This window comes from Mytilus edulis, chromosome 6, assembly GCF_963676685.1.
Source record: "Mytilus edulis chromosome 6, xbMytEdul2.2, whole genome shotgun sequence".
NCBI lineage: Eukaryota > Metazoa > Mollusca > Bivalvia > Mytilida > Mytilidae > Mytilus > Mytilus edulis.
The window spans coordinates 80,124,104-80,268,282 of NC_092349.1; the positions used below are offsets into that span (position 1 = coordinate 80,124,104).

At 32.3% G+C, this 144,179-nt stretch overlaps 6 protein-coding genes across 7 annotated transcripts; 3 read left to right on the forward strand and 3 right to left on the reverse strand.

Annotated features, from left to right (window-relative positions):
- Window positions 1-2,001: 2,001 nt before the first annotated feature.
- On the reverse strand, window positions 2,002-25,470 carry LOC139528582 (TLC domain-containing protein 2-like). The gene is made up of 6 exons (XM_071324616.1): window positions 25,125-25,470; window positions 19,079-19,161; window positions 18,635-18,717; window positions 9,034-9,205; window positions 4,351-7,109; window positions 2,002-2,687 (listed from the first exon to the last, which is right to left on the reverse strand). The coding sequence occupies exons 1-5, from the start codon at window positions 25,331-25,333 to the stop codon at window positions 6,904-6,906; spliced, it is 753 nt and encodes a 250-aa protein (XP_071180717.1). The 5' UTR covers window positions 25,334-25,470; the 3' UTR covers window positions 2,002-2,687; window positions 4,351-6,903.
- A 6,435-nt stretch (window positions 25,471-31,905) lies between these two features.
- On the forward strand, window positions 31,906-46,581 carry LOC139528583 (INO80 complex subunit B-like). Its single transcript, XM_071324617.1, has 9 exons — window positions 31,906-32,050; window positions 36,130-36,280; window positions 36,847-36,929; window positions 37,770-37,918; window positions 41,045-41,093; window positions 42,043-42,143; window positions 43,231-43,287; window positions 44,128-44,243; window positions 45,416-46,581. The coding sequence occupies exons 1-9, from the start codon at window positions 32,005-32,007 to the stop codon at window positions 45,567-45,569; spliced, it is 906 nt and encodes a 301-aa protein (XP_071180718.1). The 5' UTR covers window positions 31,906-32,004; the 3' UTR covers window positions 45,570-46,581.
- Window positions 46,582-51,043: 4,462 nt separating this feature from the next.
- Window positions 51,044-54,056, forward strand: LOC139526654 (uncharacterized). The gene is made up of 2 exons (XM_071321815.1): window positions 51,044-52,108; window positions 53,785-54,056. The coding sequence occupies exons 1-2, from the start codon at window positions 51,085-51,087 to the stop codon at window positions 54,054-54,056; spliced, it is 1,296 nt and encodes a 431-aa protein (XP_071177916.1). The 5' UTR covers window positions 51,044-51,084.
- A 5,459-nt stretch (window positions 54,057-59,515) lies between these two features.
- Window positions 59,516-78,999, reverse strand: LOC139528584 (interferon-induced very large GTPase 1-like). The gene is made up of 5 exons (XM_071324618.1): window positions 78,864-78,999; window positions 78,141-78,395; window positions 67,110-67,199; window positions 65,583-65,711; window positions 59,516-64,507 (listed from the first exon to the last, which is right to left on the reverse strand). Exons 1-5 carry the CDS (start codon window positions 78,967-78,969, stop codon window positions 59,631-59,633), a joined length of 5,457 nt encoding a protein of 1,818 aa, XP_071180719.1. The 5' UTR covers window positions 78,970-78,999; the 3' UTR covers window positions 59,516-59,630.
- Window positions 79,000-91,427: 12,428 nt separating this feature from the next.
- Window positions 91,428-104,597, forward strand: LOC139528612 (uncharacterized). Of its 2 annotated transcripts, none has more exons than XM_071324647.1 (3): window positions 91,428-91,597; window positions 103,022-103,608; window positions 104,172-104,597. In XM_071324647.1, exons 2-3 carry the CDS (start codon window positions 103,053-103,055, stop codon window positions 104,252-104,254), a joined length of 639 nt encoding a protein of 212 aa, XP_071180748.1. In that variant the 5' UTR covers window positions 91,428-91,597; window positions 103,022-103,052; the 3' UTR covers window positions 104,255-104,597. The 2 variants fall into 2 exon arrangements, with proteins under 2 accessions (XP_071180748.1, XP_071180747.1); XM_071324646.1 differs by lacking the exon at window positions 91,428-91,597 and adding an exon at window positions 91,716-91,828.
- On the reverse strand, window positions 101,001-119,391 carry LOC139528611 (fibrinogen-like protein 1). Its single transcript, XM_071324645.1, has 5 exons — window positions 117,992-119,391; window positions 114,685-115,368; window positions 105,613-105,732; window positions 105,204-105,341; window positions 101,001-102,652 (listed from the first exon to the last, which is right to left on the reverse strand). Exons 2-5 carry the CDS (start codon window positions 115,244-115,246, stop codon window positions 102,225-102,227), a joined length of 1,248 nt encoding a protein of 415 aa, XP_071180746.1. The 5' UTR covers window positions 115,247-115,368; window positions 117,992-119,391; the 3' UTR covers window positions 101,001-102,224.
- Between the last annotated feature and the right edge of the window lie 24,788 nt (window positions 119,392-144,179).

Sequence of the window (144,179 nt, forward strand, 5' to 3'; positions counted from 1 at the left end):
TTTGTTTCACAGGTTGCCCATACTAGCCTACTTCACAGCAATTTGATAACAATTTTTCAAATATTTTTTCTAAAACTCACCTAAGACTCAAACATAATTGGTTTGCGAAAATTAGTTGATTTATAGTAACTCAAATTTGTTTTAATTGATAAATTAAAATAGAACTTTACATCTTATAATGGAGTTACAGTATATTTCTTTTTCTTTTCTTATTTCTTAAGTTATAAATCCTGTGAAGCAGTTTTTGAACATACCATAAGAAACACTTGCAATGTAGGTCTTCCAGTACTGTTGTAATATAACTTTAAGCAATGATAGTACATGTCTATAAATTAAAATACATTTCTATCAGAAATTAGCACCTTTTAGTTATCAATTAAAGACCAATGCCCCTAAGATAAAATAACACATAAGTTATGAAATAATGATAGTAACTTTTAAAGTTTCAATTTTTTTCAATTTTTTTTAATTTCATCCTTAGTTTTCAAGGAAAATTAATCTTGCACCTTACACATATTGAATGTCATTTCTGCATTCAGAAAACAGGGCATAATATTGACATATTTTTTTTATGAATTTATAAATCTATAACTTTTATATGAAATAAAGTTTCTACTAATTTGAGGCACAAAACTCAGCTAAACAATAGATTCAAGGCAAGTTTGACAAGTATATATAAATGTATTTATTAATGCAAATGACAGTATTGACCATACTGTCAAACCTGAGTACTGTTAAAACATAAAATCTTAATAGGGACTTATGTTTACTTTTTCCTGATAAAAGTAACAATATATTTTAGTATTGGAACCTTAAGCACCCACTTATCAATAATGAAAATGTTTCCTCAAATTTGTGTGACGTCAAAATCTATTTTCAGCAAGAAAAACAACAATATTTACCAATACAATTTTGACTGTCTTAACAACTTAATTATTAAGTAGTCATACTCATGTTACAACTTGAAACAATAAACAATTTAGTACTTTATACAAATTGGTAAAATATACAAATTTTCAAATGACTGTTGGAAATTTGTTCAAAAGGATTTAATAGCCATTGTACTTTAATATCATTTCATATATAGATATAGGAAGATGTGGTATAAGTGACAATGAAACAAATCTCCATCCAAGTAACAATTTATAAATGTAAACCATTATAGGTCAAGGTATTGCCTTCGACACATAGTTTTGGCTCACACCAAACAGAAAGCTATAAAGGGTCCCCAAAATTACTAGTTTAAAACCATTCACATGGGAAAACCAACTGGCTGATCCATATAGATGCTTTTGATTGATAGATTAAGGGACTATTTGTCAACTGATATAGTGTCAGAATATAAATTTTGTATTCTAGTTACATATAGAATGTAAAGTCAATGCCCATGGTACAAAGTTTGTACAGATAATCATCTACCATTTCCTAAATCTTATAAAATATATATCTTTAATTTTTTTTCAAGATACAAAAATTGTAAATCTAATCTTGAATCAAGACAAATTTCTACAAATGGTATGAAAGATAAAACATGTACAAATATATTATATCTAAATCTTATATTTTAAACTTCCTCTTAAAAGGCAATACATTGGCATCAAAACAAAAATGTATTTTAGTGAGACATTAACTAACCTCGTGGCAAGTTATAATATAAACTATAAAGTCTTCTAGAGTCAGGTTCATAAAAAAAAACTGAGGACTAAGATTGGTCGTAAGTATACTGAATTGTTCATGACTTAAGATCATCATCAATCTAAGTCGTAATTTTTTTGTGAAACCGACTCCAAATATTATTTATAGAATGAATTATCAAAGAATTTTAAAATATATTAAATTTTCAACTTTTGACTAAACTGTGAAAGTATGTAGCACATGATTTAATAAATATCTTTATTTGGTCATGAGTGAAATATTTTTCAAAATTTAGATTCTTGGATAAGATACACTTTTTTTACATTTACTTTTTATGTTGATAAAGAGGAAAATGCAATCTTTCACTTTTTTTTTACATATTTCCACTTATTTTTATTGAATGGTCAATGTTTACATTAGAGGAGTGAAATACAGCACCCAAAAATCACTGAGGGTGAAAGAAAATGATTAAAAACAAAGATACATGACAATAAAAAAAATATTTTTTGATTTCAATCATTTTTTAAAACTTCTCTGCTCTTCAGAATTCAAATATATATAACCGTTTACTGTTTATTAAGTTAAATTTTAAAGTAATCAACAAGTGATTAAAATAATATACTATAAATAAACATATATATAGATTACAAAAGCACCATAATGTAATGTTACAGTAAGCATAAGTTTTGTTCATTTTGTTTTTAAAATCAAATCTAAAACTGACACTTCGCAATTATAATTGTCAACATATAGACAATCATTTAAAGCTATAATACTCTACAAACTTAAATATTCAAGTCAAGAACTAGCATGTTCGTCATCAGGAAATGGTAAATTTTGGCTTTTTAAAGAAAAATCACAAAAATTTCTTTATTGTCAATTTGTATTTATAAAAGTTGGCTGAACATCAAAGAAGCAGCAACAGATAACATGATTTTTTTGGGGTGCACAAAACTTAATGTACAATATGCAAAGTGTTAAAAATATACAGATATATATATATCACAATCCTTGGATATTAGATATATGAGTACACATTTACAGTGTTCCAGCTAGCATGAAATGGAGGGGCGCCGCGCCCCGCCCCCGAAATTTTGCGCCCCTCTGCCTTTTTTAAGCGCCCCTGCGCCCCTCTGTGCCCTTTTGAAAAAAAGTTTAAAAAACAATCTTTTTTCCTCATATCGTCGCCATTTTGTTGAGTTCTTTATACACACACTTCATTAAGACAACAGATTAAAATTGTTGACACTTGTTACCTGATTATAATCACCTGTTTGATTAGAGTCAATTACTTAATCAGGTGAAATTTACGACCCTGTCTAATCCCTTTACCCTGAAGCACCAAACATCGAAGTTAAATGAATTGATTATTTAAACACCTGATGATGCAAAATATAATTTATAAAATAAATGTGAACGGTGTTCATTTCTATTGTATTTGTTATTTATTATGTCATTTAAAAAGAATCATTCCAATAGGTCAACACGCAAACTGCATGAAACATGATGTAACTTTGACCTCTGTAGCAGAGTTCAAAAAATTTATGGGTGACTGAATATTCACAATTCAGATCGTTTTTGTTTTGATGTTTTTATTTTTTAAACTGATCTTTCAAACTAGTTTTAATCCAGAAGAAAGTAAAAACATTGCTTGACTGTACCTTAAGTTGAATATCTATATCCAAATTAAATTAATTAAAACTGTAATCCATGATCACAAATTGAATGCTTTGTTTACAATTGTTGAAAGCCATGTGCTTTTTGGCGGGAAAATTCGGGAAACCCCGTATTAACAGGAAACAGTTACATTTCATTGTTATTTATAGACAGTAGGAATTTCATTTTGGAAATCATTTTGATTACAACTGCTAAGATTTATTCATGAAAAATTATAATAATTTCTTGGGGGGAAACTGATAATACTTTTTTTATTAAAATAATTTACATCTAGGGGTATGGAAAGGGGGGCTGTTTTTTTTGTTTTTTTTTTTCAATATTACAAATATATATAAAGTTCACCAGTCTGAAAATACATGGTTAAATGGATTTTAATTCTGAAAAGCTCATGTTTATTTCAGGCGCGGATCGAGAGGGGGGGGGGGTTCCAGGGGTTGAAACCCCCCCTTTTTTTTGGCCGATCAATGCATTTGAATGGGAGCATATAGCTGGAACCCCCCCTTTTACTCTGGGTTGGGAACCCCGCCCTTTTTAAAATGGCTGGATCCGCCCCTGTATTTAATTCCTTTATTATTTCCATCATAATAAGAAACAAGCTACATGTATAAGGTATTTCAAACATATATTTTTGGCTTTTATATAAGAACATTCAAGACTATTAATATGTATGTGCCTGCAGTAAAAACAAACCTGGTAAGGCCTAAAAAAATTCTACAGGGCCCTTGAAAAAACTTTTGGATCCAGGCTGGCATTCAGAGAAAATGTTAAGTATTGTTCCTGACTGTATTGCAGATTTATGTGAAGTTTTTAAACTGACATGCACAATTCATTTCACAAGTGTAATAAAAATAATTCTACAAAACAACGCAGCGCATCGCGTTGCAAATTCATCTTAGACCTACCATGCATTAAGAAATATGTCTTTATGTGGTAATATTAAGTATTTGATTTTTTTCAGTGAGAACGCGCTAAAGTGCCCTTTTTAAAAACGCGCCCCTCTATTTTCAAATCCTAGCTGGAACACTGCATTTATGTCACTTTTACAATAATATAATTGTAAATTCATTGGCTACCTGTTTCTACAGTTAATGGTTTATATGAAAACATATATAAATTCTAGATATAATATGAAATCTATTAATCAACAACATTATTTTCAATATGAATAGCACTATAATATCATCTAGCCACCTGAGTATAAAGGAATCAAAATATAATATTAGAGTTTTACAAATATCTTTTAAAATTTTTCCCTTAAACTAACATGTTTAATGACATTTGTTTCTTTCTAGAACAAATGTTTTGGAAGTTCACATGTAACAGAATTGTCACTATATATAAATATAGATATTGTTATTACTGAATGAAATGATTGAAATATCAAATGGAATATACAATAGTTCTCATGGTCCAATATGCACCAAATGTGCTTAAAAACTCCCCAAAAATATCAAGCTGCAATTCTGTGCTGGTCAACTAAATGGGCATAAAAACAAGAGGCTTTAAGGTTTCATTCATCTGACCTCTGCATGACCTCTGCATTATAAGCAATATGAACAAGGGGTGTAACTGAATGGATGTAGGTTGGTGGACTCTTTCTATCACCATGAACTAAAGAATAAGACGACTTCTTAAAACTCAATTCAAAAAGCCTGATTCTAAGTTTGAAATAAAATTGAATGCAAATTATCTCCCTTGTTAGGAATTTTACTTGTTTGGTGCAGTATAGGGCATTGGTGGAAGTAGATAGACATTAAGGGGTTAATGTAATTCACAAAATTTAAGCTGAATTATCTATTTTGATTATCAGTATACCAAATAATAACTGCAAAATAATTTCTTCCTAAAAAATGTAAAACAAAAGTTGAACACCTGGTAAAGCTGGACACCTAGCATTGCCCAATTTGTTGTATATACAGCAATATTTACAGTCAAGTAATGAATCTAATTTGACCAATTAGAACATTAGAAGACAAACAGAATTGCCAGCAAGCATTGTAAGTCCTGCCATTAGTCAAATCATATGCTTTATAAATAAGAAGTTCTCTTGTAATATTAAATAACAATTAAATACATAGAATCATAAAATTAAACATTTGTAATACATTAACAATAATGATGAGGTAGATATATTTGCCATTTATCATACCATTTAATTAACTATAATCACAAATAATATATGTTGGATTTCTTTGATCTCTTACATAAATAATATATTACAATAAAAGGCTTAAAGATATATTGTTATTGACCTTTTGTCAGATATTCGGATTTCTTTAGGTTTTATCCATGAATTGCCAATTAAATTTTTGTCTGCTTACCCCTACTTTTCTTATCATAATTGTTTTATTATAAATATCCTTATTTGAAAATCTTATAACTCCAAAAGTGGCAATGTTAAATGAATGAATGTGCCCGGAGAAACTACCATCCTTTGATAGGAAAACTGACAATCCTAGTCAATTAAGATTGGAGCTGAGTGCATGCGCACTAGCGGGGTACAAACACTAGCGGGGTTCAAACTCTTAACCTCAGTGTTGAATGACTAGTGATTACAGAAGTAACTACTTAGACCACTCGGCTACATAATGCTTTCGAGTTGAAGAGTAAAAGATAATCAATTAGTGGCTGACATTTTTTTCTAACCCAATAGTGAATGATTTTATTTTTTTCTGTACAAATTGATTATTGAGAAAGAAAAGTGGAATCTAAAGAAGAAATGTAACAGTGTGCTGCGAGACAAAGTATCTTAGAATGAGGAATGTATCCTCATTTGTAAGATGTATCCTCATTCTAAGATACTTTTTTTCGCAGCACATTTAATGAAAACGGACTTTTGATTTGTGCTTTTTAGTGGAATAACTAATGCCAACATAAAAATTAAAATTCTTCAAAAGCTACAATTTCAAATAAAATTTAAAAATAAAATGAATAAAAAATTAACAAAAAAACATGAAACTGAAAAAAATGTATCTGCAAAGAGATAGTGGCTTTCTTACACGTCTTATGCTGCTTTAAATAATTGACAGATTCTTCCTAGACTATCCTTATTTAAAACCTGACATAAATGCTCAATAAAATATGAAATAATCTGAATAATACTGAAATATCTAAATCAAGATTAGTACAAAAAAAAGATGAACTCAACTGCAAGATTGTTTGGATATTTGAAATAATAAAGAAAGCTAGCATTCTATATAAATCTTGTTTTTTTTTCAAATTATTTGTACAATTAGTGAGGCTCTGGATGGGGTAACAGAATAGAGAATAATGGGTAAGTAGTCAATACTATAGAAAAATGATTGAAAAAATTAAAGAATAGAGAAAATAGACAAATCAAAAAAGAGTAGACAATAATGGGTTGCTTCAATTCAAAAAATGGCCTAAGAAATTAAAGATTACAGAAATGATGTACCCCCATCCAGACCCTAATAAGTATATAAAAACAATAAATCACAGTAGACATATATTACAATACAATTCTGAACAATAATTATACATTACAATCCCCCAATAGTTTGATCACAAAGGGATCTTTTATAAATGAGGTATATAAAAAACATAGGAAAAATGTCTGCTGCCTGAAATTTGTTAATGGGAATTTTCTTTTTTTGATTCATTTTTCTTTATAAAATCACTCTGTAAAAGTCTGTAGAATAAAATAATATTCATAACTGTCATAACGGCTAATCCTACACTGCCGATGGAATAAAATATCAACGGGACGAGATCTTTGTTGATTAGCAACCATCTACTCATCCATGCCATCACAGTTATACGACACACAACAAATGTTCCTAAAATAATAGAGAATCAATAATCACAGTTATATAAATTCAAATAATCATTAATCTAATCAAAATAAGTTCTCCCCACTTGCTACTCATTTTTGTTCTTTTTTTCATTTTGAGAGTCAGGACGCCAAGTGATGAGAAAAGCTCACCTTTTTTTGTGAGCTAATAAGCCTTGAATCCTACCTGTTTCTAAAGCTTGACAAATACATTTTTTGACAGTGTACATATATTGTATGTATATATAGATTGCATATTCATCAAACTTACAAAAAATATTTTTTACATAAAGCCTAGTTGTCTTATTTCCAAAGATACATCTCCAATGGAGGCTTCGTTGTTTCAAGGAAAAGGAGCTTTAGTGTCAGTTATAGATCTACATTTGACATCTAATTCACAGTGATCAAAATTTTATAGACTAGAACAGGAAATTAAGTTTGAATTGTAGATATCAGTGTGACCCCAATTGTGCTGGACAGTTTTATAACAATGAGGAGGTGAAATATATAAGTCAAGTTAAGCCTTTTAACATTGGTTTCTGCGAAAGGGATCTACGACAATAACAATTTGAATTAGAATGTTGACTAAACATAAACGTACACCAAGTTGTAAAGTTTCTTTTTAATACATGTATTCAGTTTGTACATATATAAAATCGGAAATAACAATGTTTACTTACTGTGGATTCATTTATTTTCGTGGGTACCAATTTTCGTGGTTTGAGGAAAACTTGCATATTCGTGGGTATTTAATTTCATGGTTTTGACAAAGTATGCATATATTCCTTTAGAAAATTTGCAATTCGTTGAATATTTAAATTTGTGGTTTCCCGATACCCACGAAAATTGGTATCCAACGAATAATAATGAATCCACAGTATCTTGTTTATCTTAAGTGGTCATTAACCCATGTGACCTTTTTAATGGCAGACTGTATACAATGGTATAATCTTTTGTTAACACTTAAAACAAATCCTGGTTTTATTGAAGTGAAAATGCACTTAATGTTGTGGAAACTTACAAACACTTGTAGCATATGACACAATGCATGATCTCTAGATAGTTTGTCTGATGACCATGATATTTAAAAGTACATTTAAATGTTTGTAGAAAGGTTTAAATTGTTGGAAAAACAAACTTTATAAATGTTTTGTTTAGAATAAGCCTCACTAATATTTATACTATATTCATTGTAGTTTAACTTTAATTAAACATTTTTTATAAGAATACAAGTTATGCATACTAAATAATGACCCAGTATGGACTATATATCATATGCTTGTAATTGTAACACAAGCAATACATATATTTGTAACAAGCACTGTTTAGCTTTTAATAATTACATGAATAATTGAGGAGGTCAGCTTATGGTTTAATTGATCCTATTAGAAACTCTGACATATATGATAGCATGCTGATCCAGTCATTATTAATAATAATGTTTGGTATAGTTTAATTTTTTTCTAATTCTTGTGTACATACCGGGTACTGTAAATTTTGAAATAATAAAGAATCTAAGGTTTAAACTACCTCTGACAAAGTTGGCCTTAGGCAGATTTGGCTTTATTTTATGTCCTTTTAAGTCCTTTTTGATATATAGGTCTTTATCTGTTTGTGTTTTTATACATCCTTTTGCCATTCTTATATTCAGCTTTTGAGCATTCTAAATAAAGGTAAATCCATAAAATTGCTTTGAGTGCAAGAAATTAATAACATATGCTTTTCATGATTTCATTTATTCTATATAATAACTTATAATACATATCAAGGGCCACAAGTCCTAAACCTGCCCCTGACTGAAAAAATTGTGTTTTTTCTATATATTTTTTATTGACAACCAGGTTCCCTATTTTATTATAATTTGTGTTGTCACTCAGCAAATCCTAGATCCACTGCCATTTACAATGATTGAATCTGATATTTGTACTTACCTAAATTAATAAGACTGTTGAGTCTATAAGCACTATTATTTTTGGAATATCTACAGATTTGTAACAACTGTCTAATATGTAAGAAGATGCTGTTAATTTCTATCACTAAGGCAACAACTGCATATCCAATATACAACTTTGTTACTATGGCAATACCAAAACAAATAAATATCTGCAAAAAAAAGATATAAATTTAATTAAAATTGAATATATTATTTTATATTAAATAACAAATATGAATAAAGGATATACATTATGTATTTGTCAATGAGACAACAACCCTGTGATACAAAAAAAAAACAAAAGACATCTAGCAGGGGAGTTTCCAGGATATTTGAAAGAGGGGGCGGAGAATTAAATTTTTTGCCAAGTGGAGCGATGGAACTTATTTTTGCAAAAAAACATAAAATAAATATAAAATGCACTAATGTAACGGTTCCTGACTTGGAGCATGTATATTTTATAGTTAATGTGTAAGGGTTAGACATTTGTGTATGCTGAATTATCTCCATTACTTGTCTATGGTATATTCTATAGTTAATGTGTCAGGGTTTGACATTTGTTTATGCTGAATTATCTCCCTTTCTTGTCTATGGTATATTAAAATGATTGGATGAATCTTTACAGCAGTAGACCAATAACCAAAATTCCAAATCCTACAGTATAAGGCGTTACTAAACATTTCAATAGTCCTAGGCTAGGATTTTATGAACGGGAGGCATAATTACGGTTGCCCTGGTAGAGGTTCCATGGGAAAGTTCAGAAGCTCCTGGGTTTCAACAATTTAGCATTATATTATGAAGAAACCAGACTAATACATATCTCTCTATTATTTTAGATTAGGTTCAGGTTTTTTTGAACGATACACATGATACAAAACAAACAAACAAACACTGAAGTATAAAGCTCATTCGTTCTAAATATTGTAGGCTTTAATGTGGAATACATGATTGAATATGGAAAATTGACGTCATTGTACAACAGTACTAAATCAAAGCAATCATGTCACTGTCTAGGTCCGATAGGCGGTACATGAATAAATATGGTGCTTGAACTTGATTGCAAAATGTAGGTCCGATGATGTCACTTAGTTACTCACTAATGGATTTTGAAACAATATGATACCACTAAAGCCTATCCAGATTGGGAAGTAAAAATGCTATACTAAATAAACATGTTACTAGTATCAATATGTACATTAACGCAAAACTTAAAATGAACACAGAACAGTCACTGTCGGACTCAATGAATGGTTAGACTAGACTGGATTCATTAGAACCATTTTACGCTGATTTTTCATGGCATATAATAGCCAATCATTTTAATATCATAATGGAGTTTAATGTCTCTGTGAATCTGAATTAATATAAAAAGAAATCAGATTATGTATATATTAAATGAATATAACAAATTGCCATATTCAATATAGCAGATTACAATATTTCTAATTTTTTTTATTTTTGAAAAGGATAAAACCCATGGGACCATTACGCCCTTACCTGGACGTGCCCCTGTCTAGAGGTCAATGTATTCTTCACCAGAAGACAAAGACAAATGTACATACAATATAATATCCAGCTGTACATCACAGAGTTAAACATGCAAATTTTAACATGCAAGCTGCCACAATGTACCAGTCTGCAGGAACATGTTTATATGATGCCCATTGGAACCCTACAGGTCTACTCTTACTCATCAGTGATACATACTTTACACGAGCAACATGACTGTGACACATGTGGATCTGCTCACCCTTCCAGAGCACCTGTGATAACCCCCAATTCTGGTGGGGTTCATGTTTCTAAGTCTTTAGTTTTCTATGTTGTGTTTTGTGTACTATTATTTGTTTGTTGGTCTTTTTCTTTTTTAGCCATGGCGTTGTTAGTTTATTTTTGACTTATGACATTATGAGTGTGAATGGCCCTCTGGGATCTTTCGCCTCTCTTATATTTCATGGTTAAAATCATGAATGTTTCATGAAATTTCATGATCATAATTCATGAAATTAATCTTAAAATTTACATAGAAAGACATGAAATATTTACCTGATTCAGAATGGAATCAAACCCAAGAACTCCTGCACTTGAAGTCAGGTGAGGAGAATTTGGGTAACTACCAGTATATATAAGACTAAATATATAAAAGAACAGAGTTCCAGTGTCCCTCGTGTTGCACTTATATTATATTTAATTCAATTGTACAAAGAGAGCTCTAACAAGACCTGATGGAAGACAACAGACAGACAGACACCTGGTATTTCCATGTCCCCTGCAACATGTCACGCAGGGGACAGAAATTGATTTTGATATTCAACCCTCAGACTAATATAGATATACCTTACACCAAGTAAGAAACATGATAACATATTCAATCTTTGTTCAAAATTTGATATGGAATTCATACAAGTTAATCAAAAAGCTTTCAGTGTTAGTTCTTGGTACATGTATTAAGGTAGATCACAAGTATATAGTTTTTGAGACAGATTTTTTTTATAATTTGCCAAAATGAAGATTTTACTATGCTCTTTTCAAAAAATTAATAAAAAGTATGGGTCACCGTGCTATTTTTCAAGCTATGAGGCGTTAAAAATTGCCAAAATTTGGATAGTTTGTTCATGAAAAAACACATTTGTTTGCATAAGAAAAATTCTATGAGATAGAATTTTGAAATAAATTGTGAGAAGAAAGGTTTCATAATATGTTTTAAGAAAATAAAAAGAAAACATGGTGTCACCGAACTTGCTTTCTTGCTACAAGTAAAAATAAAAAAAAAACCTATTAGCTCAGTATAAATTTTGTACTAAAAGAGTTATCTCCCCTTAAATGGCTCATTTGAAAAAAAATGATTTTAAAACCCCCCAAAAAATTATATTTGTTAAAATATTTTGTATAATACGATTAATTAACAAGTTTCCTTTAAATAGAAAAAACAGTCAAACCATTGAATTGCAAATCTGTCTCCAAATTTGCAGATTTAGGCAAATAACTAGACCGATTTTGTACTGTGATTGTACAATCCAAGATGGCGGTATACCATGAATCTACCTTAATGCCTGGTGAGAATAATGAATAATCAATTAATATCTACAAGTATTCTATAAAATAGGGATGGTAATTATTGGAAGCATTAATAACAATACAAATGCCCTTCATCCCTTATAATGATCAGTCATATGCTCACACAAGAACATCAGTGAAGAAATTATAACAAAATAGATTTCCAATTGTAACATGCAAACATGCCACTGGATAATTAAGTAAATGATGAACAATATAAAACTAAGGAGATGTGGAATGATTGCCAATGAAATTTACATCCAAAGACAAACATGACTGGCTAATTAACCATATCATGTTGTATGAAAAATAAATCAAATGTTGTAAGGTGGTCTATAAATCAGGGTATTTTAGGGGTACGAGCAGTCTGGTTGTTGTATGGTGGTCTATAGTTCAGGGTATTTTAGGGGTATGAGCAGTCTGGTTGTTGTAAGGTGGTCTATAGTTCAGGGTATTTTAGGGGTATGAGCAGTCTGGTTGTTGTAAGGTGGTCTAAAGTTCTGGGTATTTTAGGGGTATGAGCAGTCTGGTTGTTGTAAGGTGGTCTATAGTTCAGGGTATTTTAGGGGTATGAGCAGTCTGGTTGTTGTATGGTGGTCTATAGTTCAGGGTATTTTAGGGGTATGAGCAAGCCTGGTTGTTGTAAGGTGGTCTATAGTTCAGGGTATTTTAGGGGTATGAGCAGTCTGGTTATTGTAAGGTGGTCTTTAGTTCAGGGTATTTTAGGGGTATGAGCAGTCTGGTTATTGTATGGTGGTCTATAGTTCAGGGTATTTTAGGGGTATGAGCAAGCCTGGTTGTTGTAAGGTGGTCTTTAGTTCAGGGTATTTTAGGGGTATGAGCAAGTCTGGTTATTGTAAGGTGGTCTATAGTTCACGGTATTGAAAAATGCCCAGAACTACAGACCATCTCATACCATTTAACAACCAATGTTGTTATTAATGTAAAAAGGAAGACTTGGCACTTAGTATAGCCCAATTAAGAAACCCTGGATACTATTCTTATAAAATAATCCTATAAAGATTTTAATTTTATAATAATGTGGTCTTCCTTCATTATATCAATCAAGACAAGAAAAGTAAATGTTGTACTATGCAATGATAATGGAATGCATTTCTTTTATTATGATTTTTCCCGTAGTATAGACAGTATAGACTAAATAAATTTCTAAATATTATTAATATGTATGGCCAATTATCATGATTATTAAAAAAACTCAATGAACTACTTCAAAATGGAAAAAAATACCCTATTAAAAATTTGACTTTTTTTTTGCATGTAAGTCAATGTCGGAAAATAAAAACTTTGTAGATTTGTCTGTTTACTTTATTGTGTCTATTTTGTACTCTGCTGTTATATAGAACTATATTTAATTATATTACTAAAATTTTCATGTTGCTTACATATGATAATGTTATTATATAAATTTACTATAACATAATTTAATTGTGTTTATCTTTATTAACTTGTAGACACAGAGACTTGATTAACAAAGCATTAACTAATGCTGTTGTGACAGTTGTTTAGTATCTGAATGAGTTTCTTATAATATACTATAGGATAGGTATGAATTAATACCAACAAAGCATACTAAGACTGAAGTAAAATATATCTCTTATCCCTGACTTTTTATTTAGGAGCCCAAGTTAGATGGTAGATTATAATTCTTATATCAAAATCGGTCAATGGCAATTTTTTTCATATCACATCCCTTCTCCTTTTATTAAAAAACTTGTAAAGTTGAAACATAAATATGATATTTTGGTTGTTGGCATTTTTTGTGTTTATTTGGCACCTAAGATTAAAGTCTCATATTAAACACACCATAAGGTTATGCAAGTAATTAAGTTTTGCAGTTGGTAGAGTTTAAAATGTCTGCAGTGTTTATTATGCATCAATTTTATTTTTTTAATTTTACTTCATAAATATGTAGAAATTTGTTACTGCAAAGGATATTTATTTGAATATTATAAATTAAAGTTTAAGTAATTTTAAGAGAACTTCAGTTGCGGATTGTTAAATTTTAATGCTTCATATCTTTACAACTGTTAAATGTTTACATTCAATAAAAACAACCCCACCTTCATATGCATATTAGAAATTGAAGCCTTGGAAGATCTTCAAAATATTTACTAGACAACTGATTTTTATAATTTTATTTTATTAGAAAGTAACACTGTAACAGAATTCTCTTACTTTGGAGCAGAAATACATATAGTCCCTGAACTTCAGAAGTATAAGAATTCTACAGTTTATACTAAATTTTAGATAGAAGTTGAAGGTGTGTCAATATCCACTTGTGAAAGTCTAATATTTAAGTTTCACATTAGAAAAGAAATTGAGTATTTTTAACTAACAGTGGTTCAATAATATCAGTATGTACTGACATCAATAAAAGTACATTTTAAATAATATACAGAACAGACACATTCATAAACTTTACTGAATGTCAAGAGTTCAACATTGTTCATAGATTGTCCATAAAGATATGTAAACTTTTAAACAAATAAAATTATCTAATAGCATATCTCAATATACTGAACTATCTCATCAGCATACATCAATTGGAAATTAAAAACAATCGTAATTGCAATATTTATCTAATGTGTTCATAGTATTGTAGTATTCTGTACTGTACCAATATAAATGAGTGTATATAAAATACATGTATTAGGAAACCAGCTTCAATAAACTACATGTAAATTCAATAATTATTGCGTGCATTTATTATTGCGATTTTGTCATTAAAGACTAAAATGCGATTTAAATTTTTGCGATATTGAGAAAAATCCTGTTTAATAAACTTTAATTCATATGAAAATTCAAAATACGAGTTATGCAAATATAACCCTGTTGCCTTTTCGCAATAATAAAAACATTGCAATCATTTCTGAATTTACAGTGTCCTCATCTCAAGGGTTTTCGTACTATTTAGAATGAAGTGTGAAGTCAAAATTTCCATTGACATGATTGAAAGCATACATAGTATGAATTCATATAACATAGGAAAACATATGATCTGACCATGTAGCCTCTACAGTTTTCTATAATGTTTTGCTCATTATTTAAGGAGGTACAGTGACCTATAGGTTTTTGCATCCTATTAATTTGGTCGTGTGGTGGATATTTGTCTCATTGGCAGTAGTGGATCCAGAGGGGGGGGTCTGGAGGTTGGACCCCCCCCCTTTTTTTTGACGATCAATGCATTTGAATGGGGACATGTGGTTGGAACCCCTCTCTTTATCCTGGGTTGGGAACCCCCCTTTTTAAAATGGCTGAATCCGCCCCTGCATTGGAAACATAATGACACCTCCATTCTTAATTTTCAATATTCAGAAGCCACCATCTTTTACACGTTGTTTAGTGTTTCCTTAATGAACATAAATTCCATGTTGGCAGATTTTCTAGTACATGTTATATGAGACCTGAAAGCTAAGTTCATTAAATTAAGATAATAAATAGATTTAGATGAAAGGTATAGTTAATGAAAAGTCTTTTCATCTAGTGTTAAGTCAACAGGTGAAAATCAATACCTGGCAATACAAAATACAGCAACATACTACTTTACATCTGATAATTTAGGTACATGTACATATAAAATACAAATTGTACCTGATATGGAGCCTTTATTGAAATATTTGTAATATTAATGATATGAAAAAATAACCTAACAAAAGAATTATGATTTATATAAAAATAAAAGTCAATCAAAATACATGTGATAATTTTGTTACATGTACATATATATTAATACGAATACCGTTAGTACCTAATATGAAACCTTTATTCAAATATTTTTAATATCTAAGATATGAAAAAAAGATCTAACAAAAGAAATAATATGATTTGTATAAAAATAAAAGTCAATCGAAAAGAAGTTGTTATCTAGTTGACAGATATTTCTTTTATTCTTTTTTTCTCTCTCATTAACTTATTGATTCCAATGACAATTAGATAAATGACAAACTGGTTTCCTGTATGAGATGACAAACTGGTTTCCTGCATGACAACAACAAATCGTGATCTCTCCAGTTGCTTAATTGCTTATCATTTCTCCTATTCACTTTCTAAAAATTGAAAATAAATCCAGATGTTTATTATAATTACACAAAGAATGCATTTCCTTTTTTTTTCCTTGACTCCCAAAACTTAAAGGGGCATTAGCAATTTAGCATGATAAGCTAAGACATAAAGATGAACAAAAATACGATTTTTTAAATTTGAACATTTATAATTTTGAAATAATGAAATAAGATTAAGAATTAATTAGCAGTCTAATTGCACATGCTATAGTTATCTGTATAAATCTATATTTAGTGCTGATTAGCTATTTAGACTTAAAGTTATGTGTGTATTTGGTTATAGGAAAATATATAAATTTTTAATTGTTTTCTTATACTTGGATATCTATTTTAGTATGTAAAAATAAAATATGACAATTTGGGTCAAATTGGTGACCATGAATTTGACAGCTAGTGCCCCTTTAAAATCTAAATATATTTGTTTTTCAATGAGTTATTTTTGCTATCACAAAAAGGCTAATAATATTTTTTATTAATCTTAAAAAGATTTTAAATAATTAATAATAATCTAACGAAAAAATCATATCTTAGATGCATTAAAAATATAATGTTAAAAATTTAGTTCAAGGTTTGAATTCTTTCCTGTTCTTTAACCTCCTTTCATAAAACTTTTATTACAATCGAATTACTTTTAACTAATTTGTTTAACACTTGGCCATGTCTTTAAATTAGCATAGTCATATTTAAATAAAGTTGTTGAAGACCTTTTTTGAACTATAATGGTTTACTCTTACAAATTGTGACTTGGATCGAGAGTTGTCGAATGGGCCCTCATACCACATCTTCTTATATCTATTTAAAAGATTCATGATAATAGTTTATTACTGCTGATTTTAAAGGAGTAGGTCCAGTAAGGGCCCATTTTGGCCAAAAATTTCAGGTTCATCTGACGAAAGATCGGGGTCCAAAAGTTAATTATTTAAAGTTTTCCCAACATTCTATGACTGATGACAAAAAGGGGCCCAAATAAGCATTTTTCTTGGTTTTCAAACCATAACTTTAGTATAAGTAAATAGTAATCTATGAAATTTAAACACAAGGTTTATGTCCATAAAAGGAAGGTTGGGATTGATTTTGGGAGTTTTGGTCCCAACAGTTTAGGAATAAGGGGCCCAAAGGGTCCAAAATTAAACTTTGTTTGATTTCATCAAAAATTTAATAATTGGGGTTCTTTGATATGCCGAATCTAACTTTTTGACGCCACCCCCTTTACTCCATAATGACGCCTTTTGACGCCTGTGTAGTACCTCAGTTGAAACGCTTTGACTACAAAATGTCTGCATCAATTTTTGCGGTCGTATAAAAATGGCATTTTTGCATCAAAGGGAGATAATTTGGAGCTTTTTCAATGATATCCATATTTTAAGAGTCACCTGGGGACAACACAAATTGATTTTTTGGAATGATTTTTGTACCATATGATAAAGTAACAACTACTTAAGGTAATAAATAAAATTTGTAACGAAAAATAAATGTTTAATTTTTTTCTGAAAATCTTATTCCCCCAAGCCTACATATATTTGAGGAGTGAGCCAGAGATTTACAAAATATAGGTTATAGAACTGTTTATGAAGTATAAATAAATCTATGTCTTTTGGAAAAGTTGTATCATTTGCAATCATAATATTACCACATCTCCTTTTTTTATATTATTGTACATAATATATGATACTGAGAGATAACAATATTGAAGTTTCAATCCTTTCACAAAAGGAACGACATATCTTTGTGACTCAAGAAGTGAGCAATGATCTTGAAATAAGTTTTATCCTTCTTACTGAAACATAATAGTTGGTTAATTCAAAGGACTTACCACAACTTGGCGGACCATTTATGCAAATATCTTACCACATAGTGGCCCATTAATGCAAATATCTTACAACTTGGTAGTCCATTATTGCAAAGGTTGTACCACATGGTTGCCCATTCATGCAAATATCTTACCACATATAGGCTCATTCATGCAAATATCTTACCACATGGTGGACCATTCATGCAAAGGTCTTCCCACATGGTGGCCCATTCATGCAAAGGTCTTCCCACATAGTGGCCCATTCATGCAAAGGTTGTACCACATGGTAGCCCATTAATGCAAAGGTCTTACCACTTGATGGCTCATTCATGCAAACGTTTTACCACATAGTGGTGCATTAACGCAAAGGTCTTACTACATGGGGGTCCATTAATGCAAAGGTCTTACCACTTGGTGGCCAATTCATGCAAACGTCTTACCACATAGTGGTCCATTAACGCAAAGGTCTTACTACATGGGGGTCCATTAATGCAAAGGTCTTACCACATGGTGACCCATAAATGCAAAGGTCTTACAACATAGTGGTCAATTAATGCAAAGGTCTTACTACACGGTGGTCCATTAATACAATGGTCTAACTACATGTGGCTCATAATCCAACTTTTTAGGTCAAGCAACATGATGGTGGTCCATTAAATAAAAGGACTTACCACAACATGATGGCCCATTAATTCAAAGGAATGTCTGTTTCTTTGATATATCAACATATCCCACATATCATACACAAAATATCCTGAAAATACACAATATTCTGTATTACATCATCATATCAGTATCTCACACACAGACATATCTTTCACAAAATATCTCTTTATCAAATTAATTCAACTCTAATGCAGATTCCTTAACTGCTGACCTATTGCTTGAATGACAATTCTGAAAACTTCCAATAAACATTTAGTGTCCATTCATGATGATTTGCAATGCTTTCCTTACAGACTTATTTCTGAACACTTTGTAGTAAAATGTTTATGTGTCGCTTTATATTTTTTTTATATTTCAAATCCCATTGTCATTCATGATGGTGCAATTTCAAAATAGCAGCATGACTGGGGAGTTATGGTATAAATCAAAAGTGAACTATATAAACTTACCAAAAGAAAAACTTATTAGTGTATGTGCTGAATTGTTGTATGTTTTTATCATATCTTCTGCCATTTTAGGAGTTTCATAAAAACTGAAAAAAATATAAAATAACAATTGATATTACAAACCAGATAATCATGATAATAAACATGATGAAGGTCATAATGATTTCTCAGGTAGTTGGAAAAATAATGTTGACTTATTTACAGTATAATCATGATAATATACACGATATACTTTTAGTTAAACATGAAAATATAAATTTCTGACACAAAGTTCTTTTGAATGTAACCCTTGAGCCCCCTTCATGACCTTAACTGTTATATAAAATTAGGTACTAATGCTTGAAATAGAATTCTTTTGAATTTACTATGAGCAATATTTATTTTTCCTGGTGTATAATCATGCGTTTTTACACCTTGTTAAATTCACACTGCTCCCACAATTACACCAAGATCTGATAGCAAATTTATTTCTTATAAACATCCCTTTTCACATTTCTATAACATGTATATATATGTATGTCTAGCGCGCCGGTTACAATGCAGGCGATTTTGTGTCACGATATCTCAGTAGCATGGGTTCGAATCGCTGCGAGTGAAGAACAAAAAGTTTGTGAAAGCAAATTTACAGATCTAACATTGTTGGGTTGATGTTGAAAATCAAATTTTTTATGAAGAAATCACTCTTCATATTTTGTTAACACTAATCATTGCCTAAGAGTCAACAGAAAAATAATAATGTACTATCTTGTGGTAGATCTTTTTATTACTTTTAGTCAATTGACCATTTAAAGCATAATCTTGTTGGATCATATACTATTAAAGAGCATTATCATGTATGGTGTACATGTGTATCAAGTTGTATAATGGCAACTGATTTACTTGTTTTTAAAATCCATTATCATTGCTTATCATCAGGTAAAGAAATACATGTATAAGAATGTAATCTTAATTATCCTCTATGCACGTCATGCTTGTAACTTCAGACTGCAATATTGGGTTTTGCATAAAAAATATACATTAAAATAATAATCATATTTATAGTGCAGGTGAAAAGTTGAAAAATATCTAAATGTACATGTACATGTCTAAGAAAACTTCCCTGGCAACAGAAGTGTAACATGCATGATATGGTTTCATACAGAAGCAATCTACGTATGTTAAATTAAATCAGGCAAGACAGTAGACCTGCCTTTTTGAAAATAACATTGCAATTTTACTTGATATTAAATGTATATATATACAGGATATACTTCATTGTACTTGCACGCATTTAAAGTAAAAATGTACATTGATGTAAGGTCAAACATCTAATAATTTTTTTTAAATAATATTACAAAAATAAACATGACAAAGCATATTCATGATATTTATAGCAAGCATTCAAGTATGTATACCATGTACATATATATGTATAACAAACAAAATGCATCCTGTTTAAAACTGTAGATTCAACAGCAAAATTGCAATGAAAAACCCTGGGGCAATTGGAGTATAGACCACCTTTCATTATCTTCTGTCATGATTGTGTTTCAGTTACTTTCATTCAAATTTCTTTATTATTTGGGCTTAATCTTCTTAATGATAGAACAAATTCCTATTCATACCAATATAATCTTATAGCTATTAAAGCAGTTTGTAAGTGCTGCCCCTAACACTGTATTTTCACTGAATTAATTGAATTCCAACAAAATTTGGAATTTCATAAGCACACGAAGTGTGCGAAATGGAATTCTAATTTTATGAATAACCGAAACAAGATATGAAACACTGGAATATTTTGTTGAGGTTATGATATGAAATTTGATGCAGTTGCTATATTTATTTTCATTGGCCTGGAAAATAAGAGTAGAGGGGCAGCACATCAAAACTGGTTCAACTATATATTAGTCATGTTAGTTGATATGAGCAAGATCATGCCACAGTAAATACAGAAAAGTGAACTGTAATAAGAAAGAAATGTAAATGAAATTATCTGTAACACACAGAAAAAATAGTAAACAATGGTAAACTGGTAAAAAGGGTTCGAGACATATGTACACCTACATGTAAACATCCCCTTTATAGCTTGTTGTTCGGTGTGAGCCAAGGCTCTGTGTTGAAGGCCGTACCTTGACCTATAACATGTATAATGGTTTACTTTTATAAATTGTTATTTGGATGGAGAGTTGTCTCATTGGCACTCATACATGTACCATATTTTCCTATACCTAGGAATATACAATCATTGTAAAGAGTGAACATCTATTAAAAACTGAACATTATGTCTTAAATTACTTTACAGTTTCAATCAACAATAAACTATGTATACATATTGTTCAATGATGCAATACACAAATTAAAAATATGCATTTTATTCACGTTTCATAAACTGTTGTTAAATTTTATTAATTTTATTTCATTTATCATATATACATGATATATACTGTATATTTATTATTATATAATATGTCTGTTTTTTCTGGACAATGAAATGCAAATAAATTTGAATAATGCATTTTGCATGCAGTTTTAATTTAATTATCATTTAGAAGTTTAAAAAAAATATAATAAGATAGTGATGTAAATGTTCTAAATGCCAGTATAAAAATTAAGAATTTGTTTCAATAAAATATAATATTGATACACATGATATACCATGTATATTGGCTTGACTGGTTGCTAATATTGTATTCTTGTGGTTAAATTTGACTTCTTGCTATTTAGTGAGAGTAGATACCACAGTCTTCATCATGTTCATGGTCTTGAACTTCATCCATCTAAATTCTTCAATGGATGACACAAACACTGACAGTTTGATTGAACATATATTAATGCATGTTTAAAGAAATTATCAATGTCACATTAATAAGATTTAATTAATCATATATATTTTACATATGGATGTTAATTGTTTTAATACCTGAATGTGTTTACACAAAATTTAATAACCTGAGGCATTCTCCATTGTGAGAAATGGAAAGGCATCATAACCCTGATATGGGCGCATTGCATTTACGCCAATTTTAAAAAAATCTAATCTTTCTTTTGCGCCACAATGTTATATTTCATTTGCGCCAAATAAAAAAACTTCATTTGCGTCATTTAACTTAAACTGAACAGTTGAATATTCTTTGCTGTATCTTGAATAAAATTTGTTTTTACAGCATTTCTCCTGGATGTTTTTTCATACTTATTTCTTATTCAAAACTGAGGTTTAAAATTATAAAATGTGTATATGCTTGAGGTGTACAGATGGACGTTGTCAGTTCAGAGTCCAATAGAGGAAATAAGTGTATTTTTTTATGATCACACATACGGTATATATAGCTTATCATATATGGACCATAATTTGGTATTCGGCCTTTGGTTTCTTTTTGTATCCTTTTTTATAAGTTCTAAAATTTTAACTTTTATTTTGTGGGTTGTGTTGGTGTTAGAATAGTATGAATAGAACAATTGAGTTTTTCGAGAAAAAATTAATACATTTTGATTCACCGTTTACGTGACAGGAAACCAAACAGGAAACCAATCTTTATTTTCTTTATTTTGCACAATATAATTCAAAAGGCATAAATAAACACCATTACTAGTGTTACTTGCTTCATGTTAATATTTAAAATCTATTTTCAATGTTATATTAAAGTTTTTTTTAAACGTGACAGGAAACCATAAGAAACCGAAAGCATTTTTTTAGTTTTATTTTATTGCAAAATCTGCTTAAAATAATCTGAACAGTATACTTTTTCTTAAAATCCATCTTAAATGTAACAGTATTATAAAACTCCTAAATATGTGCTTGTTTTGAAAACAATTAGTACAATTTATTCAGAATTTTCCATATTTTCTTCATTGATACAGGATACCATAATCGTTGTATCTTGATGTTTTGGCCAAAAAAATATATTTATATTTGGTTTTGAAATTCCAGTTATATAAAAATTAATTTATTCCAAATCATTGGCAATGTAAAATTCTTTAAATCCAGTAAAGAAAAAAACTTTTAACTTGGAATTAAAATCTTTAAAATAGGCACCATGTGATATTTGTGACCTGTACACCATCTACATGGTTTCCACATTTTAACCTACTTTAGTGGGCTAAAATCAATAAAGTACTTCCTTTCAAGTCATGCCTGGTAAAAGTTTACTTTTCCTTTGACAAGTTTATTGCGTTTCTGAAAAGTGTTTGCAGAACATGAATAAAAAAAAATAATTAAAAATTGTGACAAAGTTACCAACTTTGTACATTCCTAGTGTAACGGTATATTAACATGCATTTTTCATTTAATTATCTTTATTCACCTAAAATATCCAGTAATATTTACTGCTGAAGCAAAATCAATCCAACGAACATCTGCACCATGATAAGAGACGTAATTTCGATTGAATTTTCCAAGGACCCTTTACATCGTTATTGGGAAACGTAGTGTGTTTAAACGTCGGTCAAATTTGAAATCGATTTTGTCAAGTCATTGGGCATTTATTTTCACACAAGATCGTATGTAACATTATGCACATAGGAATAATAATAGACCCACGGCGCAATCTCTTTGAAAATTGTATTTTCCTTTTTTAAACAAGTCGAAACAAGTCTACAGATTATGTTTGCTAACATCCCATGGAAACAAAAACAATGTTTAGAACTAGTATATCGTATGTCCGGCTGTAAGGGCGTGATCACATGTTAGTCACATGTTTCACGTATGACCGGAAATGATTAGAACTTAAGGACAAAAACAATTTTAATAAATAACTGGACTTCTGTTTCGTGTGAAATGTAACGCAAACGATAACGTCATTTTCTTACTTAATTTTTACGAAGATCAAAACAAGAATGTAAATCATCTCTGATTTACCTGTTTGAACATCTCGCGAGAGTTCATATTTGCATATTGTTTTTAAGAATTCTATTACAACAAAGCAGATTACATCATCTAAAATTTGCGTTACGAAATCGGACACAAAAATCACGCCACTGTTCTTACATCTGCTACATAAATACTTATAGTTCTCGGCATTTTCTTCTCACTATTCTTATTGGTCGATGTTCTTTGTTATTTGAAAGCAAAAGTTACGAATTTGCCGGTGACGATTATCTATAAATCAGTCAGCGTTATGCTCTTCGGAAGCAAAAAGTAACGCGAGAAACGACACAAAAATAGGGTTGTAGAATCTTCGAAATTCGTATATTTCAATTTTTTTTCTAAGGAAGAGTAGCATACACTTGTATGTTAATAAAAATAATGGCATCTTTAGATGTAGTTACAACTTTTCTTACAGTAATTCAAATTTTATCACTTTTCTTTAGTTATAGGAAACGGAGCCCAATAGCAAATTATGGTCCATATGCATCATATTATAAATCATTTGGGTGTTCCATAAAACTTGCAAAGCCAGAATAACAACTGATATGGACAGAATTATAACTTTACTATAGTGTATAATGCATACACTGTACAACTGTCTCGCAATTATACTTCTTTTTAAATATGTACAAATTAACAGAACTGTGTTTTAAAGAAGTTTTATAAGTGTATGATTTTAAGATGAATGAATCCTGAGGAATATGTTTTATAATTAAAAAAAAACTGCATTTATTTTTTAAAGTGTTTTCTGAAGAAGAAAAAAAAAAATAATAATCATGATAATACTATTTACCTTTATTTACCTGTATTACATTGTATTCTTGGCGCAAATGAAAGGTTTTATTTGTGGTGCAAATGAAATATGGTTTGTTGCGCAAATGAAAGATTTTTTTGGCGCAAATGACATGCCAATTGGCGCAATAGCAAAGCACCACCTGATATATAGTGTACACAGGCATGACAGGGTTACATGTACCTAAATAAAGTAATCATATCTAGACATTGACTGTCAATGTTCTAATCCATTTTGAGATTCTAAGTCTAAAGCGAGCAACTGTTGTCCAATTTGAAAACAGCTCAAGGCTCTGGCAGAGGGTGGCCAAGTCAGAAAATCGCTTTAGAGTTTCGACACAGAATCATATAAGGTATTCATAGCAAATAAGTCCAAGCAACAACAAAAAAGTGGAGGCATTACATTCAATTTACCTTAAGCAAGCCCATGTACCAACAATAACAGCATGGACTAATGAAACTGAAATGTTTTTCCATCTCCAGGGAGAATGGCATGCACTGGCAGGAGTAAGAACATGTGCAATTCTACCCAATACATAAAATAAAAAGCTGGATGTTATCACAACTGTCAAACCATAAACAGCTCCGTCGAATTTCTCTGGCCATATTTCAGTATCGGTCATTTTAGGTTAATCTGAGACGTTTAAATGAACTTTGTCTCAAATGCATCAAGTCTATGTTATGTATCGTAATAGATCTACAACTAGGCCAAAATAATACTGTTATATAACGTTCCATTCGGATTCTCTTGTATCTTTTCATGCATCGCTGTGAAAATTTGAAAGTAGCACATGTGTGTATCACTGGTGAGACAGTGCCATTATAGAATTAATACACCATAAACACGTGATGGGTGTTTCTTTTACGGTACTTTTTTTTAATGTAAAGATTTTTTATTCTTAAGCATGCCCTGTAAATAGTACTTAAACTTGATAAAAAAAATCTTTTAAGTTCCTAATTTTAATGTACGTAGAAGATATTTTACAGTGATTTAATTCTATATAATGTGTTTTTGTTCATATTCACTGTGCTTAAACGGCTGTGCGGGGTAACTTAAGTTACCCACAGCCCAAGATGGCGGACTCTAAAATCGTTGATATTTAATTCATACAAAATGTACCTTTTGCGACGTTTTTCGTGCAGAATGTAAATATTTATAGGATTATTGAATAAAGAAATGACTAACAATTACCTTAAATTTGTTAATATAGAGTTCACTAAAGCGCAAGGTCAACTTTAAAAAATACATAAGATGTCCGTAACTTTTTGATCGAAACTAAGCAGACTGTCCGTAACTTTATTTTTAGATGTGGGTAACTTTTGATTTAAAATTTTAAGAATTATAATTTCAACAATTAGAAGACAATTAACATCATATTTGTAACCTTCACGTTTATACTACTCATTCACCACCAAATGTGATTTGATTAACGCATCATACTTACACCACAGAAGTTTTATGTGGGGTTTGTGGTACTCCATCCTGGTTATGGTTTGAACTTTTATTTACTGATGTGCGTCTTATCGACGTTTTTCGCTTGTCAGACCAAGGCTTTTCCATACTCTTTAATGATTTGAGTTTAATTATATGTTTGCGGTTTACCTTCACCTCTGTTTCTTTCTATGTGTATTTTGATGAATACTCTTTGACGCGGCTCGGTATCTATACATCCCACCAGTTAGTTATAGTGTTATGATTTTTTTTAATATGTTTCCGCGGGGTTTTGGTGATGTAAACAGAAAGATACGAGGACCGAGAATACTGAACACAAACAGAGAAAACGTTATTTAAATGGTATCTTTGTGCTTCTGAAGGTTATCGAAATGATAGTTTTAAACATAATTTATACTCAAATTTAAACACGTCGGATATCTTTTTTAAAGACTAGAACACACCCGTGATATCACGGGTCCGTGACTGAATTAAAGTATATAACTATGCGCAATCCTTATTTTAGTATTAGTATTGTCATCTGATAAAGTCATGTCGATTATAAGATACACAGTTTTTCTCTGCTTTCAAGTCTTTCTGTTTGAACCCGTTGAACTGGAACTTATCAGTTATTGGTAATATTAATTATTTGGAAAACAAAAGGTCCTGGAATGGAGTATTTTTTAATCAACAGCATTGTCCTATATAAGTTATAAATAAAGTTGATTTTTTTGCTTTGCTGTTTTACAAATGTACGTCATGCCCACTAACAAATTGAAAACTGTACCTATACGCCTTATTTTTAGTCCAGAATTTTTAGTATTTGTATTGTTATCTTAGAAATATATGCCATTACATACAATTATGCTTTGCATCTTTGTAATTTTATTCATTTAACCTTGCTTTGATATTTTGTCATACATAATATATATTTATTTATGTGATGTAATATCATGTTAATGTGGGGGAAGACATCATTATACTTGTATTGATTTTCCTGATTTAATAAAAACTTGAAAAAAAAACTTGAAAAAGAAAGTCTTACTGATTAAAATACTACAATAGGTAACAATTTTACAATTTAGTAGTGTCAAATTAACCCTGTGGTTATGACCCGTATATAGCATATTAGTCCTGAATACAACGTTTGGTGGTGCGCCTGTCAGATGCGGAACGTACAGATAAGGTAATAGGTAACAGGTGAATATACTATTGGTATCGGTAGCGGACTCGACCCGGAACTTCTTAATTATTGGCAATATTAATTACGTGGAAAACAAAAGGGCCTGGAGTGGTGTAATTTTTAATCTACACCTTTGTACTATATTAGTTATATATAAAGTTGAATTCTGTGATTCGTCGTTTTTACGTGATGACGGCTGACAAATTGGACCTCGTAATTTTAGTATTATAGATAGTTCTTGTTTGAATATGTTTCCTAGTATGTTTTTTTTTCTCTCTCTTTGTATGTTATCAGGATTTGTTAGACTATTAAATTACCCTGTTGTCCTACGTAGTTATTTATATTTTTATATACTATGTCGAATTGTTACACTATGTTGACTGCTCTTTTCCTTTTATTGTCACTAACTTTTACCTATTGTGCATGTCTTTTAGTTTTATTCAGTTAAATGAGATTTAATGCAACTTGCATACAAATGAAATATGCAGCTAGCTGTAAAACTAGGTTTATTCATTTATACAAAATGTCCTTTTTTTAAGTTTTCCCATTTACTGTAAATCTTGGCCAGGGTGCCGCAATATCTCCGTGCGCAACGTCCGAGTGTGTCCAGATTGACACTCCTTTTATTTTACTGTCAATGCTGATGGGATTTGTTTTTCTTGGGGATGAGAGTGTTTTTGGCTTTTTCAAAAAGACGGAAAAAGTTTGTACACTTAAGTCTCGTATAGTCTATCCACTGCATGCCTGGGCAATTTGCTTTCCCCTCCAAAGTCCCGGATTCATGCTACCCTTGTCGTTGCTGGCAGAAAATCAGTAAGTGTATACATGCTACATGTATTTGTAAAAATTACTTGTGTAGTCTACTTGTTCAAAAATAAAAACGAACAATGATGTTTCAACAGTGTATCTGCTATGATCGAAAACAACCCTCCGAACTATATATTTTCATATTTTTCCCAATTTTGTCTTCCATCGATACAATGTATTATATCATACTAGACATCTACTTCGTTTTGTGAATATATGTATTCGATGCAATCTCTATCATCAGTTCAAACATTACATCCGCGTATGTCGATTCTTTGAAAGTTACGGACATCTCTATTGGTATGATGAAAAAAGTTACGGACACGTTGTTTTGAAGTTACGGACAGCCTAAGTGTTTTTTTAAATCGTGCTGTGATCGTTTATTTTGTAGAATTTAATCACCTTTCCAGTTTAGGGGTTTCCCTAAACGATTAATTCAACTTTTAAATTCAGTTGTTTAATTGATGCATTCGTGGTATTGTTATTCTATAGAAGAAAAGTATCTAACCGACGCAAGGCGGCTCCATCTTGGGCTGTGGGTAACTTAAGTTACCCACAGCCGTTTAAGCACAGTGATATTCATATATGCCGGGTTAAACCAACTTTTGTACATGTATAGTAAGGTTGGTGTACTCCAACTATCAGAGAAGAAATATATCTATGGGAAGAAGAAGATGGTCATGTCATTGATTTTTACACAATTTTACCTAGCTGAGTGCTTACCCAGCAGGCACTCAACGTTGAATAAACGTTGAAATAAGGTTGAAATGTTGATCAACGTATATTCTATTTGATTTTATGTTCAATCATTAATAAAAGTGAAAAAGTGAAATAATAATTCGCTTTAAGAAGCCAGTTTTGTTCATTTTTTGTCAAAACAAGCTAAATAAAATACACAGAAGAATTATTCACTTGCAAGAGAATAATTCGACCTCATTGATATGAGAAAAAAGAAGAGCATGTGGTGATCTGTGGTATGATTAATTGTCATTGAATCCGTATTTATGTGACCATGGAAGTGACGAAGATGTATTTCCTCTCAAATTTCCAGGCAATTGCCTCACTAAAATTTATACATATATAAAAAAAAAATTATATAAGTATAATAGTCATTTGTTGTTCTGTCTCAACCTTAATTTCTGTAACTTGTCGTCATTCCTTTTAAACTATTCTTCCTGGATATAACTCAGCATCTCAACGGGTGATGTTTCTCGATTATATTAACCCAGTAACGATAATCATCATGGATCGTTAGTTAAATCAGGCTCTTGCAGAAAAAGGAAAAGCGACACTGAAGACGGTAAAGAAGGAATAATTCTAGTAATCTTTTTTTTAACAGAATCTGAGTATTGCATATAACTTCATCAAAAAACGATAAGTAGACTGACAAATAAAGTACTGGTCTTCGGAAGGGGGTAGTCCTGTCTACGTATTCATTTCTCCGTTTCACCAATTTTTGACAAATCAACGTTTCAACAATTTTTGACAAATCAAGTACTGGGCATCGCAAGGGGGCAGTCCTGTCTGCGTATTCATTTCATCTGAGACTACTATAACACTTCATATTATTCATAAGTTATATTTCAATTAGAATCTTTCCAAGTGATACACACAGGATGAACATTTTCAATACATGACTGACGGCAACATGGTGACATTTATACACACAAAGCGATACACAATCTAATTAAAAACCGATCTCTCATCGCTCCTGTTTCTGATATGTCGCGTCAGAAACAGGAGCGATGAGAAATCGGTTTTTAATTAGATTGAGCGATACACTGACCCTGTAATTCTTTTTTTTTTTATTGAACTGAAAAATTAAGTGTTCATATACTTATAGACCTACATGTATCATCAGTGGGAATTGAGATGATACGGCTTGTAATGGAAGTCGATACAGATCTTTATAATTGAAATACAGTTTAAAAATTAAGTGACTGATAATTTGTACATTTCTTCTTTTCCATGCTTGAAGTCCACTTGAAGTCATTTACGCTCATTTTTATACGACTGGAAAACTTTTTTTTTTGGATCGTATAATGGTATGATGTCGACGTCTACTGTCAGTGTGTCGTCGTCGTCTCACTCTGCGTCGTCCGAAGACATATTTGGTTTCAGGACAATGACTTTAATTAATGTGAATGCCACAAAAGAAAGCCTGGGATTGATTTTGGGGATGATAGTTCTACCCGGGTTTAGGAATTAGGGTCCCAAAAGGGCCTAAAAACAAGCATTTTTCTACTTTCAGGATAATAATTTGTGTGTAAGCATATTGCAATTGCTCTGAAATTGCACCACAATGTTTTATACAACAAGTAAAAGATTTTGACTCATTTTGGGGTCTATGGTGTCAACAATTAAGAATTAAGGGCCCAACAGAGGCCAAAAACAAGCATTTTTGTAGTCTATGGACAATAACTTGTGTGTTAGTGTATGGATCTCTCCAGAGGCGGATCCAGCCATTTTAAAAAGGGGGGTTCCCAACCCAGGACAAAGGGGGGTTCAATTATATGTCCCCATTCAAATGCATTGATCGGCCAAAAAAAGGGGATAAAACACACGGACCCCCCCCCCCCCCCTGGATCCGCCAATGCTCTCCGACATTGCACAAAGTTCCATATAACAAAAGGAAGGCTGGGATTGTGTTTGGGCGTTATTGTCTCATTCATGCAGGAATTAGGGACCATAAAAGGGCCCATAAAACAAGCATTTTTCTAGTTTCCAGACAATAACTTGTTGTAGTTTACAGTCAATAACTTGTGTTTAAGTTTATAAATCTCTCTGAAATTATACCTTAAGCTTCCATACTTCAAAGGGATGGTTATGGGGTTGTGACTTGAATCATTTAGCAATTAGGGGCAAAATAAAGGGGGGATACCAAGGTCTTTTCTGGTAGAAGGACAATTTAGACAATTTAAAAGCAGTGAGAGGGAGGTAATCCAATTTGAATTTAAAGAATACTGTTAAATATATGTGTAATTATCTTCCTTACACCGTTTGAAAATTATGTATTAAGAAATGATGATTGTCTTGAGATGATTAGCTGTAAAAAAAAATGTCATTTTATATTTTAATATTTTATGATGTATTTAAATAAGTAGTTATTCAGTGTTAAAAACTCCATTAGAAATTTGAATTGAGATTATTTTTTGGAATACGGGAAAGGGGGAGGTGAAAAAAATGGAAGGGGGGGGGGGGGGGGGGGGTAAATAAGAATTTATGGGGGGTACAATTTTTCTCATTTCAGATTGCAGAAATTAAAATAAAAATTTCTTCAAATATTTTTTTAGGCGATTAAATATTCAACAGAGTGTATTGCTCAAAAGCACATATTTTTTTTAAAGTTCATTAGACCACATTCATTCTGTGTTAGAAACCTATTCTTTGTCAACTATTTCATCCAAATCCAAATTTAGAATGTTATTACTATGAGAATAACGAAACCGGCACAGGGGCGGATACAGCCATTTTAAAAGGGGGGGGGGGGGGTCCTAACCCAGGACAAAGGGGGGGGTTCCAATTACATGTCCCCATTCAAATGCATTGATCGTCCAAAAAAGGGGGGGTTCCAACCCCCGGAACCCCCCCCCCCCTTCTGGATCCGCGCCTGCGGCAAGAAATGCAAAGTAGCATATATATATCGAAAAGCAGTACCACGGTTGTCCATGTAACATGGTGGTGTTCCTATAGAGGAAGAATATACAATATACACACGAAACAAAGATCCGGTTTGCTGAAAGTTGGTCCTAGTTGAGGAAATTTGACTGCATAGTAATTTCTGTTCGGAAATTTTGTATTTACTTCCGGTCAAAAACACACAAGTCCCCTCTTTTTACAATAATTTCTTAAGCTTTTTAGCCTTCTATAATATGGGGAAGAGGAAAGAATCTGGTACAGAGGAAGAACTAATCATCGGTAGGTGCTTCTTTATATAACTGTTGATCGTTTGTAGATGTCTAAAACAATAAGAGGCTCTAGTCTATGTGTCGCTTACTTCGGAATAATTTCTAGTCAAATCGGCACCTGGTTAATCTGGTCAAATCGGCACCCGGTATAGTCAGATCGGCACCTAGTCAAATTGGCACCTGGTTAAAAAGTAAAAACACAAAAATACTGAACTCCGAGGAAAATTCAAAAAGGAAAATCAAAAATCAAAAGGCAAAATCAAAAGTCCAAACACATCAAACGAATGGATAACAACTGTCATATTCCTGACTTGGTACAGGCATTTTCTAATGTAGAAAATGGTGGATTGAACCTGGTTTTATAGCTAGCTAAACCTCTCACTTGTATGACAGTCGCATCAAATTCCATTACATTGTCAACGATGTATGAACAAAACAAACATACTCAAAGAGTAAAAATGTCAAAAATAGGGGTACAACAGTCAATATTGTGTTATCATCTTAATATCACTACATAAACAACAAATGTAACAAAGTAGCACAAAAAGGCATACATCAAATTTAACATTCTCATTTTGCTTTTCTTATACGGCTGAATTTATCTATGTCATTGTGTATGTAAAGTCTACCCATAAATGAAAGAAGGTTTTCATTACTGGTGTAAAATTGCGCGTTTGAAATTCGCACAGGTAATTTTGTCGTATGACGGCATACATAAATGCAGACTCACGTAAAGTAGATATAACAAAAAACAGACTTACAGTAAAAATAATAAATAAAATAATGGTGTGGTTCAAAGTATGACGGGACACATAAGTACAGTTTCACGTCAAATACGGCTGAATTTATCTATGTAAAGTCTACCCATAAATGATAGAAGGTTTTTATTACTGGTGTAAAATTGCGCGTTTGAAATTCGCACAGGTAGACATAAAGATAATTTTGTCGTATGACGGCATACATAAATGCAGACTCACGTAAAGTAGATATAACAAAAACCAGATTTAACAGTAAAAGTAATAATAATAAATAAAATAATGGTGTGGTTCAAAGTATGACAGGATACATAAGTACAGTTTCACGTCAAATGTATATCATAAAAAACAGACTAAACAGAAAAAGTAGTCTTATTGAATAAAATAGTTTAGTCATTCATAGTATGTCAAGATCCTTAAGTAAAAGTAATATCAATAAATGAAATAATTTTGCCGTTCAAAGTATGTGGTTTTACGTAACCACAGAGTCACTTCAAATGAATATCTAAAAAAGACATATAAAAGAATACTATAATACGTAATTAAGATGATAACAAACGTCAGTACGAAAAATCTATACTTCAAGACCATCTTGTATTATTTGTGAAGTTGATACGGAATATTTATCAACAAGTTCTGGGTATCTTCCGATGAACTTTTTTAGAAAAAGGACGAGACGTTCTTTGACATACCCCTGGTTCATCAATTTTCTGCTCAGACACTGGTGACGTTTTACAAAGTCTGAATAGGAGCTGCAAGCTCTTGAATACCTAATAAGTTGGGAAATGTATATTCCATATGCAGGTGAAGTTGGTATATTACTACTAAGGTGGGGGAAATTGATAATTTCAAAATTAAAATCGTCTCGTTTGTCATAGATTCTGGTACTGAGATGACTGTGTATGTCAAATTCGAGGTATAAGTCTAAAAATGAGGCAGAGGAAGCCGTGTCTGTGGTCTCTTTAATTTCTAGTTCTGGTGGGTATATTAATGGAATCCAATCAGAAAAGTTCGGATTGTTAATGGAAAGAACATCATCAATATATCTGAAAGTGAAATTAAATAACCTGGCTTCTTTGATCTTCTTGTTTTTGACAAGTGTCTGAAGGAACTCCGATTCATATGAAAATAAGAAGAGGTCGGCAAGGAGAGGCGCACAGTTCGTTCCCATAGGAATGCCGACAATTTGTTGAAAAAGTCTACCTCCAAATTCAACAAATATGTTGTCAATAAGAAACTCCAGCATACTGATCACTTGTTCCTCTGTGTAGTATGTTTTACCCTTTTGTTCCTTATTAACAAAATATGCCTTATGGTATACCAAAGTGATAAATTTATAGCGTATGCTACCATTTTTATGATGAAAAGCATTGTGAATTATTTCTTTTAGACGGGTTTTCAATTTCACATGGGGAATGGTTGTATACAAGGTTGAAAAATCAAAAGTTTTAATAGAACTAATTTCAGAAAAAGACCGAGATTTAAAATTATCCAGAAGTTCTTTAGAGTTTTTCAGAATCCACATACATGTATGGTTAATACCACTACGTGAGTAAACAGTTTCACAGTATATCTGAAGACCCTCTTTAACTGCGGACAGAATTTTGGTCAATCTAATGGACAATTCTTTAGTAAAGCGGCACTTGATATAGTCAAATCGGCAGCCACGTTAGAAGTGTTAAGGTTCATCATAACAAATGGAAAAATATGGCCGTATTATCACCTCAAAAACTACTCTGTGTACAGACTTACCTGTGCTGTTTGAAAAGTTTTAATGCCTAGCATCCACTAGATATATAAAAGTTAAATGCATTTTGTGTTTAAGAAAGATAAAATCTTTCTTGGTTTTTGATGGGCATTTTGTTTTAATTATATATATATATATACAATGATATATGGGATATTGGATATATTTTATGCATTTTTTAACCAGTTGAGCATTTTGCAAGATTGTTGGTTTAATGCTGTTTAAACTTTCCTGAAAAAAACCACCATGATTGCTAATTATGTTGTACATGCATATGTTGTATGAAAGTTTGAATTGTTGAAAGTAACTCACAGTTTTCCGTTTTACTATTGCTTCTAATTGTCTCATTGTTAGACAACAGCTAGTGTAAGGGCTTCATAGTTTCTTATGAAGCTTTTGAAGAATAAAACATCAATAACTACCTTTATACTGTTGAACAACAAACATATTAACTACATGTACTTGATTAAAGATAATAATCAATTGAAAAGAAAAAATCGGTCATAGAATGTTAAAGACCATATTATATCAAATATTATTGGATGACGAATTGACTTTAAATAGATGCTGAATTGATTTTAAATAGGTGTTGACTTGCCTAGATGCTGCTGTAACCAGTTGCCGATTTGACTTTTTCTATGGGTGGCGATTTGACTTGTACCCCTTACCTTGGTCTATGTGCATATAAATTTCAACAACGGACACTCTCCAACATATGATTGTAGACAAGAATAGAATTCATGACGAAATCAGTTTACATGATCGATGAAGAAGAATTTTTTTTAAAGATTACAAAAATTTATGAAAAATTGTGAAAAAATTTACTTTAACATTTTCAAAGGGCAATAACTCATGGAACGGTCAATTGACAATTTTGATCATCCGACTTATTTGTAGAGTTTACTTTTTTACAATTTACTTTCTGAACATTTTTGCTGTTTTCAGTTTATCTAATATAACAGTAAACATGGTAAAGATAATGACAAAAAAACTGAAAATTTTCCTTTAAATTACCAATTCAGGGGCTAAACCCATCAACAGGGTGTCTGATGTGTGTGAAAAGATTTTTTGAAAACCTAAAAGATACAAAAATTACAAAAAATTGTGAAAAATTAACTTTAAAGGGCAATACCTCCTTATGAGATCAATTGACAACTTTGGTCAAGTGTACTTATTTGTAGCTCTTACTTTTCTGAACAATTTTGCTGTTAACAGTTTATCTCTATCTATTCTAATGTTCAAGATATTAACCAAAAATTGCAAAATTTCCTTAAAATTACAAATTCAGGGGCAGCAACCCAACAACTGGTTGTCTGATGCGTCTGAAAATACATTGTATCTGGACAATGTATTGTCCATTTGTATCTACAGATCCTCCTTGATTTATGTTGAGAAGTTGGTATCATTTTGTGAGCTCTGCTTGCAGTACCTCTACATGTATTTGTATATAACATCAAAGATCAAGTTAAGCATGTTTAAGATACAATGAACTTAAGATGTGATGTATATTAACATGTATAAATTCACTTCTAAAAGTTTGACATCAGTAGACATGGTAGATAATGATTGAAATTTGATATTTTACAGATTCCCCTCCAGGAAGCTCACACAAGAAACACAAAAAACATAAGAAAAAGCATAAAAAGAAAAAGGAAGGTGATCTTGAAGAACTTTCATCACCAAAACCATCAATAAAACTGAAATTGAGAATTGGTGGTGAAACTTTGGGAACTAAAAGGTTTGTGGTATAAAATCACCAGTACCTGTATGTAATATTTAGATATTGTAGTAAAAACGTCACATATATATATGCTTGTTTGAAGTACATGTACATGATGTGTACATATGGTATTTAACAAAAGAAATAATTTGAAATCAGACCTATGCCTTTGAACAAAATAGACTAATTATTGATTTATTTTGAAAACTTTACAAAATAGGATGCCACATTGTTAAAAGTATGTTGTATTTCAACAAGATGATTTATAACATCTGTTGTACAATGCTGAATAAAATATTATCTTGTATAATCTGTATTACTAGTATATAAATAAATATTCTATGTAAAAATAAGAAGATGTGGTATGATTGCCAATGAATAAATTCTCCACAAAAGACCAAATGACACAGAGAAATTAACAACTATAGGTCACCTAGAGCCTTCAACAATGACTAAAACACATACCGCATAGTCAGCAATAAGAAGTCCTGAAATGACAACATTTCCTTTGATATATTATTGCATTAAGAAATATATTTACCTATTTATTAACCTACTAATTTTTTTATTTTTCATATATGCAGTGTACAAACAATAAATAAAGAATCATCAGATGAGTCACAAGATCAGATTATAGATGTCATGAATGATTCCTCAGCATCAACAGGTAGGTTACATGATCAGATTATAGATGTCATGAATGATTTCTCTGCCTCAACAAGTAGGTCACATGACCAAGGGCCACATGATCATATTATAGATGTCATGAATGATTCCTCGTCATCAACAGATAGAACACAAGATCAGATTATAGATGTCATGAATGATTCCTCATCATCAACAAGTAGGTCACATGATCAGATTATAGATGTCATGAATGATTCCTCAGCATCAACAGGTAGGTCACATGACCAATGGTCACACGATCAGATCATAGATGACATGAAAGATTTCTGGGCATCAACAGTTTAGTCACGCGATGATGACAATAACAGATAATGTATGTCAAGAATGATTCTGGGCATCAATAGGTGGGTCACGTGCCAAGATCAGATTGAAGATGTTCTGAATGATTTTTCAATATGATATGAAGGTTTCTTTAACTACAAACAATATGTCATAGACTGAAAGAGCAGAGCATCTAGTATTATTCCTGTATTATTTCTATGTCACCAGCTTAAACAAAACAATACCTGACGCAAACAAAACAATGCCTGACCTAAATAAAACAATGCCTGACTTAAACAAAACAATGCCTGACTTAAACAAAACAATGACTTAAACAAAACAATGCCCGACTTAAACAAAATAATACCTGACGTAAACAAAACAAAGCCAGACTTAAACAAAACAATACCTGACGCAAACAAAACAATGCCTGACTTAAACAAAACAATACCTGACGTAAACAAAACAATGCCTGACTTAAACAAAACATACTGACTACATTCTATAAACCTCTTTATGGTGTACAGTTTTTATTGACATCCATTTTGTTATTTGTTAGAGATCAAGGAGGAACCAACAGAGAAGAAGCCAGATGTAGATACATCAGATGAAGAGAAACAATGGTTGGATGCTCTGGAGAAAGGCAACTTAGATGATTCTGGTATGCTTAGGAGAAGTAAAGATCCTAAAATGTTAACTGCCAGACAGGTACAGTTTTTAAAGCAATTGCTTTTATGCCGTCGCGTATGGCCATCTTTGTGACCCAGATCAGAGACTCCGCCCATATCAAGCCATAGTATTTTGTTAAACAGGCTCCTGGTCAGTCATTCTTTAACACCTATGTATGTTTTCTAATGCAATACATAGCTTGAAACTTTAAAAAAAAGTTAGTGGATTTAAGAAGTTTCAGAATATGTTCTTGTAGATGTATTTTTGTATTTAAAGGGTCAATCGTTTGACTATCAAATAACATAGAAGTCCGAGTGAAAAAAGGTACATTTTTATAAATGCGATTCCGTTTTCCGCCGTTCGTACGATGTTTCAACAAAATATGGATTCATTTCAGTTGTTGATTTAGCATTGAAAATTTAACTGAATTATCTCCTAATAAATACGGTTTTTTATGTTTAATTTGTGTTTCTTTAAGAGGTCAGGTGCTCTTGTTCATTCATAAAATTATCGTTCATTCATACATTTATCGTAAAATCAAAATCACTACACAGGTTAATGCGTAGTGTCAAATTATTACCTGTAATCTAAAAATAGACAAACTTTATTTGCGCAAATAATTTAGCGGAACGAAACCCTTGTTGAAAACACATAACAATAAGTTCGTTTTCCTTTTCTGTCAAAACTCCGTAATATTTATCGATCACCTTACTAATGAAATGGCCCCGTCCAAACGTAGTAGATGCCAAGTCGGTCCAGATGAAGAGATATTTACAATTTGGAATTTTCTAGTTTATTAATACATAGATTTTAAATATCATGATCAAAACTGGGTTTGCATAACAAATGTGAGATGAAACCATTATCCTCGTCTTTTCAGTGAACAAGTCTACTACGTTTGTTGACACTCGACGGTACACCATGTTAGCAATTTTATTTCACATGTTTTCGAAATATTGAAGATCATTTTTCGCAATGTTTCCTGAAAATTGATAAATATCAAAGCAACGTAGAGCTGTTTGTTCTTGTTCCTATAATAAAATTGAGAATGGAAATGGGGAATTTGTCAAAGAGACAACAACCCGACCATAGAAAAACATACAACAGCAGAATTAAGGTCACCAACAGGTCTTCAATGCAGCGAAAAATTCCTGCACCCGGAGGCGTCCTTCAGCTGGCCCCTATACAATATGCAATATATATACTAGTTCAGTGATAACGATTTAATGTCATGTTTGTCTGTGATGACCCCCCTTTTCGGGATTGCATGAGAATTGTAGTTATCTCGTACCCACATGCACTTGTTTCTATCCATAGGAAGGTCGACTATCCATATAAAACTATTTATATGGATAATCGACCTTCCTATGGATAGAAACAAGTGCCTGTGCTCGTACTGCATCAGAAGGACACATATCAACTGAGCAATAATGTTTGGAACTTAGTTTTAAAAATGATGACAAAGTAACATTATGAAAATATTTTTATTAAGCTGAAATATACATTTATTCTTTACATGTTTATGTCTTAAAAGATATTTTATTTCTTTCCCGTTTTTTAACATTTGCGTCTGGAAAGTTGAAATGTTTTAACTTAATCATTTGTGTTAATAGTTAAATATAAATTAATAATGAAAATTGTTAAAATTAAATCAATAAAGGAAATTATTGCCAAGGAAGTTACAAACACTACCAGGGGATAATCCATGATGATTTCTTTTTGAGTTATATGTTTCAGCACATGTATATTTGACCCCAACTTTAGCCTGGTAAACGTGTTGTCTCCTTGTGAAATATAAAACATATTAAAAATGACTTTCTGCTAAAGTCTTTTATTTATATAAAGTTAAAACCTTCTTACTTTTAACTAGACAACACTCATGTCAGGTTTAATTCTTGTATATATGTGGATGAAAAATAAAAGTCCCCAAACATTAACATGGCAGCAATTGCTTTTACAGCCTTTAAGGCTTTGATTATTGTACTAAATAAAATTAATTTTACTCCTGGTGTAAACCAATAACTCATGTCAATAAAATAAATTTTGATTTACTATACGATGCCTCAAAAGCTGAAATGCCTGATGCATACATACATTTTTGTTCATGGTTACTGATATGTTAAAAAACGAAGAAAGTGAGTATTTCTTGTTCTCAATTGACTTCATCATTTGTACTCTGAGTGATAGTTGTCTTATTAGAGCCCCGCCAAAGGCGGGTCCCCTATAGTGATCAGTCCGTCCGTCTGTAACACTTTGTGTCCGCTCCATATCTAGAGAACCATTATGATTTCATACTTTATACTTTACATGTTTATTAACCACCACCAGAGGGCGTGTCATGATGTATGTACAACTTCCTAGGTCAAAGGTCAAGGTAAAAAAACTTTGGTTTCAGTTGACAACCCTGTGTCCTGTGGTGAAGATCGTGTCCGCTCTATATCATGAGAACCGTTATGATTTCAAAGTTTATACTTGACATGTATATGAACCAACACCAGAGGGTGTGTCATAATTTATGAACGACTGCCTAGGGCAAAGTTCAAGGTCAAAAACTTTGGTTTCAGTTGACAACCCCTTGTCCTATGGTAAAGATTGTGTCCACTCTATATCTTGAGAACCGTTATCATTTCAAAGTTTATACTTGACATGTATATAAACCAACACCAAAGGGTGTGTCATAATTTATGTGCAACTTCCTAGGTCAAAGGTCAAGGTCAAAAACTTTGGTTTCAGTTGACAACCCAATGTCCTATGGTAAAGATCGTGTCCGCTCTATATCTTGAGAACCGTTATCATTTCAAAGTTTATACTTGACATGCATATAAACCAACACCAAAGGGTGTGTCATAATTTATTTACAACTTCCTAGGTCAAAGGTCAAGGTCAAAAACTTTGATTTCAATTGACAAACCCATGTCCTATGGTAAAGATACAATTTTTTAATGCACATTATTCACAGCGGGGCCCACAGAGATGGCTCCCATCTCAATGATATCTAGTATTAGCACTCATATCACATCTCCTTATATTAACATCTGTAGCATACAACAAATATCATGATTATAACTTGAAAGAGGGATGACATAAAAAAAAAGTACTGCCACATGAAATATAGCTACTGGTTTAAATGAAGCAACAGTTCTATTTTCTGACCTTTTATTGTAGAGAGCATTATTTCATGGAGATCAACAAGAATTGATGCAGCTACCTTCAGGTATGAATTATTTATGTCTAAATTTAGATAAGACCAGTAGTTCCGTAATTCTTGTATCATCAATATAAGAGGTGAGCAGAAATTGTCAGCAATGAAACAATATGGCAGCAGATCTTTTCAAGCTTAAATGACTAAATACTAAGCATAGAACTGTCTAAGAGAGGGGAAAGTAGACCAAAATTTTCATGATTTCTAACACTTGCTCAATGTGGGCTTTAGGTTACAGCCACGTTGAAATATTATTATGTTAGTTATAGGCAGGTGGAATTATTTTACAATATAGGTTAATGATGGATGGAAGTAATATAATTGACAGTTATAGACAAGTGTAACACTCTATTTATGTAGGCTATAAAATTGTTTTAGACCATTAATATTTGGGGCACTTTATGGCTTGCTGTTCATTGTGAGCCAAGGCTCTGTGTTGAAGGCTGTACTTTCACCTTTAATTGTTATCTGTTTATACAATATAACTTGGATGGAGAGTTGTCTCATTAGCACTCATACAACATCTTATTTATATAAAGACAGTTGAAACTATTATTATCTTGGTTATATTTGTGATTTTGGGCCCTTTTATAGCTAACTAAGTGATGTGGGCTTTGTTTTTTGTTGAGGGTCGTGCGGTGACCTCTAGTTGTTAATTTCTGTGTTATTTGGTCTCTTTTGTAGAACAGTCTCATTGGCAATCATGCCAAATCTAAGTTTGAATACAAATACTGTGGATTCATCGTAATTTTTTGAATACCACTTTTCGTGGGTTTCGTGGATGTAGGTGAACCATAAATTTAAACTTTTCAACGATTAAAAATTTTATTAGGGCTCTTATGCAGCTTTTGGCAAAACATGGTAACTACGAAATAAATTAAATCGTTATAAAAAAAGGTATATGACAAGTGGAATTATAATTATGTAGGTTTTGAAAAATTAGTATTGTTTTATTTTACAGGTTATAGACAGGTAGAATTAACAGAAGAACAAATGGCAAAGAGACAACAGAGAGCAAAGAAAAGAAGACAACAAGCTCATGAGAAAAGAGAAAAAGATAAAGTAAGTGGAATAAGAAAGGTTTAAACATGTGAATGGAGCACTGTAAAATCTTTCTTGAATGGTGATGACACAACACCATGATCAATAGAAACAAACTCATTAAGGAATAAAACAACAAAAAAATACAGTGAAGATTCCTCTACTTGAACCACAAAAAAATGTTTTGATTTTAGATAGAGGATAATAATTTTCTGCTATACTTATAGCAAATGTTATGTTCTAAATCTGCTTCAATCTAAAAATATGAATAAATTTAACTGAGATACTGTAGACATAATTGATCTTTATTCAATATTTATGAATTTGTTTTCAAAACATTATACAGGCACTGAAATTTTTCACATTAATCTCACTAAATCAAAACCTTATTTCTATGCCCCACCTACAATATTAGAGGGGCATTATGTTTTCTGGTCTGTGCGTCAGTCCGTCTGTCCCGCTTCAGGTTAAAGTTTTTGGTCCAGGTAGTTTTTAATGAAGTTGAAGTCCAATCGACTTCAAACTTAGAACACATGTTCCCTATGATATGATCTTTTTAATTTTAATGCAAAATTAGAGGGTATTCCCCAATTTCACGGTCCACTGAACATAGAAAATGATAGTGCGAGTGGGGCATTCGTGTACTGGGGACACATTCTTGTTATTAAGAGGCCTAACGTCAAAAGTTTCACTTTGGCTTAATAGATTTATTGAAATAAAGCTTTTGGTATTGGAGTACTTGCCCGTTGATAATTATTTTGGTCTGCCCCTTAAAAAGTAAAAAAAACTTGGACTTAGGCATGGTGTTACTTGCAGTGGTGACAGCATCAACAATGTATCAGTTTGGTATTAGCTCAATTGAGTGGTATGTCAATGGTATTTGGTCTACAGGTGTGTTATCACTGGCTCATCTTGTTTCCATGATTCTTCAAAAGATGAAAATAATAATAAAAGAAATGACATCCTTATGCAAAATATAAAGCAATATCAACTTTGGTTATCAATTGTAAATAACTCATTATGAAATTTCTTAGTTTCATTTTAAGTTTTCTAGAATACTTTGTGAAACCTACAATACATGCTGGTATTTTTTATATTCTAATTTCAGAAACAGACACTTGACAGACTGCTGAAGAAACAGGAATCTAAAAATAAATCAATGAAGGTAATTAACCCAAGACAGCAAACTGACAACTGGAGCCTTGTGGTTGTTTGGTTGATCTATATCAGTCCATAAAACAATAATAATCTCCTGACCAGAAAAGTCATAGGCGGATCCAGGGGCGGATCCAGGGGGCCCTGGGGGCCTCGGCCCTCCCCCCCCCCCCCTTTTCGTGGGAAAAATTTGGTTGATTATATAGGGAATCACTGAAGCATGACTGGAGCGGGCCTCCCCTTAGGAAAAGTTCTGGATTCGCCACTGAAAGTATATTGATCTAGAAAAAAACTTTTTGGTTGTTGTTAGAAATTTGTTTGAGCATCAAGGTCATATTTGAATCTTTGTTGGTTTTTCTTTAAGCAATAGTCAGGATATTCACTCTATTATAAACAACAAGTCCTAACAGAATTTTCCAATTGAGATATCAAAGTTCATTTAGTCATTTCAAAAACATCCAACAATCAATCAAAGTTCATTTCTCTCACTTTATTTTACAAAGGGAAATAATTCAATCTCAGTTATCCTAGATTTTGAACAGTTGACATCTACAAGTTTACTTGACTGTTGATAAAGATTATTATTCACTTAAATAAAAATATTCAGCTAGAATAAGATCTACAAAGGTGTTTGCAGTTATTTTCCTTTTTTGACTTGAACAGAGAGCTTTCATTGTCTATTTTAAACTAACATAATAAAATGTTTGTGAAGAAATATTCTGATTTATGAATATGCTGATTGGCTGGCTCACAGAATGAATGATGCACTACAGTATAAATCATTACTATTTTCCGTTATCCTTTGATATTATATAAATGTAAATAATTAGTGATCATGTTTTTTTTTCAGACCAAAAGTTCAAAAAAGAGTACTGCTCCCAAAGTACATTATATAAATAATCAAAATGGAATATCTATATCAGTACCAACAGGTATACAGTTTCCATTCTCTACAGAAAAAGCCAGGTAAGTGTAGCCTACTAAAAAAAAAGAAATGTACACAACACCTTTTTGCAAATGATTTGTTTACCTAATTTCCTGTGAAGAGAAATAGCATGAATATCAGTGTTCTTTCCATTAATTTCATAATACATCTGGTTAAAGAACCAGAGGAAAACACTGATGATAATTTCAAACTGGATCTTGTCTAGTTTGTAGAGTGGTAATTAAAATAGAAAATTGTAAACCAAAAGTGCAAGAAATAATAAGTAATACAAGAAGTGCAGAGAAAATGCCTGAAATGTCCTCTGATACGGAACGTCTGGAATAAGTATGGTATCGACGAATACCCAAATTTAATGTACAAAAAAAACATGAACATGAACAAGGCAATAGTACCAGTTTAAACATTGTAAATAAAGGTTAACTTAAATATTGTTCGGTTTTGGAGAAGTTATTGTATAATCATTAAAATTGAAATTACAAAATCACAGGAACAATATCCATAATATTAATTAAAATCTTTAAGGTAAGTACCAACACCTCTTTGCCAAAATATACTGATATTTTAATTTTTTTTTTTACAGAAGTCAATATAAATGGCCCACTCATTTGACAACATGGCCCATTATTTTTTAAAATGGCCCATTTAATTTATTTTTGAGGGGCCCTGGCCCCTGGGCCCAGAGTAAAAAAAACCTTCCAGATCACTGATTATGCTGATATGTTTACTGCTTTCATTTGTGAATTCATGAAAATCATTAGAATAAACTTAGTAATGTGTAACAACAATTCAACCAAACTTACACAGATATAGGATATAAAATATAAATTGTGAACATCACTAAAACATTATGTTGATAACCCACTGTGAATTCATTATTATTTGTTGGATACCAATTTTCGTGGATTTCGTGGGTACAGGTAAACAACGAAATTAAATGTTCCAAGAATGACAAATTTTCTATAGGCTTGTATGCAGACCTCGGCATAACCATGAAATATCCTCAAACATACAAGTTTTCCTTTATCCACGAAAATTGGAAACCCACGAAAATTGGAACCCACGAAAATTGGTCCCCACGAAAATTGGTCCCCACGAAAATTGGTACCCACAAAAATAAATGAATCCACAGTAGTTGTTATGCTTATTCATTGTATATGATAAATTATACATAGTTGCAATCTTTATTTTGCAGTCCTCCAAAACCAAAGACACGTTGTGGTGTAAAAGGATGTTCAAATCTAAAGAAATACTCTTGTTCCAAGACTGGTGTACCCCTGTGTAGTTTACAGTGTTATAAAACAAACATATCTGTGTGTAATAGACCAATCAAAATAGAGGTGGTATGATCGATGTTAGCTTGGAATAAGACAGCTTAAGTGATTCCAAGTTAATTGATAGATATATTGAATGAAGGAGAAAGCACTTTGTCATAAAATACTGTGTGCTCATGTAATTTTACAAATTTCAGAAGCATGTGAAATAGTTTTCTCCCCTCACTGATTTAATCCGATTAGGACATAGCAATATTAATTGAAGGACATGTTAGTGTTGGTTGCAGGACATATTTTTGTTAACAATTGTGTTAACATGATACAAGATATTGTTAATGAACCTGCACAGTTGGACCGGAAACTGAGTGATACAAAGATAAATGATCAAATCAACTTAGTATTATTATCAATACCACACTCAACAGAGAGAAAGTGTTGTTTAAATAAAATATACATGTAAAGTAAATTGAATGGTAGTATTCCATTTCAATTTTGAATTTGTTCTTGATCAAAAGCACAAAGAATGAGCTTAAAAGAGCTTTAAATTTTGTGTGGCCCATGAAATGGCAAAATCGGTCAAACTTGTCAATTTTCAAAATCTTGTTAGTTGTATTGATTAATAGTAGTATGAGGTTTTGCTCACAACCAATAATTATACCCCTGTTGAATAAAGTTTAGAACAAACATGATGTAGATCATTGGAACAGAAATTCTGTCACAAAGTACATCATAACAAGATGAAGCTTGGTTCCTCAAAACTATGTAACAAAATGTTACCAGTTGAAGTTATTTTAAGAAAACATCCACACATAAGTGTAATGGCAAAATTAACAAATGGTCCAACAGACAGAGTATGGACAGAGGTAAATAGTCCCACCCCTCTTTTTGTGTTGGTAATTAGATGGTAGTCTGGTGACTATATTTTATATCTACTGTATGAGATTAACATGTAGAATTTGACATATTACACAGTGTTAGTAATCTTAAATATTTCAACAAAATCTGTAGTAATTATATTAATGATGATGTAATACATAAACAGCATTTATTCATCTTGCATTAAAGTATGATGTTTAAGCTTCACAAATGTAAATATCTCATTGAATCTCTTGGCATCCTTTGTAAATGTCTTAACTTTTACCAACAGTTGTCTCACCTTGACAGAGTCACAAAGCAAGACATAGATATGCTGTTTCTGTTGGTGGCATCAGCATCATCAACAATGTATTAGCTACTGATTAGGTCTAGTTTATGGTGAACCACAAGTGGTAGATTAATCATATTTGGTATGCAGTTGTACAAGCATTGGCACATCTCATTTCCATGGAGATTATTTGGCCATTCCCCCTCAGTCATGGTTTATTGACTGAAACTTTTGCTTATTTTAAATGTATTAGATTGTGATTAGGTAGGTTTATGGAGAACCACTAGTTTTGCTCCGTCCCATTAGTCATTGTCTATTCACTTTGAAAATTTTGCTAAGTTAACATGTATGGACATATTTGTCTAAGGGGCTAGCTGATGGACACCTCCAGGTGCCGTAGTTCTCACTGCATTGAAGACCCATTGGTGGCCTTTGGCTGTTGTCTGCTCATTGGTCGGGTTGTTGTCTCTTTAACACGTTCCCTATTTCAATTCCCAAATTTATTAGTTTGTGATTAGGTAAGTTCAATGGGAATTATCAGTGATAGGCCAATATTAATTGGTATTCAGTTGTAAAAGCATTAGCACATCTCATTTCCATGGAAAAATATTTGGGCCTGCCACCTCAGTCATGGTCTATTGACTTTGAAACTTTTGCTTAGTATACATGTTTTAGTTTGTGATTAGATCAGTTTAAGATGAACTGCTTATGTTAAGTCAATGATATTTGATATGCAAGTTTATTGGCATTTGCAAGTATGGTTTCCATGGAGATTATATATCAACACTCCTTCTTCATGGTTCATTGACTTTGAAACTTTAATACATAGTCTATAAGTTAATCTGTGTTTAAGTTTGTTTAAAGGGGACTACTTATAAGTCAATGGTATTTGTTATGCAGTTGTATTAACATTGGCACATCTCATTTACATGAAGATTGTTTAGCCTTGTACATCAGTCATGGTTCATTGACTTTGAATATTAGCATAACTTATGCAAGATGTTTAAAGTATTGCTATGTTTGCATAATCAAAATTACACAGCTACTTTTGTACAAGTAATCTTGATGTACAGTTCTAAATATGAATATCAAATGTACATCTGTAAAGCTGTATATTAACTGTACAGATGTAAAGTTGTATATAAACTGTACATCTGTTAAGCTGTATTTAAACTGTACATTTTTTAATCCGTGCATAATCTAAATATATAGATTCTACCACTGCCTTTATAAGTTTATTTATAAGTAATATAAGGAAAAAATTGAAATAAATTTTCACAAAATTTTCTTTTAGATACTATCTTTTAATTAAACAAGCTTCTGTCCAAGTTTGGTACAAATCCAGGATGATTTGGAAAGTTATAAGAATTTTTAAAACTTTTACCACAGAGTGAATGTAAGGTTAACTTGCTGAATAAAGTAAGTCCATTTACAAGTAAAATACGAATAAAACAGGTTTTTTTTTTTACCAGATTTACTTCTGGATACTATCTTATGATCATAAACATGCTTCTGCCAAAGTTTGGTAGAAATCCTGGATAATTTAAGAAAGTTATAAAAATTTACCACATTTTAGTGAATATTTGTTGACGCCGATGAAGACGACATCGACGGCGGAATGTAGGATCGCTATGTCTCGCTTTTGCGACAAAAATCGCAGGCTGGACAAAATTACCATAGCTGAATAAGTTAAGGGGGTAGACCTTGGTTCAGGGAGATAACTCTTTAAATCAGTTAAGCGTTTGTAAAAGTCAAGTTCATCAATGTATTTTAAGCATTTACCTGAAACAGATTGAAAATAATCTATGTAACCTAGAAGCTTAGAATATATTTTTAAAAAATGGTTGACACAAACATACTGATGATTTTAAGAGTTACTTCCCTTAACCTAGGTCTACCTCCTTAAATCAAACCGACGGTAGCTTATGGTTAACTACACATAAAGACAATCACTCATACCATAAGTATGGATTCCAGTCGTAAAATGGTCTAATATCAGTTGTGTGTCATTAAATTATAAAATGTATATATATTGATCATAAAAAAGGCCGAAGACCTATACCTTCCGTAAGTACTGCCAAATGAAGATGACAGTATATAATAGTATTTTAAATCAGAATACAATGTTTTATGTTCCTGATGAAATTAAACATGATAGCAAACATTATAAAAACGTATTGGAGAGCTTTTTATCACACAGTTTTATAGGAGTTGCGTTCACACGGTGTCTTCTTTTTGTCGAGCCTTCGACTTTAGTCGCAAAAGCGAGACATAGCGACCCTACATTCCGTCGGCGTCGTACACAAATGGCCACTCTGTGGTAATGTTTTTGAAATTTTAATCATTTTCTTATACTATCCTAGATTTCTGTCAAACTTGGACAAAAGCTTGTTTGTGATAATAAGATAGTATTATCCAGAAGTAAATTTTTTAAAAATAAAATTCAAATTTTCCCGTATTTTACTTATAAATGAGGGTTTGGATGGGGTTAAATGATTAAAGAATAATGCCCTTTAAAATGAAGATTAAAGAATAACAGGCCAAAAAAATGAAGATTAGAGAAAAAAAGGGGTTAATTTGTTAAGATAAGAGAACAAAAGGGGTTAATTTTTTGAAGATTAGAGAAAAAAGGGGTGAACATTAAATGTTTACAGAATAACAGTACAACCCCCCCCCCCCCCCCCCCCCCCTCTCCCCCATCCAGACCCTCATAATTGGACTTAGTTTTTCTGTTGGCAGACATTCACTCTATCTGTGGTTAAAGTTTTAAAATTTTTAATAACTTTCTTAAACATTACTGGGTTTTTACCAAACTTGGACAGAAGCTTGATTATGGTCTTAAGATAGTATCTAGAAGTAAATTTTGTAAAAAATAAAATCCATTTTATCCGTATTTTACTTTTAAATGGACTTAGATATTCTGCCCAGGAAACAACCAATTCACTCTGTGTTAAAGTTTATAATAATTTTCTTATACTGTTTTGGATTTGTACCAAGCTTAGACAGAAGCTTGTTTATGTTCAAAAGCTAATATCTAGAAGGAAATTTTGTTAAAATTTTGTACCTTTGTATCTGTATTTTACTTATAAATGGACTTAGTTTTTCTTCCAGTAAACATTACATACAGTCTGCAGTTAAAGTTTTTATGTCCCCACCTACGATAGTAAAGGGGCTATATGTTTTCTGGTCAGTGCGTCCGTTCGTTCATCCGTCCGTCTGTCCCGCATCAGGATAAAGTTTTTGGTCTAGGTAGTTTTTGATGAAGTTGAAGTCCAATCAACTACGTATACAGACTTAGTAAACAGGTTCCCTATGATATGATATTTCTAATTTAAATGCCAATTTAGAGTTTTTACCGCAATTTTACGGTCCACTAAACATAGAAAGTGATAGTGCGAGTGGGGCATCCGTGTACTGGTGACACATTCTTGTTAAAACATTTATTATACTAAACTATCCTGAATTTTTAACAAACTTGGAAGAAGCTTCTTACAATCAAAAGATTTTATTGATTTTTCCCTCATTTTTGTTGAGCCTGCGAGTAGACGAGAAACTGGGTTCTGTGGAACCCTTACGAATATTTTTTTTTAACAAAGTAAAATAAAAAAATACTGAACTCCAAAGAAAATTCAAAACGAAAATTCCTTTATTTAATGTCAACATCGAAAGCTTACAAACATCAAACGAATGGAAAAAAGAACTGTCATAGTCCAGAAAATGGTCAGTCTTCTAACTCCTGCAAAACTTTTCAAATCAAACTGATGCTAAATATATGATGACGAACAATCCTACACAATATGAAAGGGTTTTTTTTGCGAACTAGTTACTTTTGTGTTCCCGATTGTGTTACAAATGTCAAGCAAGAATTTGTCCATAGTACATTGATGCCCCACCCGTACTATCATTTTCTTTGTTCAGTGGACCGTGAAACTGGCATCAAAATCTAAATTGGAATTAAAAACTTTAAACGAAGCGGAACAGACGGACGAACGCACAGACCTAAAAATAAAATGCCCCTATGAAGACGGGGCATAAAAATGTCACAATCCAATTTATTTGCTTCTGTACAAATCGTCGAATCAAAATGACGTTACATCATGGCAAATCTTACACGATTACAAACAAAGCTGCAAAGAATAGACCGGAATATAAATAATTGTGTTGTCCTGCATGTCATGTGCAATGGAGGTCAACAAGATTAACATTCTGTATGTGTTCCTTTTAAAGACTATATTCGTGCGTGGGGTCATACAAGTAAACATCATGCTGACGGGATTTGTTCTGACCTTGTACAAAGCTGATTTAAAATTCACACTTAATCATTTAATCTTATGTTATGAAATGTAAAAACAAAACCTAATCCTCCCAAATACCAAACAATAAACATTGTATGTTTATTATTACATTTAATGTTTAAAGAGGTGACTGTGTGAAACTTTTTCTGAAATGGCAAACTGGATGGACGATGCCTTAACTCTTGAAAATAAAAATATAAAGAATAAAGATAAAGTGTATGATAATGTACGAAGTTCAGTGGCAAATAGGAATAAATTTATAAAATCTTATTCAAGAAAATCGAAATCACGAACGAGCGACATCGGTTACGAAGAAGACGACGAAGATTCTATTTATTCCGATACATATTCTAACAATGGAAGATCAAATGGTCGTGTTAAAGCGCCTCGCGTCCAAATTACCGATGGGCTAGAGCCATGTAGTTGTTTTCCAAAACGCAGTAATAAACACATATCTTCCATGTTATATGAAGGACTCGAATGTAAACACAGCGGTTTGAAGGGTGAACCTCACGCTGGGGTTTATAATTTTGCAAATGACTGGAGGAACGAATTTGAGGGACCGGATCCAGAAGGTATTATGCCTCAAAAAACCAATTTTGTGCTTGGATATCCTAAACCTGTTAACCTGGATCCTGATACGGATTACGACGACGAGTACAGTGAACCAGATTATAAAGATACTCGGCAAAGTGACAGGAAAACGAATCTAATTTCAAAAGAAAAGCGTGAAAGTGTGTCTAAAAAGAGCCTAAAGCCAAAAGCTAAGCCAGCGAAAGAGAAACAAGAAAAGGAAAAAGAAACTCCCTTTGGCGAACTGTTAGATTTTATGGAACAAGATGAAGAAGAGAAACCAGAATCTAGACAAGTTACGAAAGGAATGCCTATAACCCTTCCACGTATAGGATACTCCCCTCCTCCTCCACCGTCACGTGAGCGTCTATCGGCAAGATCTGTGGCACGTTCGTTACCACCGTTACCCGAAAGTCCTTTTCTGAGTCGTCAGAAAAAGACACGCACATATAAAAGTAATGCATCAGAAGTAGATGAAATAAGTGACGAAAACGATGAGGACAATTACAGTTATGATGAAACTCAAATACAACGACAAAAACGACCAATGAAAGGTTATGATTCGTCACCTAGAAGGTTCAAAGGTCATTATTATGATACAGGTGAGTTGATAAGTCTTTTATTAGAATATTGTTTTGTAAACTTAATTTTTTAATCTGGTTTATTTTGTTGGCTTCAAGTTTGTTTTTGTCGCCTATTGAAAAGGGATATTAAAAATGTGATATAATGCCATTTTTGGCTTCTGTCCATTGAGTCTCTTCTTGTATATGTTGTCTTTCGACCTGTCGTTCAATAATATAAAAAAAAATTTGACCGTTATAACCCATTTGACATATAAGACATAAACTTAACCAGGATCATTGCATATACCTAAAAAGTTTTGTTTCATATTTTTTTCAGCAACTTATTAACATGGCTTTTTACTATAAATATATAGAATACAGAGAATAAAATTAACACGATATTCAATATAATATCAAAAAATCCCGCAAGATGCCAACTATATTTAACTTTTGAGATCCGAGTAATATATTTGTTAAGCCATTCAAAAATGATGTTTTGTAACACCCAAGCGCTAATAAAACTAGTTCCTTATTGTAAACGTTAACTCTTTGTTACACGAGTCTTTTTAAATTTTCCATATGTAAAAATGAATGTCGTTTAATGGCAACAGCGTGCAGAAATGTACACAGTATAAACATAACGCGTTTACTTTTGGTGTTATTGTGTTGTTGAATATATTTGCCAGCCCTGTTGAATATAACTGTCAATTCTGTCGAATATCATTTCTTGTTGTAATTTCTATTTACTACTGTCAGTCATGTTGAATTCTGTTATCAGTTCCGTTAAACATGATTGGAAATTTGTATGCATTTAATTGTCAGTCCTGTTGATTCTAACTGTCAGTTCCGATTAATATCATTGTTGAATCCAAAGAATGTTACTGCCAGTTCTTATACTATAACTTTTGTGTTCCGTTGATTTTTACTGTCAGTCCCGTTGTATATTACTGTCAGTCATGTTGGATATTTCTGTCAGTCCTATTGCATATTACTGTCAGTCCTGTTGATTTTTACCATCAGTTCTTTTCAACATGTTGAACATTACTGTCAGTCCTGTTGAATATTACTTTAAGTTCTGTTGAGTATTTATATCAGTCCTGTTGAATATTAATATCAGTCCTGTCGAATATTGCTGTCAGTCCCGTTGAATTTTACTGTCAGTCCTGTTAAATATTACTGTCAGTCTTGTGAAATATTACTTTCAGTTCCGTTAAATATAACTGTCAGTGCAGTTGAAAATTACTAAAGTCATATAACAATAGGTATACAATAAGTATAATTGTCTGACAACAAAATTTGAATACACAAAATCATAAAAGTTCCGCAAAATACTCATATGTTGACATTAAAATCTCGTAGGACGATGCAGACAATTAGCTTAAAACGACAAGTACCGCTAATTAACATAAAATAATTCTAAAAGCTTTCTATGGCAATACGAATTCAAGTGCAATTATGTTTTATGCTAGGTACGCTCAGTCCGGAAGAGTAAGCATGTTAAATTCATTATGTTTTATACTGACAAGTACAGAACTTTATGTTTTATAAACCGATAATGCATTGAATTATGTACCATAATAATAATGCAGTTACACATGCGATTTTCCCCTCATTTTTCGTTTTTTGTCATAACTCTTTTATACACTGGGAATTGAGCAATTTTTTTGACATACAAATTGTATATATTGTACCTGAATGTTTATTTCTAATTATAGCAACGAAAAAAACGAGAACATACGAAATAACGCCTAACTTTCGGAAAGGACTTGGAGAATGGAATGCATACATTAATGACAGAAACAGACAAACTTCTATGATTACTGGACTCCAAGGTAGGAGAACAACGAATGGTAATTTTTACACACGTGACAATAATGTTGTACCGGAAGACGACGAATATGATGACGATGACGACGATTATGACGAAGAAGTCAAAAAGCCTGCTGTACCAAATAAATTTCTAAGCAAATTTAAAAATAAAAAATAACATTTTTTATATCGTTCCTACCATCACATACCAAGAGAACTTTTGAATTGTATTGTCATATCTTTTTCCACGTAGTTTTAGTTACACATACATATTGATGGTCTGGTACTAAACCCCTAACGGGAGGAATCGTGCTTTATATAAGACGAAGACGCACTCTTTCAATCAGTTTACATTAGGTCTGGATCTAGCATGTCAGTAACTGCTAGTAGTCGTTCGTTAATCTATGTTAACCATTGTGATTTTGCTTTAAGATTCGTCAGTTACCGTTTCTAACACCGGACTCGGACTCCCTTTAACTGAATTTTACTGTGCGTATTACTGTGTGTTTGTTTATTCCAAATTGGCTATAGGCATAGAGGAGGGTTGAGATCTCGCAAAACATGTTAAAACCCACCACATTTTTCACCTGTCCAAGTTCAAGAACCTGTGGCTTTTTTATAGTCTCGTATGTTGTTTTTTTTAATTTATTTATTCATATATTAAGGAGTTTTGTGTGACGTCCATTTTCGCTGAATTAGTATTCGCCACTGTTTAGGGGTCCTCTGAAGTCTGCCTGCGGGTGCGGGATTTTCTCGCTTTTTTGAAGACGCATTCGTGGCCTTGGGTTGTTTTCTGCTCTTTGGTCAATTTTTTGTCTCTTTGGTGCTATCCTGTTCCCATTGTCAATTTTATCTCATTTGTAATTTTCAAAAAGGTTTTATTTGTGGTAGTTTGTTGTTGTTTGTTTTAATCAAGAGGCAAATATTTTGTGCCGAATATTTTTTGTTGTTGAAAAATCCATTAGCAGATTGACAAAGGTGATTGAAAAGGTAGAAGGACTGTGAAATTAGACTGTCAGTTGTCAAAGAGGGTACCGTACGTTAAATATGATTGTTATATCAAATAGGTTCAAGATGCTTGTAAATAGAACTTATCATAAAAATGAAGCTTTCGGTGGTCGGGTGTTACCTTTCCACGTCAGTTTTAATCTAGCGTCGTACTACAGTACATGATATATAAGGCATGAAGATGATTTTCTTACAGATCAGCTAAATTATATATAGTAAAGGATCCTACAAATGAATGTACGATACGGTCACAGAAAGACGCTAGATTTAAACTGACGTGGAAAGGTAACACCCGGCCAACGAATGCTTCATTTTTATGAAGCCCAGGTGGTCGTGTGGTCTAGTGCACCGATTACAGTGCAGGCGATTTGGTGTCACGATATCTCAGTAGCATGGGTTCGAATCCCGGCGAGGGAAGAACCAAACATTTGCGAAAGCACACAGATGATCTGTAAATTTGCTTTCGCAAATTTTTGGTTCTTCCCTCGCCGGGATTCGAACCCATGCTTCTGTGATATCGTGACACCAAATCGCCTGCAATGCAGCCGTCCCGTACACAGCCATGTATCACCATCATTGATGGCGATCCGATGGATACATCTGTTGTAGAGTTGTCACTGACTCAGACTTACTTATAAATATAATTATTTTCTGTGACTGTATATTACATTAATTTGTAGGATCCTTTACTATAGATAATTTAGCTGATCTGTAACAATAACATCTTCATGCCTTATATATATCATGTACTGCAGTACGCCGCTAGATTAAAACTGACGTGGAAAGGTAACACATGGCCAGCGAAAGCTCTTTTTTTGAGAGCCCAGGTGGTCGTGTGGTCTAGCGGGACGGCTGCAGTGCAGGCGATTTGGTGTCACGATATCACAGAAGCATGGGTTCGAAACCCGGCGAGGGAAGAACCAAAAATTTGCGAAAGCAAATTTACAGATCTAACATTGTTGGGTTGATGTTTAGACGAGTTGTATATACATTATGTACACAGCCATGTATCACCATCATTGATGGCGATCCGATGGATACATCTGTTGTAGAGTTGTCACTGACTCAGACGTACTTATAAATATAATTATTTTCTGTGACTGTATATTACATTAATTTGTAGGATCCTTTACTATAGATAATTTAGCTGATCTGTAACAATAACATCTTCATGCCTTATATATATCATGTACTGCAGTACGCCGCTAGATTAAAACTGACGTGGAAAGGTAACACACGGCCAGCGAAAGCTCTTTTTTTGAGAGCCCAGGTGGTCGTGTGGTCTAGCGGGACGGCTGCAGTGCAGGCGATTTGGTGTCACGATATCACAGAAGCATGGGTTCGAATCCCGGCGAGGGAAGAACAAAAAATTTGCGAAAGCAAATTTACAGATCTAACATTGTTGGGTTGATGTTTAGACGAGTTGTATATACATTATGTACACAGCCATGTATCACCATCATTGATGGCGATCCGATGGATACATCTGTTGTAGAGTTGTCACTGACTCAGACGTACTTATAAATATAATTATTTTCTGTGACTGTATATTACATTAATTTGTAGGATCCTTTACTATAGATAATTTAGCTGATCTGTAACAATAACATCTTCATGCCTTATATATCATATACTGTAGTACGCCGCTAGATTAAAACTGACGAGGAAAGGTAACACACGGCCAGCGAAAGCTCTTTTTTTGAGAGCCCAGGTGGTCGTGTGGTCTAGCGGGACGGCTACAGTCCAGGCGATTTGGTGTCACGATATCTCAGTAGCATGGGTTCGAATCCCGGCGAAGGAAGAACAAAAAATTTGCGAAAGCAAATTAACAGATCTAACATTGTTGGGTTGATGTTTAGACGAGTTGTTTTAATTTATATTAAGATCCATTTTGTAACATCTTGTGATCCATTTTATTTGGCAATCGCCAATGGCAGTCAGCAGGGTTAAAAAACATCAGTTGTTCGACCTGTTGGTCAAATGCGTTTTGTTTAAATATACTTTTTCACTTTTTTGGTCTTTTGGAAAATGTTGTTTGTGCTGTTTTTAGACCCTTCTACAACGAAATTTGTTTCACATGCACACGTATAAAAATTGCGGTTTTTATCCAACGCAATCATAGGTTAGCAACACGAAGGGTGCCACATGTGGAGCAGACTCTGCTTACCCTTCCGGAGAACCTGAGATCACCCCTAGTTTTTGATGGGGTTCGTGTTGTTTATTCTTTAGTTTTCTATGTTGTGTCATGTGTACTATTGTTTTTCTGTTTGTCTTTTTCATTTTTAGCCATGGCGTTGTCAGTTTGTTTTAGATTTATGAGTTTGACTGTCCCTTTGGTATCTTTCGTCCCTCTTTTGAACGTAGTTTTCAATTTAGACTCGTTTATATTTTTTCGTTTGGGCTTGAAGCATATTTTCCCTCCGGTTTATATGATCCGTTCATCCTATATTGACCCTAAAAATTCAAGAGTCTATCTAAAACGAGGGTACTTTTTATATGGCCTTCCAAATACCGTTTCGATCACTAACATCACTGAAGAGACATTTATTGTCGAAATCCGGATCTGGTGTACTAAATAAATATTGACACCGTATGTTTGTGGCATAACATCGTGGCCACAAGTTAATTAATTTCTGTTTAGTATTAAATTTATATTGAGATCCATTTTGTTACATCTTGTGATCAATTTTATTTGGCAATCGCCAATTGCAGTCAGCAGGGTTAAAGAACATCAGTTGTTCGACCTGTTAGTCAAATGCGTTTTGTTTAAATATACTTTTTCTCTTTTTTGGTCTTTTGGAAATGTTGTTTGTGCTGTTTTAGACCCTTTTACAACGAAATTTGTTTTACATGCACACGTATAAAAATTGCGGTTTTTATCCAACGCAATCATAGGTTAGCAACACGAAGGGTGCCACATGTGGAGCAGGATCTGCTTACCCTTCCGGAGCACCTGAGATCACCCCTAGTTTTTGGTGGGGTTCGTGTTGTTTATTCTTTAGTTTTCTATGTTGTGTCATGTGTACTATTGTTTTTCTGTTTGTCTTTTTCATTTTTAGCCATGGCGTTGTCATTTTGTTTTAGATTTATGAGTTTGACTGTCCCTTTGGTATCTTTCGTCCCTCTTTTGAACGTAGTTTTCAATTTAGACTCGTTTATATTTTTTCGTTTGGGCTTGTAGCATATTTTCCCTCCGGTTTATATGATCCGTTCATCCTATATTGACTCTAAAAATTCAAGAGTCTATCTAAAAATGAGGGTACTTTTTATATGGCCTTCCAAATACCGTTTCGATCACTAACATCACTGAAGAGACATTTATTGTCGAAATCCGGATCTGGTGTACTAAAAAAATATTGACACCGTATGTTTGTGGCATAACATCGTGGCCACAAGTTAATTAATTTCTGTTTAGTATTAAATTTATATTGAGATCCATTTTGTTACATCTTGTGATCAATTTTATTTGGCAATCGCCAATTGCAGTCAGCAGGGTTAAAGAACATCAGTTGTTCGACCTGTTAGTCAAATGCGTTTTGTTTAAATATACTTTTTCTCTTTTTTTGGTCTTTTGGAAAATGTCGTTTGTGCTGTTTTAGACCCTTTTACAACGAAATTTGTTTTACATGCACACGTATAAAAATTGCGGTTTTTATCCAACGCAATCATAGATTTGAACGTATGTTTCTATTTAGACTCTTATATATTTATATATATAAATGGTACGTCAATTCAGGTTTTCTTATCAGATCTCATTCGATATCAATATTCCCCTCATGCAAAGTTGACCTTATATGTATTTTTATCCCTTTTATCCATAAAGTTCATCACGTGTTGCAGTCCATTATACACTTTGGACCTTTCAAATTCAAGGTTTGAGTGCTACTGATGAAGGTAAACACAGAAAGGGACACATGCAATGAATACATTAATATTTCTATCTTTTGTAACTATGAAGGTTTGAACTCTTGGTATATTCAAAGGCTTATAAATTATTTTCCTTCAAAGGGTAATTGAGGTAGGCAAATATGGTTAATAAGACTTCTGCTAAAGATGGTCATCAGGTCGATTGCGTGATGTATACGGCTACGTCGGGTCGGAATTGGAACCTTAAATCAGATGTCTCGAGCAGAAATAGTATCAACCTTTCTGTACGTTAATTAACCTTTATAACAACCCTTTCCTGGGTCCGTATGTGGCCTGTTGCATGACAAATGTTATGCCAGTACCAAAAAATAATTCTCTTTTTCCAGAGTCAGTCGAAATTTCAGGCCTTTGATTCCGTCGAACCAAACTATTGTGTATGTTTGCTAACTTATTCTTGTCCTGAATGTGTATAACATTTTCCCCTATAGAAATAAGAGAATACCAATTAAATACTTGAGATTATTTGTCGGTACCTCGACTAATTGACTATCAGCATCCGAGGTTTAAATAATAAGGAACAGTATGCAAATAGTACATGTTATTGCTCAGTTGATAAATTTTAATCTAAAAGCAAAACAAACTAAGGATCTCTCAGATATATAAAATAATTCTTTATGTTTGTCAACCAAGCTTTCTGTATAGCATCATTTTCCCAACTGATTAATCCATTGGATTATAATTGATAAATTTAACTTGAAGTTGTAGTAAATAATAATTTATTCAAAATGTTTACAAGAGTTGTTTTCGTATCAATTCGTCGATGTAAATACACAAAATTCAAGACAATGTAACGACTAAACAATTGATAGTTTGTAAATTAATCTTGTCGTAGCGACCTGATAGCATCTTCCTTGGTAATATATCCCCATTTTAAAACGTTTACTGGTATGCTATAGTTATATGTCAAAGAAAGCTCATTTCTATATGTATACACAAACCACATCCAATAAGAGGAGGAGTCCATAAAAGCGGAATGCTTAATCTTCCATTCTGGAAATAAGTATTTGTAATCTTTGAAGTAATGAGAAACTTCTGTTGTCCCTAAGCCATCGCACTTGCCATATATTTTGCATTTTCCTTTTACTAATGAGCATAGAAATCTTGAATCTGAATTTACTTGATAATTACAACTTTCCCAAGAAATAATTTTGAATGAAAGTGTCTTGGCACCTCTGATTCCTAGTGGTCTATGTTGAATGCATGTATGATTTTCGTCGACATTGAGGTGGTTCTTCGTAGTCTTTTCACAAACTTCGTTGCAAAAAGGACATCGTTCATTACAGCCCCACAGCTTATCGAAAATGGTTTTGCATGGATGTTGCTCTTTCCAAAGAATAAAATGCCTAGACTCATTCTGAAATTCAATTAAAAGATTAGATTTCATACCATCTAACAAACCTACAAAACATTTGTGTAGATTTTGAAAAGATGCCCCTTTCTGATTCTTTGGAACAAATTGATGAAATGTTCTGACCGGGATCGGAAGATTACGAGCGAGAGAATTTTCAAACAAATTAATCCACCTAGATATGTTTGATGATGGACTTTTCATATTTTTTGTTGCTAATTCAGCACAATTGTTTATTCTTATAAAATGTTTTTCTATTAGATCCTGTACAATGACGATATATTTGTTGCCTGATTTTCGGACAGGTTTGAATAAACGATCATTTGTAAATGATGTTATCCACTTTAAAACAAAATTCTCTGCGTCTTGAATATAACGATAGAAGCTATCGAAATCATCCTTGAGTGCAAGATCTTTCATTACTTCCAGCATAAGACTATGCTTTGAGGAAAAGTGTTCATTAACAATTGTTTTAACAATTTTTAATGGCAACTCCTCCTGAATTTCTCGCTTAACAATATCTTCTACACTGCGAGCTAACATATTGGCCGTTTTAACCTCGATGTTTTTTTTGTCATACACATCTTTAAAATACAACCATGTAGAGGTTTTATAATTTTCTATCTGTGCCATCACGTTGTGATTTTCCTCGTATCTTTTATCGATATAGTTAAAAACATCTGTGATGCTTCTGGCAACATGGACTGCTAATTTGACTCTCAGAGCAGCTGTGAAAGTAAAACTATGATGATCATCAATAAGACTATTGTGTTTATGCAAACTCTCTCTTATTATCATAAAGACTTCTTTGGCGTGCGTCTTTTCAAAAGGACTGTCCTGGCTAAGAACACTTATCAAGAAATTATGGATGTTACCTAATATCATATTGATAATATTCAGTGCATGCTGCTTACACTGTAACTTTTTCGGTTTGGCGGATACAACTATTTTTTCATACCAAACTTTTGAAACGCTTATATGGCTATCTTCTAGATCAGTAAAAGAAATCGAGTATTCAGGATTTCTCTTTTCAGATTGTACAATTTTTGGTAGTCTTTTCAACTCATTATAAATAAGCTGGCCATCTGCTTCAAAAAGATCAAAAAGTATTTTTTCAACTTCGTCTTTAACGGACTGTTTTTCAGAGATGTTGTCATGCTCTATACCACTAACCCATTTTGCCCATGTAGAGTTGAATTTCTTTTCAAGTTCTGCCTCGGGCAGCGATTTCCCTTGGAATTGGTTTGCCAATGCTTCTGCTTTATCCCTTAACTCCAATTCATGTTTTGTTCGTTTGTTAATTCTTACAAGATTTGTAGCCTGTTGGGTTTTCATTTTCCGAATATTTTTTTCCCCATTTCGTTTAAGATCAATCACATTTTCCGTTAAATATAAAATTCTGTTTTGTCTCCATTGTTCCATTATGTCACGGAGAGGACAATTGTCTATAAAAGAGTTCCACTGATTGGTTTTTTCTTCTAACTGCGTTTGAAGAAATGTGTTTAATGTCTTTAACAGTTCGATTGTCTTTTCTTCCAACATCTTATCATCTATGCATCGTATAATTTGAACATTGACAGTCTTTTGCACAAACCCACGCACCTTTCTTTCAATACTCCAGTTAAGTTTATTAAAAGTTTCTTCCATCGTATGATATGCCTTAACTTCCAGACTATTACGAAAACTAAACACAAAATTGTCTGATAAAATGCCATACCACAAGTCTCTCATTTGTGTTGTCATCTGTGAAATAGTTAAAAATGTTTTCCTTTTTAGTGGGAAATCAAACAATATTTGATGTTTAACTTCCTGCACATTTCTGCTGTAACCGACATTTATAGGTGCCATTGGAGGGTCCCCTTTCCAAAGATCAGAAAAATACCACATGTGGGTTTCAGGGTTTACTTCTATTACTTGGTTAAAAGAGTTAACATCTGCAATGCCTTCGTGTTTTGCTGCCTCCCGAGTAAGTTTGTCCAATTTTTCCATCATTTTTTGTCTTGCGTGTATCATTTTTGCTGATGCATCGACAGCAGAGACATTTTGATGTACAAAAATACATGTTTGCTGCATTTTCAGATTATCATTTGCCATTTTTAGTCGTAAAAATGCATGAACTGCAATTTGCAAAACATCTTCTATTTCTTGTGTGTTCTCCCCTTTAATGTTTATAACAGTAATGTTGCCAAGTCCAAGAACAAAAGTAGCAAGTTCATTGTCATGTGAATGCTTTGTATCACCAAGTTCAGGTGCTCTTAGACCCTCAGTGTCTATAACAAGTACGTAGTCATATGGTAAAATGCCTTCTTGGACCTTAACCAACTGTGCAAAGACACCTTTTGTACATCGCCCAGCACTCACAGCAAACTGAAGACCAAACATTGCATTTAGTAAAGTGGACTTCCCGGAACTCTGAATACCCAAAACAGAAATGGTTAATAGTTTTTTATCTCCTAAATCCTTCTGAAGACGGTCCAAAACGGCCTCAATCCAAACCAAGGGAACAGTTGCAGTATCTCCATTCATTATTTCTAATGGGTACCCATGCTGAATGAGTTTACTAACAAGCTCCGGAAATTTCTGAACTGAAGAACTTACATAAGCCGATCTAGACATCACTGCTTCGTAGATTTGCCCTAATTCCCTCACTAGATGTTCGAGTCCAAAAGAAGCTTCAACCAAATCGTGTTCTGCATTATCAAGAGCCAATCTTAAATTTTCAAATAATTTATAATTATTTTTTTCGACAGCATTCCTTAAAGCCACGCAACCTTGTTGGTATTTAAGTACAAGTTGAGGTACATTTAGTCTACATTTATCATCTAAATATATTTTTATCCAATTTAGAAAAAAAATTGTTTGGTCAACGTTCTGTATTGATTCTAAACCCAGGCATCGAATAAACAATGCCATGAATTTGTTGTGATGCTGCTCAAGTTTCGATATTTGTTCTGCTCTTAATAAATCCATCCTTGATTCAAGCTGCTCTTTTTCAACATCAGACTTCGATTTGTGCCGTTTTTTCAAGTCAGAGCACCAGGAGGCCCACAGTTGTCCTTGAAGTGGCAGTATCGTTTCCTTCATAGTTGGTTCTAAACCCGAAATTTCGTGCATTAGGGTAAGTGCTATCCTCTTGCTTTCGGTACATTCAGTCATCTGATTTTCATCTATAAATTGCAATTTTCTTGTTTTGTTTATTAGTTTGGTCGCTTTCCTGTCACTTAATGAATCGACCAGAAGTTTTCTCATCTCCTTTGTTATATCTGAAGAACTTTTAGTTTGTTTGGAAGTCTTCAAGTTGAAAACTTTAATCTGTGTTTTAAACATATTCATACTAGATTTGTATGATCTCCATATCTCAGCAGGACTCTTTCCTATATCACTGCTGGCTTCAAGAGCATATATAACAGGCAAGTTATTACAATGCAGTGCGAGTAAAGATTTTTTCACCTGTTCGGAAGTCAGTTGTTCGATATCACTGTGAACAACGATGACATGTGAAAGGTTGCGTATGATTTCTGTTTCTTTTCGGTAAAAGGAACTATCACCTCGCAGATTCAAAACCATAACCACGTCGTCAAATATGTCATTTTTTCGTCCAGACGGTACATACCATGATGCTTCTACAATTCCGTCAGCTGCAAGTCCTGAGGTTGTTCCAAAATGGCAATCTCTATTAAAAAATGTTGGATGGCATTGATCATGCAGAATCTCATTGATTATTTTTGATTTGGATATGCTAAGGGGACCAAATCTTAAAAATGATACTATTTTAACTTCATGATGAAGAGCGTCCAATTGGGTAATTTTGTCATCTGTTCGTTTGTCAATCAGTACTTTTCTTAAAACCCACTGCGATAAGACAAGTTTATCAAAATCATGGTAAATAAATGGTATTGCAAGCTTACATGCAAACAGTTTTGATATAATATCCTGTTTGAGAAATGGATGACAACATAAAAAGGTCACATAGAAAAGGTCAGATGGATTTATTGAATTTATTGTTGTGTCATCAAAAAGACCATCGTCCGAGTCTGGTTCGAAATCTTCGTCTTCATTTCTGCTCTTTTCAAACAGCATGTTAAGATCTTCTTCACGTGCATTATAATTTAACATCATAATTTTGTTCAGAAGAAACCAAGGTAAATTGTTTTCGTCAAGTTCTTGATTCATAGACTTAATTTCCTGAATATCAGAAATCATAATTTTATCAGGGTAATAACTTTCCAGTGATAAATCTCGCAGTAGTTTTGATAATGCAGCGGTTTTATTTCCCATTTTCGTTTCATGTAGAGCTAGCTGCATGTCGTCAAACGACCAAACATCCTCATCGTCCGGTACTTCAACTACAACCAAAATAAGTGTTAAGCAGTATTTAGATGATGCAAATAGTTATCAAAGGTACCAGGATTATAATATAGTACGCCAGACGCGCGTTTCATCAAGTACAAAGTTGAGGAGCATTGAGGATTCAAAATTCCAAAAAGTTGTGCCAAATACGGCTAAGGTAATCTATGCCTGGGATAAGAAAATCCTTAGTTTTTTCGTAAAATTCAAAGTTTTATAAACAGGAATTTTATAAAAATGACCACTTTATTGATATTCATGTCAACACCGAAATGTTGACTACTGGGCTGGTGATACCCTCGGGGACGAAACGTCCACCAGCAGTGGCATCGACCCAGTGGTGAAAATAGTTATCAAAGGTACCAGGATTATAATTTAGTACGCCAGACGCACGTTTCGTCCACATAAGACTCATCAGTGACGCTAATACCAAAATATTTATAAAGCCAAACGAGTACAAAGTAGTTATAATATCACAAACTTTAAACATACAATCAACTGGACTCAAATACAGTCATAAAACACCAGACCCGACAGCCAAAATGATACTTGTGCTATTGATAAAGAATTAAATCAAACTTGTAATTTACACAGGTTAGGTTTACAATTCTGATATATCTTTATCCAAATATAAGAAGCAATGGTTGTCAATAAACGGGGAATATGTAAACAGAAGTAATTTCTGCAAATATGTGTGATGCTCCAGGTTTGTTTTAAATTGCCAAGGTACACTTAGGATATATCTCTGCATCAGATCTGTGATACAAAATTTATCTAATCGAGTTAAACCTTTATATTTAAAACGCGAGGCTTGCTGAGCTTTTTAAATATTGAAGATTTGACTTACTGATTATATATGCAGGCAATTTTTTTTTTTTTTATATATAAAATGAAAACATGATATCGTCCAAACTAAAGAGACAATTCCTTTCGCCACAATTTTTATTTTGAAAAGAAAACCACTTTAAATCGACGAAAAAATCCAGCAAATCCTGAACATGTTATCAAAACCGTTCTATGAGATTATTACAGACAAATAATACAATTTCACGAACCTGCATTTTCATGAATTACCTGAATTATCTGAATTTTGTCGCCATTCTGTAACTTTGGTTTGTATTGCTTCTTGTTGACATCCATAAAAATGCATTTCAAACCTAATTTGATTTGGTCTTCCTAAACGTTTAACGATCTCAGTCATATCTATAAAAAAAAATAATATATTATTGTAAATTCAAAATTGGATGCCTTAGCTACAAAGCAGAACAGGAAGCATACTTTGATCGGATACGTTATTATGATAAGAATGCAAGAAAACAAACTTTTTGATGAAAAACAAAGACAATTTTCGCTTTAAGATAATGAGTACAAATATATCATATGAACATTATTTTATAAATCAGGATAGAGATACTTTCATGCCTATGCTACGCTTACAAATGTTACCAAATCAACACAGTGACTGTAGTTATATCTCTGAATATTGCTTTTGTTGGTATAAATATTGATTTTGTTATTAGTAAATTAAAAACATACTGAATATTATTGTTATACACATATAAACATTCACGATTCTACAATTTTTCAATAATTATGTTTCGGCATTGCACAAGGTAGGGTTTTTATCTGACTAATCATGACTTCTTTACACTAAATCCATTGAGTATTGGTTGTGTACTGGTTACTTCTTTTGTCTTAGATACATGATTTGTTATTTGATATTATTGGCTTTGAACTAGCTGTAAGTAGTTGCAAGTCATCTTTGTTTTTGTTAGGAATGTATGAACTTCCTGTACATTGCAAAGTCAGGAATATGTTATTAAGTGGTGGTCGTTTATTGCTGTTTCTCGTATTGGTTATGGGTTTTGTTTTATTGTATGAAGTCTGCTCTTGTGTTGTGCTGTTGCACTATTGTCCAATGTTTTACTCCGTCTCATTCTTTGTGTTTTGTTATAAATTAGCCCTTAAGATTTATCTATTGAACACTTTCATATTTTTCATGTAGTGTTAGGATTTTTTCATTGTTGAAGAACATACGGCTACCTATAATGGCTTACAATCACTTCACATGAACTTTGTTGGATAATTGTCTTTTTGACAATTTAATCACATCCCTTTATTTTTAAATAGAAGCTGTATCTATATCATATGAAATATTGGACTTTTATATCATGTTATAAACAAATATATAACTAGTTAAGGAATAGATTTTGTACGTTATTAGTTTAATCATTCGATCATTAAAGTTATGTTCAGTGTTGAATGTTTGTCATGTCGTAATAATCATATTGTAATTGCAATTGGACACATAAATACAAATAGATGATTTTGCATATTGCAATGATACAGTCATTTAATCGGGAAAAAAGCAATTGTATGAGGAAGAATATAAAAGAGGTGCATATGAAAAAGCATACTTGTGCCTTCTTTTCAAATGTTGGTGGGGTTCGTGTTACTTGGTCTTTAGTTTTCTATGTTGTATCTTGTGTACTATTTTTTGTCTTTTTGTTTTTTTCTTTTATAGCTATGGCGTTGTCAGTTTATTTTTGATTTATGGGTTTGACTTTCCCTCTGATATCGTTTGCCCCTCTTTTAACTTACCGAACAACCCCATAACTTTTGGTATAGGTCTGTCAAAAGAAATATGTTTAACGTGTTTCTTTATCTCTGCTACACTTGAAGGCACAACTACTGCAACACAAAAAAGATTTGTTAACCATTACAAAATATTAAAAATTGCTTAATGATTAGATTTGAAAAAAAGTTGTTTATTTGTGTCTAAACGGTCAATAATTTAATACACAGATACATCATCTTTAGTTCATTATTTCAACTTTTTACTGTATTTGTAGTATGCAGATTGAAATATTAAGTTAATGAAATTCATTTAATATAAGAAAATCGTAACGAAACGTTATATAAACAGTAACCCTAGAATATAAACAAAAAACCATCATCGGTGCTGTAAATCATTCTTTTTAAGGTAGGCAAAGGTATGCAATGTTCTCATCTTAGAATCATTTGATGATTTTAGAAAAAAAATATTTGAAACTGAAGATGAACAGTTTCAGTCAGTAGTCACATCTAATATATCCCAGTGAACTTAACATTTAGGATATTACTTATACTAGAAGGACTGCCTCATACCCTGACCACTTCCTCAATATTGACACAGATGGCCGACTTTACACTAAAATCTATGACAAACGGGACGATTTCAACTTCCCAATTATAAATTTCCTATTTTTCAGCGGAAATATACCCTCTTTCCCATCGTATGGTGTTTACATGTCTAATTTGATAAGTTATACTCGTGCATGTTCACATACTACATACTTCATATAAGAGTGTGCTTCGTACGCAGAAACTGCTCCAAAAAAGTTATGAGGAGTAAAGATTAAAAATAACACTCCATAAACTTTATGGACACAATCACACATTGTTGATCCATATGATGTGTCTGTTCAGTGGCGTTGATACATTCGTGTGACAGACACACAGATTGTTATTCTATTATGCTGTTTTCGTGTAGTGTCCTAAATTAATTCTAGTTATTCGTTGTTATTCTGTGGTTAACAAGTCGAATTATTCTATTATATTATTTATTTAAGTATTTTCCTATCTTGGGCGTGCTTGCATATAATTGTACTATATTCCCGTCATGTAATTTTGTCATGTTAGTGGTATATTTAACATTGAAATAAGGCTCGAAGTTTGGCTAGCCACAAAACCAGGTTCAACTCACTATTTTTTCTTAAAATGTCTAGTACCAATTTAGAAATATGGCAGTTGTTATCTTATAGTTCCTTTCTATGTAGGTTGCATTGTCTTTTGTTTTTGTTATACCTACATGATCTGTTGTTTCGATCGTTTCCTCTTTTAATTGACGAGTTTCCCTCTGTATTAGTTTGTAAACGGATTTGTTTTCTTTTAATATCGATTGATGACTTTTGAACAGCGGAATACTACTTTTGCCTTTATTTATTTTAAATCCATTATGATAATACTCCTAAAAGAATAGTATTCAATGGCCCAAAGATGGAGAATTTTGCAATTTTGATATATATTCTTTAATTATTTTTATTTTAAAAGGGTTATTGATTTTCAATATCTTTATTTTTTCCAGGAAACTTTGCCTGAGGGAGTTGAACCTTAAGTTCCTTTATAATTTCACAATTTATGAATATACAATTTTAGAAAAGATTGTTATAAATTCCATATGAGTCGGAGTTCCTTCAGACACTTGTCAAAAACAAGAAAATCAAAGAAGCCAGATCATCTAATTTCACATTCAGATATATTGACGTTCTTTTCATTAAAAGTCCATGCTTTTGTGTTTTGGTTCCATTAATATATCCCTCAGAACTTGAAATTAAAGAAACTGTAGACATGGTTTTCCTCCGTCTCATTTTTAGACTTATCTCATACCTCGAATTTAACATACGTGGTCATCTCAGTATCCGAATCTATAACAAATAAAGGCAACAGTAGTATACCGCTGTTCAAAACTCATAAATCCATGGACAAAAAACAAAATCGGGATAACAAACTAAAACCGAGGGAAACGCATTAAATATAAGAGGAGAACAACGACATAACACTAAAATGTAACACACATAGACAAAATCCCACGAGAATAACAAATATAACATATATATATAACATCAAAACCAAATACATGAATTTGGGATAGACAAGTACCGTGACACGTCTTATCGCAATGTGAATTTACACTCAAAAATAAGAGAAAACAAACGACACAACGTTATAATGTAATACACACAGAAACGAACTATAATATAACAATGACCATATTCCTGACTTGGTACAGGGCATTTTTAAAGGAAAAAATGGTGGGTTGAACCTGGTTTTGTGGCATGCCAAACCTCGCACTTTTATGGCCATGTGAAATATAACATCAAAATGACAACACAGGACTACAATATAAATAAATTGGAGAACACAATTGACAAAGAATCACACGAACAACAGCCAACAAAAGGCAACAAGTTCAAAATTTTAATACGCCAGAAGTGTATTTTGTCCACACAAGACCTATGTGTGACGCACCGATACAAAAGTTTGAAAGCCGAAACGAGTACAAAGTTGAACAGCATCGAGGACCAAAAGATCAAAAAGGTTGTGCCAAAAACGGCAAGGGTTTTCTGTTAAGTTACCAGAAAATCCCTATAATTTAGAGTAAATTATACTTTTGCAAACAGTAAATTTAATAAAATGAATATACAAAAGATGTACATGATAAAGCTGAAGTATTAACTAATTACAGGAAACAACTGAAATACATTTACATAACCAGACATTTGAAACACAAAAGTAGACACATCCGAATACGTTTAAACCTCTACGCCAAGTGACGTCCTATTTGAAACTGAAAAATGACGAAAAAATGACGTCATTTGAATTAGTAAAACAGAGCATCAAAAGATGAAAAATGACGTCACATAAGAATGAATAAGATAGAATTAGGATTAATTTAAGATTATATATTTGAACTAAATACTGATATTGCATTTAATAACAAAGCACATTTTAATTAATTCTTATTAATATAAAACTGAGGTAGCAATTAATTATATTATAAAACTATGTCAGGTTTGTTATGAATCTAATTTCGAACGTAAAATATCGTACTGATTACTTTGAACGAAATCAAATCTGATAAATGAAGGCGGTGATTAATTTTCTTTACCATAACACATAAATATAATAGAAAAGACGTCAACACATTTGACAAAATCCGATGAGAATTACAAATATAACATTAAACATTTAAACTAAATACATGAATTTGGGATGTATACGTACCGTACCACGTCTTATAGTAATGCGAGTTCACACTCGGCAAAACAGTCACAATCGGGAATAAGTCACGTTTGGTAATTAAAAGATTAGACGACATTATGACAAAACACAATCTACCATGTGGTAAAAATGTCCTTAGCTAGTTTGGTCAACGAAACATCGTATGGATCCACCAAATCGTGATGGTGTCCATAAAATTTACGGAGTGTCAATTTTAATCTGTCCTCCTCATAACTTTGTTGGAGCAGTTTCTGCGTAAGGAGCACACTCCTGTATATGAAGTCCGTATAGTGTGAACAAGCACGAGAATAACGTATCAATTGTGATATGTAAACACCATACGAAGGGGCAGAGGGTATGTTACTGCTGAGAAATGGGAAATTGCATAATTGGGAAGTTGAAATCGTCCCGTTTATCATAGATTTTCGTGTGAAGTCGTCCATCTACGTCAATATTGAGGAAAAGATCAAGGTATGAAGCAGTCCTTCTAGTATCAGTGGTATCCTTAATTTCAAGTTCACTTGGATATATGAGATGTAAGTATTGGCTGAAATATGGGTTATTCAATGATAGAACATCATCAATATATCGGAAAGTAAAATTAAAGAATTTCGCAAGGTGCTTTTTCTTTTTGTCTTTTAGAAGGTTCTGAATGAATTCTGCTTCATACGAGTACAAAAACAAATCAGCCAGCAGGGGTGCACAATTAGTACCCATTGGAATACCGACTGTCTGTTGAAATATAAATCCTCCAAACTCAACAAATATATTGTCGATCAAAAAGTCCAGCATTTTGATAATATCATCTTCTGTATATTTTCTGGGAGATTCAGTGTGATTTTTCACAAAATATGAATTATTGTAACCCAAAACAAGAAATTTGTATCTACGATTTCCATTTTTATAGAAAAAGCTCTGTTTTATGAGATGGTGTAGTCGATCTTTCAACTGAGCATGGGGAATAGTAGTATATAGCGTAGAAAAATCAAAAGTTTTTATGTTGCTGCAAAATTGCAAAGATTGTGATTGAAGGTTAAGCAGTAGATCTTTCGAATTTTTGAGAATCCACATCTGGTTAACACCACTGGTAGAATATATCTCCTCACAATATTTTTGAAGCCCATCTTTAACTGTCGAAAGAATAGTAGTCAGTACTTTAGAAAGATGTTTGGTTGAACATTTTGAAGACCCAGCTATGTATCGTTCTTTATATGGAGTTTTGTGTAATTTGGGTATCCAGTATAATGAAGGCAAGTTTTCTTCGTTTTCTTTGATGTTGATTCCAAAAGAAAGAAGGACAGATTTATGATTTTGTAAAATTTCGTCCTTGGTAAATGATGTTAAAGAATATGTAGGATTACCAGTAGTTTTATCAATTCCAAGCTCTGTAGTGAGACATTGCAAATAATGTTTTTTACATATGAAGACAATATTATTGGAGGCTTTATCTGCTGGAACAACGACATATTTGTCATGCAAAGAGGATAAAGCATCCACAACCTCCGGATTCTTGAAAGGGTTAGAAACTTTAGTACTCATATTACATCGTAGTTTTTGTATGCGCCTCTGAATGCATGATCGAATAGCTTTGATCCATTCAGACAAAGTGTCCAGTTCTGGTTCGTCTGGTTCGCGCTTTATCCATTTTCTACAAACGAGACATTTTTATTTTGGATATATATTTCCCAGCTTCGTTAGTACTAGTATTTAAAAGCTTTCAGCTGCTACGTAGACTTTCTAAAACGTCCCTAGTGTCTAAGTAGAAAATTGATTAACCAGGGGAATGTCGAGTAATGTTTTGTCCTTTTTCTGAAAAAGTTAATCAGAAGGTACCAAGACCATCTTGATAAATATTAATAAACATTCTATATAATCTTTCCAAATAATACATATGATCTTGACGTTTATATTCTGGGTTTTGACTTGTTTATCTTCTTAATAACGTGTTAAAGTATTCTTTAATTTGTCTTTATAAATATTACTTTTCCTGACTAGACTGTTATTTGTGATATTCATCCCGTCATTGTGTTATGTACCATGGTTAATCGTGTCTTTCATTTTGCTAATGTGCTTCGTCTACATGTGTATGACATTTTGTGTTTGTAACATATGAAAGCTCTGTACTTATACATCCTGTACTTGTGTTATTGTGCTGTGGTAAAAAAAATGTTCTTGTCTTTCATTTTGTTAATGTGCTTTGTCTATATGCCTTTTGTGTTTCTTTGTTGTAACATATGATATGGCCCCGTCATTATGTTATAGTGGTATGTTAAACTTCTGTACTTTTGTCTTTCGTTTTTGCTTATGTGCTTTGTGTACATGCTGTTTTATTTTTCCTAGTACTTATTTGTTTGTTTTATAGGGATTAAGATTATAATATAATGCTGACTGTTGGACATTTTACCTATTATGTCTGGGTTTTTTTTTTGTGTTCCCACATCGTTGTCCATATAATGCAATTTTATGCGACTGTCATACAAATGAGAGGTTTAACTAGCTATAAAATCGTATTTCATCTACCATTTGTACCACAGGCACAATACAAATACAATATGTTTCCAATCGATTGTAGGTAGACGAAATAACTACGGTTGACATACTTGGGTAGGCCTGTTACGAATGATTCCGACAACATAGGTATGCGCGCTATACACCATTGTGTATATAAATCAATGTAAATTTACGGCATAACCATTTTTAGTGAGGCTAATAACGGAGAAATCGAAATGAAACGGAATTTCACGACCGGATGACATTTTCTTCAAAATGCGAGTCAAGTACCTTGTGTTTTAGTAAGGTATATAGAATTTTATTTCTGAGACTGTGCCTGTGTTTTCTACACACAAAAAAAGCTTGTACCAAGTGGTGAACATGATAATTGTAATCAATCGTTTGATGTTTTTGAGCTTTTAATTTAGCATTTGATAACTGACCTTCCGTTTAGAATTTGCCTTGGAGGTCGATATTGTTGTTATTTTACTGTTTTCATGTCAGTACCGACGTACTGACTACTGAGCTGATGATACCATTTGGGACTGATAGTTACATATAAGACACAGTAATTTTAGGTGGCGTAGTTAAAAGGGAATGTATACAGAATTATTGAGGTCAACTCTTGTGTATTTTTTTCCATTATGTAATACTCAAGATAATAACTATGTTCAATTTAGATTGGCATCAAAGTTGAGGTGATCGAATGGGCCACAAACCACAAGTAATTTCCCTTTCTTTTCTAAATAACGTTGGGGTTTTTTAACATTAAAACACAATAACCATTTGAATTTGTAAAACATTTGGTATGTGTAATGTACAGCAAAAGTCTCACATTATATTCAACTTTTATGAAAGTCCTTCATTTCAGGTCATTTAATTAGCCAAAACACATCCATACTGGTATGGTCAAGTCAAGAAATGTTCCGAAAACTTTGCAACTGATATAATCACTCATTCTCACGACTAAATAGTTAGAAATAATGCTTATAAAAAACTATATCAACTTTTTTCTTTCGTTTCCACCCTATAAAAACTACATAACGAATTAGGACGGCAGAGAACAGGGGAATGTCGAGTAATGTTTTGTCCTTTTTCTGAAAAAGTTAATCAGAAGGTACCAAGACCATCTTGATAAATATTAATAAACATTCTATATAATCTTTCCAAATAATACATATGATCTTGACGTTTATATTCTGGGTTTTGACTTGTTTATCTTCTTAATAACGTGTTAAAGTATTCTTTAATTTGTCTTTATAAATATTACTTTTCCTGACTAGACTGTTATTTGTGATATTCATCCCGTCATTGTGTTATGTACCATGGTTAATCGTGTCTTTCATTTTGCTAATGTGCTTCGTCTACATGTGTATGACATTTTGTGTTTGTAACATATGAAAGCTCTGTACTTATACATCCTGTACTTGTGTTATTGTGCTGTGGTAAAAAAAATGTTCTTGTCTTTCATTTTGTTAATGTGCTTTGTCTATATGCCTTTTGTGTTTCTTTGTTGTAACATATGATATGGCCCCGTCATTATGTTATAGTGGTATGTTAAACTTCTGTACTTTTGTCTTTCGTTTTTGCTTATGTGCTTTGTGTACATGCTGTTTTATTTTTCCTAGTACTTATTTGTTTGTTTTATAGGGATTAAGATTATAATATAATGCTGACTGTTGGACATTTTACCTATTATGTCTGGGGTTTTTTTTTGTGTTCCCACATCGTTGTCCATATAATGCAATTTTATGCGACTGTCATACAAATGAGAGGTTTAACTAGCTATAAAATCGTATTTCATCTACCATTTGTACCACAGGCACAATACAAATACAATATGTTTCCAATCGATTGTAGGTAGACGAAATAACTACGGTTGACATACTTGGGTAGGCCTGTTACGAATGATTCCGACAACATAGGTATGCGCGCTATACACCATTGTGTATATAAATCAATGTAAATTTACGGCATAACCATTTTTAGTGAGGCTAATAACGGAGAAATCGAAATGAAACGGAATTTCACGACCGGATGACATTTTCTTCAAAATGCGAGTCAAGTACCTTGTGTTTTAGTAAGGTATATAGAATTTTATTTCTGAGACTGTGCCTGTGTTTTCTACACACAAAAAAAGCTTGTACCAAGTGGTGAACATGATAATTGTAATCAATCGTTTGATGTTTTTGAGCTTTTAATTTAGCATTTGATAACTGACCTTCCGTTTAGAATTTGCCTTGGAGGTCGATATTGTTGTTATTTTACTGTTTTCATGTCAGTACCGACGTACTGACTACTGAGCTGATGATACCATTTGGGACTGATAGTTACATATAAGACACAGTAATTTTAGGTGGCGTAGTTAAAAGGGAATGTATACAGAATTATTGAGGTCAACTCTTGTGTATTTTTTTCCATTATGTAATACTCAAGATAATAACTATGTTCAATTTAGATTGGCATCAAAGTTGAGGTGATCGAATGGGCCACAAACCACAAGTAATTTCCCTTTCTTTTCTAAATAACGTTGGGGTTTTTTAACATTAAAACACAATAACCATTTGAATTTGTAAAACATTTGGTATGTGTAATGTACAGCAAAAGTCTCACATTATATTCAACTTTTATGAAAGTCCTTCATTTCAGGTCATTTAATTAGCCAAAACACATCCATACTGGTATGGTCAAGTCAAGAAATGTTCCGAAAACTTTGCAACTGATATAATCACTCATTCTCACGACTAAATAGTTAGAAATAATGCTTATAAAAAACTATATCAACTTTTTTCTTTCGTTTCCACCCTATAAAAACTACATAACGAATTAGGACGGCAGAGAACAGGGGAATGTCGAGTAATGTTTTGTCCTTTTTCTGAAAAAGTTAATCAGAAGGTACCAAGACCATCTTGATAAATATTAATAAACATTCTATATAATCTTTCCAAATAATACATATGATCTTGACGTTTATATTCTGGGTTTTGACTTGTTTATCTTCTTAATAACGTGTTAAAGTATTCTTTAATTTGTCTTTATAAATATTACTTTTCCTGACTAGACTGTTATTTGTGATATTCATCCCGTCATTGTGTTATGTACCATGGTTAATCGTGTCTTTCATTTTGCTAATGTGCTTCGTCTACATGTGTATGACATTTTGTGTTTGTAACATATGAAAGCTCTGTACTTATACATCCTGTACTTGTGTTATTGTGCTGTGGTAAAAAAAATGTTCTTGTCTTTCATTTTGTTAATGTGCTTTGTCTATATGCCTTTTGTGTTTCTTTGTTGTAACATATGATATGGCCCCGTCATTATGTTATAGTGGTATGTTAAACTTCTGTACTTTTGTCTTTCGTTTTTGCTTATGTGCTTTGTGTACATGCTGTTTTATTTTTCCTAGTACTTATTTGTTTGTTTTATAGGGATTAAGATTATAATATAATGCTGACTGTTGGACATTTTACCTATTATGTCTGGGGTTTTTTTTGTGTTCCCACATCGTTGTCCATATAATGCAATTTTATGCGACTGTCATACAAATGAGAGGTTTAACTAGCTATAAAATCGTATTTCATCTACCATTTGTACCACAGGCACAATACAAATACAATATGTTTCCAATCGATTGTAGGTAGACGAAATAACTACGGTTGACATACTTGGGTAGGCCTGTTACGAATGATTCCGACAACATAGGTATGCGCGCTATACACCATTGTGTATATAAATCAATGTAAATTTACGGCATAACCATTTTTAGTGAGGCTAATAACGGAGAAATCGAAATGAAACGGAATTTCACGACCGGATGACATTTTCTTCAAAATGCGAGTCAAGTACCTTGTGTTTTAGTAAGGTATATAGAATTTTATTTCTGAGACTGTGCCTGTGTTTTCTACACACAAAAAAAGCTTGTACCAAGTGGTGAACATGATAATTGTAATCAATCGTTTGATGTTTTTGAGCTTTTAATTTAGCATTTGATAACTGACCTTCCGTTTAGAATTTGCCTTGGAGGTCGATATTGTTGTTATTTTACTGTTTTCATGTCAGTACCGACGTACTGACTACTGAGCTGATGATACCATTTGGGACTGATAGTTACATATAAGACACAGTAATTTTAGGTGGCGTAGTTAAAAGGGAATGTATACAGAATTATTGAGGTCAACTCTTGTGTATTTTTTCCATTATGTAATACTCAAGATAATAACTATGTTCAATTTAGATTGGCATCAAAGTTGAGGTGATCGAATGGGCCACAAACCACAAGTAATTTCCCTTTCTTTTCTAAATAACGTTGGGGTTTTTTAACATTAAAACACAATAACCATTTGAATTTGTAAAACATTTGGTATGTGTAATGTACAGCAAAAGTCTCACATTATATTCAACTTTTATGAAAGTCCTTCATTTCAGGTCATTTAATTAGCCAAAACACATCCATACTGGTATGGTCAAGTCAAGAAATGTTCCGAAAACTTTGCAACTGATATAATCACTCATTCTCACGACTAAATAGTTAGAAATAATGCTTATAAAAAACTATATCAACTTTTTTCTTTCGTTTCCACCCTATAAAAACTACATAACGAATTAGGACGGCAGAGAACAAAAATAAAGGAAATCGACCCTATAATAGCATGGAACTATATTCGCCAAAAAGTGTAATTGTTTGTTAACTATGACAGTTGTCTATCATACTGTATTGTATCAGTACTCTTTTAAAATTGACTAAGGAAATTTAATAATTGAATTCATAGCATTTAAACAAGCCGTACGTGGAATCAACTTTGATATCAATTCACATATTGTACCAAATTGCATTTGATAATTTATGCAAGCATTATATACTGATAAAATACTTCCATAATTCTTATCAAATGCTTAAATTAGATATGTTACTTTTTTATTTTAATTCATAATAGTAATTTATTATAAACAATAATATTTTCATAACAAAGGTACTAAATGCAAGTGTATGTATAAAATAAAGTAGCGTTCGACCTACTAAATTTAAGGGCAAATAACATATTTCTGCATAATAAAATTTCTGCAAGTCACTTCAACACATAATTAATTTCAACTAAGAATTCTGTACCATCTCAAAACTCTGGAGTTATCCAATAGGTCTAGCAGGGCAGAATCACAAATACAAAAAAAATCATAATGTTGTTTACAGTGCACATGATATTATATTTTAAAACTTTATAATTAACTGTCTCGAGCTACAAAATTGTAAGTTGTAAATTTACCAAAAATAATGATTACGAAAGCCTATTTCAACCATGATTGACAAAAACGTTTACTTACTGTTGTAATCAGTACTTAGCGAATCTGCAATGTTTGCTTGACCCGCTTCTGACAGGAACTTGGCAAGGTATTGTTTCACATTAAGATGAAGACTAGTAATAACAGAACACCATTCACCAATCATCATAACGTTCCTCCACTGTGGATCTCTTGGATATACATCTTCTAAATGATTAAGTTTTGCACTAGTATATCCTAGATGTATACCTAGTGATTTCCATTCGCCTCCTATTTCCCCAGCTATTTCCAGAATTTCTGGAAAACAAAATACACAAACAATCTACAATTAACTTCTTATGAACCTCAATAATATAATTGATACAGCAAATATACAACATTCAAAATATGTAGACATCTAGAGGTCCGTTAAGCAAAACATCATTTACATCAAACCTTAAATGACCAACAAATGTGATGAACTGTTCTTATATTTTGATTTTTTTTTCATATTGAAAGTACGAATACAACCATTGTGTTTGAGGAACAATGTCTTAAGCAACGCTTTGTAAATTTCGTTTGTTATCATTAGCATGCACAACTATTCCCAACCTTTCCATTTTCTTTCAAGCTGCCTTTGGAAAGATAAAGGTTGCCATTGCAATGTCAAGCCGTTTAAGTTTTCAAATCCTCCTAACCTTCAAATTATCAAATGGTCATACACGTTACAAGTTATTGAGAAATTATCAACTGAAATGGTGCGCTTAACTTTAATATTATAAATACCTTTCTCACTCAGTTTCCATAGATCCTGCATTTCGTCTGGATCAAGTGCATCGAGGAAAACATCTTGATCGCTAACATTTGGATCAACAGCCACAGCCATATCCATAACTCTCAATCATAACCTGCAGAACGTTTAAAATGTCTGTAAATAAAAACAAATATCTAGATTCTAAAGCGGCCGTCATCATTTTAGTGGGATCTGTCTGTAAAAGTTGCATTGTAAAAAGATCCACATAATGTCCTAGACCTTTAGTTAAAATAGTTCATTCCCGCAACATATGTGTGTGAACATAGAAGATACGCAAACTAAGGTCTAAGCCACGTGCACAAGACAGCATGTCATCAATGTTTGTAATGTATACATTTTAGGTTAATAATTGTTCTTTTACAAGTTATAAATGACGATATAACTGTATTGTTCGGATTGTTGAATCATTGACACATTCTCTGTTCTACCAAGTACTATATATCAAAATATATGTAAACGGCGGGACCTACTGATAAGGATCCTGACTTTGTAACACTCATTTTGGAATATTCTAGCTGAGATGACATTAATCCTGTAATCAGCAAACAAAATTTATGAGCAACGTTTACTAGAAAAACTGACATTAAAACAGGACACTTTTAGGAGAAGCATTGTTTGAAAGAAAATCGATACTTCTAGTACCAAAAACAAAAGAGAGACGGTATTAAAAATAACAATAGATTTTTATTGATGTCACAATAAAAAGTGTCTATATACAGTATATCAAGCTGTAAATGCATTGTCTTTTAAAGTTGTGAGTTATTATATACATAAACAATCTAAGATATGTTACATGTACTAAGACATACTACTTCAGAAGCATGTAATAAAAACATTACGAAATGACATGAAATTTCCAGTAACGAGTCATCTGACATATTACTAGTTACACAGCCATGTTTGTCAAGTGGTTTCTGACGTAGCTAAATCAGTGCACTCCGCCATTAATAATTTAGTATATTTTATTGAGATCTTTTCAATGGATTTTCCTACCTGCAGTAATTTAGTATATACGGGAAATGCCGTTGGTCCGTCATTTAGCACTTATTTTTCAGCTACATATTTTGTATATTGGTAAACGTTGATATAGGTCAAAGGAATGGCGAGTATACCAATCATTAGCCTCAGACTGATAACGTCAGTGAAATCGCAGATTATGTTATACTCACTTTGCAAGTATTATTCCATGGTATTACGTAGTTACATTGTCAACTCATACAGAAAAAAACATAGTGCGCACAAATTATTCTACAACACTTTCACCACTCATAAGGTGCATATATGTGAAACCAAACAAAGTAACCCTCGAATTATTTCTTGGGTTGACTAATTTTCCAAAAATCAATCTTCACTATGATACATTGATAGGTCAAAGATATTTTTAAATAAGTTCAACAGGTAAACCAAAATGTTAAATGTACATTTAAAGTCATATGAAACGAGTGACTGGTGAAAAACAATGTTTAATCTATTCTTGAACCAATGCATGTATTTGGTCTTCTGTGCACGATTTTATCATTTTTTAAGCAAATATATCGTATAATCGTCATTTTTTTCTATCTGTCTGTTATGATGTGAAATCATGGCGGCTAATTATTTGTCGTTTTTAAAAGCCGAAGTTTACCGATTGTTACCTTATAGTAAACAATCAACAAAGAAGCATGGATATTGAGCACGTGTATAACATGATAAATCAGATAATAGTTTATTTCGATGAGAGATCATTTTTTTTTAATTTGAGGTTTCATATGACTTTAACGGAGGACCAGTACAATGATGTTTAATTAGCCTCAGACTGATAACGTCAGTGAAATCGCAGATTATGTTATACTCACTTTGCAAGTATTATTCCATGGTATTACGTAGTTACATTGTCAACTCATACAGAAAAAAACATAGTGCGCTCAAATTATTCTACAACACTTTCACCACTCATAAGGTGCATATATGTGAAACCAAACAAAGTAACCCTCGAATTATTTCTTGGGGGTTTGTATCAGTGTAGCGGAAACAATAAAGTATAATCTTTTCTCAACATCAAGAGAAATAAAACAATAGTTTGTTTACGTCGGTAACCAAGCTCGATAAAATATATTGAAACCAAAATCGTACGTTTTAAAGATAAAAATCTGCCAAACTTTGTTATTTGAATTATACAAGCAAATGAACATGGTTCTGATTTTTATTTTTTCACCAAGCAAAAGGTAAATTAACAAAAATACCCAACTAAAAAGTCTGCAAGTCCCTAAACGAATGTCAATATTAAAAGCTGAAACACACCAAACGAATGGATAACAACTGTTATATGCCTGACTTGGTACAGACATTTTCTTATGTAGATAATTCCGGTTTAAATTTCATAGATACCAACCATTACGAGTTTTCTGTAATTTTGTCCGATTTTGCGTTTTATAGCTAGCTAAATATGTCAATTGTATGACAGTCAAGATAGTTATACTCGCATTTGATATGATTATCTTTGCTGCTTATTCCGTTTAACAAAAATGGTGGCAAACCATGTTGTGTGCTACACACAACCTCTTAAGTTTTTTTTTCATATTTCAATTTTCAGAGCGCACATATTTCAAAATATATGTATCTGACTACTTTTCCAATCAGGAAATGTTTAACAAATTTAAAAAAAAAAATATTCTGACAAAAATAGTATCCTTTAGGTCGTCTCGATGTTTGTACACACATGTCAAATCGATGTATTTGCAACAGCACCATCTTTTTCTAAACCAAATATTCGTTTTCATAACTAATGCCTCATCCATAACTAATATAAACGATGAACTTAAGCAAGAGGTTATGTAACAATAGACAAAATATAAGGGTCTCTATATATCTTTATTTCTCAAAAAAAATATTACATTGGTATAGAGATGCATACAATAAATATAACATTGTCTGTTTGTACAGAAATACAAAAGTTATACGAACCCAAGAGAGACGTAAATATCATAAATTACAGTACACATGTTAAAATAATTGATTTCAAGTACATGAGCTACCCATGAGAGCCTACATGCATATTGACAAGTCTTATGAATTTACATAAGCTGTTAAGATCAGACAGATTTTTACTAGTCATCAGTTCACGAATTTGGTAAATTTGTATATCTTTTTCTCAATAACTGTTTACGACTATCATTAAGTACAGAGCATATAAAAATATAGTAAAATTTATCTTCGATATCACCAGAGTTACAAATTAGGCATTTTCTTTTTTCTCTTGCAACATTTTGCCATCTACCAGTCTCAATAGGAAATCATTTCCTGTGATTTCCTGTTCTCAGTCTACATAATGTAATAATATTTCTATCATCTAAATTTTCAAAATATTATTAAAATTCACAGTTTTCGTTATACATACGATAGTATAAGCTTTTGGCGATTCTAGCACGTCAGTATACCATTGCTGTTTTAATTGATCAGCAAGATTTTGTTTAAAAATTATAGTATATAATCATAGCCTGTATCGCTTACAAAATATTGGGTATTCCACAAAAATGACAAACCAGATTCATCCATAATTAACATTTTTTTAACCAAGTAATATCATTTTTATATTTATCCAATGAGTGCTTCTATAGAATTGCATGAACAGTTTTTCTTGTCTTCAAGACAATAACTGTGTCCAGTAGTTAACTATACGGAGTGTTATATCAATTTCCAAAGGATATCTGCCCTATTCTCCATATATCATAAAATTTGGTGTAGAATTTTTAACCATAAGCAAAAGTTTTTATAACCGAATTATTACCAACACCCCAAACTTCACTACCATAAATTAAAATAGGTGTAACAATCTTATCAAATAATTCAATTAGACATTTACAGAGAACGCGTATTCTGTAAAATTCACATGATGATGGTTTATCTTTAATATTTTTCTCAAGTATAATAACATGATCGGTGCCAATTTTACTGAACCAGACCCGCATTTCGACACATATGTCTCTTCGGTGCTGCATGAAAATGCATATTGCAAATAAAAGACAGTTCATAACAAAGACAATATTGTTATGTTTATATGACAATCATTAGTAAAATAACATAAATGATACCATTTTTACTGAACTAGACGCGTATTATGAAAATGTATATCTCTTAAGCGATACTCGATCCAAAAAAAAAATAGAATGCAACCGTGTTAGAGCTGATTAAGTAATGAAATAGAAGTAAAGCGAAGCTTGTCATGAAATCAGAAATTTGAATTGTGGGGATTCATTCCTTTGTTTACTTTTTTTTAATGGTAAAACCCAAGTGTGCTAACAGTTCTCTAGTAGCAGAGGTATACACCAAATGATGTATAGAATAAAAAAAGTAGATATTTAATGAATCAAATGTTCTTTACCACAGCTAACATTGATGGTTATTACACCCTAAAACAAACGACGAAGTGCGGATTAATCCAAATGGACCAAATGTAAATCCGGACAAGAAATGAAGGATGTTTTTATGATGGGAGAATCATTCCTAAATAAAAACTAATATGCAACGTGATTAGTAACTCATCGAAAAAGTTTGACATACAAATATGGGCCTTACTGTAGGTTGTACTTTGTCATACACACAATATTATATTTTTGGAAATATTCAATTCTTCAGATATTTGGTACATCGATATAAAGCCGATTCTGAAGTGTATATTTATACATCATTTCGAGGTCTTTTTCTCCACTGTTAAATTATTTTGTAATGCATTATTGCTTTTTATAAGAAAAAACAGTACGGATATAAAAAAAGAGGTTGAAGAAACCAAAAGAGAATTCAAAAGTCAAAAGACGACGATAAACTGACATCACCGTTAAGGTCAACACTAGTTCTTAGATTATAAAATATGCATGGCACGCTATTGAGCGCTTTACAAAAAACTGAATACAAGACGTTATAAATTGCTCTCGTCCGAAGCGTTAATCTGTATTTGCAAAAAGCTACATGCAGACAAAAAAAACTATCAAAATACTAAAAGTACTAAAAAAAAATAGCTAGTTGTTTAAAAATTGTTTACTCAATCATTTTAGATCTACTGCTCACAAATACGCCGCTATACGTTAAACTGCCAAGTTGAAACAAAGGTAAAAAGCTAAAAAAAACCAAAAAGGGCAAAAAAATGTCCTGTGGTAAAAAGAACACATCACTGTATTAAATTATTTTAAATATAGAACATTAAATTAACCAAAAATTGCTTGTTTCAATTAGATTTAACGTCAGCAGAGAATTGATGACTATTAAGCTTTTGTGACATCGTAATAAATAAAATGGAAATTGAATCGACTGTCATACAAGTAAGAGGTTTAGCGCTATAAAACCAGGTTCAATCCAGCATTTTCCACACTTGAGAATGTCTGTACCAAGTCAGAACTTGACATTTGTTGTCCATTCATTTGATGTGTTTTATCATTTGATTTTGCTATTTGATTAGGGACTTTCCGTTGTGAATTTTCCTCGGAGTTCAGTATTTTTGTTAATTTACTTTTTTTATATACCAATTGCCATGAGACGTTTTCAAACAGTGACATCAACCAAGTAGTTGTTTCCAACTCATTGAAGTCAATGCTTTTATTTTACTTAACAAGACGCTTGATTCTTCTATTTAAGACTCAACAGTGACGCTTGTATAAAAGTAATATATGGAATAATACTTGCAAAGTGATTATAACATATCTTCTTACAAATTAAAAAACCTTTCAAAAGCTAAGAAAGTAAACATAGATTTCGAGACATCAATCCTTCCTCTACAATGCCCCAATAGTCAAGATTATTTAAATGAAAAACATAATTAAAAGAAAATACAATAAAACTGAACCAAGGAGACATTCAAATTCATAAGTGAAAAATAAACTTACAACGCCATGGCAACAAAAATACCAAAGATGAAACAACAGTAAAGAAAACGCAACACAAAAGCTAAAGAGTAAGCAACACAAACCCACCAAATACTGGGGATAATACAAGGAACTCTGGAATTGTGAGCAGATCCTGCTTTACATGTGACATCTGTTGCGTTTCTGATGTAAGTATCCAAATCAGTATAGCAAAATCACATCACTTTGTATGATTAATAATAAAAAAAAAGTACTATAATCATAAACAATACTACACAAAAGAATGCTTCAATTTTACAGAAAACACGATTAGATCACCAGTCTAAAATCATTCACGGCCTATGCTCTATATATTCTTTCAGCAGATCGCCCTTTGTATTTACTACTAGAGAAATTACTATAAATTTGTCTTTCGTTGCTCTCCGTATCAGTTAAGTTGAATGATCACCAAGGCAAGATATAACGAAGCTTCATGACGAATATAACTGACTTTTTGTTTAGTTATTGTCCTTTACTGATCTTTCTACTAATGATTTTATGCATACGAAACGCATGTCTGGTGTATTAAAATCCTGTTTCTTTTAATGTGTTTTTTAATAGGAATGCTTTTTCCTGTTTGAATGTTTTTACACAAGTAATTTTTGGGGCCCTTTATAGCTTGCTATTCGTTGTGAGACAAGGCTCCGTGTTATTGTCCGTACCTTGACATATAATGGTTTAATTTTACAAATTGTGATTTGGATGGAAAGTGGTCTCCTTGGCACTCATACCACATCTTCTTATATCTATTATATTTTATTTTTGTTTCTTCGATCTTCTGATACAAGTTGTTTTATTAGTTAATTAACCGATTGTGTCCCATTTCCTATTGTATCGACTAAATGTATAGTAATGTGAACTTTACTGAAAACTGCCCAAAAAGTGAAGGACTGTAATCAATTTCGTTGTGTTTCCAATTCATTAGTGACAGGTTTTCGCGGTCTAAGTTCTTTAAATGCCATAATAAGTGACAGTAACTTCATCGACTATGTTCTATTCCCGGTTGTGAAATTTTGACTTAATGTAGGTTGCATGGATTGCAGGAGACGCTTACTCTGTCGATGTACTCAGTGTCGCTTCTATTTGAGTTTATGCGATTCTCTCAGTTCTTGCTTGTTACCTTGACTTGTATGATTTTAATCGATTTATCAGATTTTGAACATTGTTAAACTTCTGTTTCCTTAGTTTATTCCATAGTATAGAATTAAAATGATTCACAAAATAAACTTACTTACCTTTCACAAAAATATGCATCGTTATTAACTTGAAGATACAGTAAAAGAAGTATAGTCTAAACTTTGTTTCATAAAAATTGACAAGATATCTTGTTTAGGGAAGGAAAAGTTATACCTTATACAAAACCAAGAGATTATAACTGAAAAATTGATGTTTTATTGACAACATATTAGTTACGACTTGTATATGTGTTTTCGTATCGTCCACATTCATGTTGGTACCAACTGTTCTCCTCTTTTGACTGACATGTTGATTTGTTCAATGGAAAAAAGGACTACACAAATACCGAATAGAAATGCAAATTCAAAAAGTGGAATTCCGTAAAAACGGACAGGAGACAATATTCAAAGTTCAACCAGATATAATCTATACATACGTGAAAATAACATTAACGGTACCAATTTTCCTTCACCAGATGCGCATTTCGACAATACATGTCTCTTCAGTGATGCTCGTGGCCAAAATATTTGAAATCCAAAGCTTATATAAAAGATGAAGAGCTATAATCCAAAAGGTCCAAAACGTATAGCCAAATCCGTGAAATTGCGAAATTGCGAAATTTGAAAATTGTTATTTTCATTTCTAGCACTGTGTCGATGCCACTGTGATTGACTGTTAGGCTCAAAGGGTGTCACGACATGATGTTTTCTGGTGAAAGTTTATCGAGAAAGGCATTATTTTCCTTAACGTATAAAGTAACAAGATATAATAGCTGATCTGAAACTTTCATAATACTGAATATTTACCAAAATATTTTCAAAAATGTTCATGATTCCTTCAATCATATTTGTTTTGATCAGTCAGTCAAAAGAGGCGACAGTTGTTACTATTTGGGTTTTTATTGTTTCTGTTGCCTCGATAGAACATATTTTTTTAAAAAGTTATCCGAATATAAGTGATTAACTAAAGGATAATTTTGTGTGCTCCAAAAGAGTAAGGCGTATTCATTAATTGATGTGAAAGTAGAACACTACACGTTTACCAAAGTCGGTAAAACTATCTTAGATATTTTTAATTTCTGAAATCAATCAACTCGTTTGTTACATTCTTGTAGTAATTATATCAACGTGATAGTTCTAGTAATCAAAGTCATAAAAAGACAATCACTATATTACATGTTCTTGGGTCTTGGGATAGGCACATGTATACATACTACGGCGAGTTTGAACATCTTTGCGCCCTTTAGCGCTATAAAACCAGGTTTAATCCACCATTTTCTACATTTGAAAATGCCTGTACCAAGTCAGGAATATGACAGTTCTTGTCCATTCGTTTTTGATGCGTTTTGTTATTTGATTTTGCCATGTGATTATGGACTTTTCGAATTGATTTTCCTCTAAGTTCAGTATTTTTGTGATTTGTACTTTTTGGAATAGGGTAGTTAAAGTACTACAAATCCACCAGACACGACCGCTCGTTAATAATCGTCAGAAACTTTTGGTATCAAAGTCTTATATCCATTCATATCTTCCTATACCTATATATGTTATGCTATGGAAAATAGAAAAGGGGTTTGCGCGTGTTAACAATAACAACCGCAATGACCTGTTACAGTACAAAAAGAAGAGACGCGTCAAAATAGTTCCATTTGTTTTAACATACAAATCCCGCCTTACTAACCTTTCACGTTTGATCCGTGCCAATTGGCAATACTTTGCCAATCACCCAAAATTATTCAAAATCTTTCCCAATCCTCCTGTCTTAACTTTTGGGAGACCAGCAAGTCTGAAAGAGTTATTTGTGAGAGTAGACGTCTACATGTACATAGTTTTATAAAGTCCTTTTATTGTTTGATGAAATTTTACTTTTTGTCTCTCATAATTCTTTAAAGAATGGCATTGATATATATTTATGTTTTATACTATATGTAAATATTGTATTGTGTATATTAATGGTGAGACGTTAATAAACTATCTATCTATCTATCTCTTCTAATAAAAGCTGTTCAACTACAGGATGGTGCAAGTCATGTGGTAACAGACGATGTCTGACTTGACAACAAATACTGAATACTTAAACATTTACTTGCCACTCTACTGGGTCTGTGTACACGATATTTTGTAATGTAACTTGCAAAACCCAGAATGTTGTATACATTCTTCAGTGTCGATGTGGAATGCAGTATGTTGGCGAGACAGAAAAGCCATTCAACAAACGCATGAATGTTCATCGTAGTGACTACATCTGCAAGCCCGACCTACCCGGATTAATCTTCATCAGGAAGTTTCAAAAACAACACATTGAAATACAAGGTTGCCTCAATACTTGAAACTTCTTAGGTGACAAGACCAAAACGGACATAAACAAATAGTCAATTTAAACCGAGGGCAGTAGAACCTTAGTTTTTTAATAAATTTTTAAGAAAGATTATGTACACACAAATGGACTTAGTTTTTCTTCCAGTTAACATTAAATAAAGTTACAGTTGGTATTTTGAAAACATTTATTATTGATTAATAAACCATCTTCTTGGATTTTTACCAAACTTGGACAGAAGCTTATTGCAATCAAAATATACTATCTAGAGGAAAATTTACAATAATTGTTTCCTCATTTATGGTGAACCTACGACTAATAGCAAAAGTAGGAGAGACACATGGTTCCGTGGAACCCTCACGATTTTGTTATTTTAACAAATATTATACCCTTGATAATTATATTTTTAAACACGATAATCGAATAATTATTATAATATTTGGTCTAGTAAAAGGCCGATAACTGGAGTTACAAAAAATATTGAATACTATATTTACAGACTACTTCAACCACCGACATCTGACTCCTCTAAAATAAGGTAGCAATAAACAGTTAGGAAAAAATATTAAAATTTGCCCTTATAAATTTTACCATCCCCTTTTCATTGCTTTCTTGCAATATCAAGCTTAATGTTTGTGTCATATATGGGTATATGTATTTTATCAGAATCTTCCATAGATTTTATATCCAGTATATAAAATGGTAAAATATAATTTCTTTTGGGTGTATCCATGGCAACAATCTGCATTTATTTGTTATAAAATATTGCAAAAAGGGGGGAAAAGACGTCACATATTTCCCCAACATTTGGCTAAACTGAAGTAGAATTTCAATCGCTTGAAGTAATACCTTTTCTGAAACTGTACATATATCATTCAGCAAATCCAATGAAAATCATATATGTCTTTCTTCTCATTTTTTTGTAAAATTGCGTCAAAAACTTCGTGTAGAAAAAAAGTGTTTGTAAACATTACATTAATTTCTGGACCGATGGCTGGTCTAGCTATGAAAATACGGATTGTTAAACAGAAAACAGCCCATAAAACATGTAAAAAATAATCTTGATGCTCTTATGAACCATCTTTGAAGGCTAAATTAGCACTCAGCTGTCTAAAAATGAATTTCATTACACAATAACTTTCCTATTTGAAAAATCCACAGGGGCCAAAATGCGAAACTAAACTCCTAACTGCGTATTGTTCCCTAAGGATGCACAAAAAATTACAAACAAGAACGAACAACACGTGGTTCAAAAGCCGGACTTGGTACAGGTGCAAAATGTACTGGGGTTTAACCAGTTTTATGGGCACACAAACCTCCTCTTATGCTAATCTACATTATATGTGGTAAAATTAAAATGTTATGAAAATCTGCGTAATGCAGCTACCAACATGATGTCCAAATACTTGAACAATAAAATAAATGACAACTCGTCATTTGGAAAATTATAGCTAAGTTACTGCCGTTTATTCAAAACTCCTAATGGGTTAAATTAGTTAAATATTTGAAATCGCGATACTATCAGAAGAATAATCAATTTTAATTGGATGATTCAGTATACCACGGCACATATAGCCCATTTGTAAGATTTTTAAACTCTTCAGAGTTTATTAGACGTATAGAATGTTTACTGTTCGCATCCTGACCTATTCCATTCTATATTATTTTTCATATACATGTGTCAGCTATGTTAACAATTCATTCAATAAACTATTAACCAATTTACAAAAATCCGAAACGTTAAAAAAATACAAAATGACTTTCAAAATCCTTATCTTCTCTGAGGTTCAAAAAATGTAAGATGTAAGACAATTTTACAAGTTAAAAAAGACATATTTTTCCTAAATCAAACCAGTTTTGGAACCGTTTATTATCTATTAATTTCTACAGTTATGTATATGGAAACACTATTGTTTTTAAATGGAAAGTTAATACTTTACTAATCACTTACTTATACAGAAACATGCAACTAGCGCTCATATTAATAAGTTTCTCTGTATATTTTTTTTGTATATAATGACTCTTGATGCATGATGTCAATGGTGCATGATTTGTTTCTAATTGTAGATAATGGTGACTTAAAATATTCTGAATAAAGTCGATGCGTGGGAGTTCCTAGGCAGCGCCAAAGCATAAAACAATGAGAAAGTGTGGAAATTCAATTTTAATTGGATTGAGACTTGAGTTCATCAACATGTATATAAAATCAAATGGAAGTTTCTTCGATAGAGGGACACATCCAGAAAAATTGTATGTAATCCCGAACGATCGATTTCATGCTAATAAATGTTTGTTTTGTCAATCAAGTAGGATGAGCTTACACTAAATCCGTCGCTGAAAACAGTTTCAATTTATTATATCATCTTATTTTCTAAAGTTCTCCAAATATAAGTGATTAACTAAAGGATAATCTTGTGTGTTCCAAAAAGAGTTAGGCGTATTCATTAATTGATGTGAAAGTAGAACAATATACGTTATACAAAAGTCGGTGTAGTATGTTAGATATTTTCATTCTGAAATTAATCAACTTGTTTGATATATTCTTGTAAAAGTTAAGTCAACGTGATAATTCCATTAATCAAAGTTAAAAAAAAAAAAGGACAATCACTATATTGCAAGCTCTGGGATTTTGTGATAGGCACATATACTACGGCGAGGTTGAACATCTTTGCGTCCCCATCCCTGGAATAGAGACACAACCGCTCGTTAATAATCGTCAGAAACTTTTGGTATCCAAGTCTCGTATGCATTCATATATGTTATGGGTATACAGTTCCTCTGGAATTTTAGCCAATCAATGTAAGGTTTGTGCAGTAGCAAACATTGTGTCGTTACCTCAGTATGATATCATGTCTCTGTGAAATTAAACTTTTTTTTAATCTTAATTAGTATAAATATATATTTTGTGAATTCATATAATTATGAAGTGAGAGCTATAATATTTTTTTTTAATTTATATTGCATGAGAGATAGTTCTATGTTTTATATTCAATAATTCCTTTTCACTCAACAACAAAGGTTAAAAGTTATACATTTGAATTCACATCCTTTATGTACAAAATGTATTCAAACATGAATTGAATATATCAGTTATAATAAAGAGAATTCGAATTTGAAAGGACTTATTTAAAAGTGAAGTAAAGTGATCGCAAAAATTTGTTTTGATTGTTCATTGAAGCATAATACAGTTTTAAAATTGACGTCTTACACATATATAATGTACCCTTTCAAATTTGATCAAAGTATTGTGTATGTTTACCTATCCAAATGACATCTATAGTCATGTATACTTCATTGGAAACATAACATATTACAACTTCAGTAAAATGTAGACATTTTAGGTAAGTTTTAAGATAGAAAGATAGACAATTGATAGAGTTTTTCCTTCTTTTCCTTTCTATATATATTCTAGATTTTGACCCCCACTGTGTATTATGTACAAGATTTTTCGTTGTTGGTGTAGAAATAACATATTATAAATATTATCAAAAAACGTCAGTGACTTCCATAGTCATGTTTACTTCATTGGAAACATAACATATTACAACTTCGGAAAAATGTAGACATTTTAGGTAAGTTATAAGATAGAAAGATAAATCTCTAGAATGATAGATAGTTTATAGGCATTTTTCTTTTCTTTTTCTGTCTATATATACTAAACAGTTTTACTCACACTGTTTATTATTTACAAGAGTCGTCGTTGTCTATGTAGAAAAAACATATTAAATAAATATTACCAAAAAACGTTAGTGCTTGGTGACAACAGTGACCTTAAAGAGGGTCTTGGTAAGTTTCACATACTAAACAACAATGGCCAAAATAATTAAAGAATAGAGAAAAATAAGTCACAAATTTAAAGAATACGGAATAAAGGGGTAAGAATATTTAAAGAATATAGAAGAATGGGGTGCGAAAGTATAAAGAATAACACTTGAAAAGAATTTGGTTATATACTACTGATTATACAAATAATCGATGTACAGACGATGTAAAGACAAAGCTGTAAAGATCAATTATTGTAAAATCATGTTTTGAAGAATTAGAAGATAAAGAAACATGCCTAAAAATTTAAAGAATAGAGAAATTATGGACACACATCCAAACCCTCATTAATAGGTCACAAAGATATCAAATTTTAGCTCTACTTGATATGAACTTGTCTGTATTGTTCTTGAAAATTTCCTAAATACTAAGTGTAGTAATCTGACTAGAATATCCGAACGGCCACCATTTGACACTATAAGACAAGTACCGTATAACTATGATTGGTGAATATAAGGTTACTACTTAACTTTAAAGTGGATGTCAGACTATTTTTATTTTTTAATTAGTACTGTATGTACATCTAAAGAAGTTTAGATGTCAAGGATTTTAAAGTTCTTTTTTACTGTAATATAGAGCTTCTATAGTGAGTAAGAATGTATGATACTAATGTCAGGGAGTAAGAACGTATGGTACTAATGTCAGGGAGTAAGAACGTACTATGATACTAATGTCAGGGAGTAAGAACGTATAGATACTAATGTCAGGGAGTAAGAACGTATGGTTCCTAATTTCAGATTGCACAAATAAAGTTTCTGGAACAATATGGAATAAGCAGATATGTGGTGTTATTGCCAACAGTCCTCGAAATTAGCACAGGACCCACACGACATGTCATATATTACTTGAAATATTCGGTCCTGATGATTTTTGTTAATTTGGTAATACATGCATTCCTAATAAAATTTGAAGAATCATCAATTCGGTCCTGTATAACTGGCCAACTAGACAACTTTCAACTGGATTCCAAATGGCGTAGATCTACTATATTACAGTGTAACAGATATATCCCATCGTACGGCTTTCGTCAATCATCAAAACTTATACCGTATAGTTAGCTTAAAAATGTCAAAATGTGAAACAATTGAAACGAAAAACCCCAATAGCCTGATTAATGACAAAACCATAAAGGAAAGACAAATATGACACTTCAAACAGCAACCAACGACAACCAATGAAAAACAGGCTCATAAAATGAAAAGCGCCGTCGGCCACGTTCGGTTCCAAAAGTCTTACCAAAACTAAATCAACCTTCATTCATTTAATTACACTCTGTTATTTTATAATGATTTTTTGCACATGAAACATTATATTCGGTTATTGATCATGAAATATTTGGCTAAATAATTCTTGAAAGTAATTTTTTACTTTGGTTTTAATAATTGCTAAGCAGGTAAATGAATGATAAATTGACATCCTACTTAAATATAAATAGTCTTTACTTGTTTTGTGTCCATCGTTATATGAATTTACAACATTTTGCTCGTCATAATTGTGTGATGAATTTACGCGTTTCCATGGAATTCCCATTCGACAACTATTTTCTGATGATCTATTGATTATCTAAAACCATTTCAATGTTTTAAAATTATTAATCAGTTTCTTAAAGTGCTTTGTTATAAAACAGATTGTTAAACATGTTTAAGAGTTTTAAAGTACCATCATAAACTTTTCTAATTTATTGCGCAGTAAACTCGTGATTACAGTGCACATATTGTATTTATGAGCCCACGGGAAATGTTCTTTTTCAGGTAAATATAGAATCTTGATATTTACAACAAATGTTATTTTTCCTGTGACTGTTTTCAAAATAAATCTAAGGAGAAAAAAAAAGTCGAAAGTCATATAAATTTCAGTACAATTTACAGTTAATCAATCGTAAGATTCGAACTAAGAAAAATCGGTTCTCAAATAGTTTAACAGTAGCTCAGTAGCTCTTTATGGAAAGGAATTTGACATGAAAAAAAGGAACGTTGTTTAAGGTGGTACATGTACCTAACACTACAGGGAGATAACTCTGTAAAGTCAGCTAAACGTTTTAATTACGTTGTGTTGTAAAAGGAATATTAAGCTTCTCAATGATCAAAATTGGTGTTTGTCAAATTGCTATATAACCAGTGTAATTTTTCTGACAAAACGGTTGGTTCACCCCTAACGGGAAGGATTGTGCCTGATGTTCATATGATGAAATCATAATCTTTCAGTCAGTTTAATTGAAGTCTGGAGCTGGCATGTCAGTTAACTGCTAGTAGTCTGTTGTAATTTATGTATTATTGTCATTTTGTTTATTTTCTTTGGTTACATCTTCTGACATCAGACTCGGACTTCTCTTGAACTGAATTTTAATGTGCGTATTGTTATGCGTTTACTTTTCTACATTGGCTAGAGGTATAGGGGGAGGGTTGAGACCTCACAAACATGTTTAACCTCGCCGCATTTTTGCGCCTGTCCCAAGTCAGGAGCCTCGATCTGGCCTTTGTTAGTCTTGTGTTATTTTAATTTTAGTTTCTTGTGTACAATTTTGAAATTAGTATGGCGTTCATTATCACTGAACTAGTATATTTATTTAGGGGTCAGCTGAAGGACGCCTCCGGGTGCGGGAATTTCTCGCTACATTGAAGACCTGTTGGTGACCTTCTGCTGGTTTTTTTCTATGGTCGGGTTGTTGTCTCTTTGGCACACTCCCCATTTCCATTCTCAATTTTATGGTTCAAAATGTTTTAAATTTTTATATTTTTGTCAAAGGGTCAAAGTAAATACTTTGTCAAAATTTTATGAAAATTAAACGAGCCAAATTAATTTTAGTGAAAGTGTTTTAGGTACCACCTTAAGTTGTATTGAACGAAATAAAGTAAAGAAATGTGGAAGCTACTGAATAATCGATCTCTATGACAGTAGATGAAAAAAAGCAGATGAGCTTAATATAAAAGTACCAAGCTGGCCGCCATGGCCATCGAGCATCATTCTATTGGATAGCTTATATATTATATGTCCTTTGCATTTGTTAAACAAAAATATACGTCTAATCAATCTCTTTATTAGAACATTTATAATGTTAACTAAAGAGATCATTGGTCATCAGATGTAGATGGGTGAAATATAACCAATATTGCATCATGTTGAAGTCAAGTCACAAACTCTAAAGACGTTTTTAATGACCGTTTACAGACGTGTTTCGGTCAAATCTCTACTGAACGTTTACAGGTGTGCTTAGGTCCCATCTCAAATGAACGTTTACAGACATGGTTAATAGGCCCAATCTCTAGTAAACGTTTACAGACGTGGTTATGTCCCATCTCTCATGGTGTTTAGACTCCCATCTCTAACGAACGTTTATAGACGTGTACGGTGACCTATAGTTGTTAATGTCTGTGTCATTTTGGTCTTTTGTGGATAGTTGTCTCATTGGCGATCATACCACATCTTCTTTTTTATAGTTTATAGACGTGTTGAGTGTCCGTCTTTAGATCTAATGATACTTACAGACGTGTTTAGGTCCCATCTCTCATGAACGTTTTCAGACTTGTTTAGACTCCCATCTCTAATGAACGTTTACAGACGTGTTTTAAAAGGTCCATCACTAATGAACTTTTACAGACGTGTAAGGCGACATTTCTAATAAACGTTTACAGACGTGTTTATGCCACACCTCTAATGAATGTTTAATTACTTACTTTATCCTCTTTATGTTCTTGAACACATAAGGCATCAACAAGGGACCTCCAACTCGTTCTATCTTTCGCGATTTTTTCTATTTGATTCCAGGTGTAACCATGTATTTTTATCTCTGCTGCTATAATCTCTTCTCCATGCCTTTCGGTCTTACAGGCCTTCTTGTCCCTTGTGGTGTCCATGTCAATACCTTTTTTCACATGCCGGTTGTTATCCATTCGCAGTATATGTCCAATATATTTCCACCGCCTTCTCATGATCTTGTTCACTATATTCTTCACACCTGTTCTTTCTGATTGTTCACTGTTTAAAATTACACTTGGCCATCTGATGTTAAGTATTCGTCTCAAACAGCGTCCTTCAAATCCTCTAATTCGACTTTCTACTTTTTGTGGTTGTTCTCAATGTTTCTGAACCGTACAACAGAACTGATCTTACATTTCTCACATACAATCTGATCTTTGTCTTTCTGGATATTTTGTTGTTTTTCCATATGTTATTCAGGTTTTTGAATGCAGAAACTGCTTTGCCAATACGGATGTTAACTTCTTCTTCAATATTTCCTAGCTTCTGCATTAACTCTACTACCAAGATAGTTGAATGAGTTTACTTGTTCCAGTTCTTTTCCGTTCACTGTTATTGCTTTATCGTTCTTTGTACCTATCTGCATCACCTTAGTTTTCTTTGCATTAATCTTAAGTCCTACTTTCGCTGCCTCTGATGTAACTTTATATGTCTTTTTCTGCATGTGTTCATGTGTATGAGAAAAGAGGCTGATATCATCAGCAAAGTCCATGTCCTCTAAAAATGTTCACTGTATACCATGATTTTCAGTTGTTGTCTTCTTCATTACCCAGTCAACCATGCACCAATATAAAGAGAAAAGAAGATATTATGCATCCCTGTCTTACTCAAGATGTTATTAAAAACCAATCTGATAGTTTTCCATCATGTCTGACTGCACATCTAAAACCATCATACATTTCCATAATGATGTTAATTATTTTCTGTGGAATTCCATACATACTCATGATGTACCAAAGTGACTCTCTATGGACGCTATCAAATGCTTTTTCGAAATCCACATAATTTATATATATGGGTGACCTCCATTCTAGTGCCTGTTCTATAATATTTCTCAGTATGAGGATGTTATCTATACAGAAACGGTTTGTTCTAAATCCACTTTGTTCCTCCCGTAGAATGGAATCGATTTTGTCTTTGATTCGTTCTAGAATTATTCTACAAAGTATCTTACCAGGTACTGATAGTAAAGTAATTCCACGCCAGTTGTTACAATCTGTAAGGTTACCTTTCTTTGGTAGTTTTATGATGATACCATCTTTCCACTGAGTAGGTAGTATTTCCTTTTCCCATATTTCATTCAGCAAATCACGTAGGATGTTCACGTTGAGATTTATGTCTGATTTTAGTACTTCTGCTGGTATGCCATCTACCCCAGGAGCTTTGTTGTTTTTAAGTTTTTTAATGGCTGCTTTGATCTCATGATCTGTTTTGGGTCCCATTTCTATTTCTATTGGTGGTGGAGCTTCCTCTGTCCTGTAAACTGATATTTCTGGTTCAGGCCTATTCAACACCTCTTCAAAATGTTCTTTCCATCTTTCCAGTTGTTTCTCAAATTTGCATATTGTCTGACCATCTTTATCTTTGATGTTAGTACTGTTGGTATTTACCCTTCCACTAAGTTGTTTTGTAATGTTATATAGCTTTCTCATATCTCCAACATTAGATGCATTTTTAGCCTCTTCTGCAATCATTTCTATGTATGCCTTTTTGTCTGCCTTTGCATTCTTTTTCACTTCTTTTTCCTTACTGTTATATAGATCTTTCAGTCCCTCCTGTTGTTCTCCTGTTGCTTGGTTGGTTTTTGATTTTAATGCTTTTCTTTCCATTATTAAAGCCCAGGTTTTTCAGATATCCATGTCTTTCTTTCTTTATTTTTGTAACCAAATATGTCTTCACTTGTTTTTAAATAAATTTCACTCATATGTTGCCATGTAGAGTTTATGTCAATCTCATTTTCTTCAAGTTGTAAGACCTCAAATCTGTTCTTCAGTTCTATATTGAAGTTTTGTTGTATTTCAGGTTATTTGAGTTTTCCAAAGTCTGTGATCTTGCTTGGTGTTTTGCATTTATCTTTCCTTAATTTTTGTCTGATCTTTCCAATGACTAGGTGGTGATCGCTGTATACATATGCACTTCTTTTCACTTTCACATCTAATAATGATGACCTCCATTTCTTATTAATCAGTATGTGATCGATCTGGCTTTTCACTTTCACATTTGGAGACACCCATGTGGCTTTGTGTATGTTTTTATGTTCAAAGATTGTTCCCCAATTACCAGATTGTTCATAGTACACATCTCTACTAATCTTTCACCATTGTTGTTAATTTCTCCAAGCCCATGTTTTCCCCATCACTTCTTCTGAACTTGTGTTAGTTGAACCTACTTTTGCATTAAATCTCCAATGATGGTAAGTACATCATGCTTTGGTGTGTCAATTATGATCTGATTTAATTTATCATAAAAATTCTGATGAATGTTTACAGAGATATTAAGGTCCCATCTCTATTGGACGTTTACATGCAGACGGTGTTTAGAACCCATCTCAAATGAACGTTTACAGACGTGTTAAGGAATCATCTCTAATGAACGTTTACAGATGTGTTTATACCCCATCTCTAATGAACGTTTACAGAGCGTTTAGATCCCATCTCTAATGAACGTTTACAGACGTGTTGATGCCCAATCTCTTATGAACATTTACAGACGTGTTTAGTGTCCATCTCTTATAAATGTTTACAGACGATGTTTAGTATCCCTCTCTTATGAACGTTTACAGACGTGTTAAGGAATCATCTCTAATGAACGTTTACAGATGTGTTTATACCCCATCTCTAATGAACGTTTACAGAGCGTTTAGATCCCATCTCTAATGAACGTTTACAGACGTGTTGATGCCCAATCTCTTATGAACATTTACAGACGTGTTTAGTGCTCATCTCTTATGAATGTTTACAGACGATGTTTAGTATCCCTCTCTTATGAACGTTTACAGACGTGTTAAGGAATCATCTCTTATGAACGTTTACAGACGTGTTTAGGCCCCATCTTTAATGAACATTTGTCGACGAGATTAGGCTTCATACCTAATAAACGATATATAACAGAATTGTTGAGGCCTAATCTCTGATTTTATTTTTTTTGTATTTTTTTTTTTAATTCCTGTTACCAATCAATCTGCACTTGATTCTAATGCATTATATATATAGTCTGAAATCGAGCTTAATGAACATAATACTTTTGCAAAAGTCGTTACTAACTTTCAACTCTCTTCGCTATCTAACAGTAATACAGTATGGTAGTTCTATGTAATAACAATTTAGAGTTTTCATAATTCAAACATATATCTATAATTTCTTTGTAATGGGTTGTAATATGTGTGTCTCTTTGATCGTATGTCTCCTGATTTTTTCGGTGTTGGTTGTCTGTTACACTGTTCCTATAGTCTTGTGTAGTCTTGTACATCTATTAGTGTGTATATGTATTACATTGTATCTAATTCTCTCTGTGTTTGTGTGGGTGTTACAGTCATTTATTCATTGAATTCACGAATATGGATTCAAAGAGACAGCAACCCTATGCCAGACGTAGTCTATTAATATCAACCTTTCTTAAGTTTCCAGGGAATAATCTGATCAGGAGTAAAAATTATTGTTAAAACAACCAATAAACTTTATAATGTTACTTGGTGTAATAGTTTTCGTGAAGTCAAGTAATTTTCTTTAGGGTGCCGATGTATAAAATTGGGTGTCAAACTTAGCATAACATATCTTGAAAACACAAATGATAGGTTTTGAATCAGTAAACTGTTTTATGCCTCTTTCGTGTCAACATCTAATTATTGGTGACAATGTAAACTGCTTATACTATTGATTATTGGGAAGAATGGTTCAGTGTCTTGAAATTAGTCTAATTATTTTAGGTAGATTGTATTGAAAAACGATTTTTTTAATGGCGTATTATACGACAAAAAGATGAACGCTTCAGTTGCGCGTTTGGAATTTAATGTCATAACACAAATATAAACAAGTAAGTTTGTATATAATTATTATATAAGATATCGTTTCACCTTTGCGGAGGGACTTTGCTGTGTTGAAGACCCATTGGTGGCCTTTGGCTGTTCTCTGCTTTTTGGTCGGGTTGTTGTCTCTTTGACATATTCTCCATTTCCATTCTCAATTTTAGTTGAAACATAGAAGTATTGTATTCTCAATTTTATTTAACCGAGGATTGTACATGATACCTTTATGTGAATACTTGAAATGAAAGCTATGTATTACAACGTAAAAAAACCTCTTCATACTCATACTATTTTGTGTGTTGGAATGAATTCTTATTGATTGAAATACTTTTCAACGTCCTTTATATTGCATGGTCCTGTTTCAAGTTGTATGTCTAAGATGACAGTTTTATTGTCATGTAACTGTCAATGCCCTGCTGGGTTAAATGAAATATTGATTTCAAATATATTTGTTTTGATTTTTGTTCGTTAAAACTTTTTTAATATTTGAGTGAAATAAGTGTAGTTGTAATAACATTTCTATATTATGTTCGTTTTTAAGAGCGTTTGAAGGTAAGTTCGATTTCAACTTTCGATTTTCAGATTCGTTCGCTTCGTAAACTGTTTTTTTCAGACAAGAAAAAAGTGATAAAAATTATGGTGACAAGGTGTATCTTGTAATGCTGAAGTAAACATTACTTGTAATATTTCTAGACAGAATGCTTTAAAGCTGACAAATTGCACAGAAACTTGAATGTTGTTAAATGAATATTATTAATTGCCCTGTATTGTTTACTGTTGACGACCGAATTTCGCCCTGTAGATGTCTATTGTTGACGACCGAATGATACTTTGTATATGTGAAGTGCTGACGGTCGATTGTTGCCCTGTATATGTATTGCTGAAGAGCGAACGTTGCCGTGCATTTATATGTCTACTGCTGAAGAGCGAATGTTGCCCTGTATATATCTTCTGTTGAGAACCGAATTTCAACGCATGTATAAGTCAATTTTTGACGACTGGATGACATCCCACATCTCTTGTTATTTAATATTGAAAAATCATGGAAAATTATAAATATTAGAAAATAGTCAATTTGGTATGTGTGAGTGTGAGTGTGTGTGTTTGTTTGTGTGTGTTGAAATCAAAACACTGAAGCCAAGTTAACATCAGGTATCTAGCTTTAATGTTCGTACTACCCGTATCAACATATGTATAAATCGTATAGGCACCTTTTTTATTTACAGTGCTAAACAAAACAATACTCTTAATTTACACTTATATAATCACATTATAAATACAACTTGCTGTTATAGTAACGTTTACAGGAGACATAGTGCCTATAGATATTAAATCTGTCTTCAATTCTGTTTTTAATGTGGTACCAAACATTTTGACAAATTTGGCTTGTTTAATTTTCATAAAATTTCGTCAAAACATTTGCTTTGACCCTTTGGCAAAAATATGAAAATTTTAAGAACAAAAACTTAACACTTTATCGGAAAATTTTCATTGGATATATATATATATATATATATGACACATTTTGACAAACATAAACATTTATCATTGAGAAGCATTTAAAATATTTCCAAAATAATAGAATGTGATTTAAACGTTCTGCAGATTTTAACAGAGTTATCTCCCTGTAGTGATATGTACCACAATTTTACTGCTACATTAGTTAATACTATATCATGTAAACGTCTGATGCCAATAATACAAGTTATACAATGCGACATTTATCTTTGAGTTCAAAGGTCATATGGCAGTGAAGCATTTTTAAATGAAATAAGTTTTGATGCCTAGTAAATGAATAACAACAATTAATGAAAATGCTGGTAAGAAAATAAATAAAACAGTTTGTTTGAATGTACAGTTAATACTCTATATCATTTGCAAATTATACAAACAAACAAAATATGCTAATGAATGAAATACGTACAAAATGGCATGATTTTTAACACACTAATTAAGGTTCTAATTAATTGTAAATGTCTGAAAGACATTACAATGCTATTTCGTCCTTTCGAAACATTTTATAAAAAGTACTTTAACAAGTCTTTTTTCTTGAAGCACTATTTCGTAAATAATAAATTATATATTTATCACAAAACAAGAAATGTCTGCGTATTTTTAATATCACATGGTTTCACAACCTTCACAAATTTCATTAAGACCCATCTGAATGCTGAATAAACAAGTGTAAAACGTCTTTGTCGCTATGGAAACACAGGGCGATAACCTTGAACTGTTTGAAGGTGAAGTATTATTTCTATTTAGAGTGTGGTCATCAAGTCTCGATTTTTTAGGTCAGACTAGTTGATAATAGTTTAATCTCATATCAAAATGCTGTTTACACTTTAAATTTGAAAGTAGTTTCTGTCTCAAATATGATTATTATTCATAGCGCCATCTGATGGCATAATCATCATTTCAACAAATTTGAGCGACGAATGCAAATGAATACTATTCCACTGGATACCGTTCCTTTGGAAGAAATCGTTGTGCTGTCCGTCTGTGTAATATCTACCGTTAAGGTTAGATTCGAAACAATCCGAGTACCACCATCCTCCCCTATAATGGACGGCACAATTGTTCAGTGATCGCCTATCGTTATCACGGTCATACGTGCTGAATTGCATACCATTATGGTCGTCACGCATTGTTGTCATGGAGTCACCAGCTGTACCATGATAATTAGTAATGCGCAAGCGGTAGTTGTCATTTTCATTTGCAATACGGAAAATGTCATAAACTGCATAGTATTTCTTGCCATTCCACTCTTCCATGTCAATGCGCAGTTTGTAATCACCTGAAATAGAATATTTAAAATTTAACCTGGTTTTCTTTATGTAGAGCGATAAGGAATAACTGACAGAGTATCAAACAAGTTAAAAGGCCCCTTTCAAAATCGTATCTATCAAAGAACTGTATCAAAACTTATTCAAAGTATTGTATAAGTATGTATTGATACAAATGTAATTAAAACAAATTGTACACAATCAGAATAAAAGTAGGTAGTGTGTGTAAATATTGGCGACTAGTGATTTTATTATTACTTATTTCTTTAATAGCAAATTACTTATTCATTTAGTTTTATTTAAGAGACGATATTATTCGGCTTGAAAATCATCTACTAAAAAAAAAAACAACAGTTTAACATGTTCCTATATAATTGCAGATGATAATGATTCTTAGTACCACAGAACGTGATGTCAACAAAACGGTTCCCTGTTCGGAGGAAAGAACATCCTAGGATTGAAGTTAATGTATTAAAAGTTGACGCAGACGGAAACAGTATTTATGATGAAGATTTTGATTCAAATGTATGCCACTGTTTTCCTTCAACCAGCAGTAAATTTCTTCCATCTATGATTTATGATGAACTAAAGTGTGATCATGAACAGACAACTTATATACAACCCGCTCAACAATCTGTGTTCACTTATCCTTGGACTGCGAACACAGTTACCGGAAGGGAAGATTTATCTGACGACCGCGATTCACTAAAGAGCGGGAAACTTAGTGCTATAGCAGAGGAGCCAGATGGTCACGTGACCAGAACTGCTCCTCCGTTTGCGAGCCCTTCAAAAACAGTTGAAAGAACAAAAGGGCCATATTCAGCACCAGTGGACCCAAGTCGTTGGGAAAGTCATGGTCCTGATTTTAGACGAGCACATTCAGAACAATCAGTCAATAGACTCCATACAGGAGGAAGACCGAGGACTCTAGATTCGCGGGAATTCAGAGGACGATATGTCGATCCAAGTAAGTTTAGGGTTTTAGATCTATAAAGTATAAAACACAGTCTGACATTTGTGTCCATGTGACATCTCAAATATAGAGGCAAAATGAATTAGATATTATTATTATATACCGTTATATGTACGCCCATTAAACATAGCTTATATAATAAGCTTGAAATAGAAGCAATAATTTATGTAATTTACTGAATGAAGGGTATAATGAGACGTTTTATGGAAATATGAAGAAAGAACAAAATGGATGGAAAAAATCAAATGAGTGATTATGATACGAGAAGATGTAAAAAAAAATGCGCAGGACTTTTTAACATGGTAAAGAAGTGACGATAAAAGAAATTTGGAGTAGTAATACGACAGCTATGCATCAAAGATCAAAAGACACAGAGGTGAATAAACGGCTTTCAACAATGAGTAAACCTTAGCTATCTCATATGGAAACGGAAAATCAAATGTACAGGATTTCGAACTGGGAAAAGATGAACGCTCCGAAACCTTTTTAATTCACGTTTAAAATATATATGTTTTTAAATTTAAACTTATTAAACATGATAAAAATTTTCTTTTCAGAGGATGGCCAAGTATACAAGTTCAACGTCAACTACGGTAAAAGGAATGTCCAAGCGTCCAGACAGGCGGATAACACGATTTGACATTTATCAGCAGCGTAATATTTCAAACATTTATTCTTACTTGTGACGTTCTGGATTTTTTTTAGTGTCACTGATGATCGAACTTAAAAACTACACTTATTTATTTAAATCGACTGTAAAAGTATTTATTCGTATTCTACCAATTTTTGTAAAACTGAAACCATGAATTCATGTACGCACAACGGAAATATTTTTTTTCAGAAACACTATCATCATGATATTAAAGCACTTCTTTGCTAGGTGCCTCACCTAATGAGTGATTTCTATTTTACAAAACTCGATTTCTGTTGTATTTCAATAACATAAATTCTGATTTGTATAATTAATAAAGTTGTCAAAATAATTTTCACATCAATTCGCTTTCTCTGTTATGGATCATGTATACTACATCATGATTCTGACCAATTTAGGCATACTAATCCACTTTCGAATACAAATGCATTAAATTAGCGCTTTATAAATATAATATTTATGACGAATGGCAATATGGTTTTCAAACAACAGTACAAGTGCATGTTTATAAGTGTTACAAATAATCGAGTATGCTGTACTATTTATCATTTAACAATGATCTTTAATGAATTGACATTCTGGATGGCATGTAAGATCTCGTTTCTGTTATGGAATTGTAACCTAGCAAAATTCTGCTTTCAAATAAATGTTGTTCAATATGTTCAGAACAGTCACAGTCAGTCGTTCTGACATCATCAGCCGAATTTGTAAAATTACATGACTGTATTCAATACTGCAATCCTTAATTTGGTTGGTTATAGTTGAGCGTATTTGTTTGGCAGTGACCTTTTGAAAACTAGTATTCCCTGGTAATTTTGTATTATTTTTTTTGGGTATGGACTGAAAACCAGTCTGGTATAAACAGTATGCCGGGGTTCTTAAAATATGGTTTCCCTGTATTAAAAAATACACAAATTATCTGATGCCTATATCTTACCTTGAGTTGTAAGGTGATGTATATGTTCGTTGCCGAGATAAAACTCTCCATTTTGATTTCCGAATCCTGCTTTATAGTCTTCCCAATTCCTGTAAAAGTCAACTGATCCATCTTGTCTGCGCTGAATCACAGTCCAGCCTAGAAAAAATAATTAGGTGATTTATTAAAATACTATAGTAAACAAAACAACACTTTACGCAAAGACGTATACGTCACGAATATGCTGAAATGCGCGCGAGTATACGTAAAAGCAGACAATCTCAGTTCACATAGATATGAAAACTTATAATAAAATATTTTTATAAAGAATAATTTAAAAAAAAAGACAGGAAGTTTCGTATTTTGTAGCTTAATTTTAATAGATGAAAACAATCTCTTTGAAAAAATCTTGAATAAAGTATTAACTAACCTGTGCCGTTGGCTACTTTGCAAAGTACTTTGAAAGGTTTTGGTGATTTTTCTGGTTTGATCATAATGTAGTAATCCCCTTCATATTTCATTCCACCAGATTTATGTACCTCATGACAATCTGAAATTATAAGATGTAAACGTTTGATATTTTGAATTGAGTTACTCCCCTTTGATTAATATTTATTAAATAGTTGCGATCTCTTTGTTCCATGAAAAAAATTATTGATGTTTTTTTATGTACAAAAAATTCTATAAAGATAAAAATCAGACACTTTTAAAACGTTTATCAATATCTCAATTTTATGATACTTCATATCAAATCAAGATTTTAATATTCTTTGTTTGACGCACTATCTGTTCATTTCAAAGGATGTCTTAACCAATCACGCCTAGAATTTTATCCACTCCGTAAACATTCGTGAAAGACCACGAGCTCTATGTTTTGAAAAAAATGTCAATTACAACAAAAACGAATTACACTCATGGCTTGCTTACTATCCACGGGTCAGAAAAACATTTAGGATAAATAGATAGAGTAAGGTCAGTGGTTTGGCAAACTACCATAAGCTGTAATGGAGCCTTGGTACAGAAGGTACACACATAACAATAAATATATAGAAACGTGTTTAATAAACTTAGTAAAATAAGAATACTTTCTATTTTTCTCATAAATGTCCATAGTTCTATTGTTAATGGTGTCAATCACAGTTTATCAAAATAAAAATTTCACGAAATCGTTGTTTTGCCTCAATAAACTTCAAATAGTGTATTTTTGGTGTGAAACTTTCATAGTTGCGTTATGCATTCATAAAACGCACACAGTTTCGTTTTTATTATGTTGAGTTTATGATTGGTAATATAACCCGACAGAAGTACAAATTAGTCGTGGTTATTCATTAATTCATTATTTATATTATCAAGTTGCTAACAGTGACAACAGTTATTGTTGGAAGATTTTCCAAAACTTTGTTATCAAAAGAAATGTTATGAAAGCCTACTGTGATCCAACCGTTTGAAATAAGTACAGACAAGCATAACACTCTGGTTAAGTCATCTCCGTACATATTTGTGGTAAGCCAATAATGAACAGATAATTTGATGATTATATAACAGACGTTCATGGTGGTAACTCATTTAAATACTACTCTCTTCAGTTTCTTATAAGTGAACGTTTTATACATGTGCATTCGATCGGACTCGAGTCCCGAAAAGAAAATCAATTGTTTTTGTTTATATCACACCTTAGTACCGGCTATCGGCAGATGCAAAAGGTCACACAGATCAAAGTCTGCTAGACACAATTGCAATTTGCCAAAGTCCATGTTACTCGACAGACAGAACAATTGTGTATAGTCGGGAACACAATATTCTTTGATATTTGCCTAAGCCGGGTATATTCCCCATTTCCGTTCTCAATTTTATGAATATAGAGAGTAGATACGACCATTACGACTAGATCTACATGGACTAATGAGGCAACAACACATACAAAAACAAGTTTTATTCCGACTGTTCCTGCATGCCTCATACAAATTTTCATCTATATTTCAACAGCGAACGCAGATCAAAGCTGACCACCAATCAAAAGGTAATCAAGAACAATTTGATTATAAAACCACCTCTTATCTCAATTGGTTTTGTAGATGTTATTCTAACCTCCATTATAAGTATCGAACCACAAGTTCAGAAACCTCTACTCACCTTTCACTTTTGTACTTATACACCTTGAATATCATTTGGAATGTTAAAATAACGTCTGGCATACCCATGGGAAATAATTAAACCTCAGGAAATGTCTTATTCATATATACGTGTAATCTTATCTTGCTACAAAAACGTTGATTCTCCGTGTGCGATTTTCATCATCAAGACATTCATACTAAGGATAGTTGCCATTGCAAGCATATAATGCAAATAACACGTCCTCTTTTACATTCGAATTATCAACCAGGTGTGTGTGTACTTGTTTGTGTGTGGTCGCTTGACCATAGAGATGAGATAGCTTGACCCACAATGATGAGGTGGCTTAACCATAGAGATGAAGATGAGAAAGCTTGACAACAGATTACCCGATCAGATTTTTAAAAAATAGGCTCAAATTATCGTCAAGAAAATAACTTTTTCAACAGGACATGAGTTACTGAGGTTAAACTGAAAGGAGTTTTGTCTTATTATATGTATATGAGTAAGCTAATAGCAGGTGCGTCCAATGATTGACCACTAAAAGGGGAAACAACTAGTCATCAGTAGTTGGAAAAGTGTGAGAACAAAATTCAGAAAATTTAGTTTTACTGGCGAGGTCGTACATCCTCTGCTTAAAAATTTAGAACAAGTGCATAATGATAGGTTTAAGTGTTTTTGTCTATAAATCTCCTTTGTTTTAAGTGATCTGAACTTTTTGACATATCTTACTTTTAATCTGACCCTATCCTTATCGTTGTTGTTAATGAAGTTTTAATTTCATCGTATAACTGTTTGAATTGGTGTATTTAGCGGCCATTGAATCATTTTACAATGGCGTCATACTAAAAGGAAGTACTTTTAACCCTCTGACAACTTATATAAATCTTGAATTTTAATCATGTATTTTTAGAAGCTTAATTTTGCCAAGAATAAAAGAAGGCACTTAAACTTTGTATACTACAAAACTCAAGCATCAGAATATACGACGCCAGACATACAGTTCAATTAGGTAGTATTCAATAACTAAAATACCGGTACAAGTATGAAATAGAAGAGACAATGGAAATTGGGAATGTGTAAAAGCATGGAAGTATTACTTCCATGTTCACAGTGAAGTTTCTCCTATTCTTGAGGTGTGTGCTCTCATTTTCTTATAGATCAATGATGGCGTATGTGTTCTTTTGACAAGTTTTTGTTTGTGTTTACTTAACCACTTTTCTCTTTCGGTCTTTCATTTATTAAAATTTTTATGCAGATAATCCAAATAATTCGTGTCAAATTATCTAAAAACATATCTTGATGTTCCCTTTTGTTGTCAGTATGTTTGTATTTCAAAGGAATTTCGTGTCACCAATCGGTATACCATATCCCTTCTTTTCTATAAAAGATGTACAAGACAGTCGCGCACTAAAAGGTTCAATGTACACATTGCAAAATTCGAATTCAGGCAAACAGACATATCTATACCGTTATAGATTAAGCTGGAGTATTCTACTTAGAGTTGAAGGCCAGTGCTGATTATTAGCAGCCATACATGCATTATGATTTGACAGGACATTTGCCAAAAAGGAAGCTCGAATCAAATGTTTACAAGAGAAACATATAGGTATATCCTTGGATCAACAAACTAGTATTTACAGAATCAACATGTCTAGAGTTCTTCTGTATCAAACGTTCAGCCAATACTTTACGATCTTATGTAATACGATGGTGTTGCAGCTCTCCTTTTGATGTAAACATTAAAGCTACTTCAGGCATAGAAACGGCAATCTCTATGTACAACCTGTTGCCTGGGAAGGTCGTTTTTATAGAGTCGAAATTTGGTTGCAGAATATAAGAGAAGGGTTTTTGGATATGTTGATAAGAAGAGAACACATTATTGATCATTATGGGATTATGCTCTAATCCTAAACAATTTAGTGTAAATGCATAACTTAATAAAAGCAGAATAGGTAGAGACTAATGGAGATGAGTCTTAAAAACTGTACATGGGTGTCAAGGTCATGTGCCATCGACCAAAATAAAATTATAAAAGAATATGCAAAAACATGCAAAAATTCGTTCGTATGACTTTGTTCTGTAATTTAACAACAGGTTCACTTCCTGTCTATCACATCTCAAGTACATGTCTATAACCAAGGCTTCGCATAGTTTAGCTCGCAATCAAAATGGCGGGCATATGTGTGACTCCGATTCGAGACATGTTTCTTGATAAAGGAATCTGATGTAAACAGATCTTAATTATATTCAAGGTGATTAACTATATTAATTTTAAAGATAAAATATTTTTAAGATCATTAAACTTTATCAAGTTATCCACTGCCAAATATTTCCCTTTATATCTTCTTATCAAAGTTTATCATATTATAATATGTACTATTGGAGCGGCATGCATAGCCCGGGATTAGATCAATTAATTCTTAATTTAGCAAGACCTATTGTAAATTGTTTATGATGGGGTAGGTCGTATTTTTAATATGGTATAATATTGCAAATTGTTTTGTATTATTATATTTTTCTCGAGTCAACTGTCGCCGTACATTTGCACTTTAGAATTTAAATACATGTTGATCTCCACGAATTGTTTACTGAAAAGTTTACAAATCCAAACAATGTGAAGCTACTAAATAATTATTGTATAAAAAATGTTTTACTTGGATAATCAAACTAACTTTTGTATTTTACTGTAAATTTTTAATTTCGCAATCGAATATTTCTCCATGTGTCGTTTTTTTTTTTTTTTTTCTCTGCTAATTTGCATAATACTTTTTATAACAAAATCTACACAGTAGGTCGAGGGTATTAACTGATTATGTTTTTGCACTAGATCTACTATGTAAACTGTACAACCTTTCATTATGTAAATAAAAACCACACAATATTGTGATAAATATTTAACCCTGCTGTGACAGTAATCATATTGTGGTCACAAACTGTGGAGGGTATCTAGATAGTAAGGCCATATAGAAATACAATTTAGTTTTCGGGTAATTTCTTACTGATAAGCAGTTTTCAGGTTGTTCTTTTTTTTTAAATTTATATTTATTTTGATAAATTCTTTAAAATTGGTTTATACACAAATTAAGAATGGAAAATATGAAATAATAAACGCTTTACTTTCTTGTCAATTTACGGTTTGCGGTTGCGATTACACTTTTTTTAATGACCTTATAAACTGTAACAATAATCGGATCATTGGGAGTTTTATCTTGTCAGGTCGCCGGGTGCTATTTACTTTTAATGGAGGCGGATTATGATTATTGTTTATTTTACAATGATACTTGACAGGTATTGTTACACATGTTAGATTTATAATAATCTGACACCTGTAAAACTCGGACATATCCCGGGGATGTACCGGGTATAGAATACTATATAAGTTTTGTGTGAACAGTTGCCGTAGGATTAGACCTATATGAAATTTTAATATACTTCGAGAATGAACAATTAGTTTATAGTTTCAAATATACAAGAAATGTTTACCCACGATTGAATTATAAAGTAAAGTTTTTACAGTACACCAAGGGTATATAGCTAGTGACCATATGCTACAGTTTATTTGTACACAATGCCTTTCCAAAGTGCCTTAATTGAATCTACGTATCTTAATATCATTGATACCTCATAAAATTTGCAAATAAATCACAAAAAACTCCAAATTCCCAATCATTCTTCTATCAGTAATGCATTAAACTAACACTATTTTTTGCAAGTTAAACGCTTTACAGACTACCAAGCATATTGCAATTAAACAGTATGTCCTTAATGAAAGGAGCAGATATTTCAAAACAAGTAGCTGTACACCTCAGCTTCGGGTGCTCAGCATCTCATTCCTGGCATGGCACCAGATCAGATGAATCAGACTAATTTTTTAAACAGATGTGATGATGTTAATTTAGGTTTATTAATCTCTTACTTTAGTGTTTACATCTTCAAATACAACAACCTTGCCAAATCTTTCAGTAACTCGTTATTCTTACAAATAATGTAATTTGTGTGAAGAAAGAATGCTATGATATTTCCCTGTGTCAGTGCAAGTGTAATTCTGTGAAGATTGTGCATTTAGATGTACTGAAAGCCGTCATTTTCTAATTAAGGGGGGTCTGGATGTCTTTCATTCTTAGTTCATTATTTTCAGACCATTTTTCTCTACTCTGTAGTTCTTTCCCTTATCGTTCTCTGATCTTTTTAATTTTCCACTCAATTATTCTTTTTTCCTTATTTTTTTCCTTATTTTTCTCTATCATTCATAACTTTAATACATTATTCTACACTTTCTGTCCTTTATTTTGTATTCTGTAAACCCCGTCCAGACTCGTTGATTGTAAAACCTTTAGTAAGAAGGTTGAAACAGCAACATAGTAAATAACCGCCAATTTATCTTATAAATAAACTTAATATCCAAAAGGAAGTGTAAATTTATTTGAAGAAATCAGATGATATTATATAAAAAGAGATGTGGTATGATTGCCAATGAGACAGTTCTTCACAAGAGACCAAATGACACAGAAAATTAAACCAAAGGTCACTGTCCGGTCTTCAACATTGAGCAAAGCCCATTTCGCATAGTCAGCTATAAAGGCCTCGAAATGACAAATGTAAAGTCCATACTACACATAGTCAGCTATAAAAGGACCCAATATGACAAATGTAGAACAATTCAAACGAGAAAACTAACGGCCTTATTCATGAACGAACATTTCAGTGTTTGTTTTGGACAATATACCGTGCACAAATAATCCTGCACTAGTAGTCTTTTCAATTATTCTAAAATCACATACTTTTCAATTACACCATCTGTTTTCGTACCATGTGCACATTCGTGTATGCATGCATGAAGAGGTTACAAGCAAATAATTGATCGTTCGATTTCATTAAAAGTAAGTAAATCATTTTATCTGATAAGAAAAGGAAGTACTTGATTAAGTTACTTTACAAGCTATAATTGTGAAAAACATTCAATTTTGGTATATATGAGAGTTCTCAATAAAACCTGTAATTAATCCTCGATTTCAGTACTTAAATACAAACTATCTGATTGAAAGTTATCTCATTGGCATTAATATACCACATCTTTCTGTTTTTATATTTATAGCGATCAATTTCACAAAAATTCTTCGGAGTAAAATAATCCAAAATTTTTAACAACATAACTTACGACCAATGTTTAGTAGTAAGGTATTTCTGTGTCAACATCTAATAATTTCAGTTTGAGGACTAATATTAAACAATATGAATGTCATAATTTTGACTTGTTATATTTAGTTAAGATAAGTTGTTTGCATGAACTTGGAAAACCATCTACTCTTTTCCCATCGTCAGTCCAGTTGTCCGTTGATATTTTTTTAAAACTTTAAATCCGTCTAATTTTGATGAAATCAGAACATAGATGTCCTTCATATTGCTGAATCTTTATTTTTTCGGTGTAAGCCTTCGCGTTTGCTACATTTAACATATCTGAAGCAAGTTTCATGCTCAATTTAACTTTATCGTACACATTTACAGTTTATTTTGTAAGCTGTTTAGAAAACAATAATTTTATGGTCGGGATTAGGTTACCTATAATAGCGTCACACCAAATGAATAGAGTATCACAACATCTTACAGATATTATTGATCTGGTTCGTTAAATTTAATGAGTGGTTAAAAAATTATTAACAATGTCCCCAATTATATGAATCATCATTGTATACATTTTAACAGCTGAACAAAAAAGAAACGTTTGTTTATTATCGGTAGCCATCTTTACAGCTAATTCAGTAACAGTATTTGGATCAGTTGATGACTGGTTTAGCATAATACCATTCTGATAAACAGTAACTGATAAATATCAAAAAATGTTTCTCTTGCAACGAACATCATGGTGGTAAATTAAGTGTAATGAGTTTATAATTAGGTTAACCTCCTTTCATCTTCGAACTTTTAAATCAGGTTAACTTTTTTATATTTTGTCCTTGAAATTCGATTTTGAATTATCATGATTATGGCCGCCAGAAATTTCTACGCACTACCTTTTAGTTTAGATGCTTAAGAAATGCTTTAAAAAAGAATGTTAAGTGAGCTTTAATAATGCTTTGATGTTGCTGTGACGTCGGATGCATTTTGTTTTATCATAAGCACCTTCATTGTTTGATTTTCATTAGCACAGTTATATTGTGATTTAACCGCTCATCCAAAAATCATCATGCCCAATATGCATGAAGACTAGATATCTATTGCAATCTTATTCAATATTCTAACATTCCTTTGACGCATTTAACAAGTTAAACAATAGATTTGTGAGTCATGTTTTGTTGAACACAGATATCTATCTATTATTCTGCAATGACACAATGTTGGAAAATATTTCACCCCGCTGATTTTTTTACAATACTATAACTGTCATTCAAGTACTGGAAATATGTGACAGTACTTAATTTAAACAAATCTTTTGTCTGCGATAGAGATAAATCAAGGAGGCATTATCCCGTATAAACGATGTATAGGTCAAAGTGTCATATTATTGCCCAATCGATAAGTCTACAATATTGCAATTGATGTATCGTCTAGCAGTGGCATTTAACCCTTGAAATTCTTGTCCTAACCAACTTAATTAATGTCCTGTAAAATACTGGAAAATCTTACTTTGTAACTTCTTATAAGAATTAATTCCTCGTGTTCCAATTTCTAAGTAATATCAAATTGAATGTAAAAATAAGGGGATGTGGTACGTGTCGCCTAAGAAAACTATCCACCAGAATTCAAATAAGTGGATATTAGTAATTATACGTCACAGTACAACCTTCAAGAATGAGAACCCCCATCGACAGGTTTGTGTGTGGAGTAACAAGAAAGGTGGTTTTCATATATAAGATGCGACTCACCGTATAGATCTATGCTGACACCAATTATTAGGGAATAGAACATGGCATACATTTAAACAATTTAGAGAGCATATGTGGCCCAGTGATATACTAACATTTGCAAAGAACCATATAATTTTTGGATTACCAGACCACCATTTGAAATTTAGCGTAATTCTGACACGAATTAACAAATTACCTAATCAATGTCGGACTGTGGTAGACTAAAAATCAAGGTTGCTTCTGAATTCTGATGAGAACTTCAAATTAACTGGTATTATCTAGTCTGTAAAGGTACAACGATAACACCCCGTGGTTTAACAACATTATTTCTCAATATAATTACTTTTTCTGATCTACTAAACGAGAAAACCATACCATTTCATGAGTTTTGGCAATGTTAACGCCTATTTGATTACCTCTGAATATGATCAAAACAAAAATAATCCCTGGCGTAGAGTTACTGCCACTTTTAAATGTCAAATGATCATTTCAAATTAAAAGTAATATTTTATTATTGAAAAGGAAAAAGAAAACTTAATTACCTTTTGGGTATGACGTCATCTCTTGAAGCGTTGTTGCTTTTGGCGTTGGTTCCGTTGGTTGTGTTGCTGGAATTGACGGTTTTGTTTCTGGGTTTATTTGTTTGATTTTGTTGCTTAGCGCTGGTAATGGAGAAATGTTTGCTAGTCTATCAATAACGTCCGATAAATTTTTCACAACAGCGTCTATCACTGCAAAATTGGTATTCAAATCTTTTAAATTTAGCCTCTGTTCCAACATTTGATTTTTGACAGATTTTAATGTTTGACTTTCTCTTTGCAATGCATCTTGGGTAAACTGTACATTTTCAAATAATTTAGAAATTCGAGCATTGTACTCTGCTAATTTCATTGTCTCATTAGCTATTCTATTTAAATTTGGCAAGTCTGCTGTGAATCTATTTTCAAATGCTTTGAATTTAGCATCAAATGATGCTTGAAGTTCTTTGTAAACTTTTTTACACCTACATCCTTTTCGCTTTGGTTTTCCAGTGGGTGCTCCTAACACTGCACATACAATAACAAAAAGTACATATGTTGCTCTGCTTAATTGTTGAATCCTCATCTTGAAAGTTTTGTTTTCCTTCTAACTTATAAATTGAAATAGTTCACTGCATCAAAAACAGCTAATTAGAATGACGAAATACTCCTTCCTGTTTCGATAAACTCTTCATTAGCATAAGAAATCTACAAAACAACGTATAAAGTATAGAACATGTAGAAGCGATTTAATATTTTATAAATAAAATTGATGATAAACCATCTACGTAAGAACTTTTAATTGCTAGGATGAGTTATACTGGACTATAGTAGATGAATCACACTGTAATCCTCCGCTGTATTGTGTATGTAAGTAAATTAGCATTGTTATCATATCACTGTCGAGGCTTTGAATGAATTGACCATCACCCAGCAGGACTAATACTCCAAGTATAATAGACTGTGGATAGGTCCACTTTAGACTTTTAACTTCTTAATCCTGTCACCACGTATGAATACAAAAGATTGGGATGAAAATGAAATGTTTGTCAACACGACCGGGTCTCGCCTTTAACAATGACCTGTGATGAACACCTACGGAGCAGACGTACACCCACGAGAAACAAATCTGGGACACCTAGGGTGTTAATAGGCACTAAAAGCCCTCTTGTCACGTGAAGTTAAACGAGTACTGGTGCCTTGATTTGTTTTTGTTTATTTAACAGGTAACGTAAAATGGTGTTTCTTATTGTGGCCAATAATCCTTGAATTAATAGCAATGACTGAAGAGGAATTATAAAGTAAAGAATCGGGACCGGACCACAATAGGGAACATTTTTGTTTTGTTTGCGTTCAGATTAACTCGTCCTTGTCTATGTTTACATATTGATAGTGCTATTTGAAACAGTTTGTATTAAAAGACATTTTATTATACTACCCACTAAATATGTGTAAATATTGAAACAAATTTGTTTAAATTTTAGGGTACAATACTTGTTAAAGTCAATATAAAAGGAAGGCAATTTTCTGTAAAAATCTTACGACTAAAGATAAATAAAAATTAATGCTAGTTGATTTGTAAGCAATAAAAAGTAAAATTATGTTTATTTAAAAGGTCAAATGAGTTGATTTAACCCGACACAATTGTGTTTTCCTTCTATAACCAAATTTAGAATTTATTATCGAATTCGTGTTGGAAATATATTTATTCCAATTGAACTTAATAGAAATATGAAACAAATATGGTACATCCACATATATTAGAATCTTAACGGAGAAAAATATGAACCCAAAAGTACAATGATTCTTCGACGAAGTTTTTTTTAAGCTAGGATCTGCCAACCAAAATGAACACAATTACAGCCTCAGAATGTGAAAATGCGAGTTCGAATTCCCAGTCAGACCTTTTTCAAAACAGTGAAATTATTCACAGGCACTTGTCTCTGAAATTCGTTGTTATCTATATTCCTACATATTGTTTGTCAAGTGACCGTAATCATATTGTAACGAACATGCCGATAGTATTTAGCTGAACAGACATTTAGCCGAACAGACATACTATGATGGTATAAAGATGTTACTCTACGTAACGTTCCACAACTGATAGTTATTTAGATAATGCTACTATAACTTGTCCATAATCTGATAAAAGTAAAAGTTCTGCCAACTCATCTAGACATTAGCCTATCTATTTAATGTTGTTGAAATGTTTTTATTGACTTCCTCAAAGTGATAAATTATTGATTTCAAATATGCTTTATGTGCTAAAGTGAAAAAATTTGTGAAACGTTTATTTGTATGCTGTTTGATTCCTGTCTGTTTTGAATGATGACAGCTATAAATCAGATTCAGAAATGGTAGCAAATTTTAAACGAAAAAACAGTACCGAGGTAAATAAAATCTTTTAATCTCAATTTAACGTCAGAAATGAAATCAATTAAACAATGACTAGTAGATAAAAGCTGCAACTTGTGAGATTTTATTTAGAATAAAACTTCAATGATTCATGGAAACAATGTGATCACTGGATATCACCACATAGCCACAGTGAACTTTTTGACATTTTGTTGTAAGATTTGACCCTATTGGTAATAACATCTATAAATATGCTACTGACCAAGCGAAAACATTGATTTCAATTCTACAGTAATATCCACTGTGGCAAAAGCAAGGATTCTACAACATCTACTACTGTTGCTTATATTGACTATGGCAAACGTTAGGAATACTATAGCGGAAACAAAGTTATATATAGCTATGCACCTGATTACATTATAAGATCTTTCATCAATATAATAAAATAATACATGTATCGTTATACAAGTCCATTGCCATAATAATGGGTGCCAATAAAAATTGCATAAGTGAATAAACTCATTCAAAACCCGACATGTCCTTGATCTAATTTTTTATCATGTTTGTTTGAAATCAAATCAAGAATAGACTTTTAGATGATTACTTTGAGGTGCCAACAAGTGGTAAACTTCTTGCTGTAAAGAGAGATTAATAATTTCAAACATCAAAAACCTGTCGAAATATTTTTTGCTATGTTTTGAATGTATGGCATTTTAAATAATTTAAACTACTTGATGCCTTTTTTTTGCTGACCTTGTACTATTTCAACACATCTTGTTAGCATACAAAATTAAACATAATTTCAAATAGAAACGTGAATACAAATAAAAATATGAATACATAACCAAAAGTTTCTTTGGCCGTGTTGCATTCAACATTGCTACCGTACTCCGGTTTTACGTCAAATAGTAACGTGAATACAAATACAAATATGAATAAATTATAAACAAAAAAGATACATTATAAAGTTTCTTACCATAAAAATTTGGTTTTATCTTTGGCAGTGTTGCATTCTACATTTCTACCGTACTACGGTTTTACGTCTGGACAGCTGTTACCAATAAACTTTACGACGTCTGTGGTCACTTTCTGTGTATTGGTGTGTAGATGATTAATTATCTAGTCCTTAATTACAATTATATCTAATGATCTCTGCAGAATAGTATTATAAATGCAACACTTAGAACGTTGATATATGTATCCAGCTGATAAAATTCCCCTTCTATAATATTACAATGTTAATAATACACGCGTGAAAGGTAGTGAATGGAAATTTGAAATTTTATTCTAGCAACGTATAACTTTTTGGGAGCTCAGCAACGATCTTCCATTATATCAAAGCGATAAACTGTTTATATAGCAAGAAGTTTTAAAAGTGTATAGTAGGTAGTTAAGCCACGCCTACTCTCGAATTGAGTCAATAAACCATCGGTTCACGTTGATTGACACTTCTAAGTGCTAACATTTCTAATACATTCTTAAAGTATCAATTTTCTGTTACTCAGCTGATAACACAAAGATTATTGTAAGCCATAATATTGAATTCAACCAATAAGTATAATTATGGTTTTATGTATATATTAAGAAATCATGTAATGTGAATTTTATTAGCGTCATTAATTAGTTAGTTTAGTCATCCAAACACAGAAGCTACTTCTTTCTTTTATCTGGATTGCAATCTATTAGTATATCAATTTTGAAAAGATTTGGCAAAAATTAAAAATTCATTGACTCATTTTGGTTATAACATGGAAGTATTATATTGATATTACTTCCTTGGTTATAACGATACGTTTGACTAAAGGAATGTTTTATTATTTTGGGATATCTGTGTAATTTCTTGTGGTGTACCGCCGAAAATGTGCAATTTTCTAATATTTACTGAAAGCATCATGCAGTGTCATTATTTCTACACTCATTGACATTCTTCAAGAATTTTTCCTCGAAGCAAAGGTTCGAATCGGATATATATGGAATTTTTGGGGAAATGCTGTTAGCTTTAAGCGACACTTCACCATTTAGATATGTTTTTAATGAAATACTTGGCAGCGTTTCTCGCTTTTATCTGATCATAAGGTATTTTACCTGTCAAATTTTATACTTTATTTAACCAGTAAGGTACTCACGGATTATCAATTTTAACACATTTGCATTGTTTTGCAACAAAAAGATTTTAACATTTTGATCGTACAAATTACATCATACCTACCGATTAAAATCAACGTGGTAAATGAATATATGTTATTAGAATACCTGTATTTTGAATACCTGTCTTTATTTATTTTCTTATTAGAAATAAGGCTATAGAAATAGACAATTGTTACAACATGCTATATCTATGCTTTTAAAATAACAACTATTCGTTATAAAAGTACCTTGTTAATATTTATAAACAGAAGGAAAACACTTAAGAGAAAAATATCAACACAATCTAGAAATGCTATAGCCACAAAATACTCGTTTATATACAAATTAATTGTTCAAACTATGTTTTGATAAGAATAACACCCTTGATACCCGAGAACTTTTGATTATTTTAAGATCAGATTACATTAATTTTTCACCTGAATTTTGAACAATATTGTGCAGGTGTATATAGGAGTAACAGTTTGCACCGATCACCTCGAGACTAAATCAGATTGTATTGTTATTTTGTCTATTGTTAAATCCATTACCTGCTCTGATGGTTACTGGTACAGTAATCAAACCTGATGAGAAGACTGATAAAATAACAAAACTGACCACTGTAAAGTAAGTGGTCAGTGAGAACATTAAACACTTTATAAAAATAAAGTACTTCATTGGGAAAACATTAGAATAGTAATATCATCGCGGTTAGGGTTTAAAAAGTCAATTAGAACATTTGTTACCAATGTAGCGGTATTCTATATTAAATCTTTTTAAATGGACACGAACACATAGATCTGGCCTTTTAGAAATGTTACCACTTCGGTTTTTTTTTGTTTTTTTGTTTATGTTTATTTCAAATATTTAAACATGTTGTTGCATTGCGTGGTTTACAGTGTTAATAAAATTATGGCATTTTGTTGCATTGGTTTAAAGTGTTCAGATATTTTTGTCTTTGATGAAAAAAAGGAGCTAATGAAAAAAAAAAAACACTTCGTGAAATTTTGTTCTTCCTTGAGCTTTATTCATTTAAATTTTTTTAACGCAAGAATTTATTCCAAACGTAGACAAAATGGGGAATCAATGCCTTCTTTCTGTAAATTAATCATCTCCATTTCCAATTCAGTTTAAACATATTTATGTATAGTTTATTGGGAAACAAGTTATTACAACTTATATTAACCCTTTTCATAGATTTCCTTAGCCGTATTTGGCACAACTTTTTTGGAATTTTGGATCCTCAATGCTCTTCAACTTTGTAATTATTTGGCTTTATAAATATTTTGATATGAGCGTCACTGATGAGTCTTATGTAGACGAAACGCGTGTCTGGCGTACTAAATTATAATCCTGGTACCTTTGATAACTATTTTCCACTTTGCGGGTGCGAGTGCTGCCTTGTAGCAGCATTAGCCTGCTCTATTTTGAAATCTACAAGGGTGTCTTTTACGCCCACTTCCGACGGAGTAGCATCGTTTCTCAAGACCATACTCACAAATGGTGTTAAGGAAGAGCCAAAAATTAAGTCTGAAATTTTCTCCCCGGAACAGGGATCGAACCAGGACCTTTGGTGATTGCAGTCTGATGCGCTTTGTTTTGTTTCTCTTGATGCGCTAACCGCTACACCACGACTCGCCATTTCCAGTATTAAACGCATTAATTGGTGTCATTAAAACGTAATATAGATCCGGATTAATCAAATTTGTTATTATGAAATTGATACAATATAAGGGTATTTGATATGCATATATATTTTGATTTCACACTTCTCTATATCAAATATAATGTTTCATTTTGCCAGAGTTTTAAACCGTTGATAAAAAGTGAGAACATATATGTAGGCCCGAGAACACGGTTATATCGCATTTCCAGTTCTTCTAGACAATTAATGCAAATTAAAAAAGTCACACCTATTTCTCAGTAATATTTTTACTATGTGTTGAACTACTTTTGGGACAAATTATAGAAAACGTCTTCAGCTCTTACAATAACTCAAAATATGGACAGATTTATGTTAAAAGGGCTTCTTGCATTATGTTTGATAGTTTCAGACATACTGCTTTTTAACAATTTTTAAATGGACTGCTCACTACTTTACTTTAAAAATCATCACCAAACTTGCTTTTTTGGACATAAACATAAAGAAATAAATTGAGAAAGTTCGAAATTTAAAAAAAACCAACATAGGTGACACCACGGACTTAAATTGACGAAAATCAAAAATCAATAATTAAAATTGAGACTGGAAATTGGGAATAAATCAAAGAGACAATAACTCGACCAAGGAGCAAATAACAATCGAAGCCAGCAATTGATCTTCAACGCAACGAGAAAATCCCGCACCCGGAGGTTGCCCTCAACTGGCACCTAAATAAAATGTATGTACCAGTTCAGTGAAAATGAACGTCATAATAAACTCAAAAACATATAAATGAGCTAGAAATTTAAAAACATTCAAGACTAACGAATATCAATTGTTTGCAAGACCCTCATGGATAGTCAAGGTCGTTAAAAAAAACTCAAGGACCAATGACCCAACTGTGTTCCCACACCATCTACATATCACAAGAACATCTTCCTATGTGAACGTGACGTGAAAGTTTATTTTAAATATTCCAATGTGTCCAAATGCAAATGTTATGCAAGATGCAGTCAGAGTGATTGAATAGATGGTTAAGAACAGCAAGCTATAATGGGCCCAATCATGCTTGACTCAGAATTGTTTCATGATTCACAACAAACCTTTTTTTTTAAATCGCCTATATGAATAAACTAAGATTTAAACTTCCTCAGACAATGGTTACCCTTAGATTCATCTTCAAACCTAACTATAGATGTACCATATGTAACATGTTCTAAAATATCAAAAATATCGTTCGACATTAATGTTAACTTATTATACACAATTTCTATAAATCCAAGTTATATTTCCGATCTAGCAAATTCTTTGAATCGAGAGCAAAAAGATCCTTGTATTTTTTTTATTCTCGGATTGTTGGAAATATAATTTTTAATTTTTGCTCATTGTTTAGGCCCATGCTCTTTGAAATATCAACAACCATACCATGTGTGCACGTATAACTGGAGACGCTCAATTTGTAAACGCTATTCCCCTGATTTTTTTCCATCTTTATTTGTCTCCATTTTTTTTTTAGATTTGAACATCAATCAACATCGGTAAACTACTGTTGGCTTAATTTATATATTTTTACATAAAAAAGTATATACTGAAATTCAAGACATTAAAGATACAAAGTACTGTGAGCATGACTATGTAATACAACAGATATATATGCAGCGTGATAAACATCTTGGAAATATTTCCGATAAAACCGGTTTTGGGACTTTTAAAAAAAAAAATTTAATCTTAAATCCATTACAAAACTTTTGAATTTTTGATAACTAAGGCTTTTTTACCTCAGGCATAGATTACCTTAGCTGTAGTAATTTAAGTCCTCGATGCTGTTCAATTTCCTACTTTATTTGGCCATTTTAACTTTTTTTGGATTCGAGCGTCACTGATGAGTCTTTTGTAGACGAAAAACGCGCGCGCTTGGCGTAAATACAAAATTAATCCTGGTATCTATGATGGGTTTATTTACCTGCTCTGATGGTTTCTGGTCCTGTAATCAAACCTTATTTTCAATAATATAACGATATCCATATGCAGTTTCCTATTCCGAACCACAGATGCTCATTTCTACCATTAATGTCTTTCAGTACTCAATGCAAATGTTTTGAAAATCTCAAACTTGATACAAATGTTGGATAGCTGATAAAAACAAAAAGGACAGAAAGTTAAGATATAACCAGTCAAGGGGGTAGGAGTATCCGTTTTATGTTTAAGGACTCGTTTTAACTGCGAGCTGAACAACATTAAAAGCCGATTAGGGTTTTCAATGGGTATGCATTTTTAAGTCGTTCATTGATTGTCCGCATGTATTGTTCGTTAATGCCTTTGTTTCGTTCGTATTAGTCATCTAGCTTTTTGGCTTTTTTAACGACCTGGTCACCATCAAATGGACTTTTGTCAATCTATAATAGTTCCTTGTCTTCAAAAGTAAAGGAATTTGCTCACTAACTCTTAGTGTTTGCCCTAAACATCCAAATATTTTAAATGAGATAATGCATTGAAAATTTGATGAAGTAAAATGTCAAATTGTTTGAAAACTTTCAGCTAATATACTAACGCATCATTAGGGGTGTGTTTTAAACGTCATATCTATAATACTAAAATTACGAGGTCCAATTTATCAGCCGGCATCAGGTAAAAACGACATATCAAAGAATTCAACTTTATATATAGCTAATATAGGACAATTGTGTAGATTAAAAATTACACCACTCCAGACCCTTTTGTTTTCCACATAATTAATATTGCCAATAATTAACAAGTTCCGGGTCGAATCCGGTACCGATACCAATAGTATTTTCACCTGTTACCTATAACGGTAACCTTATCTGTACGTTCGGCATCTAACAGGCGCACCACAAAATGGTGTATTTGATTTTACTATATACACATGATACACGGGTCATAATCACAAAGTCGATCGACACAACTAAATTCAATCAATGTCAAATTGTCCCCTATTGTAGTTTTTTAATTAGTAAGACTTTCTAAGATAACAATACGAATACTAAAAATTTGGACTAAGGCGTATAGGTACAGTTTTCAATTTGTTAGCGGGCATGACGTAAAACAGCGAATCACAGATTTGAACTTTATTTGACAATGCTGTTGATTAAAAAATACTCAATTCCAGGACCTGAATATTACCAATAATTGAAAAGTTCCAGGTCGACGGGTTCAAACAGAAAGATTTGAAAGCAGAGAAAACTGTGTATCTTATAATCGGCACGACTTTATCAGATGACAATACCAATACTAAAAGAAGGCTTACGCATAGTTATATACTTTAATTCAGTCACGGACCCGCGATATCACGGGTGTGTTCTAGTATCATATATGAAGAGGAAAATTAAAATCACAAAAATACTCAACTCCAGGAAAATTTAAAAAGAAAAGTCTATAATCAAATGACAAAATCAAAAGCTCAAACACATTAACCGAATGGAATTTCCTTTTTTTATTGCTTGAATTTGGCTATTTTCATGATAGTTTTTTTTTTATAAACAGTGGCGTCTCCCATCTCCAACACATCTTCTTACCATATACATTTTTACTTTCAACCAATATATCATTTGGCGAGACGTGGTGCCATATATGAAATGAAGAAGATTTGATTAAAGTGACTAATTTTGAGAAAATGCACTTATGTAAAATCTATTACTATTTCAGGCCAATATATTTATACAGAATAAAGCAGGTATATTATATTTGTTATTACACTTTAAAAAAAAACCGTTTAGCAATACATACACATTATATTTAATCAAACAGTTGAACTTTACCTTCAAATGTCTGTTTATTTTGAGATTACTTGCTCTAATCCTTTAAAGGATGAAATTTCAATAACGGAAATACATTTGCCTATTGTCAAGTGTTCCAGATATAAAAAATGAGTCAATTGTCATTGAAATTTGCACTTTTGTATACTTATATATACTTTTATGTACTTCTATATAGCATACCCTTGTACGTGACAAGTATATTGTTCGTTCAAAGGTCACGTGGCATATGTTGAGGAACTAAATGTTTTCTGATGACACACTTGACCATTACCCTGTTTGTTTCAAATAATTTGTATCGCTTTGCTATGAATACTATTCTTCATGATAGCTTGATATCCACCATGTTACTCATCTTGAACATTCCATCTAGGTCCAAGTCATCAGCTGACAGCTGTCACTGTCAAACGTTTTTTTTTATCATGGGCACAGACAATTTAAACCAGAAAAACTTTGTCCACCCAAAGGTTGTCAACTGCGTAAAAAAACTGCAAGTTGTGATTGGATAATTTCTGTCAAAGTCCATCCAAATTTTAAGAACTATAGGATGCAGTTTCAATCTATCCGTGAAAATTTTTGATAAAAGTTTTTTTTTTTTTTACGGTTGTCACTTTCAAAACATCCATCAAAAACCTTTGACAAGAATTTTTTTTTTTTTGATTTTGATAGTGACTACTAGCCTTACGAATCAAAATGTAGGAGATGCAAGGTTAGAAATATAGAAACATTACTTTTTTGCCGGTTCGCGCAAAGTGCAAATTCGACCTATTGTTTAATTAGATTTCAACTTATTCATATCCTGGATATTGCGAGGTATAAAGGTAATAGTAGTATACGTCTGTTCGAAATTCATAAATCGATTGAGAAAAAATAAATCCGGGTTACAAACTTAAACAATGGGAAACACATCAACTATAAGAGGAAATTGAACATAATGCTACTTTTTTTAAGTATCATATCATTAAAAAAAGAAGATGTGGTAATGAGACATCTCTCCTTGAGACCAAAACAAACAACGAAAGAAACAACTATAGCTTCACCGTGTGGTCTTCCACAACGGATCATGGCCATACCACATATTCAGCTATAAAAGGCCCCGAGACGACAAATGTAAAACAATACAAACGAGAAAAATAACTGCCTAACTTATGTACAAAATAAGGGAAAAAAATAATATGTTACACAGCAACAAACGGCAACCACTGAAGCATTTACAACTACTTTAGTACCAAAGTTACTATCCAATGAAAGTTAACCACGATAAATCATATGTGAACTATTTACTACTTTAGTATCGTATAATCAAAAATAACAAAATGATTACAATTTATTTAGTGGTCAGTTGGAACCATTAAACAAATAATGCACTTTAGTCATAAAATAAAAAGTTCGCAATATCATTGTGGTTTTGTTTTAAATACTATTTACTACTATCTAAATGTAATACATTGTATCGTTTAAAAATCAAAATTTTATTTCTCACGACCAGCATGTCTGTAAATTGTTGTTTCTCACACTTTATACCATTCCATCCGCAGATATTTTGAATTTGAATAAACATGTTCCAAAATTTTTAAATATGTGGTCTGTTAGTATATAACCTGTATGTCTGTTGTTTATTTAATTCACTGGAAGTATTTATTATATGATGAACTTCGTCCGCTTATTTGAGGATGAACTTTAATCAAGTTAATTCATGTCAAAGTGACCATCACCTTCTCCACTTTGTATTAATCATTGTGGTTTGTTTATAATAAACATGTTTTCTTTCCACTATTAACTGATATTTCAAAAACAAAAACAAATAAAAAACCAAAATTAATAAATTTAAAAATTTCTTAAAGAAACATTATGAAAATTGAAATTTACAGGCAGAAGTTAAAAAAATAGATACAGAAAGCCAGTTCAAAATCCGAATTTAAATACCTATACTGACTAAGTAAAGTAAAGCATCGTTGATAATTGCAGAAAAGTGTAGGAACAATAGGTATCAAATGTATGTTAAGTATCGGATGGAATTTTGGTCGTAGTGTAACAACAGGACAATAGTGAGGTTTTGCAATGATTTTAGCTTTAGAAGATCGATTGCCATTGATAACCTTGTACATGCACACAAGCGTATTCAATATTCATAAGTTTTGTTCAATGTGATTTTTTTTAATTTTGAAAATTTTGCATCTTGTAGGCCTGAATTTAAACCAAAATTGGTATCTATGAAACAATTGTGCAATCGTCGATGAAAGTATAATCCCAGAGAAAAGGCAATTATTTCATCAAATGTATTTTCATGTGAATATACAATTATATATCTAGGTATAATGTGAAGCCTTTCCCGCCTTCTCTTTTCACAAGGTCTCTTTCCTCGCGCTTATTTCTCCTATTAAATAAGCAGTTCTCGTATTATTCATTATTACTCCATGTTTGCATTACGAATGCATAAAAGTGTCGGAAAGCGGGATTAGCTACGAACTGTAAATGACCTAGAAGTGTGGGTGAATTCTGAGTACAGATGGTCTCATAGGGTAACCGTTATCACTCATAATTCTAAGCCACAGGTTTTCAAAAGTACTCATTGATGATCATTGTAAATATCAGGTAAATATCAAAACGTTTTTGAGAATTTTTTAACATTGAATTCCAGTTTGCAATTTTTCCTGATAGTGTGATTTCCATTTTTATCTCGTTGTGTCATTTCTAGTGTTCATTGTGTTTTATTTAAGGTTCTTTAATGTATAGCTACTAGCGTAGTTTTTAATATATAGCTACCAGCGTAGTTTTTAATATATAGTTACTAGCGTAGTCTTCAATATATAGATACTAGCGTAGTTTTTATGCGTCCGTCAAAATTTTGACGGGACGTATTTTGGTATACAAACGTCCGGTGTCCGTCCGTCCGTCCGTCCGTCTGTCCGTCTTTCCGGCGTAAACATGTCGCACCGTAACTTGAGAACGACTTATCCACATTTCATGAAACTTAATATAGTTGTTTCTTAAGCCTCGGGCACACCTTACCAGATAGCACGAACGGACGCCTAACGGATGAAAATAAAGGTTGTCCGTTGACAAAATTGTTATCCGTTGGGAGTCCGTTGATGTACTGACCGAATAAAACGGACGTGTAACGGATGCATAACGGACACACACCGGATATGCAACGTACGTGAAACGGACACGTACCGGACAGAACGGATGTCGAACGTACATCCAACGGACGAGTACCGCATAAAACGGACACCTAACGGAAGCGTACCGGATAAAACAGATGAACAAGATATACGGAAAAATTAAAGGCGACAATAATAATACATGTAAATCGCATATATATTCAAAATGTTTCTGTGTAACTGGTTTTGGTTTATTCTTCAAAATTTCGCCAAAGACAGTGTCTGGCCTGAATAAGAACTGCTTGATTGTGAAGACGTGCCTATACTCTAAGATCGATTATGAATAATAAGAATTCATGAACCTTAAGAAATCTGACATACCAATAATTGGCATTTCTGACGCGAAATTTCCAATTTGCATTTATCCGTTTCAGATCGGTTCATCATCCGTTTTATCCGTTATACGTCCGGTAAAAGTCCGTTTCTCATCCGTTCAACATCCGTTTTATCCGTTAAACGTCCGGTAGAAGTCCGTTGGTGAATTTATCTTCCAGACCGCCAACGGATGTATAACGGACACGTAACGGATACAAAACGGAAACGAAACGGACGAGTACCGTACAAAACGGGCGCCTACCGGACGTTCAACGGACATTTTATCCGTTGGACGTCCGTTCAAAGTTTTGAACATGCTCAAAATTTTCCACCGGACAGAACGGACGCCGACGGATAAAACGTACGCTTAACGGACATGCAACGGATATGGACGGACGTCTAACGGATAAGAACGGACGTCTAACGGACATGAACGGATTAAAAAAAAGTTATCCGTTAGGCGTCCGTTCGAGCTTTCCGGTAAGGTGTGACCGAGGCTTTATGATGGTCAAATGATCTGTGTAATTTTTGGTGGAAATAAGATTAAAACATTTTGAGTTACGGCACTTTGTAACTAAAACAGGGGTGTGGTTTTTTTTTTTTTTTCACTTGTCGCACCGTATCTCAAAAACGATTCTTGATTATTGCTTAAAACTTTAAACACTTCTTATTTATATTAATCTTAATATCTGTATACTTTTTGGTGATGATTCAAAATTTCATTTTTGAGTTATTGAGTATTTTGTAAAAAAGGGGGAGGATTTTTTTTACATGTCGCGCCATATCTCAAAAACGATTTATGATTATTGCTTAAAACTTTACACATGTCTTTGTTATATTAATCTAAAGATCTGTATACTTTTTGGTGATGATTTAAAATTTCATTTTTGAGTTATTGAGTATTTTGTAAAAAAGGGGGAGGTTTTTTTTACATGTCTCGCCGTATCTCAAAAATAATTTATGATTATTGCTTAAAACTTTACACACTTCTTTGTTATATTTATCTTAAGATCTGTATACTTTTTGGTTTTGATTCAAAATTTTCTTTTAGTGATATTTAGTTTTTTGTTAGAAAAAAAACAGGGTGGGGGAGGGGTTTCACATGTCTCAAAAACAATATATGGTTATTGCCTAAATCTTTCTCAGAAACTATTTATGATTATTGCATAAAACTTCCACACAAGACGTCGGGCGTATCATGCGCTCATGGCGCAGCTGTTTATTAATATAGAGCTACTAGCGTAGTTTTTAATATATAGCTACTAGCGTTGTTTTTAATATATAGCTACTAGCGTAGTTTTTAATATAGAGCTACTAGCGTAGTTTTTAATATATAGCTACTAGCGTTGTTTTTAATATAGAGCTACTATCGTAGTTTTTAATATAGAGCTACTAGCGTAGTTTTTAATATATAGCCACTAGTGTAGTTTTTGAAATCTCAGTGAATAATTTGTAATTCTCGGTTTGTGTTTGAAGTCTGCTCAAACTGGTGCAGTTGAATTTTTGTTTTGAAACAGATACATATTTCATAATAGAAATGTCTTATACGAATGTTTGATTTGAATCGCAAAGCGATGGATTCTGGGTTAGTGGTATTGATATAAACGTTTGTTTGTAATCTATTGTATCACAAATAAACTAATACTTTTCTGACGTGCACTTAAAGTTAATATTCGGAAAAATCATGCGCACGATCGGTTATTATATGAGACTGATATTATTAGTACGGTGACCAGACCCAATATTTTTTAGATTTAATCGTCAAGCATACTATATGGCTATATTATATATCATTGGATTCGGACAAATTAGTACTTTTGAAATATCGATGTCGTGAAAAAGAAATGTGGTGACAGTTTTGCATAAAATAAGGTCAAAGATCAAATTCTGTTTTCTTTTTTCTTCTTCCATACTTTTAAAATTTGAAGATATATACATCAATTAAGTTTAAATTTCAGATACAGACATTTTTACAAATCTATTAACAACGAATTACCTCGAAAATGTAAAACAAAAAGAATTAGGAAATCGATTTATTCTGTAAATTGGCGTTTTTCAAACACTTGATCTATGATACACATATTCTGTTAAAGTTACAGAAGTTATATTGCTGGTTGACATTCAACGTCAGCAATAAAGGATAACTATTATTATTTTTAACTGAAGCCTACTATCATGAAGGCGTATTTTGCCTAAGCTCATTCATGTAATTCATTAAAACTAAAAAGCACTCAATACCTCGAAAACAGTTGCAATCAAAAATCCAATCAAAGAGATCCACACAACAGAATTATGCCAGAAGTATGTTTTGGTTCATCTATCAAGGAACATGATTTGAAATGTCTACATTATTCTGAACTTTCCAGGAGCAAAGCTCCAGACATGTAGGATGTTGTTGTGAACAAACACATGACTATTTTACATGGAGATTTTCCTTTCAATGAAAACACAAGATTCTGTAAGAATTCTGCTGACATATGCCCTTTACAATACACGGGGTGTAATGAATCATTTAACTATCGCCAGTCGTATTGTAAAATTGACGTAATAGGGGGTTCAGCAATGCGTAATGCGGTCCAAATTTTTAGTTTGAAACGAATTACGTAAAACATGCTGTTTCAGTGCCGCCTCACAGCGAGGTAATCTGACTAAATTTACATCTTTACTAGCGGCAAGTTTGACGCGCATTGGATAATAATTATAATGGAATGGTTTTAAAGAGATGTTTCTGATCATAGAGCTTTGAAATTAACTTTCATGTACAAGCAAGGGCTTTATCTTTGGCAATATTATCGAAACTCCAAAAACCTATGAAATAGTCGTGCTTGTCCTTCAAAATCTGGTAGATAGTTTGTTTACCTACTCCAAACAGAGACAAAGTTGTGTCGCATCCGGTCGGGCATGTACAGCAGTTAGTAGTTTACAAATTGTTCGGGAAAACAGACACATAGTTAGTGAATGGGTGAAAATCTCCGTCCATCCTTTGCACTGCTAATGCTCCCCATTTGCACCCACAACTCGCTTGAATGTGTCATACATTTATAGTAGTGAACACGAACACACAGAACAAACGATTTTTGTATTAGAGGTCCGTATGCTTGTTCTTCCGCTCTTTCCCATTTCTCTAAACTTCGTGTCAAAGTTTAAGGAATTCAGTATCAGCCTAGGTCTCCTCTTGAGTGCTAAGCAAGTTACTACAGCCATTAACAGTGTTGGTATAAATAACTTTGACAATTTCGGAATTTACAAACGTTCTGCCTATGTAAAGCTCACATCAGGTGGAATCATAAGGGATTTGTCAAAGTTTTGCAGTTAGGAATACTTCTCCACTCAATAATCTTATACACTTTGGTGGAAGCTGTAGTCTATGTGCAGCGTTCCCTTTCGGCAGACGTTATAGAGTTGTTCATTTCGTAGCGGTCAAAAACATCTGCTACTGTGTGAGCTATAGAAATTCATCAGAACATATTTTTTAAGTCAGCTGCAAGGTCACCGAATAATTTACCTTTCTTAATATCAATACATTGAACCAATGCCATACCATCTCTGATGCAAGTTGAAAGTGATAGTACAAAGAAGGGTATGGAAAGTGCACAAGAGACTCAGATTATAATTGCTTCGCCAAATCAGACTTGCATGATTTTCTGATGGTGCCGTCATCTTGAAAAAAGGAATTTGGAATGGAACCTACTGGTTGCTACAGCACATATTCTATGGTATCATGCATCATCTCTACTTTTTGCCAAAATCAGTGCACGTCTAAATACAAGTTATGGGTTTATTTGAGCTAACAGTATTTCCTCCGATTTATATTTAATGTTTGTCTTTGTGGTCATGTTGTAAAACGTTTTTAGTTTCGACTTTGATATAGGACTATACAGACTCTTTGCCTGGATATAAAGAAAGAGCAATAGTGATAATTTTTTAGACATTTTCAAGCCTTCCTATTCAGCTGTGAACAAAGAATCTCGAATATCTCGTGTAGCATGCATTCTAGAAGAGATGTTAACAAGACACGGAGGATGGGATTCCACATCAAAGGGATCAGTCATGGATCATTCAGTTGATCCACAATGGCAATAACATGTTCATCTCTTTTCATTGCTTTTAGCTTTATTTTCCCTTGTGATAATGCATTAATTGCAGCAATTCCAGCCCTTTTCAGCGTTACACGACTAAGAGATTCTAAGAAATGTCTCGAAAGGGTCCATCTAACAAGCGCAGACTTTTGATTTGTTACGCCTACAGTGCCACCTGATCCCCTTGAGGCTTCTAGAACGGTCTTTCTGTTGCCATGTCTTTCCATGAACCGTTGAAATGTCCAGGAGTCTGTTTGAAAGCAAAGTAGTCATCTATTAAATTCTCAGAAAGTTGAAGCATATCGAGTATGTAAACTTGCATACACCTTCAGTAATTGGTACGGTTGGTTACAAAAACATGAGTATACATTTGAGAAGACGATCTCAAGGAAGTTACAAATTTCTCTCTCGTTCTACTCTAACATTTGACAGCTACTGTCTACTGCTTCAAGAAACACATCCTAGTATTTGAATGTAGTTGATACAGCACATTCCCTTTGCTTAAATGTATCTATAATAGGCTGTATATGATGTTCGACTAGCACCGTCGTATGAGCGTTAAAACTTATATCTGGCTTAAATTGCTGAAATAATGCTTCTGATATAAATTAATTTGATATTATTGATTAATAAAGGTATTAAATATCATATAAATAGAATTATTTTACATTTTGCGTTAAAAAAAGGTAATGAAATTAAATTGAAACGTACTCTATTCAATGCAAAATATTCATAGTTTTAATCTTTTACATAAACTCTTAAAAAATGGGTTAATATTGCTAAACTGTATTTGAAATCGTTCTAATAAGGTGTAACAACAATGTATATAATAACAGAAATCATATCACGGATGTTATTTTACAACTTAGACCTCAAAACTTTTCTACGTCGATTTTGTGTTCACGTTAACTAACGTATCTCAAAGCCCATTTTACAAAAATTGCACCGTACGATTTTTTGACGACAAGTCAAAATTTTAAGATTAACCTTTCAACTACCAATACTGTGATTTATAGCCGTATAGTCCGAATGACAATTTAACTCCTTAAATAAGCGACTTTTCCTTACTCGGTCACTGTACTATATCATTTGATTGCATGTTGACACGAATATCATTTTTCTCAATTCCATTTAAACATATGTTGTCTTATCTAACAAATAAGTTTATAATTTGGCAGTTTTAGTATTAATATTACCTATGTATTCCTTCTTTCCCTCTGTTTTTCCTTATTTATTTTTTTTTTGAAAAAAAATGACATTGTGTAATAATGATTAAGGTTTTCAACTCCTTCATGCAAAGGTGACCTTGTACTGTGTTTGATATTCTTTTAAAGTTGTTTTGGCATACATGTACATCCCTGGCTATTACTATTTTCTTAATTTCATAGCGCTTGCATTTGAAGTTAATCCAGAATAGCTTTGAACGCACCAACATTTATCAAGTGTTATTTTCATTTTATAGTATATCTGACACAGATTGATAACACAACAACTCTCTATCAACGCAATAAAAATAGTACTGTGAATCGTATGAAAACCTATTACCCCAGATTTGACTATAGTAGAGAGGTATTTACATGCCTTTAATTTCCAATAAATTGTTAAGGTTAGAACATATACCAAACAGGTGGATGTACCAGTACATAATCAATTTGCACCATATTGACATTATGCTTACCCTTCAATTACGATACATTTGAAACGTTAGACAAAACCAGTGCACCATGCAACACCCCGTTTAAAGGATTATGATATACTTTTGGTAAATGATTTCACTTTAATGTATTGAATAACTTATTAAAACGATCATATCAACCATAATACGACTATGACACGACATCTGAGAAGGTGACACAAAATTTAAAATATGAAATTATATATATTTAAATGAAAATATTTTTTTTTCGTTTAAAGATTTATATCTGCAAAAAGTTTTGGTTTGCGTGCCACTGATAAGTGTTTTGAAAAAGACCTAGTCTTCGGGTGTACTTGTCATAAGTCTTTTGAAAAAGATCTATTCTTCGGGTGTACTTGTCATAAGTCTTTTGAAAAAGACCTAGTCTTCGGGTGTACTTGTCATAAGTCTTTTGAAAAAGACCTAGTCTTCGGGTGTACTTGTCATAAGTCTTTTGAAAAATACTTAGTCTTCGGGTGTACTTGTCATAAGTCATGTATCATTGATGATTTTTTGAAACCCTGCTTTTTAAACGACGAACGAGAAGAGACAGTGATTGGTCTCAAGTTAAAGCACATTGCGAAAGTTGAAGTTCTTACTATTTTATGCTCTTGTTTTAGATATCGTATTTATTTAACTTTTCCCTTTTTTATAATGACTTTAATATAGGCTCATATATTCGGGAAAATGTTCTGTAGAATTTGTTGCTGAAATATTTTAAACATTTTTCGTTGCTATTTTGTAATAAACGCAATAAAAATGGTACAGTAAATCTTATAAAAACCCATTACCTCAGATTTGACTAGTAGAGTAGTAGCAACATGCCTCTTATTTCCAATACGTTGTAAAGGTTCAAACACATATCAAACAGGTGGATGTACCAGTACACTATAAATCTGCACCATATTGACATTTTGTAACCTTCAATGAAGACACATTTGAAACGTTAGACAAAACGAATGCACCGTGCACCACCCCGTTTAAAGGATTAAGATATCCTTTTTGTAAATATTTTCACTTTAATGTATTGAATAAACTGTTAAAAGATCATATCAACTATAATACGACTATGACACGAAAACTTAGAAGGTGGCACAAAATTAATATATGTAATTATATATATTTAATAGGAAATAAACAGTCTTCGTTTTAAGATTTAGATTTGCAAAAACTTTTGATTCGAGTGTCACTGATAAGTCTTTTGAAGATGACCTAGGCTTCGGGTGTTCTAATCATAATTCATGCATCGTTGATGATTTTTTAAAACTCTGCTTTTGAAACGACGTATGAGTAGAAACAGTGTTTAGTCTCAGGTTAAAGCACATTGTGAAAAACAAGTTGTAGTATTTACATCATTATGTTCAAAATTTAGATATTCTTAATTTTCCCCTTTTTTATGAATACTTTAATATAGGCTCATATATTCAGGAAAATGTATTATGGGAATTCTTTGATGGAAAGTAGTAAATATTTTCTGTTACTATTTTTTTTTTTTTTGTATTTTATTTATCGTTCAATGAGCTCAATTCTTTGTTAGTGGTAAAGTACACATAATTGAAAAAAATAGTGAAATAACCAAAACATCGAACTACAAGGAAATTTCAAATGGCAAAATCAAAAGCTTAAACACATCAAACGAATGGAAAACAACTGTTACATTTCTGACTTGGTACCTGCATTTCCTTAAATGTATAAAAAGGTGTATTAAACCTGGTTTTAAAGCTGGTCAACCCTCTCAATTATATGGCAGTTGCAAAGTCAATATATTTCACATTTCAAAAGTGGCAAACGTCGATCAGAATATACCAAATTCTAAAAATACATATTTTGTTCAATGTTAGAAAATAATACAAATAAACAAACAATAGTTGATAGCAGATCAGAAAGAACTAATTTTACTCCATGAAATCAGATGAAGGTATTGATACCTGACTAAATTGTGCCTCTCGCCGTCTGTTAATGTACGAATCTCGTAAATTTCGATGATTGATTTAAATCAATGGCAAAGATATTTTTATGTGTCAATCAAATTAGATTGCGACTAAATAATAAGCACAATGCCGGAATTTCTGAATTGATACTTTTCTTCAAATTATCGCGTAACTGTTTCATGCTACTGGTTTTTGTTGTTGCCAAATATCATTTAAATATCCGGGAAATTACTGATTGGTGTAATCCCTTATTATAAGATGTAAAATTAGGCTAATGTTTAGATGCACTGACTTAATGATGTGAAAGTGCAATTTACAAGAAGTTCACTATCTAGGTTATAATATAGGTTTTAACAGATCTTTCTTATTTCAATTTCAAAAGTCTCAAAAGCGATCTCAGCAGCTGTATGCATCAACAAAGCAAACTCGCTCCTTTGTATCATTTAGCAAAGATACTATCGCTCATTTTTACCTTTTTGTAAACACAAATTGATATCTAGAGTTTCAAGTTCCTTAACGCTTTGATGACACAATCAAGTTATTAGCACTTTTCATAAGTAATTTATTAAAGCCTGTTGTGATCACTGGTTTTTTTGGTCTCAGTAGTTTTTTGTAAAGGATGTAGTGGTTTGCTTCCATTTTCGCTTCTATGAGAAGTGAACAGTCAATTGTGTTTTTAACAACCTTGACTACCCATTAGCGTCTTACATGGTCGAGTTGTGTTAATTTTGTTTTAGCTGTGAGGTTGCAAGATTTATTAAGTCATGCAAATATAAACATTTGATATTAAATATAATATTTGACGGTGGATAAAAAATCATCAAGACTTTAGACCAAAACTTTACCTCTATTTGACGCACCTGGTGCAAGTTTAGAATACATAATACATACAAGTTTTGCTCCAATCGAAAACTGTCAAAGATCAAAATTCAAGAACGATGATACAAAATTGTTTCGATTCGAGGAATGCACAAGGGTAACAAAACCTTTGTGATCTGAATAGTATTTACTTTTTATAGGAACCATCAATTACAAGTTACATTGCGACCTTCCGCTATGAGTAAAAGCTAAACGCTTGATGTCAGCCTCTGGCCTGGGACTGGTACATTAAAAGGGGCAAACTAAGAATGTTTGTTAGCGGTCAAATATTCTAAAACCTGGAACAGCAGTCCAAAAATCTAAACATAAGGACTGTAGAAACCATTTGAAATAGAATTGACTCTCAGACAAAACAAAGAAACAACCACAAAGTGCCAATCTATGAGTTCTCATAGGTAACAAAGGTTACTTCAAACGTAGTAAAAACTCAATATGTTACATAACTTGAAAAGAAGCAAAAAATAACAAGTAGATCACAAGTAAAAAAGAAATTAAAAAATTAATAGCGAAAAACGAAAAACACCGAAAAGACAAAAGAGTCAACAGATATTGACTATCAATCGTGAAATTGCAAAGCATTAGTCTACAAGTAACAGCAGCCTGCAAAGCGTGACTTTGTGATATGACAAATACGAGTATCGAAATGTTGTAGGACCATAAGCGTTAATAAATGTATAGCAATACATGTTAAATTATGTATTAAACTATAAAAGAAATTGGATATTGATACCGAGAAAAACAATACTCAATGGTCTCACAACAACTTTGACGCGTTAACTTTTAAGAAACTTATTGAATTCATAAAATATTAATACTAAACGCAACCTATTTGAAGGAAACTATTACCGTGTAGAGTGTATGCCAAGAACATATGGTATTTTTTCTGGATCATTTTCAAAATTTTATTGAATCTTTACCAAGATTGAAAGTATTGTTGATTGTATGTATTTTTTAAAGGCTGACAACTATATGGCATTTCACTCAACATATAATAAACTTATACATGTTTTCAATGATTTAAATCACATCATATGCAATATTTATAGACATACTGTTAATGTCAAGAATTTTGAATTTAAGAAATTTCGATAGTTCTACAAGTTTTTTAACTTTGTGTCTTAAGTTTTCTATGTCGAGTGTCTGCTGTTATTCGTCTCTTGATCTTTTTTTTCTGTTTACCATGGCGTTATATTTTCGACTTATGAGTTTAAATGTTACTGCGGTATTAAAACAACATAAATGATATCATTTCGTTTTGCATGTCGAAAAACAAAGTACCTTTTGCGTCCCTTCAACAAATATTCATAAAGAAGAAATATCCAATCTGTTTCTTCACCGATTTTATCCTACTCGAGATTGTCAATTTTTACGTATGGGGGATGATGTATGCAAAATAGAAGATTCTCATGAAACTGGTCTTGCACCTTTTAAATTTACGTGTTTCCCTCCGTGTGTGTTTGTTATTCTGCTTTTTATTCTAAATTAATTGATGAGATTTAAAGATCGGAGCAAATCTGATGCCTCTCAACTTTTGTTTTAATCACTTTATGAAATTATGAGTAAATGAGTTATGAGTAAATTGACTTAACTTTTTGTGTTAAGGTATGGTCTTGAGATCAATCTGTTATACCAGGAGACACTAACCCTGTCGTTTCATTCGATTTTGCTCCTTTTGATGGAATTTTTCTCAGTTTTGTTTTGTTTATACCTTGATTTGTTTTTTGATAGTTTAAGTAATTTGAACATCGGTAAACTACTATTGCCTATATCTATTATTAATTATAGGTAACGAATGAAGTTCTACACCAATGGTATATCAATACTTTTCAAAATTAAACATAGACAATCAAAATAGCTATTGTCAAATAGCTGTCACGTAGTACTCATTTTATAGATAAAAGTAAAGTATCATAAAAGGAAATCTTTAAACAAATATTCTTTATTTTCAATGTATCGTCGCCTTCAAACAAGTATTATACTTCATTATGACAGTAAATGATATCTCCTTTTAAAGATTTAATCAATATATAAAAACACCCTTATAAGCGTTAAGATTTTGACTTATTGAATGATAAGATGTTAATGTCAACCATGGCCATTTAGCTGTAATTGAGAAGACGTTAGAATTACCATACCAATGGGTGCATATCTTTTGTTGCATTTATTAATGAATGTCATATTTGAAGGCGATAAAAATGTCAAAATAGTGCAAATAAATATTTTATAGGTATATAGGGTAACAATATGTACTTCTATTTGCTGTTAGATTAGTTAATGCAACATGTATCAAGGCAAACGAGTGCAGTATTGATATGTTCAAGCTAATGTTCATAAATGATCTTAAAACAAAAACTTTTGAAACGAAACATGATAAAGGAAATTGTTTTAATGTACAATATGGGAGTTGCCAGTTTTGGAGAAATAAATGAAAACAACACATTATAAATGTCATGTGACCGAAGCGCTTTTCTGGATTAATATTCACCAGGAACGCCCAAGGCCGATTACTTGAAAGCCAAAACTGTATACGAACAAAACAGTTGAAGCGCCATATAATCAACCAAGTAAAATAGATAAAATTTCTTTAAGGTTAACTAAGTCAGTGGGAATTGAAACCTTGATTTTTTTTTCTTTTCTATTTCAAAACCCATAAACGGACAATTTTATGGCAGTATCGACGTTCCCAATACAAGCTGATAATAGTACCCTTACAATATTTCTAAAAACGTTGATAAATATCACGTAACATTAAAATAAACCAAAGCTACTAGGATTTCATAAGTCCAAATAAACAAGTTTCTTCTATCCATAAATAGATGCAAAACAATGTGAACCACACAATGTTTTCAACATCTATACAAAATCAGGCAATATTGACAGTGAACAAACATACATAGTGTGGTTCTATACGGACTATCAAAACTGAGTGAAGAAATGACCAGCTGGATAAAGCATTATAGATCCACACACAAATACAAACAAACAGTTTATCTGAAAACAATAACACCTTAGGCCAACCCGAGGTTTGGTTAGGGTTCTAGTTGACCCGTCTGTTATTTTACTTCACTGTTTTTGTGAACTGTCGTTAGTCTCTACGTCGTGATTTTTGTTGTTTTTGCTCTGGAATTGTCAGTTTATTTTCCTTTAATGAGTTTTAATGTCCCTTGGTTAACTTTGACCTCTCTTTCACACACACTAATACAAAAGTACACACAATTGCAGCAGGATATTCCCCGACTCGTTTGGCTGTTTTGTTTTTATCTGTATTCCAAGATTACTGTGGAACATAGTTGAATATTGTAATTAAGTCCGCAAATTTAATTTTTAAGACGACTTACTTTAAAAAGAAACACACATAGTGGCTAAACATAGATTATATCACTATTTGAATCATGCAAAACTCAGTATGAATTTCGAAATGCACCATATCCAAAACCTATTTACTATTAACACAGAGTGAGAGAAAAAATTCCGATCGACAAAATATTCATTTGAAAAGTGATGTTATGACAAAGATGGTAAAACCACCAAACACAGGAAATAAAGTGAAGTTTAAAAAAGATAATAAAAAAACAACTTAATCTTAATTGTTTTCTCTGCTATTTGGCAACGTAGTTTATTCCTCTCAATAAAACCAATAACTTTGAAAATATGGATATGTTTATTTTTTTTTTTTTTTTTGTGGATGCTTTTTTATTCCCAATTATCACATATCCTGAGATCACCTGAGATCACCCCTAGTTTTTGGTGGGGTTCGTGTTGCTTATTCTTTAGTTTTCAATGTTGTGTCATGTGTACTATTGTTTGTCTGTTTGTCTTTTTCATTTTTAGCCATGGTGTTGTCAGTTTATTTTCGATTTATGAGTTTGACTGTCCCTTTAGTATCTTTCGTCCCTCTTTTATTCGTCATAAAACAAAAGAAGTAATATTGCAAATATCATAAGTATTTAAATCCACAGAAAAATGGATAAAACATAACCTAGAGATCAGACGTGTAGCTACGTAAATCATTGAGGCTTCTTCTAAGTTAGAATTAAAGAGCAAAATCATCAGAAGCAACATGAATATTTTCCAGAACCTATATAGAAAAGAGAAGTTTTCCTTTGGCAGCAGCATTCATCTTTACATTTATAAATCATGTCTACTGTTGACAGTACTGCTTAAAGAAATGTTGTTGTTATGACAAATGATAATTAATAATCTTAGTTAAAAGGAATATGAAACCCTTATATGATGAAGATTTAAAAACGTGTTATGTAAAGTCATGCGCCAAAATCGTAATTATACGGACATGTATGATAACATGTACGTCATGGCATCTAAAATTTAGTAATATCTGTATTTGTATACTAATATAACCTATCATTTAACACCTTCGCTGTTTACTGATTATCTACTAATATTATACAATTGTGCTTATTCAATTAACTAAATGAGGTCTAATAACTTTTTATTAGTTACAATATCATTTTGCATCATAAGGCAATATGACGTATATTATACCTGTAATGCGTTACCTGATCACTAATGTAACATTCGTTTATGTTATGATTAAAACATTCAATCAGTGTTTATTTTAGCTATTGTTGGAAATATTGGAGGAGATATTTTAGGAGTATTAAAGAACAATGTATAACTTCTGATAAGTGGGAGTTAATTAATTCAGTCATCCAAACATTTTTATTCGTTTTTGCTGTCATGCATATTCTAAAGTCATTTTGCCTTTTGATATGCAACTAACGCATTTTTTATTTAATCATTTAATTAAATTCGATATCATTCTTTTAAACAGTCATCGTTTATCAGGAATATGACAGTTCTTGTCCATTCGTTTTTGATGCGTTTTGTTATTTGATTTTGCCATGTGATTATGGACTTTCCGAATTGATTTTCATCTAAGTTCAGTATTTTTGTGATTTTACTTTTTATAATTTCCAAGACATATATTTAATATTTGTTTGTATTTTAAAGACCATTGTTACTGTTATGGTTGTATCTTTTGTAGCAGTTCTTTGTCAACAGATACTCAGATACTGGTTTAGAGCAAAATTGCCCCTGACATCAAATACAAATATATAACAATGAGGGTATAACCAGCCCATAAGTCAGCACTTCTGTGTTTACTTAAGTTATCATTGATATGTTCATAATTATAAATTAATTGTTAACAAAACTATGAATTTTCGAAAAAAACTAAGCCGTTTCTACCTCAGGAATAGATTACCTTAGCTGTATTTGGCAAAACTTTTAGGAATATGTGGTCCTCAATGCTCGTCAACTCTGTACTCTATTTAGTCTTTTAAACATTTTTTGATTCGAGCATCACTAATGAGTCTTTTTTAGACGAAACGCGCGTCTGGCATAAATATAAAATTTTGATCCAGTTTTCTATTATGAGTTTTTTATTTGCAACCACTGGGTCGATGTCACTGCTGGTGGAGATTTATTTTCCCGAGGGTATCACCAGCCCAGTAGTCAGCACTTCTGTGTTGACTTGAGTTATCATTGATATGTTCATAATTATGAATTAACTGTTAACAAAACTTTGATTTTTTTTAAACTAAGGCTTTTCTACCTCAGAAATAGATTACCTTCGCTGTATCTAAAACTTTTAGGAAATTAAGAAAAAATTAGGTTATTTAATTAAACACTTTTGTGTTAAAAAAAAATAGCCCAACATTTGATGAGTTATTTAGCCGTAAATTTCGAAGAATTCAAATTCCGACTAGTTGACATCAACGTGTTTGAAGATTTTCTATACCATAGTAATCGCCAAACATGTTTTAAATAGTGAGTGTATTTCATATAGCACTAGCAAATTATTTTTAAGGACGCTTGTTACTTTGTAACTTAGCCAAACGTTCTTACATTTATTTATTTATGCTTAAAACCTTGCAAATCTCGATAACGGTTCAACTAAAGTCACGTCACAGTAAAAGTACCATCATGACTTGATATAATATTCACATTTTTTTGAAGAGCCTTATACATAAACAGGTCGTTATTTAACAAAATTTTCCTTTGGTTTTACTGACTGGTAATTTCCCTTCTAAGCACAGTTGAGTGATATGAAAAATTATTCTGAAAACCAAGGGTCGCAAGTGCCTGTTGTAAATGAAATTAACAACGTCGTCATTGGTGAAATAGCGATAAATAGATTAATATATAACGATTTGCAATGACAACAGGCAATCTTTTATTTGTCATGAATTTACACGATAAAAGTAGCCCCATAATGTACCTTTTTTAACACAAGTAACAACAATAACATTACCACGATGGTTCAATAAGTTTCTTGAACATTTGTCTAAACCACAAGTTCATCGAGAGTCTTTCATAAACTTTTAAATAAAAGTAGATTTCTTATCAAGGGAATAAATTTGGCATAATGAATATAAATGATTTATAGGATTTGACGTCATATTTTATATATACATTTCTAAATATATACATTTCTATATTTGTCAAGCTTAGAAACGTGCAAGACACGCTGCTGTCGTCACATAGGCGAATCTAGCCTTAAACGCTTTTAAAAGGTATCTTATCAGTCATAACGTGTACCTGTTTAATTATAGTTTACACAAGAACCTTTAGTGTCTTCAGCCCATCTTCTTCTGTTCGTTGGAAGATAGTGGTCTTATTGGCAAATATATATAAGTAGATGTGGCATACCGGATCTCCTTATGTTTGTATCAATGGACACATTTAAGCATGAATAGTTTACCGATGTGAGATCTCAGAATTCGATTAAGAAGATAGAAGACCAAAAAAAAATTCAAAATGGGGGGGGGGGGGGGGGGGGTCCACAAGGATTGAAATTCTGTATTTGCGACATACGTGCGTTTCATCTACAAAATACTCACCAGTGACGCTCGAATCTAATAAAGTGAGAAAGGCCAAACAAAGTACGAAGTTGAAGAGCCTTGAGGACCACAATTTCCTAAAATATGTTGCCAAATACAGAAGGACAGAAACATGATGCATCAACACCGTAATAGTATTCACCTTGCATCGACCTTCACAATCGGTAATATTTCAAATTAGACATCTATTCTGGTATGCAAAGATCTGAGGCTGCGAAAACAGGAAGCTGGTAAATTTAGGGGTTTTTAGTGGAGTTCGTGTTGTTTCTTATTAATTATTTATAACTGTTGATGTAAAGGTCCTTTGGATTTACGAGTCTTTATTTACTCCTTGGTTTTGATTGTTATTGTCTTAGAAAGACTTATGTTGTGTCGATTTCATTCGATTTCCTAATAACTCTGACGGAGCAGTTTTTGTGTAAGAACCACACCGCTAGTCATGAAGTGTTTTACTTGTAATAGGCACGAGCTTAACGTATTAATTGAGATACATAAACGCCACGCGGTTGGCAAATGGGTATGTTACTTTTGACTTTTAGTTGAAGTCGCCTATATGTGTCTATATATTATTTGTTGATTTTGTTTTCAAGGTTCTTTAGTAGATAGTTGTTGTTTTGCTCATACATATGCACTTGAGTTTAATTTTGTGGAATAACGGGGTCAAATTAACATTCATTTTGATTATTTACGAGTATCTGTGTAGTCTTTCATTATGTGCT

Bases quoted from the DNA above. Each gene is read 5' to 3' on its own strand.
- LOC139528582 (XM_071324616.1), bottom strand. From the start codon at position 25,333: ATGACCGATACTGAAATATGGCCAGAGAAATTCGACGGAGCTGTTTAT. The intron at 18,718-19,078 runs GTAAGTTTATAT...GTGTATTTTCAG, and splicing joins ACTAATAAGTTTTTCTTTTG to GATATTTTGTGTATGATATG. The intron at 7,110-9,033 runs GTAAGTACAAAT...CTATTATTTTAG, and splicing joins CAACAGTCTTATTAATTTAG to GAACATTTGTTGTGTGTCGT.
- LOC139528583 (XM_071324617.1), top strand. From the start codon at position 32,005: ATGGGGAAGAGGAAAGAATCTGGTACAGAGGAAGAACTAATCATCG. The intron at 32,051-36,129 runs GTAGGTGCTTCT...GATATTTTACAG, and splicing joins AGAGGAAGAACTAATCATCG to ATTCCCCTCCAGGAAGCTCA. The intron at 41,094-42,042 runs GTATGAATTATT...TTTATTTTACAG, and splicing joins ATTGATGCAGCTACCTTCAG to GTTATAGACAGGTAGAATTA.
- LOC139526654 (XM_071321815.1), top strand. From the start codon at position 51,085: ATGGCAAACTGGATGGACGATGCCTTAACTCTTGAAAATAAAAATATA. The intron at 52,109-53,784 runs GTGAGTTGATAA...TTCTAATTATAG, and splicing joins AGGTCATTATTATGATACAG to CAACGAAAAAAACGAGAACA.
- LOC139528584 (XM_071324618.1), bottom strand. From the start codon at position 78,969: ATGGATATGGCTGTGGCTGTTGATCCAAATGTTAGCGATCAAGATGTT. The intron at 78,396-78,863 runs GTATTTATAATA...TTTGTTTTCCAG, and splicing joins ATGGAAACTGAGTGAGAAAG to AAATTCTGGAAATAGCTGGG. The intron at 65,712-67,109 runs GTAAGTTAAAAG...TTTTTTTTATAG, and splicing joins AAAAGTTATGGGGTTGTTCG to ATATGACTGAGATCGTTAAA.
- LOC139528612 (XM_071324647.1), top strand. From the start codon at position 103,053: ATGTCAACAAAACGGTTCCCTGTTCGGAGGAAAGAACATCCTAGGATT. The intron at 103,609-104,171 runs GTAAGTTTAGGG...TTTTCTTTTCAG, and splicing joins AGGACGATATGTCGATCCAA to AGGATGGCCAAGTATACAAG.
- LOC139528611 (XM_071324645.1), bottom strand. From the start codon at position 115,246: ATGAGGATTCAACAATTAAGCAGAGCAACATATGTACTTTTTGTTATT. The intron at 105,733-114,684 runs GTAATTAAGTTT...TTATAATTTCAG, and splicing joins GATGACGTCATACCCAAAAG to ATTGTCATGAGGTACATAAA. The intron at 105,342-105,612 runs GTTAGTTAATAC...TATTTTTTCTAG, and splicing joins CAAAGTAGCCAACGGCACAG to GCTGGACTGTGATTCAGCGC.